The following is a 144,179-nucleotide window of genomic DNA, read 5'->3' on the forward strand; positions in this document are numbered from 1 at the left end:
ACTCTCTGGCAGATTTTCAGAGGAGGTTAATCTCAGAGGAGGAGGTTGCCCATCTTTCTTCCACGGAGCAGCTGGTGAATTTGAACCACATAGCTTTAGGATTGCAGTTCAGCTTCTTACCACTAGGCCTCCAGAACTCCCTAAATAAGCGCGCGCGTGTGTGTGTGTGTGTGTGTGTGTGTGTGTGTGTGTGTGTGTAGATATTATAATCAAGAGCAAGAACTGAAATATTTGCTTTTTGGAACGTAAGTTATTTTGCAAGTTTCGAGAAAGTGATTTAGCTATTTAAAACTCATATGATATAGTCACTGTGCTTCTAGGACATTATCCTAAGGAAATAAGATTTGTGTGAAATTGGGGAAAGAAGAAAAACCCACTAATGACTTTAAACAATGTCCATATGATGGACTGTATTCAAAGCCTAATATTGATAAATATTAGTAATATTGATAAATATTAGAGTACTATTAAACATTACTTAAAAGGAACTTCATATATACAATTTACAAAATGTTGTTGTAAACTGAAATATGTATTACTTAATTGCTTTTAACTCTGTTATGTGTGTATGTGTGTATAAATTTCTTTCAAAGCAGAACCAACTCATGGCTGACCTTCTAGTGGGTTTCTGAGGCTATAAATTTTGGAGATTTACCATATTTCACTGAGCTGGTGGTGGGTAGATTCAAACAACTGAGCGGTAGGCTTTTAAGTTAGCAGGACAAATGCCCAGGGACTTCACCAACAGAGTCCCTATAGCTACAGATCTATATCTATCTGTGCATCCCCATTTCTACCTACCTATCTGCCCGTTTATCCATCTCTCTCTCTCTCACACACACACACACACACACACACACACACACACATCTATATCAACTATTACTATTATTTATCTCCTAGATGGATTGATTCGGTGACTGGGGTAATCGGAATGGGTGTGTCAGAGGCAGTGCGGTTGGCGCAGGATAGAGCAGGGTTTAGGGCTGTTGTGCATAGGGTCGCTATGAGTCGCAAACGACTCGACGGCACATAACAACAACATTATTATTATTATTATTATTATTTTTTTTTTTTTCTATCCATCCATTCTGAGGCTCAGTCTAACATACTTTGGACATGTTGTGAGGAGGGACCGGTCCCTAGAGAAGGACATCATGCTTGGGAAGGTGGAGGGACAGCGCAGGAGAGGAAGGCCCTCTATGAGGTGGATTGATTCAGTGACTGGGATAATCGGGATGGGAGTGTCAGAGACAGTGCGATTGGCACAGCACAGAGCGGAGTTTAGGGCTGTTGACATAGGGTCGCTATGAGTCGCGACTCGACAGCACATAACAACAACAACAACAACAACAACAACAACAATCCATCCATCTATTCATCCATCTATGTATATACCTACCCATCATTATCTATTTATCCAACTGTCTAAAATTGACCTCTGACTATATATGAAAACTAATTTGTTAATTGTATATACTCTAAATTCACTAAAAATATGTATTTCTTTAATGATTGAATAAAACAAGGTATTAATGATGAGACTTTCTCCACCTTTCCCCTTCACTCCCACTGACCTATGCTGGGTGCTCTGGGGCTGTTCGTCATTGTCTATGCATCAGGAGGAGGTTGTGATGGTGCTGAGACTAAAACAGAGTAATGTCAAAGTTTAGCTCTCCTGAGTCTCGGTGCCTGGTTGTGTTTCTTCATGAAACACATAGATGACATTCACTTCCATACTTCTACTGCTATTTTACAGGCATTTTCTTTTTTTTTAATTTTATTATTTTTGTGTGAGTGTACCGTCAAATCAGATCTGACTGGTACAGGAGGAGATTGTCCCTCCTTTCCCGGCAGAGCATCTGGTGGATTTGAACCGTGCGCCTCTGGGATTGTAGTTGCAGCTCCTTACCACTAGGCCACCAGAGCTCCCCTTGGCATTTTATTCAGTTTGGTGCTTCCTCATAGGCTCCATACATTCAAGAAAAAGAAATTTCTGCATAATAAATCATATGAAGAAACTATTAGAAAATATTTCATCAGGAGAAGACGACCTTGGGCTCATCTTGGAAGACAAGATGTTTCATAGTGGGTACTTTCTCCCTGAAAATAAACACTTGAAAATAAAGAACCCTGGTGAAGCAGTGGGTTATAAATTAGGTTACTAAAAGATTGATAGTTGGAACTCACCAGCTTCTTGAGGAAGAAAAATGGAGTCTTTCTGTCTCAAATATCTGTATTATTGGAAACCCTATCAGAGCGCTCCATTTTGTCCTATAGAGTACTATGGATTGGAGTAGACTCAACAGCATTTTCTCTTGTTGTCATTGTTGTTCTGTTTGTTTTGTCTAATTCTTCAAATGAAAGGAAGGATGCCCTTTAATCAATTAGTTACCTTTCACCAAGTAATTAATTATCAGTATCGCCAGAACAAAATTACCATAATTAAATGCCTTTAAAGAATAAAGATTTATTTTATTACAGTTTTGTAAGTTTAACGTTCAAATCTTGTCATGCTGATTCCTTCCCTAAGTCTTTCCTAATTTCTGATGTTGATAAATAATTCCTCAAATCTCCTGGTTCCTATTCTGCTATTCTTACAGTCATATGGAATTTAGTTTAGGATCCACTCTACTTTAACATAAAAAAAGATTGAAAAAAACCCAACCCTATTTCTAAATAAGAGCACACCCATAGTTACCAACCAAAATCTGTTGTCTGGTTACTTTTGATGCACGACAATCCCATGAGTCTCACAGGGTATTCAGTGCTGTGACACTTCAGAGCAAACTGACATGTCTTTCCTCTGAGTTCCCAGATACAGGTGTGAGAACTTGAGCACATATGTTGGGAAGACATAGTTCCACTCATCCACCAAGAAAACATCAAGAAGGAGGACGAGGACAAGATGGTTATCCCTTAGGCTAAAGTAAATTAACTGTGACTTTAGGGGGTTCAGTGTACTCTTGTTGGAGAGAAAATATAATTTATCCCACCTAAATCAAAATGATAAAGAAGATTTTTCTTAAAGAGTCAATTAAATGAATAAACCTACTGATTTAAGGGTAATTCAACTCTGTCAGGCACTCTCATAGAAAATGACCCATGGTCAATGAGAAAAGAGTAGCAAAGTATTTGTAATCACATATGCAAAAGAAGCATGAAACATTTGGTTTTGTTTATTATAATTATTATTATTAATTTATTTTTCATTGCAATGAACATCTACAGAGATTTTGGAATTCCATTCATTCATTGTTGCACCCTTCTCCCCGCCCCCACCCCGTTTGCTCCTCTCCTTGAAAAGCAAAAGAAAAACTCCCTCGTTGGTACACAATCCCCCCTGCACATCCCCCAAACCCGAATATAATCCACTCTGCAACCCTCATCCCATACTTTTATGATAAACATAATGCCCTAAAATATAATACTTTTAAACTATTCTCTCCCCCATAGACTTCAATGCAGTAAACATAATTCATCCAGTTTTTCCCAGTCTTACCCCCACCCCGATGTCAGCCTCATTCTACAACAGTGATGCTGAGTGAGGTATCTCAGTCACAAAGGGACAAATGCTACATGGTGCCACTGTTGTAGAAACATTTGGTTTTTACAGTTCAGAAAGGGTGATGGACCTGTCTCTAGCATAGAAAGAGCACAAGAATGAAAACAGTGTAAAAGACAAATGAAGAATGATTTCCATGATATGTCTGAAAATCAAGTCAGACTAGTTTAGCGTTAAGAAGATTGCCATAATGAGTACATACACTTTGCCTCCTACACACACTTAATTTTTAAGTTTAGGCTTTTTTTCACAATCTTTACTCTTAAAAGCAAAATGACAACAGATCTGTATTCTTATAAAGGGAGCAAATGGAAAATTGAAGTCATTCTACATCTAGCTTACTTGACCACACCTATCATACTTTGTCGGAAAGAGTTCTGGAAAAATAAGTATTAGTAAAAGGGTAGGTTTTCGAAATTTGAATAATCACAGAAGGAAAAGCAAATACATTTAAGCATAAAAAGCTTTGGTACGAACACAAGGTGAACCTTAACAGTTGGTAAAAACAGTATAACATTATCGGGAACACATTCATTTTCGTTTACATTTAAACTTCCAGAAGAAAAATAATCTTAAAATACTCCCAAACATTTGGAGTATTTCTGAATTAGGATTCTTTGAAGCATGAAGATAAATTGATTCCAGGATGATTCCACAAAGGCACCAAAAAAGTCATAAAACTGCTGAGTGCACACAACTGTTAAATGTTTAGTCTATGAGCTCAACACATTCTCTAGACCCAAGATGATGGAGATTTTATTGCAGATGGGGAAACATGGTTTAAGTTAGTGTAAGGCTGTCATTCTATGGTACTTGAGATGCTTAATATCTTCAACCCTTCAAGAATTCTTAAAATACAAATGTTAATCACACCTAATTGGTTCTGACATCTCAGCTCATTGTAGATAATTTACAGCAAGAAAATAATCCTTACCTAGCATCCTGCATAACTAAATGTATTAGTCATCCATGTATGAGTTTATTTTCAAACTCCTGCATTAATATGTCATCAGGCAACTTTGGTCATAATGCAATGTATTATATAATATAAAAAAACCCTCATTGACAAATTTTCAAGTTTTTTTTTTCATTTCAAGAACTTGGGAAGAGAATATATCAATGCTATTTCAGAATAAGTAATAATTTGTTAACAAATTCTGAAATAATGAATTCAGAATTAATACTCCAAATAATCACTAAGCTAATTTAGAGACACATTTTCCCAAGATAATGAGTCAGTGTTTTAATGTGTACCCCAAAAAAATCTAATATGAACCTGGCATTCTGTTTGGTAGAATCTTCATCTGCATGTTAGTTCCAAAGGAGTTGTTCATATATGACTGCATTCTGGGAGCACATGTGTGTTTCTGCTTATTTACAAGTCTCCTCTTCACATCTCCTGGGCTCTTCTATCAATCTGTTATGTATACTTTTAATCCTCATAGACCTCAGTGTCTTCCTTCCTACTGAGAAAACAGAACAGCTACAGTCCCTCCCACAACCACCTCCCACAATCCTTTCCAATGCTTTCCTTCTCAATGGTTGCCTGGTAGCTCATTACGATGCCTGCATGTGAGGTGTTAAATTTGAGGTGAGGAAGCGGAACTGAAATGAAAACACGCTCTCACTGATTCTAGGGGCATTATCTATCTTGGTGCAGGGAGAAGAATAATCTGCTTTAGACCATGTAAATTCCCTCCCCACTTTTTTGGCAGAACAAGCTTTATGAGTCTTCTCTGATGATGCAATATAAAGCACAACCACTCAGAGGAGCCAGGGAAACTGCTGTTTGAACAAGGTTTGTGATTTTGTTTTGGTTTTGTTTTTGTTTTTTTACTTAATAAGTATGGCATTGGGTTGTTTACTTGAATTCTCTAGGCTGCTGTTTCCTTAACTATAAAAGGTGGATAAAAACTTCTACCTTATAAAGTTATTACGGATATGAAACAAGATAAATAACTTTAATTGCATGTTCCACAGTTAGAATGCAATGAATAGCAGCAATTACTATTGTTATTATTAAACTACTCAAGAGTTCAGAAAATAGTCTGGCCACCTTTTCACACACACACACACACACACATCGACTGCTTATGTAACCCTCAGGCCAAGAGAAACCTTGGTTATCTTTCAAGGATGACCCAATTTCATTGTCTCAACTCCTGAACTTGCAAATAAGCTTTCTTGCTGGATTTTAATAATCTTATGTTCCCTCTGTCGCTGCGAAAGAAAGCCAAGCAACATATAACAAAATAGGTCGTGTTGGGTAGAAAAAATAAACAACCATAGTCAAAAAACTAAGCCCAGAATTAAAAACCCCTTAGGTTATTTTCTTATCTCCCCCTCCTTTGGGATTTTTGGTTTCAAAATGTCCATATGTGCTCTTAGAACTCAACCTGCGCACAGCTCACTGGTGCCATAATGTCCTTATGTCTCCCACTTGTGCTTGGCTGCTTCTGCCACTGGCTCTAATAAGAGAATATGCTTTTTCTAAAAAAGTGAGTTCAGTTTATGTGCTCTATGACATTATTTCAAACTTACTGTCTAAATTTCTCCACGTAGGATATAAAGAAAAGAACGTAGATACACACTAAAAAGAAGAGAAAATGATCATCAGATTTAAGTGTTGATATGAAGAAGCAATATTTGAGAATTTGTCCAGATTCGATAATCTCTAAAGAGTCTCTGCCAATTATCACCCTCATCCACTGTCCTCCATGAGACAGAAGTGATCCCACTAGAAAGAAGCCTTGCCTAACGGATTCTAAAGTTTGTGAAGGAAAACTATACATATTAGTACTTAAGTGTTTTTCTCACCTGATACTACTGCTTAGCAGATTTAATTTTTTTTCAGAAAAATTCACCAGCTAAAATCTAACAGTAAGACAAAGATTTGCAAAGTCTTTTTAGATTTTTAATTCTGAATTTGCTATTCCATGCTTCCCCCTAGTCCTTCTATCTCCTTGAAGAAAATTATTCTTGGTCCATTCTTCTTGCCTCCAAGTCAATTTCTTGGAGAAAATCCACATTCTATTCTTCTGATTCTACTGGCACTCAAAAAATTATGAAAAGTCAAAAATATGCCATTTGGGAGGTAGACAAATGAAATCTGACTTATTTGCACTATGCTATTAACTGGTAATTTGAAATCTAAGTAGAATTATATATTACTATATATTATTATATGTTATATATTCTATAATTATAATTATATTATATATTATAGTTATATATTGAATAGAGTTAAATCTGAAAAAAATGGAAGAACAAGCTTATAGAAACTAAAATATGACTTTCCGTGCATCACACTTGAATTTGTACATAATTTCAAGAATGATCTGATATGTTGAACAACAATGGTTAAAAACCAGATGAGCTGTAAAACAATATGTATTCACAAATATATACATATATATCTGAAAACATTATATATATATATATATAAAATAAGCAATATTTTTCAACACATGGGAAAAAATCCTTAAGAATATTGGAAGGAATGAAAATACCATACACATGATCCAGGCCATGTCTTCTCAACTACTTACTATGCATCTAAAAGTTAAACTGTGAATAAAGATGACAGAAGAAAAATTGATGCCTTTGAGCTGTGGTGTGGAAAGTGGGGAAGAGTCCTGAACATACCCCTGGACTTCTGAAGGGACATACAAATATGTCTTGGAGAGAGTGTAGCCAAGGTGGCCTTAGAGGTAAGGATAAGTGAACCTTCATCTCACATGCTTTGGGCATGTCATTAGGAGAAGCTCGCCTTTGGATAAGGTCATGATGCTTGTAAAGATGAAGGGTCAGTGAAGAAGAGGACTCTTAACAGTGATTTTAAGATTGAGCTCAAGTATTTCAGAGGTGATTAGGGAGACAGGGCAGGGCAAAGCTTACAGAGGTTTGCTATGAGGTAGACTCGGTGTGTCACCTAACAAAAACTCTATTGTCATTTTTTAAGAAGCATGTTTTTCCAGGCTGGTGGTGCACGCCCTTAGTCCCAGCTACTACTACTTGGGTCGGTCGCTGAGGCTGGCGGACTGCTTGAGTCCAGGAGTTCTGGGCTGTAATGCACTATGCCAATCGGGTGACCACACTAAGTTTGACATCAATATGGTGACCTCCTAGATGTGAGGGACCACCAGGTTGCTTAAGGAAGGGTGAACGCGCCCAGGTCGGAAACGGAGCATGCTTCACGTAGTTTTTATTTTCATTTGTAAAATGTAGTCTGTGCATATTATTCCCAACTTCCCACTTCCCATTTCTTACTAAGTTACAGAATTCTAGCTTCCTTTACCAATTTTCTCTCACATTTGCTGAGTTACTGAATTTTAACTTCTCCCTGTACCATTTCATTAAAGTGGTGCTCCCAAATCTCATCAGTGAGCTACCAGTTGCTAAATTCAACAGCCTCACTTGAATCTTGATTACACTTGACCTCCTGTAGAATTTGACACCGTTAAGCGTCTGGCCTCCTTTGAAACTGTTGCCTGTTGTGACACTGCATTCTGTTATTTCACCTCCTATTTCTCTGATTACTCTTCATTCTCTTTAATTTTATCCTCGTTCTTGCCCGTCCTGTAATTGAAGAGGCTCACACAAATTTTCTCTTAAATTGTTTTCTTAAGCCATATTATATTCTTGAGCAATTTAAAAATACTTAGGGACTGAACTTTCACACTTGCAAATAATGCATCTTTGCTCCTAGTCTTCTGATTCCCTGCGCTCATTTTCCGACGCCGTGCCTCAGCACTCCATAGTACAGTTGAACGGATGCTTTCACGAATCTACCCTCCCCACAACTGACTTCCCTTCTGGTTTTCATGTTCATTTCATATCATCTCCTAAGAAATAAGCATGCTGGCAGCAGTTAAACTGGATTGAAATGCAATTCCTAAAACAGAACAGCTATGTCTTTGGGGAAATAGTTAAAACTTTCAGGATCTTACCACCTTCACCAAGAAGAGTTATGTTAATATCATTTTCTGGTTTATAATGGAAAAGCAAACATGTTTGTCCTGGACAAGATGAAACCAAGTTGCTCCTTGGAGGCAAGGATTCTCTGAAGTTCTGCCTAACATACTTTGGGCTGCCAGAAGGGACCAGTCCTTGGAGAAGGACATCATGCTTGGAGGGGTGGACAGTGTAAAAGAGGAAGACCTTGGATGAAATGGAGTGACACAGTAACTGGAGTAATTGGGGTAGGTGTGTCAGAGACAGTAAGATTGGTTCAGGTCAGGACAGGGTTCAGAACTATTGTGCATAAGATCACTATGCGTCACAAGTGACTCGACAACAGGTTACAATAGCAACCAATGAAATGAAGAAAAGGTTATAAAATATATGTAAAACCCAATAAACTACAAGTATGTTTTAATACTTTTCATAGATGCTGAGTCTGGAAGTCATGGGACAAGTTCTTTCTCCTTTCTTGTTTAAGTTCCTCCCAACATGTATTTCAAGGATTATCAGCACCTGCCACTTTACGTGCTAAAATGTTTCCGTGTTTTATTCCTTCTCTTTGGCTACTAATCTTTCATAAGTTGGATCATTAAAACAGTCCCATTGGTCTCCTTTTCCGTGTGATAGTAACACATTTTGATTTTCATTGTCATTGAATTCTTTTTTATACACATTAGCACATTTGTCAAAGATTTGTACAATCAGAATTTACCCTTTCTTCCAGCCTGATTTCTCATAACTCAACCTATGACCTAATTATTTGAAACCATGTACATCTTCTTTTTAATCTTGTGTTGCTTTAATCATAATGGCACTTCATCTACATGTGCCTTCCTTCTTTTCTACCTATTCAAATACTTCGTTAAAAATAATCTCTAAAGCGACCTGCACCATTAGAGCTGTTGTGATGTCTTCCCATCCCATGAAGATCTGTCTCTTTTTTTCACTACTGTGGTCATTGGCTTCAATCCTAGCTAATCTAATAACATGGCTCCATATATTCATTCATTCATTTAGCAATTCAGGCTCTGTCTTCTCCGGCAGGCACTGTGAATGATCCAGTGATATACAGCTGAGCAACTTGTGTACATGTGTCTTTCTCACATTAAACTTCGGAGCAACATTTCAATCCCCTTGCCTGTATTTCTTGCTCTACTCTAGTCTAGCTCATCCTTTGTATAGAGTAAGTGCTTATCAAGTGCCCCAGGACCAAATTGGTCCAACATTGACAACCCTTCCTGTAAAGTATTCGTCAGGCCACTGATACTTTCTTTAAAGGCAACCTCATCTGTTCGTAACTGAAGTCTCTCTGAACATTCCCTGGTAAGAACTAGGTTTATTTTCTCAGAGGCTTTTCAGTTCTCTCCTTTGAAGCTGATTTCTAACCTAACCTATGAGAAAATATTGACTGAAACAATTCTTGAAACAAAGGTCAAGCGTCTCTATAGATAAGTTCTTAACAACCAAGGCTTTTTGAGACACTCCAGAACTATTTCCTGGGGTCAACATGAGCTCATTAAGCCTCTTTAGCAATACTGGGTACTGTAGGGAACAACCTTGCACATATCCTCAGTCTTTGATGACGTTGCCTACGGCTTTTAAAACATGGATGGCCGATCCTGCCGTAAACTCTCCTAAATCTGTGGAAGAGAGGAAATGAGGGGGTGGGAGAGAGCAACGCTAGTAAAGTCAGAGAGAGAAGGCTGAAGGAGGTTTGGGGGTGGGGGCAAGCAGAAAGCTTAGAGTGCTTGTTCCCCCTCAGCAGAGCCCAGAGAGGAAGGTGGTTTAGTGGCAATTTGTATTTCACAGCCTGTAAATCACGTCGGCACTCCACCAGGTCAGGATTTCTTTTAGTATCATATTGCACCTCAAACTCAACTTTTCCATGCAAAGTGAACACATGGCCCCCAAAGTTATGTTTGCAGGAGATGTAGGAGGTAGAGGAGTCACAGTAGTTCGTAATTGCATCAGCCTAGAAGAGATATAATCACTTGGACAAATCATGGCACATGGCCTGAGAGAGCAGTGCATGGAAATTTCGTCAACATGAACTCTTTGCCAGAGTATTTGTGCATATTTGTAAATGGAGAACATTTCTAAAATGGAATTTGTTTCAAACTCTTCCAGTACATAAGTATTAAAGATGTGTATCTACGACCCAAATCTTGTTTTAGATGATGTTCTATATACTATAACAATATATAACCTTCTAATCTGATAAAAGGAAGAGGTTCATGGACAAAAAGGGAGACAAATGCAGCCCCACCAGGTTGAACTATAGCTGAAGATCATCCAAAAATAGCCAGAACAATACAATGCCAGGAAACTTCCAACATTCATATAGGGTTTAGAAGAGACCATGGCACCAGGGATACCACCCCTGATGTCAGATTAATCCTTGCTGAAAGCAAAGAATACAACAATGAATGAATGAAAACCCAAAGTCTCTGTAAACATTAATTAAAATTAAAAAATATAATGTCTACTTGTGTTTTATTGACCATGCAGAGGCATTTGATCCTGTAGATAATAGCAAACTGGCTAACATTGAGGAGAGTGGGAATCCTAGAACATTTAATCGTATTCATGTGAAATCTATGCTTAGATCAAAAAGTTGTTGTCCAAATGGAACAAGGGAACACTGCATGTTTTAAAATCAGGAAAGATGTACATTAGGAATTTATCTTTTCTCCATATCTCCATATCATCTGTACACTGAGCCAATACTTGGTGAAGCTGGGCTCTGTGTAGAACAATGTGGCACCAGGATAAGAGGAAGTTTCATCAACAACCTGTGTTGTGTAGGCAACAGAGCCTTGCTTGCTGAAAGTGAGGAAGAGTTGACTCATTTGCTACAGAAAATCAGGCCTACCATCTTCAGTATGGATTGTGTCTTAACCTTTAGTAAACAAAGGTCCTTACCATGGAGCCAACAGACAACATCATGATAGATGGAGCAAAGACTGAAACTACCAATGATTTGACCATGCTTGGATCAATAATCCAATTGGTACCAGCAATCAGGAGATACATTGCACTGGACAAGTCCAATAAATCCTATAAGGGATTTCTTCAAAACACTTAATGGCAATGATGTCAGTTTGAAGACTAAGGTATGTCTGATTCATGCTTTGCTTTTCCAGTCATCTTTTTTTTTTTTAAAAAAAATTAATTTTAATGGAAGTTTACAGAGACTTTGTATTTCCATTCACTCATTGTTGCACTTTTCTCCCTGCCCACCCCTCCCACCAATTCTCTCTTCTCTTTGAAAAGTAAAAGAAAAATTCTTGCATTGTTATACAATCCCTTCCCCTAAGTCTACTTCACTATTCTGGACTCCTGTCAAGACAATAATATCTAATCATATATCCCTTTTAAAAAGTTCTCTCCCTCACCTATTTCAATGCAGTATACATTATTTATCTCCTTTTTCTCAGTCTTCCCCCAACTCCTGTGTCAGTCCTCTTTTATAACAGTGGCACTATGCAGTATTTGTCCTTTTGTGACTGAGATATTTCACTCAGCATAATGTCCTCCAGGGTCAAACATTTTGTATAATATTTCATGAGTTCCTTATCTGGATAATGAATAGAGATGGCAGAAAATTGATGGCTTTGCAAGGTGGTGTTGGAAAAGAGTGCTGAATATCTCACAGGCTGCCCAAAGAACAAACAAATATGCTTTGGGGAAAGCGAAGCATCAGTGAAAGAGAGGAAGATCCTGACAAGATAGACAGATACAGTGACGACAGCAATGGATGACAGCAATGGCTCAAGTGTGACAGAGATGACGAGGCCAGCACGAGTGAGGACCGAGGTCAGGGCTACTGTTCGTAGGTCCATTGTGAGTCATACTAGACTCAACAACAACTCACAACAGACAGCAACAACTTGACAAATGTGAGATGAGCAAATTCTCTGAGAAATAATGATGTTGTTTCCTTTTTAAAATTGAGTGCCTATTCCCTAAAGGTAGAGAAAATAACTCACATATTTGGAGTTTTCCCCGTTTTGTGATTCTACTGATCGGTTTAAATGGAAGTTTTACAAAGCATGTTCTCAAATAAAAGAGCTTAGTGAGTTACCTTTTGGGCTGCTAATTTAAAGGTCAAGAAGTTAGAATCGACTGGCCACTCTATGGGAAAGAAAGGAACATCCAACGCCCATTAAGTTCTGCAGCCCCAGAAACTCAACAAAGGGTCAGAATCAATTCACTGGCAATGGGTTTTTTTTCCTTCAAAAGTATAATATAAATTAAGGATTTATTTTTAAAATTAAAGGATTTCTTTTTAATGAGCAATTAAAAAATTATTAATTTATAATCCTTAGAGAAAGAAGTCTACTATATAGACTCACTTAGAAATGCATATTTGTAAAATATTTCTAAGGGAAAGAAAGGAACTTTAACCTTCCAATCAGGTCATTGATATTTTCAAGTATTATGTAAAACTAAGAGGGGGAAAAAAACACAGCAAAATAAAAAAATTAAGTCTATAAAATCCATACTGGATTAAAGATGTAGATTGAAAATTAAAGCTATGAATAGTGGAAAAACAAAACAACCCCCCCAAAAAAATTCTCAAATATTATGGAATGATATTCTTTTGGTTTAGAAAAAATATTGAAATAAATATCTTATAATAAGGGAAATAACGTTAGTTCCTTGTAATTTCTTCACATGTTGTTGTTGGAACTGTTGGGTTGGAAGCAACCCATAGCTGACCCTCCCGTGGTTTTTCAGAGACAGTTAATTGCATGAAAGGAGATTGTTCATCCTTCTCCTGAGGAGAAGCTGATGGATTCCAACCCATGCTGTTGGGATTGCAGCACAGCTTCTTGCCACTAGGCCCCCAGAGCTCTCATAGTTTCATGTTGTTGTTATTGTTGTTAAGTGCCGTCCAGTAGCAGGCAACTCATAGCAACCCTATGAAGGAGAGTCCTCAACGCTTGGGTGTCTCTCATCCTCGCTCCAGGCTCATAGGGTTTCCGGAGGCAAGCTATTATGGAAGTGGATGCCACTCCTCCTTCCAAGCTTGTTTTAATCGGGGAGCTTCACCCCACTCTGTCTGCACTGGGTAGCCAACCATTAACACATTTGACACATCAGTGTCACAATGATCCAGGAAGTATTAAAAGAAGATGGAAAAATGTACTGAGTCACTGTATCTAAAGAAATTGGCAGACACAGAAGAATTTAATGAAACAACATATGCGCAAGAGCCCATGGTGATGAAGGAAGTTCAAGCTGTTCTGAAGGAAATAACAAAAACCAAGGCCCTTGGAATAGATGATATACCAATTGAAGTATTTCAGATAACAGATGCTGCCCTGAACGTGCTCACCAAGTTGTGCCAATAAATCTGGAGAACAACCACTTGGCCAACTGACTGGAAGAGATCCATATTTGTTCCTATTCCAAAGAAGGGTGACCCAACAGTCTGGAAACTTTAGAACAATCTCACTGATTTCACATACAAGCAATATTCTACTGAAGATTATCCAAAAATGACTGGAAGAGCACATCAGCAGAAAACTGACAGAAGTCCAGGCTGGGTTTAGAAGGGGTCGTGGTACTAGGGATACTGTAGCTGATGTTAGATGGATCTCAGCTGAAAGCAGCAAATACCAGAGGAATGTCTGTCTGTGTTTCATTGACTATGCAAAGGCATTTCACTGTGTGGATCATAACAAAATGTGACTGACTTTGAGAAGATAGGGGGTCCCAGTTTCATGTAGTTATTTTAAAATTTACCACTTGAAAAATTACTCTAGGTCTATTAAGCATAGCAGAGTAGAATTATTGTTATACAGTTTGATAAATTTGTGAAAATGTCTGAATAACTAAAACTAAAGAACTAACTTGAATAAAGAATGGGAGGAAGAGATAGGGAAGGGAGGCAGGAAGGAAAAAAGGCAGGCACGCTGCTAGGAATGGGAGAATAAGGAGATGGTGCTTCTAAAAAGCCTTACAATTTCTCTATCTGCGGTTTGACCTGAAAAGAATAATGTTTAAACTAAGTGGTATAAAGTATAATAGTGGGGTTTTGATTCTTAAATGATTAGGAGTCAGAAATTAACACCACTTCCTTAAATAATATGAATAAATACTAACAGTGATTTTTATTATTTATCATATGCAAGCATTCCTTTAAACTCTTTATGTGCATTATCTCCTTTAAACAATCTATATGTTGTTTATGGTTATTATCCACGGTTCACAGATGAGAATAACAAGGCACAGAGAATTTACTTGTATAGATTCTTTCTATTACAGGATGGTAACCCCTAGCCACTGCCTTTGTAAATATGAAAAAAAGTACATTCTCTTATGAAGAGCTCTGCTAGCTTTTTGTTGCTGTTGTTGTTGTTTTATAAATTGTTTTTTTTGTGTGTGTGTGTACCATCAAATAGGATCTGACTGTTACAGGAGGAGATTGTCCCTCCTTCTCCAGCAGAGCATCTGGTGGATTTGAACTGCGTGCCTCTGGGATTGCAGTGCAGCTTCTTGCCACTAGGCCATCAGAGCTCCCTCTGTTAGCTTTTTAATAGTGATGCAAAGTCATGGTTATGTTCCTCTCATTCAGTAACAATTGATGCTTTCCACCTCAAAAATAAAATAAATAAGGGGAGCTCTGGTGGCCTAGTGGCAAGGAGTTGCAACTACAATCCCAGAGGCACACGGTTCGAATCCACCAGATGCTCTGCCGGGAAAAGGAGGGACAATCTCCTCCTGTACCAGTCAGATCTGATTTGACGGTACACTCACACACACACACACAAAAAAAAATAAATAAATAAGCTAATAAAAAAAAAAAAACAAACCCATTGCTCCCTTTAAATGGATTCTGACTTAGAGACTGTAGAACAAAGAATTGCCTCACTGGATTTCAAAGGCTTTACCTTTTTATAGAAAAATACTGCTTCCTTTTTAGCAATCAAGTGTCTCAACCACAAAACCACAAGAGCTTGTGAAAATACAAAGTGTACCTGGATTAGATGAGGATTACCTACATGGTATGGCTCAGCCAGTTAAGTAGTCATTGATTAGCCAAGAGGTTGGCAATTCAAACACACCCAGATACTCCCTGTGTATCCAAAATATCACATAGCCTGGACAACCTCATTCAGAAGTTTTTCTCTGCCCCCAAGAGTCACCATGAAGGAAGACTTACTCTTTTTTCATTGAAATGAACAACATGAATAAGCATGGTCATGGTCTCCTGGAAATATGGTATTGCTTTCCAACAACTGCCTTCATATTTAAACATTGAGGCACTATCTTTATGGTAGTGTTGTTGCTAGTTGCCATCACACTGACCATGACTCATGGGGACCCTATGAATGACAGACCTGAACCTGGCCCTATTCTGTGCCATTCTCACAATCTCTGGTCACTTTCTTTATAAACTACAAAAACAGTGGTTAGAGTATTACAAGAACACCTGTTTCATGCGTAGGAAGAGAAAGCCTCCTGCTTTCATCTCCCCCTATCCTATCCCCCCAGCTAACTTCCTCTCTGAAGATTGAGGTGCAACACTCTAATGGGTTCTTTTAAGTGTCAAAGATGTAAGCATTTACACCAGGTCCTTAAAGCATTAGTGGGCGTGAAGAGCTGTGTTTGAAGCTGCCTCAGGGCGCCCATATGGTCCATGTGATGTTAAGTTGGCTTCCACAAGTGATTGAGCTCGACGTAGACCGGCACATAGACTCAAAGGCTCTTTTTATTTTTACCGTGAAAAGACACCTTTTAGCCTCACGTCCTTTATGTTCACTTCTAGTGATGGAAACATTTTGGCCAATTTTTTGGAATTCCCCACTGAGGTGAATGAAGTGCTAGGTTTAGGCAGCCCACTTCCTAGTGATGGAGTGGGTCCTCAGAGCAAGATAGTTGCTTAATAAAGGCTTTGCTGAGAGGAATAGAGTTGTATCAGTGGCTTGAGTCCAAGGACAACATCTGTTGGGATGATGCAAGTCCAAGTCCAGGTGCCCTCTGTGTGTTGTATGTGACCAGGTGTTGAGTAAAAGGACCGCAAACCTAAACCTTAAAAAGGAGAAAAGTGGAAGCTACTCAATATGAAATTAGACAAAGACATTCCTCACATTTTATAGTAATTGTCACTTTGTTATCACCTAGGGAGATAGGCAGAAAATTCCGTCTTTATTTTCTGCAGGTGAGACATTATGGTTTGGAACTAGTAAGCCTGACCTGAAATATTGTCTGTCTTTTGCAAATGAGGTTAATGGTGGCTTGGGGACAGAACTGGGGACTTCTGCAAGATGAGGCAGTGTGAGTCTGGTGAGCCTAAGAGCCGAGTGGAGACAGGACTTGGGCAAGGCCACTACTTGCCACTGAAAACTAGCTCTACTGTACCCCAGCGGTGTTGTTTGTTTGTTGTTTGTGCACCAGTTCTGTTGCCTCTCCCTCAACCTGAGCTTTCTCCCACTCAGGACTTGATGACTCACTGCAGTAGCACGCATATTCAAGAGTCATGTGTGTGGTATTCACTAGAAGAGGAAAATGAATTAACTCAGAGCTGTGTCTGTTTCCCCAGGAAGGGTGAAATGACTCCTACAGAGACTGGAGCCTTAGGGTGCAGATGATGGAAATGAGTGAGACAAGAGAGGAGGTGGCCGCGGTGGTGGTGAGATTAGAGTCCCAGTGGAGAGGGTGGGTATTTACTGGAGCTCCTTGCCTCCATCCCGCAACTTGATGACTCACCATGACCAACAATGCTTTCTTGGATGAACTGGTTCATTGCACAGCTAAGATTCATAAGCTTTGGAGTAGGAGTAGGAGTACCCGCCAAGGTTCATCTTGCATCATTTTTACAGTGCAAATGAAAGATAATGTTGATAATTTACAACTGATACTGTTATTGCTATATAGTGGCTCAAGTGGTGTTGCCATTGTGGTTGTAAGGTGTTATTGAGTTAAGTACAACTCACAGAGACTCAATGGACAACAGATCTGAACCCTGTCCTATCCTGTGCCATCCCTACAATTTCTGACATGCTTGGGCCCATTGCTGCAGTCACTATATTAATCCTTCTAGTTGAAGGTCTTCCTTCATCTCTTTTGCTCATTCTCCACCTTTCCAAGCTTGACATCCTTCTCCAAGGAATAACCTTCCTAGAAACATGCCCAAAGTAGATGAGATGAATCTCTGTCATTTTGTCTCCAAGGAACACTCTGGCTGCACTTTCTCCAAGACAAATCGGCTTGTCCTTTTGGCAACTGGTATTTGTTGTTGTTGTTATGTGCCGTCGAGTAGTTTCCGACTCATAGCGACCCTATGCACAACAGCCCTAAACCCTGCTCTATCCTGCGCCAACCGCACCGCCTCTGACACACCCATCCCGATTACCCCAGTCACCAAATCAATCCATCTCATAGAGGGTCTTCCCCTCCTGCGCTGTCCCTCAACCCTCCCAAGCATGATGTCCCTCTCCAAGGACCCGTCCCTCCTGGCAACATGTCCAAAGTATGTCAGACGAAGCCCCAGAATCCTTGCCTCGCAGGAGTAGCTTGGTTTAATCCTCTCCAAGATGAATCTGTTTGTTTTCCTGGCAGTCCATGGTACATCCAGTACCCTTCTCCAGCACCACAGCTCAAAAGCATCAACTCTCCTTCTGTCCTCCCTAGTCATTGTCCAACTCTCTGATGCATAACAAGCGGTTGCAAAGACCATGGCCTGTATCAGGCGCACCTTAGTCTCCAGAGAGACACTGTTGCTCCTGAGTACCTTTGAGAGGTCCCTAACAGCAGACTTTCCCGTCGTGATACGCTTTTTGATTTCCTGACTGCTGGTACCAAGAGCGTTGGCTGTGGAGCCGAGCAAACTGAAGCTGTGAACACTCTCAATCTCTTCGTCATCCATCCTGATGCTGCCAATTGGTATTAGGAACACTTAATTTAGTGTTGCACTGCTCTTGGAGAGGCGTAATGGTGTGCATTAGTGCCTAAATTATTTGTTGCTGAATGCTAGAATTATCCCAACCTCCAATTCAAAATTTAGAAATAGTACCAGAGTTATTACTTTTCTATATTTCTTCAACTTGCATTTCATTTATGAGCGTAGGAGATAAAATAGGAACCTTAAAATCTAGAGGTTTTCCTGCATCTGAAAATAAGGAACAATGGAAATGAAAGAGCCTTTTGCAAAGATTAAACCTATTTCAGTCTCATATGTAAATATAGCAAAATAATACATTGCCATTCAGAATTTTCAAATAGTTTTATGCCTTTGCTGCCTATAGCCGCCATAATAAAAAGTACCGTAAGTCGGTGTCCTTAAAGAATAAAAATTTATTTTTCCTTAAGTTTCATAGTTCAGGAAGCTCGAAGTCTGAACTCACTAAAGTGTGACCACTTCACCCCTGAAGAATTAACTCTCCATCGTAACTCTTTATCCTTAAAGCATTAAAAATGCTTCACCTTATTTGAGTTTCTAGCAGTTACTTGCCATCTTTGAGATTTCAAGCTTGTAGACGAGTCCTTGCATGGCACCTTGGGTCAATGCTTACAACTGCTAATTAGAAGGTTAGAGGACTACATCCACTCAGAGACACCTCCTAAGAAAGGTTAGTCATTCTACCAAGTATTTTGTTGTTGTTGTGTGCAGTCAAGACAGAATTGACTCACAGCTCACCTTTCATGGCATTTTCAGAGGCTTTAAACCACAAGGAAGGAAATTGCCCAGCTATCTCCTGAGCAACTGGTGGATTCAAACCATATGATTTTGGATTAGCAGTACGACTTCTTGTCATTAGGCTACCAGGGTTCTTAACAGTCATGGAAAATTTTGTGGAACCTTGTTCTACTCTCACTTGCAGGAGATTGTCAAGAGTCAGTCAATTCAAGGACTTCTGTTTTGCTCTTTGGTTTGTTTTGTTTTGTGTTGAGCTTGAAGGTGCATCTGCCATGTGTATTTCTATTTATCCACAGGGACTTTTCCCATTGTGTGTGTCTATATAGCCCTTTTGCTCCTTCAATAAGACACCATCAAAAAATGATCAGGCTTAAAACCCAACCTACTCTATTGTTTCATTACCATAACAGAAGAAAACCCTATTTTTAAACAGGATCTTTTTTTTTTTTTTTTAGTACAAAGGTAAGGGCTTCCACATTTCTTTTCGTGAGACATGATTCACTGTACAACTCTCCTAATAAGGAACACATGTGTTCACTTCTAGACGTTTCTGTCCTCAGCCTCTACTGGTAGGAGACCATATGTTTGGGTTCTTTGTGTTTTTTTAAAAAATTCAAGATGGTCCATACACGTTCATTTCAGCTCACTCTCCCCCACAATATTGATCTTCTTCCTGTGCTCCGTTTCATTTCTTTATGGCTTCCAGTTTTCCAAGATTCATCCTTTGAACATTCCACATTCTGATTATTAGTGGATGTTTGCACCTGTTTCTTCTCATCGTGAGTCCTGCCACGTCAGCAAATGAAGTTCCTGAAAGATTTACTCCGTCCATTAGGTTGAGTGTACATTGAGATGGCAGCTGTTTCCAGCTTGCATTCTGAATACTTTCCAACTCACGGGGCTCATCCTCTGGCAATCTGTCAGGCGATTTTCTCTTATTACTCATGAGGTTTTCATAGGCCAATGTTTTCAGAAATGGATCACCAGGACCTCTTTCTTTGTCTTTAATCTGGAAGATCTGCTGAAAACTGTCCACTAAGAATGGCCCTGCTAATATTTGAAGTAATGATGACTTCCCACATTACAGCAAAAAGTGAATCACTATACCTGACAAGCAGATGAGTGAGTGGTCATGCATGGCTAATGTCTTTTTTAATACCATAAATAGAGGAAGACCATATACATGGACCTTTCAAAATGGAATATACTGAATACAATACATTGTATCTGTGGGAAGAGATAATGGAGAACCTCAACGTCATTAATCAGAACAAGGCCAGGAGTCAACTGTAGAGGAGGCCATCATTTGCTCATTTGCAAGATCATATAGATACTGAGTAAATTTAAAATTAAGTCCACAAAAGCCAGAGTATACCCTTAAGTATATTTCACCTGAATTTAGAGACTCTTACGAGAATATATTTGACTCACGGAGCACTAATTTGGCTGAAGAATAGACCAGTTGTACAATAATAGAAAAGACTTCATAAATGAAGAAAACAAAAGGTCATTTAAAAGACCAAAATGAAAAGGAAGGAACAGCAATACCGAAATGGATGTTAGAAGAGACTTTGAAGTTTTTCCTTGAACACAGAATAGCTAAAGCAAATCAGAATATTATAAAAATAAAATAGACAATTTCAAAGTGTTCAGCTTGAGAAAGTATTTTGAAGCAATTTAAAAACGCGGAGTTACAAAGCCAAAAGGTAAGAATGTTAGACACTTTTGAAGCTTAGAGAACAGCAGAGGGAAAAAAATAATCAAACCTTAAATTGTAATGTTGAGTAATTCTATGGACAGAAGAAAAAAAAAGAATGATGCAAGAAGCATTAACACCACACAAAAATGAATGTGCAGAGCAATTGCACTATAAAGATCTTTGTAAATGTTAAACATTTTAGGGAGATTGTATATGATAACAAAACAAAAAATAAAACTACTGATGGTATTGAAGATGCGCATACTTAACTGAGGACATTGATAGAAACCAATTCTTCAGAAACTGATAAAACACCTGTTAACAAATGGATGAAACATTTAAGTACTCACTCACCTAGCCAAGAAAATCAGAAAACACTTGCCTAGCCCATCAACTGTGAGTGATCAATTTTGGGTCCTTTATTAAAAAAGATGATCCAGACATCGACTACACCTGGATCTAGCAGCTGGTTCCCTGCCCTTGAAGCCATTCGTTGGCCTGCCATCTTCCTCTCTTGGTGTTTTCAGCCAGCATCCTGACTTTCTATCCTAGAATCTTCTGAGACTACAAATCCTGCAAATGGATATGCGAAAGGGGCTGATGCCCAAAGCCTGGAGACACTCCAACAAGCTGGACTGCCTGGGCCTCACCTTCTCAAGCAACTGGGAGACCCAACCGAAGCACAGACTGACGTTCGTCCACCACCACAGATGCTTGGGGAGCCTGGTGACTGTCAGGATTGCGCCCTCCTTGAAACACAGACCACCCCTGCTGGCCAACCTGGCAGAAGAACCCCTTTGCACCAGGAGAACCCTGGAAAAGCAGCGACAGGACCCCTGCTCCAAGGAGGCCATGTTGCAGGCCCTGTGGCAATGCCACAAGGGCAAGAGGAAGTTTGAGGAGCCCCTGTGGTTTGAGGTCCTGGACAGTAAGAAACCGAAGGTGATCCCGGAGGCCGGGCGGTCTGCCTTCAGGCCCCTGAAAAATGGCAAGACCCCTGCCTTCGTGCCCAGGCCAGGCTCGCTGAAGAAACAGCCTGGTACCTGGACCTGCAGCCTCTGTGAGAAGTGGATTGGTCCTGGATACAACAAGGAATCTTTCCTGAAGAGATCCCAGCCATCTCCCTTTGCCACCAAGACCCCGCTGCCCATGGCTGATAAGAAACCAGAAATGGACCCTTTCTCTAAGGCAGCAGCAGACCTGGGGGTCAACCTGGCTTACAGCCCATGCCATCAGTCTGCATGTCGTGAGGGGTAGAAAGTGGCCACTTGGATCAGAATGAAAGACCTGAGGGGCTGGTGTCAGTGTGGAAAGACTGCTGGGTGTGGTAGGTGCAAGTTGCTGGGACAAAAGCGGGGCTGTGTTATAGGTGATGAGGGGCTATTGGGTCTGGGATGATTCTTTCTGTTCACTGAGAGAAGGAAGGTGGAACAAGCCCCCCTCCCACAATTCCTCTTTGTAACTGGAATACTATGCAGTAGCTTTTTTTGCCCATTCCTGTTAGCATATTGGATCAGTTATTGTAAATAAATTGTTCTGTATTAAAAAAGAAAAAAGATGATCCAATAGATTGCAGACATTATCAGACAGCAATGTCATAAGTCAGTAAAAAAAAAAACTAGGAAAAATTTCCTTGAAGATAGTTAAAAATAATTGCTAAAATATACAAATAGAGAACTGCCAGAAATTCAGGCAAGATGGAGAAGAGGGCATGGAACAAAGACTGAAAACAGGATTTCATAAAGAGGTTTGCCCGTGCTTCCTTGGCTCTGTAAAGCCAACTGTGTGGATCCTAATTATGGATAACACTGTGTAGAAGGGAAATCTCAGTGCATTTAATTGTGCTCATAAGATGTATGTATACAGGTCAGAAGTAATTGTCCCAATAGAACAAGGGGGTACTGCATGATTTAAAATCAGAAAATAAGTGTTTCCTACTTAGATCCTTTTCATCAGGTGAAATCTTGACTTCCTCTGTGCTGTTAAGGTAAACTCTGCTTTTGAAGAGCCAGTTCGATCTCAGCCGTGCTTTGAATGAATTTCAACCTGAGGGTCTCATCTTCAGTCACTGTTATGAAGCAATGTGCCACCGGAAGTGCCTTTTTAATCTATAGGCTTTTCAATGGTGCATTGTTTCCATAAATGGCTGCTTCTTCCTCTGCATGCTCTACTGTAACCTGTCTCCCATGAATAACTCTACAAGATTTAAAAGAGTGGCAGCATAGCTTTCAGCATCACAGCAAACACAACGCACTGCAGATGGGCAGACAGACAGATGAGTAGGGAGGGCTAGCAGGCAAAAGACCAAAACTCGCCGCCGTGGAGTCAATCCCAATTCACAGCAGCCCTCTATTGAGCTGCCAGGCTATGCGTCTTTGCTGAAGGAGACGACTCATCCCTCTAACACTGGCCTTTTGAGCAGCAGAGAAACATAAAACGTGCTACATCCTGAGACCTCTTCAGAGGGTAAAGGGGTTGTTGGGATATTACCTGAGTAACTGGAGTTCAAAAGACCAAGCATTCAGTTATACCCCAAAGTCTGACAGTACAAATCCAATCAGGGGCTTCTTAACAGAAAGATTTAAAGATCTGCAAGGTTAGAACCACTGAAAACCTTTCAAAACACAATTCTGCTCTTAAGTTCATGGACTTGTTCTCCAAAGTTCTGCTTGGAAGCACGTGCCAAGAGTTGGAACTGGCTCCATGGCAACTCTTCTTTGGTCTTGCTCCAAGCTGGAGAAAATAATACTGAGACATATCTCCTTCTTAGAAAATACATAGTAAGCTTCTGTTGTTGTTGTTAGGTGCCATTGAGTGGATAACAACTCATAGTGACCCTATGAACAACAGATCGGAACCCTGTCCTGTCCTGTGCCAGCGTCAGTATCTCTAACACACTTGAGCCCATTGTGCAGTCGCTGTGTCAATTCATCTTTCTGAAGGCTTTCCTCTCTTTCGTTGCCCTTCCGCCTTTCCAATCACGAGGGCCTTTTACAAGGAACGATGCCTTCTAACAACATGGAGCTCTGGTGGCCTAATGGTAAGAATTTGTGTTGGAATCCAGGATGTACATAGTTCAAATCTGTCAGCTGCTCCATGAGAGAAGGAAGGGCAACCTCCTCCCATGTGATTAACTGCCTCTGAAAACTGACTGATGATCAACTATGGGTCAGTTCCTACTCGACAGTACTTAACAACAGCAACATGGCAAAATATGTGTGATGAAGCGTCACCATCCTTGTCTCGAAGGAGCACTCGGACAGCACAAAAATATTCATTTCAGAACTTTGAACAAGATGAAGCTTCTATTCTCAGTCGATGGAATGTTATGAGTCATCTAGGCAGAATCAACTTCATAGCTGACCCTCTAGCGGGTTTTCAGAGGCTGCAGATCACACAAGCAGAGATAGCCCGTCTTCTCCCATAGAGGAGCTGGCTGATTCAAACCCTGTGCCTTTGAGTTACCAGCCCAACTCCTCATACTTCAGAGTTCCCTACTGGATAGAAATAATGAGTAGTGAATGGATTAGATGCCCATAACTATGATCAATGAATGATAGAAATGAATGCACCTTAGAAAAGAGTAAAAATTAAAGTTAGAGCTATGACAACTCAACAGTCTTTAAATCACTCCTGATAGAACTTGAAGTTTTGTGCTTTCAAGGTAGAATTAGAGAATTCTGGGATGTAAAGATCTCCAAGGCTGTGATCTCTGTGGAAGCAAACTGCCCACCTTTCTCTTGAAGAGGAACTTTTAAGGTCAAACCACCATCCTTTGAGTAACAGCCAACGAGTAACCATCCTTCCACCAGGGATTAATTATACTAACAAATAATTTCTATTTCAAAACAAGTAAAGTCAACAAACTCACACAGCTGAGAAAGCATGAATTGGACATGAAAGAATCATCCGCTTGGCTTACAGAATGTAGTGAAAAACCACACTGGAAATTTGGCTAACTTGAACCATGGAGTTAAAAAACTCTTTCCTTAGATTAACTATTGAAAGTCTATGTATCTGGTGATCAAACAGAGACATTACACAGGGACAATAATTAAGATTCATATAGAAATTGTGTGATTAGAAGAACCCAGAGAGAGACCATTGCTTTAGCTTCATTTAGACATACTCAGGTCAAGAATTGTATCATAGCCCTAGGCAGTGGAAAGGAAAAGAAAAAAAAAAAAACCAACCTGACAGGTAGCATTTGGGTCAAGTTCCTAGAGAAACTAGTGGCACCATTAACAGAATGGGGAAATTAGGAGGTGAGGCTTTGCAAAGGAAAGTGAATGCACTCAGCCCCAGATAGAGCCTGAAAGATCGCCGTTCAGATAATCTAATTCCAATAGGAGTCAGAAATCCAATCTTGAAGCCCAGAAGAGATACCAAGATACTAAGATGGTAAATATAGATTTGAGAGGCATCCCCTGCCTAGATGCAATCACTGAAGCTGACAGATTAGATGAGAGTGTTGAGGGAGTGATTGTGAAAAGGAGAAAAGTCAAGGACAAAGACCCCAGTGTCAGTGTGTGTGTGTGTGTGTGCGCACACACACACACACACACGCATACATGCATGAAAGTAAAAACTAGACTTCTAAATAGTCACTTTTTCACCAAGCTGCATTTAAAAAAAAAAAAAAAGAAAACACATTACAACTATTTGCAGCATTATTAAATTAGTCCTCCTTAATATTTGGGTTTGCTTTAGATGATATTTTCTTTCTCTAGGGTTTTGAGGCTCTGGGGAAGCTCTCTTGTGTCATTACTAGCTGTTGTCAAGTCAATTTCAATTTAAAGTTTATTAGACAAAGTACAACTCCTCTATAAGAGAGAATGCTAGTTATTCAGTCCTTGGGAGCTGCTGTTAACACAAAGGCAATGCCACTCTGAATGTTCGTGTCCACCCGCAGCTTCATGGGAGAAGACAATCTCCACCGTGTAATTCACAGCTTTTGAAACCCTGCTGGAATGTTCAGTTGTCGTTCAATAGTGGGTGTATGTTCATATGTGCACATTAATAATAAGATGTTCTTATCAGGAAAGCAATAAATAAATACATACAACCATCTCAACCACAACATTAGCAGTATTACTCAACATGTTTGAGTCGAGTAGCGTATGCAAGCATTTACCCTCACAGCATCCCTCCCTCCACAGGCAAAGACCTGAATTGTCAGCACAGTTCACTGTCTCCCAATACAATGAAACTATTCACTATCAAACTTCGTTTTGATAACTGACTCTAAAACTTAGATCTTAACCATTCTACTTCCTTGCTTTAAGCTGGTCAATGGTCAGTCTAACCTCACCCTTTATCTTAATGTCATTATTATTTAATTAATCTTTTAAGTCTTGTTTATTTGTTTTCATTTTACTTTTTTCTTCTTCATTAGAATAGGTGGGTGTCTCTAATCCATGGTGCTCAGGCCTGTTTTTAATTGTTCTTGGTGAAACATTCTTCTAGGTTGTATAGCCCTGGCGTGTCCACTTGCTGTACAGAGCTGTGAAGCTAAACACTGTGACACTGATGTGTCAAATACGAGAATGGTTATCCATGGGGGACAGTGTTTGGTGGAGCTCCCTGGTTAAAACAAGCTTGGAAGCAAGAGTGGCATCCACTTCCCAAATAGCTTGCCTCCGGAAACCCTATGAATCTGGAGAAAGGACGAAAGTTTTACAAGTGTCCAGGTCTTTCACTCATAGGGTTGTTATGAGCCACCTATGACTCAACAGAACTTAACAATAACAACAACAATAGAATAGAGTCAAATTGACCGTTTTTTGGCTTGTAGGTCTTTGAATTTCAACACGTGGTTCCACTCCTGCGACTCCCAATGTAATCAGAATACAGAAGAGTTCCCTGACCCTACACAGCACTCCTTTTGTATTGTACTCTTTCTCTATCCTTTATGCCAGGCACACCTGATCTGCTTTTTATCATTCTAACTTTTCCTTCTTGAGAGAGGGATCTACCCGGAACCACAGAGTGTGCAACCTTTTGAGTCTAGCTTTTCACTTACTCTAATGCTTTTAAGATTCTCCCAAATTGGTGCCCCATCAGGGTTTGCGGAGTCGTTTTCCACTGTGTGAATGTAAGTTTGTGTATTCGTTCACCAGCAGGTACACATGGGCATATTTTCCAGTTTGAGGAGATTAAGACTAAATCTGCTATAAATAGTCCCAGAAGGAGTTCAAGTGAACGTAAGTTTCCATTTCTTTAAGGTAAATATCCAGGGAGGGATTGGTTTGCTGTATCATATGGAAAAAATGTACTTGTATCATTCTTATGTCATTTTTGCCAAAGTGTTGGACAGAGATGCTACCTGTTGTAAAAGTCCTCTTGCATTCTAAAATAAACTGCAGATTCAGAAAGAATGAGCTCCTAGTATAAGTTTTGTGGCGGATAGAATGGAGAAAGGATCAGTTGAAGAGGTACAGGGAAGTCCCCCAGAATATTCATTCTCTATTAGCTGCAGGGAAGACACAAGAGGCCCCTTGCTGTTCTGTCTGTGACTCATCACATGGTGAGCTTTGCCATAGTTGAGGCCAAAACTATTTTAATTAACTCCAAGTCCATGGAACAAAAATGTTTTCCTAAATGGAGAAGTGAAATCCTTCTCTCTGGGAAGCTACAACCTTAATGGAAGCAATGCTAACAATTTTAAAAACTTAGAATGTTTTAAAAATGCAGAGACATATGCATTATTTTAGACTTTAAGGATTTTCCAATGGCATATGTGAGTGTGTTTATTGAAAACCTCTCTGTTTCAATGTTCTGAAGTTATAAACACTAATTTAAAGTCTTCTGTAAATATTTAAATATGAATGATATCCTTTTGTAAATATAATATCTTATAAAGAAGTGGTGAAGTGTTATTAGTTCCATACTGGGAATTTTGAGGTCATTACATATAAAACAAATGTTTAATGTTAAGCAAATATCCCTCTACATAAATAATGAAACCTAAAGTTATGCTTAACAAGAGCTGTACTGGCTTATGAAGTCTCTGTGATTAAGGGCAATGCTCATTTGACATGCCTAGAGTAATTATTATGACTGATGATTGTTAATCAGTCAAATTCTTCATGAAATGTTTTAAAGTATGATGAGTTTGTTAGGTAACAAATATTAAACATTCTTGTATTGCCCCGTTACAGAATAAAAGCATAAAGGGATTAAGTAGTAAAAGGTGTGTATAAATATAATGTTCATTTCTATCTCAAAATTGTCATTTCAATGAGGAAGTTCTGAATCTTGTGGGAGAGGTGATAGCAAAAATAAGATCACTTTTAACTTTATCTGAGATTATTAACATTATTTGAATAAAAGCAATGTGATTTAGAAGACCACCACAAGTCAGATACCTGTGAGAACTCCAAATTTTCGTTACTGTTACTTATTTTGTGGAAAGTTGGCCAACTGTTTATCGGTCTATATATTCAGAGAAGCGAAGAATACTTCAAAGTAAAACCAGATGCTGTCCTAGAGACTGTGCATTTTAATAAGTACAATTTATTGTTTTGTTATGTGCCAGCAAGTCACCTGCAACTCATTGTGACCCTATGCACAATAGTGCTGAACTCTGCCCTCTCCTGAGCCAAATTCACTGTCTCAAATACACCTTCCGCATTACCTCAGCTACCGGTTCAATCCGTCTCCTCCAGGTTTTTCCTCTCCCGTGCTGTCCCTCCACCCTTTTGAGCATGATGTCCTTTTCCAAGGACTGGTCCTTCCTGGCAACATGCCCAAAATATGTCAGATGGAGTTTCAAAATCCTTGCCTCCAAGGATAGTTGGCTTTTTGTTTTGTTTTGTTTTAAATTCATTCATTGTTGCATTTTTCTCCCACCTCACCCTAGTCCACTTTGCAATACACCCCTTGTCCCAGATTGTTATCCTACATGCAAGGCCTAAACATATATTCCTTTCAGACTGTTCTTCCCCTTATCTATTCCAATGTAGTATTCGTTATCTATCCACTTTTTTTTTCTTCCCCCAAACTCTTATGTCAGCAGTCCTGTTTTATAGCAATGGTATTATGCAGTATTTGTCCTTTTATGACTGAGATGTTTCACTCAGTATAATACACACATCAAAAAACTTTTCCAACAGAGTAAGAAAGGAAACCCACAGACTGGAAAAAACTATTTGTCCATGACATAGGTGATAAGGAACTCATACCTAAAATTTACATCATGTTCCAGCACCTCAACAAGAGAAAGGTAAATAACTCTCAGTTGCAAAACAGACACAGGATATGAATAGACCACCAAAGACGACATTCAGATAGCAAACACACACCTAAAGACCTATTCAAAATCCATAGCTGTCAGAGCAATACAAATCCAAACAACTACGAGATATCATCTCACCCCAGCAACAATAGCAAAGTTCAATAGGGAAGCAAACAACAAATATCGATGAGGTTGTAGAGAGAGTGGAAGTGTTTATTATTCAGTGCTAGTGAAAAATAGTTATTTTTAAAAAGGATAAATATGACAAAAAGTTGTTATTGTCACTAGGTGGCACCTAGTAGGTTTTGATCCATAATGACCCTCAGAACAATGAGATAAAACCTTCCCTGCCCCTTCGCGATGCTCACAATCTCTGCTATTGTCATGTCCGTTGTTAAAGTCACTATGCCAATCTGACTCACTGAGGGACTTCTCTCTCACTGATCCTCTACTTTTTCAAGTATACAACATATCCAAGGTATGTGGAACTAAAATCTCACCTTCTTGCCTCTAAAAAGTACTCTGAATGCACTTTGCCCAAGATAGATTTGTTCATTCTTTTGAAACTCCATAATGTATTAAATCTTGTTCCATAATACTGCAATTCAAATGCTTCAATTCTCCCATCATTTCAATTCATTACTCAACTTTCATGTGCATATGAAGCAACTTAAGATACCATGGCCTGGGTCAGACAAACTTTAATTTTCAAAGTGGCATCTCTAATCTTAAGCACTTTCACAATGCCAAGGGCAGTAGATTTGCCTACTGTACGATATTATTGTATTTCTTGACTACTACTTCCTTCCATGATTGTTGGTAGTGAATATGAGTTATAGGAAATCCTTGGAAACCTCATTATTCCCTGCCATCCCCAGGAAGATAACCCGCTGTGGAAAAGAGAGCCTTTCTTATGCAATATATTGAATGGGGGTGAAGTAATGAGAAAGTTTTAATGGGGGGTTAAAAAGAGAGGAGGATAATAGACATAGAGCAATGATAATGATATAAAATAGAATGTCTTACAATGATGGTATAAAACACAAAGTATACATATAAAATATGATGTATTGGAATGATTATATGCAAACTAGCAAAAATGTAAAAAAAGAAATAAAGACCTCCAAACAAAGGAGAAAAAGAAGTATTACCCACAGTAAATAGTAGTATCTCCTTGGAGGTAAGTATTCTGAAGCTCCGTCTGACATACTTCGGACATGTTGCAAGGAGGGGCCAGTCCTTGGAGAGGGACAGCACAGGAGAGGAAGACCTTTAATGAGATGGATTGATTCCGTCACTGGGGTAATAGGGATAAGAGCGTGTCAGAGATAATGAGATTGGCAAGGGATAGAGCAGAGTTTAGGGCTGTTGTACATAGGGTTGCTATGAGTCACAAGTGACTCGACGGCACATAACAACAACAGCAGCACAAATAGTACCATAGGACAATTGAGCTACTAATCCAAATGTATATGGTTTGAGTCCATCAGCTGCTCCTGTGGAGGAGGGTGGACTGTCTCATACTATGTAATTAATTTACCACCTCTGAAAACTGGGTCAGCTATGGGTTGGTTCGGATTTGATGGTAAACAACACCATAACCTCTCTGTCGGTTGCAAGTTATCTGGATGTTTCTTGAGGAATTGCTTCTTCATGAGGAGCCCTGGTGATACAGTGCCTAAAGTACTCATTTGCTAACCGAAACGTTACCAATTCTAGCCCACCAGGCAGTCTGAGGGAGAAAGATGAGACAGTCTTTGTGTTCAGCCTTGGAACCCTATGACCTTCTCGATAGATTTGTTATGAATCAGAATTGACCTGCTAGCAGTGCTGGATTGAAACGGGGTTTCCTAGAGGATTTTCGGATTCCCCGTATATTTAATTAATCCAACAGAATGTGGAAATTATGCAGCTATACCATTAAAATTGTATGCAGGCAAAATACTGCTGAAGATCATTCAAAAAAGACTAGAACAGTACGCAGGGAACTGCCCGAACTTCAAGCTGGATTTAGAAGAGGCCATGGCACCAGCATAGCGTTACCAATAAAGAACACCAGAAGAATGGCTATGTGTCTTTTATTGATGATGCAAAGGTATTTGACTGTGAGGATTATAATAAATTATTGCTAACTTTGAGAAGAATGGGAACCCTAGAAAACTTGATTGTGTTTATGCAAAACCTAGACCAAGGGGTTGTTGTGTGAACCACAAGATTTTAAATTAAGAACAGAATGTGTCACAGTTGTATCCTCTCTCCAAACCTATTTAATCTATATGTTGAGCAAATTATTTAAGAAGCTGCACTATATGAAAACCACTGTGACATCAAGATCTAAGAAAGACTCATCAGTAATCTATGTTATGCAGATGACTTAACTTTGCTTGCTGAAACTGAGGAGAACTTAAAAGCACTTGCTGTAGAAGATCAAAGACTGCAATGCAATATGGATTACATCTCAACAGCAATAAAGCAAAAATTCTCACCACTAGACCTATAGGCAACAGCATCATGGATAAAAGATTTGAAACTGTCAATGACTTCATCTTTCTTGGATTCACAATCAGTACACTTGGTACCAGCAGTCAGGAGGTCAGGAGACATGTTGTCTAGGAAAATGCAATCCAAGACCTCTCCCAGTTATTGAGGAACTCTGAGGTCAGTTTGAGGACTCAGGTGCACCTGATTCAGCCCATGGTCTTTTCAATCACTTGCTATGTATTTGGAAACTAGCCAATGAATACGTTATAATACTTTGCTTTGTGAGCTACCCTTTGAAATCTTCTGTTCATCTCTTTTATTGAAGCATTTATTCCATGTGTTTTAGCTTCTTGATGTTCAACTGCAAATTTCAGAGTCTGTCTTCTGACATTCTCCTCCTTCCCCTTTTCTCCTTTGTCTTTGTAATGACCTTCTGCTTTCTTCATGGATAGTATCCTTGACATCATCTTATCTGGTTCTCAATCATTTGTGATCACTGCCTCAGCCCTACTCTTGAGATGACTTTTAAATTCAGGAGTGATAAACTCAAGGTCATATTTTGGTTCAGTTTGAATTTGAACTTGCACATGAGCAGTTGATGATCTGTCTCATAGTCAAGCATCTGGCTTGGTTGTGTTGTCTGCATAGCTAGGGTAATAAAAGGAATGATCCTCATATCAAACCTTAAAAACAAACAAGCAAAACATTACTGTGAAATCTGTTCCAACTCCTAGTGACACTCTGTAAGGTTTCTGGGGTTATACAATCCTACAAGAATAGCGTGCCTATCTTTATCTTGGAAATCAGATAGTAGATTCAAACTATAAAACCTTTCAAAAAACATCTCAACATGTCAGGTACTATGCCATCAGGCCTTTTTCTTATTAAGCATCAGGAGATATTAACAGACTAAGACAAGGACATAATAACACAGAAAGAGAGACATTTTAGGACTGCAGAGTGGAAGAAAAGATTACCCAACTAGAATGAGAATGTATGATGCAAATATTAGAACCAGGATAATTTTGTAGTGTTTTAAGATATTTTATTTTCCAGTATCACCTGTATCCATGGTACTAGAGTGGAAGGACCTCCTTTTTACCAGGTAGAGAAATTGGGCCTCCATCATGAGGCCAAAGCCTGGAATGAAGAGGGTTTGTTCAAGAGAAGAAAGGGATACTGGATGGAAAAACAAAGAAATGTGGAGTACCAGGAAAGAACCAGAGGAAATCAGAGCCAAAAAAAAAATCTCATTTGGGATTTCAGAGTATGTATTCCCTGGGAGCTAATAACAGAGATCAGTATTAATATTCATAACAATAATATTAAACTGATTGGCCATCTGTGATTCCTTTTCCCACCTTGGTTTAATAATAACATTGTCTTTAAGCCAGATGCTCTGGGAACAGATGCCTGGCTTCAATTCACTGATTAACTGAGGGTTCACATTTGTTAACACCATTAGGGAACACACCATATACGGGGCAGGGAGAATGAAGGGTAGGAAATTATTGTGCAACAAACCATTCCATCCACTTGGAAACACTTTCTCATTGATATTTGGGTGGTCTGCCTGGGGATACAGGTGTTTGATGGTGATTTTCCACTCGCACAGAACATGCTAACATGCACAGAGCATTCTAACATGATGACCATCTACTTGGACCATCCATTTTCACAGAGATCTATTGTTGCCGGAGGGATCCTGGCCTTCAAAACTGCACTCCCTCGTTCTCAGTGGAAAGCACACAACAACATTCAAGATGCTACATACATACTGTGTTTAAACCAGCTGCTCTGGATTCACCTCTGTCACACAGAGATTCAAGCGTGTCAGGACAGAATATTGTTCCAAAGGATCTTCCATGGTTGCTTTTCCTGAAATAGTTCACCAGGCCCTTCTTCTGAGGTACATCTGGGTAGACTCACGCCATCATTATTTCTGTTGGAGGCCAGCGATCTTCTCCACCAGGGGAACTAACTGCACATATTAGTATTCATTCGTGCTACACACCCATGCTTGTGGGAGTGGTAAGTCTAACTCTAGAATCAGAATCAACCTTTGTGCATTTATCAGTTGTTTATAATAAATAATTATGTTACGTCTTTAAAAAGGGACCACAGGAAAACTTCCTGGAGAGAGCAGGTGAAAAAACAAAAACAAAACATGAAAACTTAGAACAAAGTTTACAAACATATAAAAGGATGCTAGTCATCTTTCTATCCCAGGAAAAACATCCTTATGGTGTAACTTTGATCCAAACAATAGATTGACCTATCAGGTGAGTATTAACACAAGAGAGGAAGCCCTCTGTGGAACAATCTGCTGTACAAGATCAAAAGGGCAGCATTTGCCCAAAGAAATAGCACAAATGTGGGAAGGGGTAGCATAAAGGATTCATGGGATGGAAAATGACGGGAAAGAATGGATAAAAGTGGAGCCATATCATGCGTACTGTAATTAATGTCAACCTCTTCAATGCCCTTTATCCGAAGGAGCTGAATCTAAAGGACAACTTAGCTATTCATCCATACTTAAGCTTTTAGGACAAGTGATACTATACTAATCCAACTAAAAGATAGTCCAACATGAAAAGCTCAGATATTCTTAAACCTAAAATGCCAAGCATTTGTATTAATAATTCTTCATCATCATACATGTGATTATACTTTTTTTATAGTTATCAATCATATTTTCTACATCTTTCCCACACAATACACCTATGTCTTTGATATTGGTTTCAGATACTTCATTTTTTTAGCCAGTAATTTTCCCATCAGGGAGCTCTGGTGGCAATAGTCTTTTGAGAGTTGAGCTGCTAATCCAAAGGTTTCCCCTTTCTAGAACTTCCAACTCACTAGTGGCTCCCCTGGAGAAAGATGGGCAATTTCCTCCATATCATTTACAGCCTCAGGAACACAATGGAAGGTCAGTCGTGGGTTGTTTATTGTGAGTAATTAAAGGTACAATTTCCCCTTATCTTATTCAAGGCAAAATGTCTACTGTATAAACTTAGATACAGAACAAAAGCATAGCTATAATGGACATGAAAAACAATGATGTCAATCTAGATACTAAGGTGTGCCTGGTCCAGGCCATGAGCTTCACAATTACTTGCTATGCATCAGGGAGCTAGGCAATGACTAAGGATGATAGAAGAAGAATTGATGCCTTTGAGTTGTAGTTCTGGAGAAGAGCCTTGAACATACCATGGTCCACCAAGAAAACAAATAGATATCTGTCTTGGAGAGAGTGAAATCAGATTTCTCCTTGAATACTAGGATTTTGAAGCTCTGACCCACATACTTTGACCACGTGGCCAGGAGGGACTGGTTTTTGAAGGGCGTCATGCTCAGAATGGTGGAGGAAAAGCATAGGAGAGGGAGACCCCAGATGAGATGGATTGATAGAGTAACTAGGGCACAGGGCCAGGTGTGTTGGAATCAGTGAGACTGGCTCAGGACAAGGCAGGCTTCAGAGCTGCAGTACTCAGGGTTGCTATGAGTTGATATGAGTCGCAGGAGACTCAATGGCACATAACACCACCACCCACCTAGAGAACCGATATACTTCCTTTCAAAGTTTGTGTTGAATGAATAGAGATTCTTGATTAGTCTATCTGTGTAACCAGAAGTCAGTCCTGTCATAGGTAGTAGGAGTAATTTAAAATTGATTTTACTTTTCTGTTGCTAAATAATAAAAGTAGGCCTAATGTTCTGGTAGAGGGTAAAACTGTTAGATATATTGAAGATGATGCGAAAGTTCATCATCATTAATTACCAATACAATTGGGTATAAGAAGGAAAAAGGTTCTTAAATGTTTGCTAATCTGCTTAACAGTGAGTCTTGGAACTCCTTTGAGCGCCTCAAGGAATGTTTTGAGAATCAGGGGGCCTTTGTACTTGACTTTTCAGCTAACTCTTTGGGTCGATGACAGCTGCTCTTGCCATTAGCCCTTTCCCTGACCTCATGGTCAATCGCAATCGCCTCAGAGATTTCAGGAAGAGAAACTATTACTTTTAAGGTATCTGGACGAGGCCTGCATGTGTGCAAATTAATAGGAGACCTGTTTGCTGGGCTTTATTCCCTTTCTTTCTTTTGGTTACAAATTGTCCCCATCCATATGTGACAGGCACATCTGGTTACCTACTCTAACGGATGAAACAGCGGATCTCACAGGAAGAGGAAGCCACATAATACTCCCCAGGAATGTTTAAAAGAGGATTCCTCAGCTTTCTACAGAAAACAGGAGTCAAAAGGGGACATCCTACACCGAAGGATAATTTGCCTGCTCCCTCTCTTAGTGCATCAAGTTAAAATATAGAGAACAAGCTGATGTTAACTAGGATGGATCAGGAGTACAAAAATACAGGAAACAGGTAAAGTCTTCAATAGGCTGCAAGGAGAGGCTTGAAGTAAGTAAATGTCCTTACTCTGAATCTTTCTATGTTACGTAGAGCCTGGAGGTTGTGCATACCCACTCTCTTCAAATCTATTGCAACTGAGTCCAGATAGTAATCTATGGTTCAGAAACTAGTTTGGAATGCTTTGAGATGGGCATCAATGACCCCATGTAATCAATGTCCACCTCTCTTCATCGTTCATGGTGTCCTTTGATTATAGTCAAGAAGAATTTTCTATATTCCTTGCGTGGTAAAAAAATGATTACATGTCTGGCTGCTAATTCACAGTTTTGGGGCTTACGTCTACTCAAGAACATATTAAAAAAGATTTTTTTTTAATTTTTATTGTATTATTTTCACGTGTACCGTCAAATCAAATCTGACTGGTACAGGAGGAGATTGCCCCCTCCTTCTCCAGCAGAGCATCTGGCAGATTTGAACCACGTACCTTTGGGATTGCAGTGCAGTTGTCTTGCCACTAGGCCACCAGAGCTCCCTAAGATTTGTTGTTGTTGTTTTTTTTAAAAAGGATCTGTTAATTCTTGAAAATCAGTCACTGAAAACCAGGTGGAACATACTTCTGTATTTGCTAATATAGAGGTGACATGAGTTGAATCAAGGTGACAGCAACTGACATTGGTTTAAAGAGCTCTGGGGGCACAGTGCCTGACGAAGTGGGCTGCCAACTGACTCACCAGCTGCTTTTTTGGGAGAGAATTGAACATTTGCACCTGGTAAGATTTACTTCCTAAGAAACTCAATGTAGAGTCACGGTGCCTCAATATCAGCGTGGCACTTGTGGGTTTGCTTTTTTCTTTGTTTCCTTGCCTGCTTGTTTTTATAAGTTTGGTTTTTGTTTGTTTGTTGTTGTTGTTTTTAATTTGGAGAGGGTGTGGCTCTCGTTCCACAATTCTTAGTGAGTCTTGCAGCTTGCCCCGACCCTGCACTAGTCATTAATTCCACCATCAGGTCATCTTGAGGAAGATGAGCAGTCTAGTCCCATTTCAACCGATGGCTTTGAAAGTCTATGGAGGGTCTCTGTTAGCAGGAAATGTGTGGATAACAGTGACATTTGACTATGACAAACTGTGAAAAAAAACCATTAAGTTTCAGAAGATCGGTCGTTCACAAAGCCTGACATGCAAGAAGCCTAAGGATAAAAAAGAGAATTGAAATGCTGAGATTATTGTTGTTGACAGGTAATACTGAGTCTAGTACAACTCATACTATGAGCAACAGACCTGAAATATTTCCTGTTTGGTGCTATTGCTGACACACTTCAGCCCATTGCTGCAGTCACTGTGTGAATCCATCGGGTAGAGGGTCTTCTCCTCTTTCACCAACCCTCCACCTTCCCAAGCATAATGTCTTTCTCTAAGGAACAGCTTCTCCTAACAACATGTCTAACATAGGAGAGAGGAAGTTTCTCTATATCTGCCTCTAAGAAGCATTTTCCCCAAGACGTATGTTTGTTTTCTTGGCAGTCCACAGGATAGATAGCATTCTTCTCCAATACCTCAACTCAAGGCATCAATTCTTACTGATAAGGAGGGCAATAATAGCAGAGTAGCAATAAGAGTATGATGCTGGTAGCTATAGGAGAAAAAGAAAGAGGAAAAGGAAGTGAGAGATTGAATGTGGAACTGGAGCACAGCTGCATAGAGCCCTTAAGCAGAGGTGATATGGACAGAAGGATGAAGCTTTCCTCTCCGCCACTCAGGTGATGTCCCATTGCAAGGTTGACCAAACAAGACAAGAAGAAGAGTGATGAAACTCAGTAACAATTTTAAAGGAAATGGAAAATTAATTCTGATTTCCTAAAAACCTAGGAAAATTCCATTCCTGAAATGCCTTTCACATTCATACTGGTCATACTCTTAAAATCTCTACAAAGGAGAATGAGTTCACGACTACCGTTGTGAATGTATTTTAAGATCTCAACCTACATAAGAGCTGAATATACAAATCAGTAAGAATCACAGATATGAATTGATAAAATAAAAATATTTAGATATAAATATTTAGATATAAATCAATGATCATTAATTTTATAAAATACAATTTATGGGAATGATTGTATGAAACAAAAAGTGAGTGAAAGAATGTGTGAAACACAATGTATATGATTTTTTAATGCAAACCAATAAAAATTTAAAAAGGGGTAAAAAGATTTATCACATGCTGTTGTTGTTAAGTGCTATTTAGCTGCAGATGACTCATAGTAACCCTATGAATGAAAGACCCAAACACTTGAATGACTTTCATTGTTTCTCCAAGTTCATAGAGTTTCTGGAGGCAAGCTTTTCCAGAAGTGAATTTCACTCCTGCTTTCAAGCTTGTTTTAATTGGGAAGCGCCACCAAACACTGTCCACCTTAATCACATGGGCTAAATAACAAAATAAAAGAGAGTTCAACAAGTGTTAAATGCCATAAATAGCTCCTGAGTACATGAAAAAAAAAAAAAGAAACTGTTGTTATGACTATAAAATGTAAAAAAGTCTCTCCCATGATATTACAAGGAACGGCAAGTATAATCAAGGAGAGATAAGTCAATAATTACAGCACTTAATTCAGAAATTCTTGATAGAATATTTAATCATTTCCAATAGAAATAAAATATAAATCCACCTCTGAAGCATTATTTTTATAAATAATTATTTATAAACTATCATTTATAAAGACTGAGACATCTTTACTTGTGGAAGTCAGATAAGCTTTTCTAAATTACAGAAGTGAAGCGTGCCTCTTGTAATCCAAGTATCTTATTTACACTGCCAAGCCTTCCCCAGCTACCTCCATGGAAGCTGTATCAGTGCAGTGCCTGAGAGATTTTACAGTTGCTTAAAGTTACTTGGTTGATTTTCCTGTGTTAGTGATATGAAGATAGTAAATGCATGTTGTATACCGTCAAGTTGGAACCACCCTTTAGCTGATCCTCTGAAGGGTTTTCAATGGGAGTTAATCACACAGGAGGAGATTGCCTGTCTCCCACAGAGCAGCTGGTGGCCTCGAACTGTGTGCCTTCGGGATTGCAGCACAGTTTCTCACCACTAGGCTACCAGAGTTCAGAGGTTATTCAAATTGTTATATTTAAAAAAAACTTCAAGACCTTTTAGTAGATAACTTCTAAGTGCTAAAAGATGTTATATAATGTTAATAACATAGTAGTTAAGGTACTTTGTTACTGTAAAACTTTAAATTGTCAGTTTCCTAAAGATAGAAATGAAAGGTGTATACCAGGGTTTCTCCCTTCCAGTCAATCAATCCCCTCCCCTTGAGGGACATGTGGCAGTTTCTGGAGATCTTTTTGCTTGACATAATGGGGGAGCAGTTGCTACTGGCATTTAGTGGCTTAAAGTTAGGGATCTGGCTAAACATTCTGCAAAACATAAAGACAGCCTCCACTCCAATCCCTAACGAGGAACTATGAATCCAAAATGTCTGTAACGCCCAAACCTGGAAACTATGGTGGACTAGTAAAAAGATAAATTATCATGCAATTTGAGGAAGCACACCAGTAACTAAAGACACCCTCAGATTTTGATTTATGGTTCTGAATAATCCTGACATAGTACATTTCCTCTCTGCCTAAACTACTCCCTAATAATAAATTAGGTTTCTCATGACGCCACATTAACTGTTTAAAACCACTAGGGAGCTATTCGGAATGTAACTACTTTGGTGTATTAAACACTGCCTTGGGGTATTTCAAAAGTTAAGGGAACTTTCAAAAGTACCTAATTTACAACTGAGCATTAAGAGAACCAACACATGTGAAAAAGACATAAATGCACTTGAAAAGGAACACATAAACAAGCTTAAATGATCAGAGTCTACAAAAGATGCTAAGTTAGGTGTCTGTCTGTGTTAAAGGGAGGGGCTCATTTGTCACAAACGGATGGAAGCGAGTTTCGTGCTGAGTTGTAAAGAAAACAAAAATGTACTTTCCAGGATGTTCAGTAGCCCTCCTCAGTGTAAAAAAGAAAGTGCATAATTGCCAATTCAATTAACTTTAGGGTATTTAACAAATAAGCATTGAAGAAATACAAGAATCTATACTGTGAAAAAAATTTAAAGTTAATACATTTTTTAATGAATCTTAAATTGATTTCTATAATAATGTTTATTGTGTTCTGAGCACCAAGAATATGACTGATTTCGTTACCGAATATTTACTAAAATTTATTTTTATTTTTTATTGTGATTTTAACAAAAGTTTACAAAAAGTTTGGATTTTCATTCCCTTTCCCTTTCTCCACCCCCAATTCACTTTGTAATGCACTTCTTGTTCTAGTTTGTAAGCCATCCTAAATATAATGTCTATAATCATACATTCCCTTCAAACAGTCCTTTCCCTCATATGTTCATTTTCTTTCCACACTTTTCCTGTTGTCACCAACCCCTGTGTCAATCTTGTTTTATAACAACAGTGTTATGCAGTATTTGCCTTTCTGTGACTGAGATATTTTACTCAGCATATTTTACCCAGATACTTTACTCAGAAGACATTAGTCTTCTAGACTCATCTATGTTGTGTAGTGTTTTACAAGTTCATAGTTTTTCAGTGTTGCATAATATTTCATTGTGTTCCTGTATCACAGTTTTTCCTATTCATTTGTTTGTTGACAAACACTTGGGCTGTTTCCACCTCTTCACTATTGTGAATAATGTTACATTAAATATGGGTGTGCATACATCTGTTTGAGTCAAGGCTCTGGTTTCTTTAGGGTATATTCCCAGTATTGGGTTAGCTGCGTCAAACGACATTTCTATTTCCAACTTTTTGAGAAAGCTCCAGACCACTTTCCGTAGTGTTTGTACCATTTTACATTCCCACTAGCAGTGACTGAGAAAGAATTCCAATCTCTCCACATCCTTCTCAGTATTGTTTGCCACCCTGTTAACTTGACTATTGTTAGCAGGGTGAGATAATATCCCATTGCTGTTTGGATTTGCATCTCTCTGATTGGTAAGGATTTTTAATAAGTTCAATGCAATCCTAATATAGATACCAATTTCATTCTTCAATGAGATTGAAAAGTCAAATTTTAATTTTGTCTGGAATGGAAAGAGACCTTGAATAAGTAAAACAATACAGAAGAAGAAAAACATAGTAGAAGGCATTACATTTCCTGATCTCAAATCCTACTACACAGCCATGGGTATCAAAACAGTATAGCACTGATATAGTGACAAATACACAGATCGGTGGAATTGAATTGAATCCAGAAATAAAAATATCTACTATGGTTAACTGATTTTTTGACAAGGAGACTAAGTTAAGTGGGGAAATGACAGCCGTTTTAACAAATGGTGCTAACAAAATTGGAAAACCATTTGCAGAAAACTGATGTAAGATCCACACCTCACACCATACCTAAAAATCAACTCACATTGGATCAGGGCCTTGGGAGAAAAACCCAAAGGAAATAAAATTCATCAGTGAAAAATAGGAACAACTCTAGAAGTCCTAATAGGACTGAAACTCTGCTGGAGAGCCAACTATGGGTCGGTTCCAACTCTACATACATAAAAACCATTAAAAAGGTCATCAATAACATCAGGAATGAAGAGATTTCTTGGAACAAGGAATCATATGTGATTAAAAAGACAAAAGTTTGCCACAAATAAACCTCAGACAACAGGAAGGGGTAGAAAAGGACAGCTATGTGGCTACGGAAAGCACAGGGTGGAAGTGGAAGGGTGTTACTGCAGCATGGGGACGGTGATCAACGTCAAGGAGCTATGTTGTGAATTGTTTAACAGAAAACTGATGTGCTCTGTAAGCTATTCACTCAAATCACAATGAAAGCAAAAACAAACACAAAACAAGGCAATGGGCCTTAGATACACCTTATACTAATCCAGTATCAATGATATAGCAAAGAAAATCCATTTCCAAATGACATTATACCCAGAGGAAGAGAGGGAAAACTTAATGGCACTTCTTTTGGCGGAGGGGGACTATAATTCATCAACAATCAACACTATGCAGATGACAAAACTCTGCTTGCTGAAACTGAGGAGGACCTGAATCACTTGCTGCAGAGGGTCAAGGGCTACAGCCTTCAAAATAGATTGAAGCTCAACATTAAGAAAACAAAGATTCTCACCAATGGGCCGATTGGCAGCAATTTGATAGATGGTGAAGAGATCGAAACTGTGAACAGCTTTAATTTGCTTCTCTCCACAATAATCTCTTTTGGTACCAGCAGCCAGGAAATTAAGAGATTAATTGTATTGGAAAAATCTGCTGTCAGGGACTCCTTCACAGTACTGAAGAGCAACATCATCATTCTGGAGACTAAGGTGTGCCTGATCCAGGCCGTGGCCTTCGTAATTATTTGCTATGCATCAGAGAGCTGGGCAATGACTACAAATGATAGAAGGAGAATTAATTGATGCCTTTGAGTTGTGGTGCTGAAGAGAAGTACTGAATATACCATGGACTGATAGGAGACCAAACAGGTTTGTCCTAGAGAAAGTGAAACCAGACTGCTCTTTGGAGGCAAGGATTCTGAAGCTTCATCTTACATGCTTTGGGCAGGTTGCAAGGAGAGACCAGTCCTTGGAGAGGAACATAATGCTTGGGAGGGTAGAGAGACAGCACAAGAGAGGTAAGTATGTCAGAGACAATAAGATTGGCACAGGATAGAGCAGGATTTAGGGCTGTTTTACATAAAGTTGCTATGACACGCAAGTACTTGATGGCACAAAACAATGACAACATTCAGTTTCTAACTGTACTCTGCATTCAAAACAACTGACAACCAAAACAACTGACAACTTTGAAAATTGACCTTTTAATCATGGAATCTTACAATTCATGGGGAATATATTTTTTTAAACTTTTACTTTCCACAAATACATCTGAATTTTAAAAAAGAATTTGACTATTAGACCTTTTCTTTCTTCTTTAAAATATCCAATGGAGTGTTTTCTACATGTATAGAGAAAAGTAGGAAGCAGAGTCAGTGTCTTCTAAAAGAAGGGAGATTAACTATTGATGCAAAAATATATCTGAGAACAGAAATTAAATTTTATTCTTTAAATATGATTTCTAAAAATTGTAACTTACATTGTAATGGCTCTATGATATATTCTGGTGTAAATGAAACATATTTTGTTTTTAATTATTATTGTGCTTTATTACTGGTATTGTTGTTATGTGCTGTCGAGTCGCCTGCAACTCATAGTGACCCTACATACAAAAAGCTCTGAACCTTGCTCCAATCTGAGCCAACCTTATTGTCTCTGACATATCTACCCCCATTACTCCAGTCACTGAGAGTCAATCCATCTCATTTAGGGTCTTCCTCTCCTGCGCTGTCCCTCCACCTTCTCAAGCATGATGTCCCTCTCCAGGGACTGGTCCCTCCTTGCAACATGCCCAGCATTTATCAGATGGAGCTTCAGAATTTTTGCCTCCAAGGCAGCCTAGTTGCACCCTCTCCAAGATGAATCTGTTTTCTTGGCCTTTCATGATATATTCAATACTCTTCTCCAGCATCACAGCTCAAAGCCATTAATTCTCCTTCTACCATCCCTAGTCACTGTCTAGCTTTCTGATGCATAACAAGTAATTGCCAAGACCATGGCCTGGGTCAGGTACACCTTACTCTCAAGACTGACATTGCTGCTCTCCAGTAATCTGTCCCTGACTGCATACTTTCCCAATGCAAGTCATCTTTTGCTTTCCTGGCTGCTGGTACTAAGAGTGTTGATTATGGAACCAAGCAAACTAAAGCCGATAACCATCTCAATCTTTTCACCATCTAACACGATGCTGCCAATTGGCCCATTGGTAAGAATCTTTGTTTTCTTGATTTTGAGCTTCCAATCCATATCAAAGGCTGCAGTCCTTGACCCTCTGGCAACAAGTGCTAGGTCCTCCTCAGTTTCAGCAAGCAAGGTTGTATTATTGCGGATAACTCTTCTCCAATCCTGATACCACAATCCTCCTCATAGAACCATTATTATGAGTTGCATCGGGTTGCTTGTGACTCTATGTACAATGGCCCTAAACTCCACTCTATCTTGTGCCAATTGCACTGCCTCCAACCCTGATTGCTGAACCTGAAGAGATTATCATGAGACATACGAGAAATTGGCCTCTTTCAGCTGACTAGCAGAAGTATGGAGTTGAAAAGTGTGCTTTTCTGTGGTTTTCCAAGAGCCTTGGGCTTCCTATGTGTAGGGACTCCATGTCTCATTGTGGGCATGTCCAATATCATTAGACCTGGTCTGCAATGTCTCGGCCATCATCATTCCCTGCTGCCTGCTTCCAGTCACCCTAGGCTTCCAGAGGAACTAAGTTCATCATGAGGATTTTAAACTCGTTCTTACATGACGTTGCTATATGTAAGTTAGTGATAGTTACACTTCAGTCTCTTGATTACACATCAGAGAACAGAGACAAATAAGATAAATCCCACAGATAATACGAAAAACCATTTAGAACTCACAGAGTGCTGAGAAGCCAAAACAAAATTAAAAAAAAATTAGGAAGTTAAGGATTGGAAAGATTTCAAAGTGCAGCATAAGAAAACAATATTATAATTCATTAATTATAATTAAAGATAATTTTATAATGAAATGTGTAAAGAACTAGAGTCAGAAAATCTAAAGGAATAAATTCACTCAACATTCCTTAAGCTGAGGAAACGCAAGAACTAATCCAAGCATCAACTTGCAATACTTAAGGATGCTATGGGCAGAATACTGAATGATCTAGGAGGCATGAAAAGAAGATGGAAAGAATACACAGAGTCACTATACCAAAAAAAAATTGGCTGACACTGAGGAATTTCATAAAACAACAAATGACCAAGAGGCAATGGTGAGGAAGGAGGAAGACCAAGCTACTTCGAAGGAATTGACAAAAAACAAGGCCCCAGGAATTTATGGAATATCAGTTGACACATTTCAACAGATGTAGCCCTAGATGTACTGACCAGGCTGGGTCAAGAAATGCGGAGGACAAGCACCTTGCTAACTGACTGAAAGAGGTCCATATTTATTCCCATTCCCACTTAAAAAAAAAAAGTCACCCAACAGAGTTTAAAAATTATTAAATTATGTAACTAATGTCACACACAAGCAAAATACTGCTGAAGATCATCCAAACATGTCTGGAACAGTATATTGGCAGAGAAACATCAGAAACAGAACCAGGTTTACAAGAGACGGTGGCATTAGGGATATCATCACAAATGTCAGATGGATCTTGGCTAAAGCAGAGACCAAAGGAATGTCTATCTGTGTTGTGTTGATTATACAAAGGCATTTGACGGAGTGGGTCATAACAAATTATGGTTAACTTTGAGAAGAAGGGGAGTCCCAGAACCCTTGATTGTGCTCATGTGAAATATACTGGGATCAGGCGATATTCATCAGAACAGGGCAAGAAAACACTGAATTGTTCGAAATCAGGAAGGGAGTGCATCGAGGATGTGTTCCTTTTTTGTACCTTTTCAATCTATCGGTGGGACAGATCATTTGTGAGGCTGGACTTGAGGAGGAATGTGGCATAAGGACTGAAGGAAGACTCATCAATATCCTGCATTATACTAATGACAAAACCTTGCTTGCTGAAACTGCTGCAGGTGATCAAGTACTGATATATCAAGTAGTAATGTCAGTCTAGAGACTAAGGTGCATCTGATCCAGGCCATGGTCTTCACAATTACTTGCTATGGAACAGAGAGCAGGACAATAACCAAAAATGACAGAAGAAAAATTGATGCCTTTGAGTTGTGGTGCTGGAGAAAAGTACTGAATGTCCCATGGACTACGAAGAGAACTAACAGGTCTTCCCTAGAGCAGATGAAGCCAAGCTGCTCCTTGGAGATAAGGATTTTGAAGCTCTGCCTCACATACTTTGGGCATGGGAACAGGACCAGGAAGGACCAGTCTTTGGAGAAGGACATCACACTTAGAAAGATGGACAATGCAGGAGAGGAAAACCCTAGAAGAGACAGATTAACACAGTAACTCGGTAGGTGTGTCAGAGACAGTGCAATTGGTTCAGGATTGAGTAAGGGTCAGAGCTATAGTTCATAGGGCCCCTCTGAGTCCTATTCGACTCAATGGCACATAACAACAACAACAACAATCTCCAGTTGTGTAAGTGACTTAGGCTTACCTGACAAGATCATAAATCAATTGGGCTGGACTTGAAAAACCAGGTGATCTTTTACCTTAATAGATTAATTATTTAGATAGGCATTTGACCTTTCACCTTTGCTGATTAATTGATTTTTTAAATTTTCTTGAATTGCTTTCTCAGGTGCAACAGATATATCAGTGCTGACGTGAAATCAGCATATGATGGGCAGTAAATAGTGAGGGCAGGTCTGTGGACTATGGACACTTTAGACGATTAGTTTAAGCTGGTATACCTGTGGGGTCCTCACGAGCTGACTTGAGGCAACCAACAGCAATTAAATTCTAACATGCAGTGATTCAGCCTCTCTGAAAGCTTAATGAAGTTTCCCAAGAACATAAATAAAAGAAAGAGATGCTATTTTATCCAAAGTTGTAACTAGATGTGTGTGCTGTTATTAGAGATTTAGGAGTTGAACATTCAAATGTGGACAGCAAAAGAAACAAAAACCACCTTCTACACTATCTTGTACTTGCTTACTTCAGGGTCCTCTTCTAAATGCTTGAAATCAAACCCCTTGCCACTCAACTGATACTCACTCACAGAGAATCCAGGACGGAAAAGAGCTGCCCTACAGGGTTGTTAGAGCTGTAAAAGCTTGATGGAAGGAGATTGTACATATCTCCTCTGTTCAGTTACTGACAGCTTCAAACCATCATTCCCTCACCAGCCAAACACTTAACCACTGCACAACCATGGCTCACTAAAATTATGCAAATTATATTGAGCCCCAAAGGGTAAGTTTTACCCACATAATTAATTTAAAGCACAGGCAAGTCTAAATAGTTATTTCAAAAGCAGACTCAATTATAGTTTTCAAACACATTTAGGGGCAAATTCTTACAAAGAATGATATTGAACTCTTGAAAGTCCAAGAACATTTCTTAATTAAAATGTCATTGCTGAAAAATTCAATTATGCACTAATGTTTACGCAGTTGGCTGTATTGACATATAGAGACATATTTCAACATGAGGGCAGCCTTGAATGGTCTAGAATTTTAATATGCAGAACTTATTAGTGATTAAGGAAAATAACTAAGAGCTCCATCAGCAAAGGTCTAACTCATCTAGGTCAGGGGTAAAAAAATGTAAGTGAAACGAAAATATGGAAAAATAAACTGAAGCTCTAACTTAGTTGCCTAGTGCTGTTTAACTGAGTGCGTTAAAGAGAAAAATTTAACTTTTCAATGTTCAGGCAACTGTAGATCTGAATTCGGGATGAAGCTCAGATGAGTCTGTCTTTGTCTTTTTCAGCTTTTATGACTTGGAAATCTTTAGTGTCCCTGAATGTAAAGAAACAAAAGCCTTAACCTTTCCTAGAGTTTGGTTGTTGTTAGGTGCCCTTGAGTTGAGCGCGACACATAAAAACCCTACATCAACAAGAGATCTGAGACTTCTCCTACCTTTTTCCTTCTCTTTGGCATACTCAAGCCCATTGCTGCAGCCACTGTGTCAGTCCACACGGTGAAGAGCCTTCTTCTCTTTCACTGTCTCTCCATCATTCCAAACATGATGTCCTTCTCCAAAAAGAATCTCTCCTACCAACATGGCCAGTGGATGGGAGACAAAGCTCTGCCATCTTTGCCTCCAAAGAGGACTCCTGCTGCACTGTCTCCAAGACATCTGTTTGTTCTTTTGGCAGTCTGTGGGATATTCAGCACTCTTCCCCAATACCATTAGGGTTTTACTATAGGACAATTTCTCATCGTCCAGCTCTCAGGTGCATAGAAAGTGATTGAAAAGACCATAGACTGAATCAGGCACACTTTACTCCTCCATCTGACATGATTGTTACTCAGTAATTTGGAGAAGTGTCTGAATGCAAACTTTCCTAATGCTACACATTTCCTGATCTCCTGCCTGCTGGTATAAAGTGTGTTAATTGTGGATATGAATAAGAGGAATTCATTGACAGTTTCAATCTTCTGTCTATCATGATTTTATCTACTAGTCAGTGGTGAGAAGTATTCTTTTCTCACATGTTGACATGTAATCTATATTGAAGGTTGTAGTCTTTGATTTTCTGCAACAAATGCTTCAAGTTCTCATGTCAAGCAAACAAGGTTGTGTCATCTGCATAATGCAGGTTATGCATGAGTCTTCCTTCAATCTTGATGCTACATTCTTCTTGGTAGAGTCTAGCTTCTCTAATTTTTGCTCAGCATGCAGACTGAATATATGCATGAAGAGTAGATACAACCCTGAAAGGCACTATTTTAAAATTTTAATCTACGTAGAGAACAAATAGGTTTGTATTGGAGAGGGTGAAACCACGTTGCTCTTTGGAGGAAAGGATTTTGAAGCTTCATCCCACATACGTTGGCCATGTTGCTATGAGGGACCATTTCTTGGAGAAGGACATCATGCTTGGAAGGGCAGAAGGACAGTGCAGGAGAGAAAGACTCTGGGTGAGATAAATTGGCATAGCAACTGGAGTAATGGGAGATGTGTCAAAGACAGTGAGTTTGGCTTAGGAAAGGGCAGGGTTCCAAGCTATTGTGAGTGGCTTACTCTGAGTCACAATCAATTTGACAGCACCTGAGAACAGTCACAGTGTTCCCGTGGTCTGTTCAAACAACAGCCTCTTGATCCAGGTACAAGTTTCCCATGAGCACGATAAAGTGTTCTGGGATTCCCATTCTTCTCAAGATTAGCCATACATTATTATAATCCACATACACGAATGTCTTTGCATAGACAATAAAGTGTAAATAGCCATCATTCTTCTTCTATTTTCTGCTTTCAGCCAGCATCTGTCTGACATCTGCAATGATAGCCCTGGTGCTATATACATAATATACATAATATAGAATAGAAAATAGGAATATCCAGAGTTAAGTGTCATTTTAACTACAATATGATTAAGATTCCTATTTGTTTTCTCTTCCATTATCTCTCTCCTTTTTAAAAATAGACCATTTCTTCAGACTATCTTGCTTTTTTTGCTAGCAAAATGGCAGCTAGATGCTGCAGGAATATTCTTGGCAGGTCTTTTTTCATCAGCATCAGGAAGAAATCTTTTATCTGGGCACATTTTTATAAGAATAGGAAAAGTTCTCCCTACACTGACTTCTGTCTCCAGCAAACAGTTCCCAGAACATCATTTAATCAAGTTTTATATTTCAGTCAATTGCTATGACTCACAGAATGGAATGGTTGACATATATTAGGCAAGTCAGAACTCACTGTTGAATTTAACATGCAGTCAATCATTTTGGTATCTTACGGATCCTTTGATGCAAAACTAACAAAGAGAAAGGGGGATGAACAGAGGCTGAACAGTTAACAAACTTGAGTATAACAATAATTTCTTTTAAAAGTATTTTTCTACTAGTTTATTTACAAAATTTGAACATGTTATTTTTAGAACAAGTTCTTTCAATTTCCCTCACCTGCCCCAATCAAATTGTACAACCCCATGATGAAACTCTCCTCCACTTGCACATCCTCATCCCTCTGCTTCCAGCTTCTCCCACCCCTCCTTGATCCTTTTACTCATTCTACAATAATGGTTTTATACAATATACAATTATCCCGGTGGGACTGAGTTTGTTCACTCAGCACCATGCTCTCCAGTCCCTCCCAAGTTAAATAATAATTTAGAAAATCATTGTTCCTGCGTGCTGCATAGTATTCCATTGTGTGAATGTACCATAATTTCTCAATCCATTCGTTTGTGGTTGGACATCTGGGCTGTTTCCATGTTCTTGCAATAGTGTATAATGCTGCTATGAACATTGCTGTACAAGTCTCCACTTGTGTCTCAGTTCTCATTTTCTCAGGGTATAAATTTCTAAGAGATATCATTCATCTGGATTCTAATATAAATTCTAACAGCTGGTTTTGTGTCCTTGGTTGGGCAAATCTCTTCGGCTGCTAAAATGACTGTTTGACAAGGCAATCTCCTATCTTAGATGCTGTTCAAGTTTCTATTTGTAATTATGAGCCTGTGATGCTGACTTTCTAAAATTCACTTTCTCTCATAGAACATTTTAAAAAATAAATCTGATTTCCCCCCACCCCTAATGCCTAAAGGAATTTGAAGTCCGTTTCTACTTCTTTTTGTAACACAGGCATCTCTGGTCTTTCTATCAGGTACCAAATCCATCTTGGAGGAAGTGCAATCAGAGAGTCTTTAGAGGGCAAGGATGGTGAAACTTAGTCTCACATGCTCTGGAGGGAATGTCAGGAGGAACTAGTTCTTGGGAAAAGGCATCTGCTGGTAAAGGTGGAGGGCCAGCAAGGAAGCCTCTCAACAAGAAGCCATCACACCGTTACTGTTGCAATGGTCTTGAGCTTGTTTGAAATCGAGAGAATGTTTCAGTATAGGGCAAGGTTTCTGGCTTTGTGTTTTTTTCCATTGTCTCCAGGACAGGCAGGCCAGGAGGCCACATACAACCAAAACAGTCAGATGTAGCACAGCAAGGAGCCCGAAGGTGTGGAGGATCACCTTTGCAGGGGAGCACCGAGATTACGGTTTGGAGTGACTGGAACCTGAGCCATTATATTCTGGTTAGAGGCCTCATGGGAAGTGGGGTAGGGGTGGGTGAGGAGGTGTGGAATAGGGCCAGGTTTTGATCTGTTGTTCACAGCATTGGTATGAGACTTGATGGCACATAAAAAAACCAGCAATAGAAGCAATTTCTCATTTCTCTTCTCCTTCTTCTCTGGGGAAGCTCAGTCAGAGTGATGGCTCCGAGTTGTGTGAGAATGGATTTTCTTTTATTTGTTTTAGGACTTCCCAGAATGAGTCACTTTTCTACGACAATTCTGTTGCATTCGCAAAACGTTAAGTGGCATTGCAAAGGTAAATTTATTGAGCCTCTCAATTTTAATTAGTTTTTTCCTCATATTTTCTCTGAAAAGTTAATCCTCTTTTAATGAAATTGTAAAATACAAGCAAATCTTACATGACACTTTTATCACCTGCTCATTTGAGATCAAAACTCTCCCTGCATTGCCTTCTCAAATTATTCCAAATTTTAAGTGCATATTAAAATGGTAATTTTTATCTCAGATCAATAGCTGAGCTTTAATTTATTTGAGCAAAATAAAACAATGCAGATAATGGCTTCATGCTGTATTTCAACATGTTTTATTATAATAGTGATTTTATCGCTGTTTGAAGTATGGTAGGAAGCAGATTCTTAACTTGGAAACTTAATAGGTCTAAACTTCCCATCTGAAAAGAATCTGTCCTGTAACATTTCCTTAATAAAAAAGGCAGACACTCTCATATCTCCTCCAAGTTTTAAGAGATAAAGAAGTACCACTGTTACATTTTAACGATTAGAAAAATCGTGTGTGTGTGTGTGTCTAGTTTGCTGTATTAATAGTGTTAGTGCTTTAGCTCAGCGATAAAGAAAATATTTATACTCTTAATCTCCCTTCTGAAAATTTCAACAATATCTCTTACATTTAAAACCTGAAATGGCATTTTTGGCTCCAGGAACAGAGTAGTCAGACCTTCCATTTAATTTGGACACCCCGGTTTATATTGTTTTAGTTCTCTATTTATGATCAAAGTATAAGCTCACTTTGTACTCTTGTGCTGACAATTTACAACTAGATTATAAATGTCCCCTTGTCCTGTGATTTACTGTGGGCCCCCCTATGGGCTGTTCATGACCTCATTCTCCCGGGTCCCCAATCATTGCTCATCTTGGGCAAGCAGTTGAAATTCATTAGCTTAGGTACCTGTTGAAAAGGAAAGCCAGGATTTAAACAATATCTACATTATATCCAGTCTTGATACCAACACGTCAAAGGAATGGAAACAGCCTGCTTATAATATGATTTAGCCTTAGAATGGTTGAGGATGTGGCCAAACATGGTAGACAAATCATAAAGATTCATCAGAGGAAAAATAAAAAGGCAAAACAAGTTCGGGTAATGAAATTAATTGAGTAAAAGGCATTCAAACTGTCAAAAAAGAAGAACCTTCAACAAGGCAGCTTCTAAAGGTCAACACTCAGTGTGCTGTAATCTTTACCATCTGTGTTCAGGCTGGTAAGATTCTGAGACTGTCATATACAGACTCTGCTCTGGAAATAACAGACAAGGAACAAAAGGGTTTGCCCAATGGGGAGCCTGAGTATACTTAGCTGAATAGAAAAAGGAAGCACTGTGTGCTATAAACTTGGAATGACCCTTCATTCTCCTTCCCTTCGCCCTACATGGGTCCACAGAAAGTTCTAGAAAAACCAGTGCTATTGCAAATTGAAATAATTCCCCTAACAATGAAGGGTAGTGCTATATTTACAAGAAGGGAACAATAGACAGCTTAAGTTTCTTGTGACAGGGCACCATATGGAGATTTTATGTTTAGATTGTATACCATATATTCCAAGAGTAATTATTAAAAATAAGAGCTTGGAATACCCTCATTTCTATGACTCTGTAGTATGTTTCTACATAAATAGGGTAAAACTATTAGGGAAAAATATATAGTTGTTTTTTTTATGTTAGCATGCATTGTATAGTATCTATTATTATTTATTAGATGAATTATATGCTAATTTTTATTTTCTCAGAAAACTGTATAATCTGATCAATTTAAAAACATGTAAAATACTCTGTTTTGCCTACTATCATTATATATAAAGAGCCATGCATTTTCACCTTTCCAATACTGTTCTTCAGTTTCCATTTTTACTGAAAATATAATCCTTGAGGACTTTTCAAGTCTAATTAATTCTTTCTCTGCAGTTCTCTCTCTATCAATAGATAACCTCATCCAAAGAGTTCAAAATATTTTTGTGTGTTATTCCACTTATGCTTACACTGTCCTAGAGATTCCATGGTGCCACTGGTCCATGACGCCTGTGTGCTAACATAACCTGTCATCCTCCTGTTTCTTGGTGCTGCATTAGACACCGGAGAAGTGGCGATTTTACAGAGTACACAGACATCCGAACTTGATAGATAAAGCCAGAAGTTCCCAGATTTCTTTTTTCTCTCTTGTAAATCTCTCGCTTTGTTTTAGAACACACGAAATAGGAAGCGGGTCGCTGCAACATTTGTCATGGCTTTCACAGGCCCCCCAGGAAAATAAGACCCATAAAAATCTCAGACATAAAAAATAATAACACTCTCCAAATGCTAGTTAATAAAATGCCCCACCTCTTTAGGAGAAGGAGATATTTTATTTGTATTCATTGGGGTGGCCTAACCACTCACTTGTATGCTTTATTATTCCTCTCCTGTGCCGTGTAACAACTAAACACAGGAAAAGGATGCATACAGATTGTGTTGTTTTCTCTCTCTTTGCATTTAAAACATAGATCCCTTACTTCCCCCTTTCTCTATTTCCCTTTTGGGGTCCCTCCTTTTACCCTTCCTGCTTTTTCTCCTTCCTTTCCTCTTCTTTTCCTTGTCCACCAAGGACTCTCCAAATGGACCATTCACTTTTCCATTCTGAAGCCAATCTCGTGGGTTAAAACTCCTATGAGATTACAGGAGTGGATTAAAGTTTATCATTGTTGTTTTTCCAGCATGAGTTTTATATAGTGTGTGTGTTACTAGGCCTCTGCTGTTCTATATTGACCTTTGAGCTTTTTCTTTGTTGAACATTTGTTTTATAATAAGTAAAGAGAAAATAATTTTCATGATTGAAATTACAGACTCAGATGCAAAGCCGGTTCTAGCAAGCGAGAAAAAGAGATAAGAACTTAACTGCAGACTGCTAAATAAATCTCCCTTTCCTTTGGTTTTAGGGAAAGGAATGACACCATTAACAAATGATCCTGCTCCAAGTCTATTATGTGGAATATTATATGTCATTGTCAATCACATTTCAATCCACGGGGCAATAATTCTCCCTAATAACTGCCAACTCTAGTCAATACATTTGCATCATTTTACTTCAGAGCTTATGAAATGCAAATGAAAATGATACTAATAATGCTTCTTATTTAATTAGTTCTGCCTGATGGATATTCTTTTTCTTCTGTGAAGCTTTCAAAATAGGAATTCCAGCTCCCCATCTGAAATGGCCATTTGGGCCCATAATCTTTCCTACTGCCGGCCCACTGCTTTCCAGTTGTTGACCCAACAGCCAGGAGTGAGGCCATGAGAATCAAAATCCTTCTTCATTCAAAGAGTGTGTGCTTTGCACAACTCCTTCATTTAGCATGTCATTGAAAAACCTAGAGAAATGTTACCACATGCATAGCATACTTGTAGCCAGCTCAGGAAAACATATTTAGAAAGTAGATATTGTGTTTCATTTAGAAGTTAGAGAAGCCCAATAGGCATGGATAACTCACTCTGTAATACACTGAGTGGATATATATACCTATCTGGCATGAAAGAAGAAGTGATTATGCTTTTGAGTTATAGTGTTGGAGAACAGTACTGAACATCCCATGGACTGCCAAAAGAATAAAGTGATAAACCTTGGAAAAGTGCAGGTAGAGTGCTCCTTGGAGGTAAGGATGGTGAGGCTTTGTCTCACATACTTTAGACATAATTCTAGAAGAGGCTATTCCTGGGAAAAGGAAATCACACTTGGAATGGCTGGGGGGGGGGGGGGGTCAGCAAAGAGAGGAAGAATGTCCATGAGATAGGTTGACACAGTGATGGCAGCAGTGGGCTGAAGGGTGTCAGAGATGAGGAGGATGGAACAGACCAGGAAAGGGTTCAGATCTACTGTTCACAGGGTCACTAAGATTTATACTCCACTTGATGACACCCAGCCACAACAACCACTCAGCATAGCTAGACTTGGGAAAACACAGTTTCCGTGGAGGAAACTGTTGGACAAGCAACAGAGGGAAGGCTCATCCGAATGCTGCACCAACTCAGAATGCGATGCTCAGTTAGGAAAAGGAGTTGCGCAGAGAGCAACATTTAGAGTCGGATACCATTATACAAAGTCTGTCTTGCTTTCTAGAAGCGAAGCCCTCACTGGCTTCCTATCCTCTTTCTACAATTCTGTCTTCCTGGTCCATGGCTTCTAAATAACATTGTCAAGAAGACATGGCAATTTGGTTGCTCTTAAGGAGCCTAGGTTTAAAGCATGAAGATGATGTAGCTTGGTAACAAACGGGTCATGTGCATTTGATATTGTTGTTGTTATGTACTGTCAAGTTGGAACCAACCCTTAGCTGACCTACCGACCAGTCTCCAGAGACACTAAATCACATGGGAGAACATTTTCTATAGACAAACCACCCTATTTTGATCCCTGATGTTATACAGCCATAAACGGATTCCTTGTTTTGGATTAAAGTACCGGCATATTTCTTTTATAATTTTTGTTTTACATTTCTTTTATAACTGCAAATCTTGTATAAATCCAAAAACATATCATCACAAAAGGAAAACTAGTTGAACAAACCTTGACGTTTACTGGTTAGACCTCTCCATCTGCCTGTGGTTTACACTATGTATTTTTCTACAGAAATTAAAACGCCATCAGAAGCATGGAGGTCAGTAATACTGAAACTCACAAAAAGCTAAGTATTATATTTCTTATTATAGGATAACTATCTCCTTCAGCCTAATTGTGTGTGTTTTGCTTTTGTTACTGTTGTTGCTGTTATTATATATCACTCGGGTGGAACCAATGCATAGTTGACCCTCTGGTGGATTTTAAGAGGCTGTAAAGTCCACAGGGAAATCTCTTTCTCTATGGAGTAGCTCAGGGATTAAAACTGCCTGGTTTTGGATTGAAAACACAGTTCCTTACCCTCCAGGCCACCAGAGTTTCCTCTAAGCTTAATTATTCCTGTAAAGTATTTCTACAGCATCGACACTTCAGAAGTTAATCATGTTAATGAGTACGGCAATATGGAAATGGAAAATGAGGTGATGGATGGATTGATAGATGAATGAAAGCAGTATTGATGCAAAAGAGAAAGAGAACCAGCCTGGAATACTGAATGGACTACATGGTATTTACTACAACAAAAGGCAGAGCTGATACACTAGCAAAACAATTGCTCTCATACCGGGTTCCTAAGTAGAGTAGTTTGGTTTGGGTGAGGGGAAGGAAGAATCATAGCCATGGAATCAGCAATCTATTTCATCTACTTCTCGATTTTGCTAACTGATGGGCTGTCACAATCCTTTCTTTTTTCTCTTGACTTGGTATTATATGGATACAGCCACTGCTGAATGAAGGGTGGGCCCATTTGGGGCATTAAGACATTGCCACCCACACCCATATGTGCTTACTTGTTTCCTGCCAAAACATGCCTTTTGCATCGCGTAGGCTTGTGCTAAGCGAGAAAGGAGGCAGTATGTTCAATGGGACGTAGAGAAATATTCATGAACTCATGGCTTTGTGACTCCCCACAGGAAGTTTTGGTTTGTGCTTGCAAATTAACCTGTCCAGGTACCTGCTCAGAGGCTTAGTGATTATACAGATCAATTTAAAATACTCGCAGTAATTGGTTTTGTAGTTGAGATTCCGACTTTCTATTAGGAGATTTGTAAGTACAAACATTAGCAGAGCATTAGGCAGAAACTAAGCATCTCAGTGCACAAACCATTTCCAGGACCCAGGAGTCTAGATTGTTCTAGAATCAGCGATGGAAAAAAATCACGACGACAAAACCTGAAGGTCACACTTCAGCCCTCAGAGTAAATATGAACAAAGGGTAGACTATATTTTTGGAAAACATCTGCGCGTAAATCTTTCTCCCCCCTCCTTGCCAGAAACCATAGTGTTTATATGCATGTTTTACTGGAAATCTGCTGCTTCTCACAATGTTTCCTGCACAACTGTCTTTGTAAAAGTACATCTGGAAATGACATGCACACAGTTGTAAATCTGGAAGTCAGTGTGTTGTTGTAATAGCTTGCAGCTACAATATGGCGGTCTTGCCAAACACCAGAGCTGCAAAGACAGAGGCCAGCTGTAGCTACTGAAGTTGATGGTGGCTTTTTGTTTTCAGTGCATAGATTGGGGTTTAAGAGGGCTGTATCGTCTGTTAGACTAACAAATGGATTGTTGGGAGCATTGGACTTCCTGTCCCTTGGGTAAATCGATTGCTTCCGAAATCTTGACAATCAGTTTGCATTGACCAAGGATGATTAATGAGGTGGTAAGAAAACAAGCAGAAAATCCCTGAGCTGTAGCCCCCCACCCCCCAGGCTTAGGCTAGGTTTTGTTGTCATTCTGGATCACTGAGTTGGAGCTGACTCATAGCTGACCCTCTAACGGGTGATCAGAGGCTGTAAATTGCACGGGAGGAGATTGCCCATCTTCCTCCCTTAGAGAAACTTGTAAATTCAAACCATTCTCCTTTGTGTTAGCAGTGCAACTCCTTATCACTGAGGCACCAGAGGTAGGTTTTAGGGGTCACCGAAGTCAGAGGTCGCTCAGAATAACAAACCTGCCGCCACAAAAGCCACAGATATCATCTGTAAGTGTCAGCTTGAATATCTCAGTATTTCTCAGGCCTCACCTCGATGACTGATGTTCCACACGTAGGGTACAAACAAAACAACTGATGTACTAAGCCTGAATCCTGTCCTAGGGGTTTTCTTTGGACTTTTTACATTAACCTGGGGAATCAGCATGGCTTGCTACTATGGGAGAGAAATCAATCCCCATTTTTATATCAAAGACATTATTACCAAGAATGGCAATCATGAATTCAATAAGGACAGGCTTCTGAGCTGTTAGCCACAGGGTCACTCAATGGCACATAACAAAACCAAGAATTGTTTAATAGTAAAATATAATGAACATTCATATATACCTGTATTTATTTATTGTTGGTGGTGGTGTTTGATGTCATCTCGTCAGCTATAGCTTGGACTGACCCTGTGAGCCACACATCTGGGCCTTGCCCTGCCCTGTGTCACGGTCACTGCCTGTCATAGGCTCAACCCCATTGTTACATTCATTTGGTCACTTTGTCCTGTTGGAGGGCCTCTTCTCTTTCTCTGACTCGCCAGCTTTCCCAGCACCATGGCCTTATTTTCAAGTGCTGGCCCATTCTGACCATATGCCCAAAGTGTATGAGGTGAAGTTTCACCAACTTTGTCTCCCAGGAGCACCCTGTTACACTTCCGCCAAGGCAGACTTGTCTGTTACTCATATAACAATCAGATATTTGTGTGTTAAGAGAAGGAGCTCTGGTGGTCTCGTGGGCAAAGAATCGTGCTGCCAACCCAAAGGCAGGCTCTTCGAATCCACCAGCTGCTTCTCTGGAGCAAGATGAGCAATCTCTACCTCTGCAATGTTCAGCCTCTGAAAATCTGCCGGAGGATCAATGTTGACATGGCTTGCCTCTGGAAACTCGATGAACATGGGAAATGACCAAAGTTACACAAGTGCTTCACTCATAAGGTCACTATGAGTCGTCGATGACACGGAGGCACTTAACAACAACAACGACACACAAAATAACAACAAAAACAGTGCATTAAGAAGCGAGCTGTGATGGCATAAGTGAGTTGCACTACTTATCCAGTGGGTTGTGCTATTAACCCAAAAGTTGTGCCTCTCCAGAGGCCCAAATCTACCAGAGGCTCCTCAGGTGACAGGCAGGCAGTCTCCTCCCATGGACTTTACAGCCTAGAGTTCGGTTGTGATTTGGAATATACCTGAAGGTCATCTGTTTAAGTTTTTTGTTTGTTAAGGTCAACTGACTTTGGCTGTAACATATATGCATTTGATCATTGCTTATCTTTTATAATGACTTTTAATTGCTGTGACTTCTCTGAGGAAATGTTCAGGAAAAGGTGTCTATTTGCAATAACAACTATATCATGTCCTGTTTGTACCCCCACTCCGCTTATCTCTTCCTTCTTGCTTGTCTCTGAGGAAGAGAATTCATATCTGGCTTTGTTGAGACCAGCTGTCTGCTTAATTCCTCTACCCACCTCATTCACATTTCAAAGGGAACTTTGTTCTCCACTGTATCTTATTCCTCTTCAGTGTTTGAATTTCTCTTCTCCTTGCTTTCAATCATGCACACATCACCATTAAATGAAATAATTTTAAAATAACAAGTTTTCAAGCACATGCTAGCATAAAATCCATGAAGACAGAGTTAAGTCGGGCATTCATTAGTATGCCCAAGTACCAAAATGTTCAGCCACCAACCAGGGGACACTTTCTCCTTTGATCTTCCTGAACTGTTCTAGGTCCTGCAATTCCACCCTGGAATTCTATTTTGGTGATCTCAAAAGGAAGGGGGAGAGAGTGAGAGGGAGAGAGAAAGAGATACATAAAGGTTTGTGGAGAAGCGTGAACTTGGAAAACATTTCTTTAAAGGATCTCAATCTATTTTCCTGCTTGCTTCCTGTTTATTATTCAAATTGTAATCATTAAAGCAGCTTTCAACACACACACACACACACACACACACACGCGGAGTGAAAGGAAGAGAAAGAAAAAGAGAAGGAAAGAGAGGGAGAGAGAGAGAAGCTAAAAAAATAAAATACTATTGACACCTGGGTACTATTTTAGTACAATGAAGACAGAATTGCAGGGATGGACCCTTGAGATTCTATAATTTAAAAGCATAGATCTCTTACAATCCCAGAGGCACACGGTTCAAATCCACCAGATGCTTTGCCGGGGAAGGAGGGACAATCTCCTCCTGTACCAGTCAGATCTGATTTGACGGTACACTCACACAAAAATAACAAATTAAAAAAAAAAAGCATAGATCTCTGATCAGCCTGGTTTGCAGCCAGATTTGCGAAGCACTGGATCACGTTAAGACTCCATGTTACTGCTGCTGTGAGCCATTGACTTCCATTGTTACAGAGTAGAATCTCCCCCTCGTTTTAAAGGGTTTCCTGCACTGCAATCTTTATGGAAGCAAATTTCCAGGTCTTTTGCCCACAGAGCCACTGCATGCATTCAAATTGCCAGCCTTACTGTTAACAGCAGAGAGTCTAATGTTTGCAACACCAGGGTTCCTCATAAGAATATATAAACCCACTCCCATCAATTTGATTCTGAATCATATGGGGCTCTCCATTTTAATAGGTATTCATGGGCTGATTGGCAGTGTCATGATAGATGGTGAAGAGACTGAGAATGTTGACAGCTTCAATTTGCTTGGCTCTACAATCAATATTCTTGGTACCAGCAGCCAGGAAATTAAAAGACGAATTGAATTGGAAAAGTGTACTGTCAGAGACCTCGCCAAGGTACTGAAGAGCAACAATGTCAGTCTGGAGACTAAGGTGAGCCTGACACAGGCCATGGTATTTGCCATTACTTGCTATGCATCAGAGAGCTGGACAATGACTAGGGATTATAGAAGGAGAGTTGATGCCTTTGAGGTGTGGTGCTGGAGAAGAGTATTCAATATACAATGGATGGCTAGGAGAACAAACAAGTTCATCCTGGAGAGGGTGACGCCAGGCTGCTCCTTTGATGCAAGGATTCCGAAGCTCCATCTGACATACTTTGGACATGTTGCAATGCGAGACCAGTCCTTGAAGAGGGACGTCATGCTTGGGAGGGTGGAGAGACAGCACAGGAGAGGAAGACCCTTGATGAGATGGATTGGGGTAATAGGGATAGGTGTGTCAGAGGCAATAAGATTGGCAAGGCATAGAGCCGGGTATATGATTCACAAGCACATAACAACAACATACTTTCCACCTTAACAGGAGGGGCCTTCCCACCTCATCTTTCTCCCATCCAGCAGCTGGTGGATTCAAAATGCTGACCTTTTGGTTAGGAGCCCTGAGCATTAAGGACTCCAAAGGCAACCCTTCTCATAAGACTATATAACCCACTTGAGTCAAGTTAGTTCTGATTTATAGCCACTTTTCACTGGATTCCTCAGGCTGTAAATGTTTACAGGAGGGAATGGATGAGTGGTGGTGGTGGTGGTGATTGTCACTGGGTGATATCAAGCTGACCTTGACTCATGGGAACTCCATTTGTAACACATCACAACCATCCTATCCTGCAACTTTCCCCCAAATCCCTTTGTGCTTAAGCTTCCTGCTGCTGTCACAGTGTCAGCCCACCTTGTGGAGGTTCCTCAACCCTTTCTCTTCCCCTTCACCTTTCTGTACATGATGTTCCTTTCCTGGAGTGGTACAAATGATCAATAAATTTAGATGGTAACCGAGAGGTTGGAGGTTTGAGTTTATTCAGAGGCACAAGGGGGAAAGGTTTTTTGAAACATTCAGCCACTGAAAACCTCAAGGAGAATTCTATCTGATGCACGTAGAGTGACCTTGAATCAGAAACCACTTGGCAACAGCTGATCTGTTCTTTCAACCTTATCTGTTTTAGTTATCTATACCTGCTATATAACACAAGTACACAAGCAGATAGACTCAAGAAATCTTTGTAGTGCAGTGTTTAAGTGCCGAGCATCAAATTAAAAAAAAAAAAAGAAAATCAGTACTTCGACCCCCGTGCCCCCACCCCCCCAGCTTCCGTTCAGGAAAGAGATGAGGCTGTCTGCTTTCACAAAGATTTATAGCCTTGGAAATACTAGGGTGTCATTCTACCCTGTTTTTTTGAGACACTATGAGTTGGAATCTACTCTATGGCTTTGAGTTAAAGTGAATGAATTTAGCAAACATAAACACATTTATGCACAGTTTTGGAGGATGTCAGTTCTAGGAAAAAGAAGGCTTTCTCTTAGTCCTGGGGAAAGGGCTTATCTCCTTTCAACTTCTATTTCGGTAGCTCATAATGATCTTCATGTGCCAAGTTATCTCTCTTTCCCATCTCTGCTTCTTTGCTTGGTTTCTCTTTCAATAAGCTTTGTTTTAATCTTAGAAAAGATTGATTGATTGAAAGTATAACCTATAGAAATACTTCCTTATTAAAATAACAAAGGGGGAAAAATCAATCCCAAATGATATTATAGCCACAGGTAGAGGGATTATTATTTACAATACTTGTTTTCCAGTAACACAACTCAATCCATAACAAAGTTCTGATTATGACTTGCTTTAACTTTGCTCTCCCTAAAGTTTGAGAATCATTTCATTAATCTATCCAAACAGAACTCCATTTCCCCTTTTCCACATGGAAACAAAGTTTAATTCTCAGGTTGCATGCTTTCTCCATACATATTCAATCTGGATGCGAGGCAAGTTATTTGAGAAGCTGGACTCTATGAAGAAGGATGTGGCATCAGGAATGGAGGAAGACTCATCATGAATCTACATGATATGGATGACGCAATCTTATTTGCTGAAAATGAGGACATAAAACTCTTGTGGCAGAAAGCTTCAATATCTATTCAATCTTCAAGTCAAGAGAACAAAAATTCTTACCATTGGACCTGTTAGCAACATCATGATAGATGGTGAAAAGATTAAAACTGTCAATGACTTCATCTTACACACAATCGATACACTTGGTATCGGCAGTCAGAAAATCAGAAGATGGATTGCACTGGAAAGTCTGCAAACAGCAACCTCTCCAGATTATTGACAAGCAAGTATGTCAGTTTGAGAATTAAGTTGCACCTGTTTCAGACTATGGTCTTTTTCAATCACTTCATATATATGCATTTGAGAGCTAGAAAATAAATTGGGTTGACAGAAGAATAATTGATGCCTTTGAACTGTGGTGTTGGAGAAGAGTACTAAATACCCCAAGACTATTAAAAGAACTAATAGATAAGTCTTATAGAAGGTGTCACCAGAGTGTTCCTTGGAGGTAAATATGTTGAAGCTTTATCTTACATACTTTGGTCATCTTTCTAGAAGAGTCTGTTTCTTGAAATGGGACATCATGCTTGGAAAGGTGGAGGGATGGCAAAAGAGAGACCCTCAACAAGGTGGATTTACACAGCGACTACAGCAATGGACTTGAGTGTGTCGGATTATAAGGATGGCACAGCATAGAATGGGGTTCAAGTCTGTTGTATATAGGTTGCTATGAGTTCTAGACTTGACACTTAACAACAATAACAAACATCTGTACTCATTTTCTTCCATCTTCTCTACTAATCTGTTACTACGGCTCTTCTTAAGTATTATAATATCTGGAAGCAATATAGAAAATTCTAACGAAAGTAGCAAGTTCCTAATATCATCATTCAAAAATATCAACTGACAACATTGTAAAAAGTTTTTCTATCCAGGCATTTTCCTTCTCTGCCCTTTTAGTGGTGAAATCAAACAGTATACTTTTTGTTTCTATTTCTCAGTATTTCATTGTATACTTTTTGCTTCAGTAAAAATTCATCACAAATATTATATTAATGTCTTAAAGACATTATACTTTATAAAAATAATGTGAATTATTTGAGCACTTTCCCAGCTGATGACATTTAAACTATTTCTAAGGATATAAATAGCACATAATAGAGAGATGGACATGAAGGAACATAATGGTTTATACATTTTTTAACTGATTTATTTTCCTAGGGCAGAATTGCTGAAATAAAATCAGCGGCTCACAGAATGTAAGTTCTTTGAAGGCACTTGATATATATGACTCTCTCATTTTCAGACATGATTTTAGATTTTGCTTAACTCCAGATAGGTGAAACCATATGCCCTCAATATTTATTTATGAGAGTTGTTAACTAAAGGTAATGGAAAGTAATTGAAATTTTTAAAAGGAAGGTTAATTTTCTAGAAATTTCTATCTTGAGGAGTTATTCTTGATTAAATTTTATATGAATCTTAATTCTACTTTTCTGGCCATAGGGAATATTCCAGTCCTTTCAGCCTTGTTCTTGAATTGGTCTCGAGAGTCTTTCTTACCTATTTTCTATTTCTCAGGTGAGTTGGGGGTGGGGAGGGGCTCTGGTGAAGTAATGTATCACACGCTTGCTACTAACTAGGAAATCAAAGCAACACAGGGTCTCGGTGACCTGGAACAAAGTTCACAGGCCCTAACAACAACCACAGACAATTCTCCTCCTCCATTCACTAACACAGGCCTCTGGATATCACTTGTTGGCTCGGATCAATAGTCTTATCCAAAAAGGAAGTTGAGAAATGTATATTAACATTGTGAGTCCACCATCTTACAATAAACATTTTTTAAACTGTGAAAACATTGTTTACAGAGTTCCAGGTATAATAACGACAGCCAATATTTTTTTCTCCTTATGAAACAGTATCTAGTCCTTCAGTAGAAACTCTTCTTCCCAGCTCTTGAAAGGAAAGCAGCGTCACTGACAGCCATTTCTTTAAGCAAAACACAGAAATTTATTGTCTACTAAATACCCAAGCTCAAACCACTGTCACCCAGTCAGTTAAGACTCATGCTGACCCTCTGTTAGGTTTCTGAAGCTGTAAATCTCAACAGCATCAGGTAACCTGATTTTTCTCCTGTTGAGTGGCTGGTGGATTAAAATACGTGATTCTTTCAGTTAGCACCATACCACCTGGGCCTACTTGGATCAAAATACCATGGTCAGCTGATTTAATGGTTGCAAAATGTTATCAAAGAGAGCTCTGGTGGCCTAGTAATAAGAAGCTGTGCCCCAATCCCGAAGACATGGGTTTGAATCCCCCAGATGCTCCATGGGAGAAAGATGGTCAGTATTTACCCATGCAATTTCTTGCCTCTGAAAACCCATTAAAGGGTGAGCTTTGAGTCTATTCTAACTCAATGGCCCACAACAACAACGTTACCCGGGTTCGTGTTCAGGAGAGCAATTCTGGAAACATATTAAATTGCCCCAAAGCCCTGAAGTGGACGGGAAGTCACAGCTGCCCTTTAACTTTGGGGTTTTTGCCTTGGTATCAGCAGTAGATGGGGTGTTGATAGTTTAGTGATAGGATTTTACCTTTTCACACATCAGATACCTGGTTCTATTTTCAGCTTCTAAACTGCATGCAACAACTCGTCACTAGAAGCCTGAGGGTTGCCATGACACCGAACAAAATCTCAGCCCCAGACTAAGATGCATCAAGAAGAGAAGCCTGGTGATTGACACCTGAAACTCAGCCAGAGGAAGCCCTTTGCCAATGGTCAGACCATGGGACTGATGCAGGCAGAGTTTCTCTTCGAAGCGCATGGGTCACCACTCCAGCCTTCCAGAGGGTGGTAAGAAGCTTGACAGCAGTGGGTTGTAAGATTAGTTGGGTCTTAAGAAACAAGTCCTTTTCTTTTCAGATGCAGAAAAATGTCATTTTGTTACTGTGATTCTACAGGTCATAACGCTTCTTGGGTAGACCAAGGGTCTAATAACAACAGTCACCAGTGTTGTGCTGGAGGACTTCGGCAGTCTTTCCTGAAAATGACAAACTGCTGGAATGTCAAGCATTCGGGATTTGTTTTTTTGTTTGTTTTTTGTTTTGTTTTTTTTAAATAAATGCTTTTCCTTCAGTTGGAAGCTGTGATCTACGTTTTAGGTCAAAGGCAAGAAAACACTTTCCCCTATCTGCTTCCTGTCTCTAAGTGATCAATCATTTCTTTCCCCCAGAGAATTATAGCTCTTGTGCCTGCGGCCTGTTTTGCATTGACTTCTATTATCATTTGCTAATTAGATTACAAGCCAGTATTTACCTTATTCTGTGGCTTGGAGACCTTCTCCTGCAGTGTTTTCCTGTTAGCTTTGCATACGCTGTGGACCACGCCTGGCTTCTTGTCCTGTCCAACCAAACCAGAAGACCTAGGGAAGTGGACAACTAACTGTACGTCCACTTCTGATATATTTGGGTGGTGGGGTGAGGTAAAACATTACATTATAATTGCCATGTCTCTCTTGTGCGTCGTCCAGTCAGAATTAGCCCAACTTTATGTTCAGATGTTGTTGTTTGTTGTTACATATCATTGAGATGGAATTGATTCATAGCTTAACTGACCCTCCAGTTGGTTTTCAGAGGCCCTAAACTGCATGACAGCAGATTGATTATCTTCCTAAGAGCATTTGGTAGATTCAAACCAGCTACTTTTGAGTTGATAGCACAAATCCTTACCACTAAACCATTTCATTTTATTGAGATGTTAACTAAGAGAGTTTATTATCCCTGGACTTCTTTGCTGATCCCTGGAGGTGGGAGAGACTACTTACGTTTAGAAGGTTGTCATGATTTGGGCTCCACTCTTGGGTAGTGAATTTGGTTTGGTTTATTAAGCCAAAGATTGGCAGTTCAAACCTGCTCAGCGGTGCTACCAAAGGGAGGTGTAAGGATCTACTTTCATGAAGATTACAACTGAAGAAACCCCAAGGAGCTCATTTCTACTCTGTAACGTAGGGCCGTGGGGTCACCGCAAGTCACAATTCACTCAGTGACGACATGCTTCGGTTTTTTTATTCCGTTTCTATTTCTTCAAGTTTTAAGTTACCGCTCTCACTTAAGCTTCTACCAGGCATCAAACAGTGTCATATTCTATTTGTCCTTTTGCTATTCACCTCCAATCTTTCTCCCATTTCCTCCAAGGACCGGTGTATTAGGAAGGAAATTTCTTCTAAAACGTCTCACTCAATGTCTAGTAGATTCTATTATAATGCACTAAAGACAGATAACTTTCTTGTTAAATGAAAAGCCACTGGGCCCCTCAGGGGCAGTTGATATCACAAGGGAATAAAATGCAGCCCAGCTGCTAAGGTGAAAAGCATTTCTCTGTAGCCCAAGGGAGACATTTACTGCAGTGGGATTATTGGCTGTAAACTGACTTCTTTCCAGTATGTCAGTATGAAATATGTAGTATGTATAAAATATGTAAAGGGAATATTTTCAAAGTGGATGGAATATTGTTTACCTATTTGATATAGCCTTTCAGAAGTGTGTCACATCAGTGCTTTGAGGGGTGAGCGTGGTGGGGAAGGACATGTGCAAAGGTCTCCCAGAAGGTTTGCAAAGTGTCCTGAGGACTCTGCGTATGCTTTTCCCCCCAGTAACTCTGCTCCCATCCTCCAGGAGAACTGCCACTAATATTTTAATAGATTTCCATGCAGCGTTTATTTTTAACTTCCAAGTCTTACCTTCTTATTTAAATGGTTTGCTTACAAAGTTTGTATACATTGTGTTTGTTTCACACCATTCTTCATCCACATTGTATTTCATACAATCACTCTCATGCATTATTTGTAAAATTAATCACCATTGACCTTGCCCATAATTACTCTTTTTGCCCAAATTCTTACACATTCCTTCCCCTCCTCCCTCCACCCACCAAACTGTTCAACCCTGTGGTTTTGCCCCTACCCATTCTCCCCCCTCTGCTTCCATCCCCCTCATTTGAGTTCCCATACATGTTTTACTAGTTATCCTGCTATTTTTACAATAATGATTTTATGCAGTATTTGTCCTTTTGGGACTATGTTAGTTCACTCAGCATAATGCTCTCCAGCTTCTCCCAAGTTATGTAGTATGTTTTAAAATTGTTGTTTCTGAGTGCTGCATAGTATTCCGTTGTGTGAATGTACCACAGTTTCACAATCCATTCAGTTGTGGTTGGACATTTGGGCTGTTTCCATGTTCTTGTGATGGTGAATAACACTGCTGTGAACACTGGTGTACAAATCTTTGTTGGTATCTCAGTTCTAATTTCCTTGGGGTATATTCCTAGTGGACTCTCCTTCATAGGGTCGCTATGAGTCACCTGTGACTCGACAGCACTTAACAACAACAACATAATCCTAGTCGTGGAATAGCAGGATCAAGTGGAGTTTCTTCAACTTTTTGAGGAAATACCAAACTGTCTGCCAGAGTGGTTGCACCATTTTACAATCCCACCAACAGTGTATAGGAGTTCCCACCTTTCATAACCTCTCCAACATTTGTTGCTTGCTTTAACAACAAACAACAGTGCTACTAAACTTTGCCACTGCTACTGGGGTGAGATGGCATTTCATTGTGGTTTTAATTTGCTTCTCTCTTATTTCCAGTGCTTTGGAGCATTTCTTCATGTGTCTGTTGGCCACCTGAATGTCTCTCTCTGTGAAAAGATTTTCCATGTCTTTTGCCTATTTTGTAATTGGATTATCAGCCTTTTTCCTTTGGAGGCCCAGAAGGATTTTGTAAACGTTTGTTATGAGACCTCTGTCTGAGACACAATTGCTAAATGTTTGTTTCCAGTCGGTAGGTTTTCTTTCCACCCTGTTGGAAAAAATTTTTGATGAGCACAGGGATTTAATCTTTAAAAGGTCCCATTCATCAATTTTATCCTCTCCAGATTGTGCATTCCTAGCTGTATTTGACAGTCTCTTTATACCATAGGCTAAGCCTTCTAAGCCTGGTCCCAGATTGCTTCTTATGAAATTTATGGTTTGGGGCTTTACTCCCAGCTCTCTGATACACCTTGAGTTGATTTTTGTGTATGGTATGAGATGTGGATCCTGTTTCAGGTTTCTACAGGTGGAATTCCAGTTTTGCCAGCATCATTTGTTGGAGATATTGCCATTTCTTCATCTGAAAAATTTTATTTCCTTGTCAAACATCAGTTGACCATAGATGGGTTGGTCCATTTCTGGGTTCTCAATTCTGTTCCATTGGTCTATGTGCCTATCATTGTACCAGTACCATGCTGTTTTGGTTACTACTGTTGTGTAATAGGTTTTGCGATCAGGGAGTGCAATTCCTCCAACTTCATTTTTGTTTTTCAGTAGTGCTTTGCTTATTTGAGGTCTTTTTCCTCTCCAAATAAACTTGACAATTTCCCTTTTCATCTTCTTGAAAAAGGAATTTGGTAGCTGTACTGAGTTTGCAGAATCAAGAGTCAATATAATCCCCAATGGAGAAAGACTAAAAGCATTTTCCTTACAAACAGGGAGTAAACACGGATGCCCACTATCACCACTTCTGCTCAATATTGTACTGGAAATACTTACTAGGGCAATAGGACAAAAGAAGGAAATAAAAGGCATCCAGACCAGCAAAGAGATGGTTAAACTGTTCCTATATGCAGATGGTATGATAGTATACACAGACAACCCCAAGGATTCAACAAAAACCTGTTAGAGCTAGTGGACCACTTTTGTAGGGTTGCAGGATAAAAGATCAATATCCAAAAATCAGTGGGATTCCTCTATAGTAACAAGGAATATACTGAGAAGGAAACTAAGAACGCAATGCCATTTATAATAGCCAGCCACAAACTGACATACTTGGGAGTGAACCTAAGTAGAGAAGAAAAAAAAAAAACCTACAAAAAAAAAGACCAAAAAAACCCACCTACAGAACATTTCTGTGAGACACTATAAAAGACGTAAATAAATGGAAAAAAAATGTTCCCTTTTCATGGATTAAAAGACTCAATATTGTGACAATGACAATCATACCAAAAGCAATCTACATATTCTGCACATGTTTTTTATATAAAATTTTCCCTCTAAAAAAATTTTACCCTCCATTTACGCCTACCATTTGACTATCAGTGGGACCTGAACAGGAAAAGAATAGTTAGACAGGACTTTTCTGACCAGTTTATTTTGTTTATTAACTACCAGAGCCAGTTCACTGCCCAGGCCTGTTTCATCCCCACGATCAGTTGAGGATAGATCTGTGGGTTCCCAGGGATTTTTATCGACTGAAGTTTTGAGGTAAATTGCCAGACCTTTCTTCACCATTTATCTTATTTCTGGAAAAGCCGTTGAAATCTGTTTAACATTTCATCATAGAAACACAAATGCTTCCAATTAAAGAGTTTGCTTGGCTTCACAGTCAACACTCTTGGCATGTTAGCCAGGAAATTAAAAGATGTATTGTGATGGGAAAGTCTGTTGTTAGTGACCTTTCCAAAGTTCTGAAGAGCAATGGTGTCTCTCTGGAGACTAAGGTGCTTCTGATACAGGCCATTGGTCTTTGCAATCACTTGTTATGCATCAGAGAGTTGAATAATGACTAGGGAGGATAGAAGGAGAATTGATGCCTTTGAGCTGTGGTGCTGGAAAAGAGTGTTGAGGGTACCATGAACTACTAGGGAAACAGATTCATTCTGGCGAGGGTTAAACCAGGCTGCTCCTTGCCGGCAAGGATTCTGAGGCTCTGTCTAACATACTTTGGACATGATATAAGGAGGGACTTGTCCTTGGAGAGAGAGACATCATGCTAGGGAGGGTAGAGGGCAGGTGCAAGAGGGAAAGGCCCTCTATGAGGTGGATTGATTCAGTGACTGGAGTAATCGGCATGGGTGTGTCAGAGACAGTGCGATTGGCACAGGACAGAGCAGAGTTTAGGGTTGTTGTGCATAGGGTTGCTATGAGTTGCAAGTGACTCGACGGCACATAACAACATTGGCTGACCAGTAGGTGCCTTATCCCCCATCAAATCTGGGCTTCTCTTATGGAAGGCAAGAATTCAACCAAGAAACTACCGCTTCCCTCCTTGGTCCAGTATGTTGTTGATGCACCATCAAGCTCTAGTTGGCTCATAGTTGACCTCTCACAGATTTTCAGAGACAGTAAATCACACAGATTTCTTACCTTTGTCCTATGGAGCAGGTGTTGTTTTTATGTGTCATCAAGTCGCATTTAACTCATAGTAACCCTCTGTACAACAGCCCTAAACTCTGCTCTATCCTGTGCCAATCGCACTGTCTCTGACACACCTACTAGCATAACCCCAGTCAATGAATCAATCCCTCTCATCGAGGGTCTTCCTCTCCTGTGCTGTCCCTCCACTCTCCCAAGCATGACATCCCTCTCCAAGGACTGATCCCTCCTTGCAACATGTTCAAAGTATGTCAGATGAAGCTTCAGAATTCTTGACTCCAAGGAACAGGCTGGTTTCACCGTCTCCCAGACAAATTTGCCGGTTCTCTTACAGTCCATGGTATATTCAATACTCTTCTCTAGCACCATAGCTCAAAAGCATCAATTCTCCTTCTATCCTCCTTAGTCAATGTCTGGCTCTCTGATGCATAGCAAGTGATTACAAAGACCATGGAGAGGCTAGTGGATTCAAATTTTTACCTGAAAGAGTTATTGTTGGTGTTGTCAGGTGCTGTGGGGTCAAGTATGTCTCATAGTGACACCATGAACATGTCTGAACCCTGTCCTATCCTGTGCCTTCCTTCTCATCCTTGATAATCCTTGATCCCACTGCTGCAGTCATGGTGTCAGTTCATCTCACTGAGGTTAGTTCTCTCTTTTCCTGACCCTTCATCTTTCCAAGCGTGATGTTCTTTGCCAAGTAATTTGCCCTCATAACAATAGGCTCAAACTATGTGAGCCAAAGCTTCACCATCCTTGCCTCTAAAAGCACTGTGGCTACACTTTTCCCAAGATCCATATGTGTTTCTTCTTCTCCAACACCCCCACTCAGAGACATTGATCCTTCTCTTTTCATCTTTATTCATGATCCAACTGTTAGATCTGTAGCAGGTTATTGGAGAGACTATAATTTAAATTAGGCACATCTTAGTCTTTAAGCTGATATCACTGTTTCTTAGTACTTTGAAAAGGACTCTGACAGCCAACTTTCCCATACGATGCATCTTTTGATTTCTTAACTACCAGTACTAAGGGTGTTGATTATAGATCCAAATAAGATGGAATCATTGACAACTTCAATTCTTCAGCTCTCATGATGCTGCTTATTGATCAAGTGTTGAGAATCTGCGTTTTCTTTGAAGCATTGAAAGTGATTTAAATTTTTTTCATTGTTGCACATTTTCTTCCCCTTCCCCCGCCCTCACCATAATGTACCCTTGTTCTAGATTGTGGTAGCACATATAATACCTAAATATGTATTCCTTTCAGACAGATCTTCCCCTCATGTGAGGATCTGTGGGGGGTTTTTGTGTGTTGAAATGTAATTTTCCTTGAAAGCCGAAGTCTTAGATCATCTCCAATAAATGTTGCAAGTTCCTCACTTTTAGCAAGCAAGATGGGGTCATTTACCTAATGCAGGTTGTTGATTAGTCTCCCTCTTAGGCTAATATAGCATTTTTATTCATAAAGTCCAGCTTCTCAAATTATTCGTCCAGCATATAGACTGAAGATGTATGGAGAAAAGATAGAGCTCTGACACACACCGGTCTGCATTTTAAATCATACAATGTTCCCTTGCTCTGTTTAGACAATAGCTTCTTTATCTAGGTATATATTTGTTGTTGTTAGGTGTTTTCAAGTCAAGTACAACTCATAGCAACCCTATGAATTGCTGCAATCACTGTCAGTCCACCTGGTTGAGGCTCTGCCTCTCCACTGTCCCTTCCCCTTTTCAAGTATGATGTACTTCCTTAAAGAATAACCTCTAGTAGAAACATGCCCAAAGTATATAAGACAAAGCTTCATCATTTTTTGCCTACCAGGAGCACTCTGGCTGTACCTTCTCCAAGACATATCTGTTCATTCTTTTCGACAGCCTGTGAGATATTCAGCACTCTTCTCCAACACCACCGCGCAAAGGAACCCATTCTTCCTCTGTCGTGCTTATTCATTTTCTAGCTCTCAGTGGCATAGCAAGGACACCTTAATCCTCAAACTGATATCATCGCTCCCCAATAATGTGGCAAGGTCCCTGAGTGCAGAATTTCCAGCTCAATATGTCTCCTGACTTCTAGCACCGAGTATATTGATTGTGGATCCAAGTAGGATGAAGTGGTTAACAGTCTCAATCTTTTCTCTCTCTATCACAATGTTGCCTATTAGTCCGGTGGCAAACATTTGTTTTCTTGGCATTGAGATGCAATCCATATTAAAGGCTCTAGCATTTAACTTTCTATAGCAAGTACTTCAAGTCTTCCTCACTTTCAGCAACACTTCCCGGACAAGTTTGATCGTTTTGGCCTAAACTCCCTGAACCGGAAGCTCATGGCCTAAAATATGGCATGGGAAAATTTGCTGCTAGTTGCCATCAAGCTGTTTCTGACTCAAAACACCCTCTGTGTTAAGAGTAAAATTGTTCCAGATGAGTTTCAAGACTGCGACCTTTCAATAATAGATCAGTAGGGATTCCAGGAACCACTGGATAGATTTTAACCACCAAACTCTCACTTAGTGGTCAAATATTTAATTTCTTGCACCACTCAGGATTCCGAGAAAGACTTGAGGGAAGGCGAAAGGAATGTTCATTAAAGATTCTATTTCTTGGCTTTTTTATTCAACTGGTTTGTCTTCAACACAGATCATACATACTGTTGTTGTTGTTAAGTGCCATCAAGTCATAGATGACTCGTAATGACCCTATGAACGCAAGACCTGAACACTTGTATAACTTTTATTGTTTCTCCACATTCAAAGAGTTTCTGGAGGCAAACTATTTCAGAAGTAGATGCTACTCCTGCATCCAAGCTTATTTTAATCGTGGAGCTACACCAAACACTTTCCACCACAGGCAACCATTATCACATTTGACGCATTAGTGTCACAGTGTTTAGCATCACAGTAACCACAAGTTACCTCTGTACAGCAAATGGACATAATAGTGCTATATCACTTAGAAGAATGTTTCAACAAAATTATTTAAAACCAGGCCTGAGGGCCGCAGATTAAAATCGCCCACCTTTGGCTTGGTAGCATAACTTTCTATCCATGAGGCCCACAGAGCTCTGTGTTGTTGTTTTTGTTGTTGTTCAAGTGCTGTTGAGTCGTAGATGACTCATAGTAACCCTATGGGAAAAAAAGACCTGAACACTTGTATAACTTTCATCATTTCTCCAAGTTCATAGAGTTTCTGGAGGCAAGAAGTGGATGCCACTCCTGCTTCCAATCTTGTTTTAATCTTACTACATATCAATGTGTTATTTTCTAATAACATATTTCATGTGAGTGAAATCCTAACACTAGGAAGCAAAAATACACTGCATTTTTTTAACACCCAAAACATTTCAACTGAGTTAAGAAGAGAGAAAAACAAAGAGGCCCAAAATATAGAGGCAATACCACAAGACAAAATGAGTTACTGGAATGTAGAGCTTTCAGTGTTACAACTACAAAAGTCCCAGTGAAACAAAAATGAACTAATGAGTTAGTTATTTTGTGTTTCAGGGACAAATAAAGGCTCAAAGACCAATTATGATTCTGCTAATACAATCTTCCACCTCCTAAACAACATGCCTCTGGAAACTCTATGAATTTTGATAAACGACGGTAGTTATAGAAAGGCTTCAGGTCTTGTTCAAAGGGTTGCTGTGAGTCTGCTCGACTTGATAGCAATCAACAACAACAACAATACAATCTTAGAACTCTCTGGTGGCCTAGTGACAAGAAGCTGCTCTGCAATTCCAAAAGCATGTGGTTCAAGGCTCTATGGGAGAAGAATGAACAATCTCCTCCCGTGTGATTAACTGCCTCTGAAAATCCACCGGAGGGTCAGCTATGGGTTAGTTTCAAGTTCAACAACAATACAATCTTCAGGATCTCTGGTGGCCTAGTGCTAAAGATTTGGCAACAAATCCATAGACAGACGAGCTGCTCCACAGAGGAAATACAGCAAACTCCTCCAGTGTGATTTGCAGCCTTGAAAACTTGCTGAAGAGTCAGCTATGAGTCAGCTCTGATTCAACGGCAACGAGTTCAGTTTTGCGCTATGAATACAGTCCTACATGTAGAACTGAATGTGATTCTGCATTTGGCAATATTTCTTAGATAAGCCAGACATTTTAGGAATTCCTAAGGCAATATGAGCAGATATCTAGGTAAAGCATAATAGGAAGGAAAACTTGTGGGAGGAAGTGACATTCTCGGAATTTAAGTATATGGAGGATCTGTCTGTGCTGTGGATATGACGTAGTCTGTGGAGATAGCTCTATTGGAGCCAAGAAATAGAGGAAAAATTAATATAACAATTCAAGACTCTGGCTAAATAAGGCAGATGTACAATTCAGGGGTGAGTCTGAGTGGAAAGCAGATTGGGGTCAGATGGTGTCCAACCTAAGAATTTAGAGTCTATTGGAAGCAGGAGTGGCATCCACTTCCTAAATAACATGCCTCTGGAAACTATGAACTTTGATAATCGTTGATAATTGTAGAGGGGCTTCAGGCCTTTTGTTCATAGTTGCTATGAGTCATGCTTGACTTGAAGGCAATCAACAACAACAACATTCTGTTAATAATAAATACCTAATGTCTTTTGATCTCTGTCCTGCCATGAAGTAAAAAAAAAAAAAAAGGCCAGGTGATAGGATAGACCACAACTGGGGAGAACTGGAATTTTTCTAATTCAAGTTTGGATAAACATAATAATTTGATTGCAGAAGAAATGTAAAACTAGGTAGAAATTGTAAGAAATCTCACAGAAAATGTTAACAGAACTCTTTGACTGATCTAAGAGTTGATAAAGGTCTTGGTATCCAAGGTGATATCAGACCTTAAAAAAATCTCAATCACTGTGAAAATACTGGAGGATTTTCTGCCCAGGAAAAGCTGACGCTCTCAGTTCTTTTGGCGATAACTTCCCCTGGGGCAAATGAAAGGATTCCACCTCCCATTGCTAAAACTTTAACTCATCACTTACATGATTTTGAATATATGCTTGAGCGGAGTATCTCTCACTGGTCAACAAAGGAAGAAACCTATCACGAGATCTCACCTTAATTTCTGTTAAGATCTTGGAGCCTGAATTGAATTAACAGCAGCCGCTGTTGAAGAGATTCCACCTTGTTGTGGCCTGTACATGGTGACCTATATTTGAGATTCTCAATCTTTCTTCCCCCATTTGGTTGGCGAGCTTAACATTTAATGTACTAAATCATCAGAACTTTCCCCCTTTGAGCCAAAGTTGCGAAAATTTAAGCTCAGATTCTTTAGGTTCATTAATATTGCTCCTAAATTGTGAGAGTTTGAAACAGAAGAAGGGATAGGGCAGCGCCAGCCACAATCTGGACTCCCGGTCACCTTTCCACAAAGATCCTCTGTCATATTCTGGGATTCCTGATGATTGCTCCCTAAAGGTGGCTATTTAAATGACCCTCATTCTTTTCCTGACCCTTGACCATGTTACATCCAGTGTACTACTTAGCTGCATCCCTGTCGAATTTCAATTCAACTCAACTCATTGCTGTGGAGTTGAAACTAACTCCTCACTGGGTTTGCAGGGGATTTTCCTGAGGTTGTGAATACCAGGGAGGAGGAGGCTGTTCATGTTTCTCCTGCAGAGCGGCTGTTCGATTTGAACCCTGTGTCTTCATGTTAGCAGCTAGCTCCTTACCACTATACCACCAATAGGGAATATATTCTGAGATTTACTGGAGCATAAAATCTCGGCTACTTTATTTAAGGTTCTAATCATATTGATTTATAGTGCAATTACCCGCTTCTGGGCCTTTCCCCCTCCATGATTCTCTGTTACAAAAGCAGAAGGCCGGAGACCATTGGGCAGATTGCACTAATGTTCATGCGCATCGCACATGGTGCCCTCATCTAACCCAGAGATTCTTAAACTATTTATGAAGATACAGGCTCGTCCAAAAATGTGGTTAGAGTCAGAGTTGGGTAAACCTCAGGGAAAATGTTTATAAAACCAAGAAGGATTATATCTATCTCATATAGAGCTTTGTGTCTTTATTAGGGAGCTCTCAGTTACTCCTAAATATAATCTAATTAATCTTTCTCATGCTTAATGGAAGTGTTATGTGCTAAAGCATAGCTTAAGCCTTCGAAGCACTGGCTATAAAGAGCCTCACCATTCCTGTTACCCAGACACCTATCTCCCTGACCACTTTACCACTTGAGAGCTAAATGACTCTTTTGTATTTATGGGTTCTAAAGTACTTTTGGATGCTGAAAGATTAAATGCACTATAAGAATGTCTAGATTGTAATAATAATATCATAGCTTATTCTTACAATGTTAAATAACCCAGCATGCAGGATATTCAATGGAATCTAATGCAAACAAATCTTTTAACTATCTTTCTTGTTAACTACAAATGACACACATTTAAATTAATAACTAATATAGCAATAAAGCTGCTAAAAGGTAGGATTCATTGTGCATTAAGCTTTAGATTCTTTATTTAGGCTAGACGTGATTATGTGATAATAGGATAAATGTTTTACTAAGTGTATAAAAACTAGAATACTCTGTATATCACAGAGGCACATTACATTTGCAGGGCATTCATTGTCCTCAATACATAATAAAATTTTTCTTCTTAAGTAAAATCTCAAGGAGAAATCAATTCGTTGAATGGAACTCAGAACATGTTAGCCTTGGATAAGAATCTCCTTTGGCATGAGCTTCAAGTCATCCAAATAACTTCCTCTTGACCTTTAAAAAGAAGACAAGATTCTAGAGAAATCATAATACAACTTAGCAAAAAGTTAAGCATTCTATCTTACTTTCTTGGGATTTTTCCCTTCGGTGAAGGAAAGCTAATCCACAACAATTATGGGAGATAAATCAATCATCGGTGAAGAAAAAAAAAAAGGTGCTGCTATCAGCCAAAATAGTTTATCCTTCTATTGAGATGATTGTTGTTACGCACCACGGAGTTGGAACCAACTCATAGCTGACCCTCAGGCAAGTTTTCAGAGACTATAAAACGCATTATCCATCAGTCTTCTGCAAAGCAGAGTGAATTTGAACATGCCTTTCACAGCACAACTACTTACAATTAGACCACCAGAACACTCTAATGTAAATAGTTGGAATTTAGTAATAGCTCTCAAAAAAATAAGTGCTTATATGCAAACCAGTTTTTTTTTTTTTAAATTAAATGGTCAAAGAAATCATAGTACTATTCAGGTCACAGTATTCCTCTTTTTTATTGTTTGTTTTTTTAAATTTATTATTAATTTCAAAGAAAATTTACAGAGACTTTGGATTTCTATTCATTCATTGCTGCACTTTTCTCCCCTCCTAAGTCTCCCCCCTAGTACACTACCCTCTTTGAAAAAGTAAAAGAAAAATTCTTTCATTGTTTTACAATCCCTCCCCCAGGTCCAGTCCACCATGTAGCCTTCACTGTAGACTCCTGTCATGACAAAAATACCTAATCACATATCCCTTTTAAACAGTTTTCTCCCTCATCCATTTCAATGCAGTGTACATTATTGAACCCATCTTTCTCAGTCTCCCCCCAACCCCAAGGTCAGTCCTGTTTTATAACAGTGGCACCATGCAGTATTTGTCCTTTTGTGACTGAGATACTTCACTCATCATAATGTTCTCCAGGGTCACCAGTTTTGAATAATATTGCATGAGTTCCTTGTTTTTCAATGTAACATAGTATTCCATTGTGTGAATATACCACCGCTTCTCTATACGTTCATTTGTTGATGGGCACTTAGGTTGTTTCCAACTCCTTGCTATTGTGAGCAAATCCATGATAAACATGGGTGTAAATATATTTGCTTGGGTGTCAGTTATGGTCTCTTTGAGGTATATTCCCAGTAGTGGAATTGCTGGGTCAAATGGTATCTCTATTTGCAACTTTTTGAGAAAGCACCATAGTGCCTTCCACAGTGGGTGCACCATTTTACACTCCCACCAACAGTGACTAAGGGTTCCCATTTCTCCACAACCTCGCCAGCATTTGTTGCTTGCTCTTCTGTTAAATTTTGCTATTCTGACTGGGGTGAGATGATATCTCATAGTTGTTTTGTCTTTTGTATTGTTTGACTGTAAAGAAAATTTTTTCCACTGTAATAATCAACTGGGCTGCACAAGTCAGAAGACCAAGAACGAGCTCTTCACTTTCTTCATTCTCTCCATGCACAGTCTATCACACCATCATTCACGTACATTTGCCAAACTACCTCTCAAATCCATCCACTTTTCTCTCAATCTCCAAACCATGTTAGTCAAAGCCATTATCTCCTGCCTGAACTTGGCAATTGTTTGATAATTTGCGTCTTAGCTTTCTCTCTTATCACCATTATAGTCTTTTATGCTGCCTAACACATTTTCAGTGCTATTCTACTGCAGCAGAGTAAACTCCACATCCTTTTCTGTGCCCAGTGGAATGACAGACCTTGTCACACAACACCTTCTTTCCTCTTCATTGTGATTAAACCACACTGATATTCTTTCTCTTCTTCTGATACTATCAATTTATCTTCACTTTAGAGCCATTTTAACAGCTGTTCCCCTTATTAACATATATTTCCCCTGTACTGTTCACTTGCTGCAGAAGATAGAAGACTATAAGCTTCAATATGGATTGCATTTTGCCATCAAGAAAAAAAAAATCCTTACCATAGACCAATAGGCAATATCATGATAAATAGGGAAAAGTTTGAATTTGTCAATGATTTAATTATACTTGGATCCACAACCAAACCTATAGTAATAGCAGTCAGGAAATCAAAAGATGTTGTACTGGGAAAATCTAGGCCTCTACAGAGTGCTAAGGAGCAAAGATGTCAGTTTAAAGACTAAAGTGTATCTGATTAAGCCAGAGTCTTTTCGGTTACTTCTTATACATTGAGAAGTTGGATAACAGACCAGGTTTACCAGAAGAGTAAGTCATGCCTCTATATTATGGTGCTCAAGAAGAGTCCTGACTATCCCCTAGACTGCCAAAACAACAAACAAGTCTGCCCGGGAGAAAGTGCCACCAGGGCACCCTTTAGAGCAACGATGAAGAAACCTAGTCTCATGTACTTTGGCCATATTGTCATGAGGGATCTGTCCTTGGAAAAAGACATCATGTCAGGAAAGGTAGAGGGTCACAGAAAGAGAGGATGGCCCTGAACAAAATTAATTAACTCAATGATTATAATAAGTACGTTGTGCATATATCAGAGATCAAGGACGGCACAGGATAGGGCAAATTTCAGATCTCATCGCTCTAACAGTCACCTTGATGGAAACTAACAAGAACAGAATTTTTCTCGAAGCTGATTTCCTTTCAATCCAATTTCATTTTCAATGTCTACTTCTCAGAAAGGTTTCCTTTTACACCTTTATCTAGGGAGTTCACACAGAGTTCCTCCTTGTTGAGTATTTTCATTGTTCATCTTATCGCTCGTTGAAATAAAGCTTATTTTGGTTTGTTTGGCTTTGGTCCTGTTCATCAGACCTGTAGCTGTATAAGAATACTTAATGGTTCTGCCTTGTCACTGCTGTCCCCTCATAGCCAGCAAGTACTGTGCTTGTCACTCACTAGGAACCCATAAATACTAAATGAATATATTCATTGACAAGTGCATATACTTTGATAGGCTAGTGAGCCTGCTGTTTTCTGAAATAGTTCTTTTTTTAATGTGGCTAAAATAGATACATTAAAGGACAAATACACAACCTGTTTGTATCTTCTCAATAAGCCCTCATCAAAGAACATTTTCAAACAAGCAAAGTCATTTGGAAATGACTGGGCTTCAAAGTCCTTTGAACTCTCCTTTGGGACATTTGACTGACTGATGACATTTTTGTACACCTTTGGGAAGGTGGATCTTCATGTAACTACATTCTCTCATGAACTATTCCAGTAATAAGGATTCTGATTTTCCACTTTTCTTTTTACCCCATAAAATACATAAATCAAAAAGGATGATTCTCTCATGGATAATAGGCATTTTATCAATTCCTGCTGCCAACATTAAGAGTAATGTTTGGATTCTTCCCCCTGGAGCACATTCAATCCTTTTGATGAATTAGCAACTGGATTCTAACAGAATAAATGAAACACTATGGAATCTATATAATTAATGAAATGGGCTCCCATGTATAGTTATGGTTTCAAGTTGCTAGCAATGCAGGCAGTGAATTGCCATCAACATAGTTCACAATAGGGAGCAAATCTGGATTACTTACATGCAAGTTCACTCAATTTACCTTAAGACGGTAAAATAAAATGTTTATTAAAAAGTGCAATTGAAAGCTCAAATCTCCAGAAAGATCGGGGAAAGTATCACCTCAAGGAGCTATGACACAGAGAAAATATAAATAAACATAAAAACTAACAAACAAAAAAGAAATAAAACCAGTCATAAATAAAGATCTGCAAAAGAATTAGATAATTTGTAATCGGTATACCTGTTCTGTCGTCTTTAATTGGGAATTTCCTTGTGATATGGCTTAATCTGGTTTCAGACAAGATTTTACTCTATCCCTTTCTTAATTTTTTATTTTGCTTGTAAACTACCTCCAGAGATCAAACTCTTTTCTAGAATGCAACAAAATTCTGAAATGTCTTGGATCAATGACAAAGTGGGAGGAGATAGAATGGATATGTAGGTGTGCACAGAACTGTCAGCTAAGCATGGAAGTAAGAAGAGAAAGAGAAGTTGAAGGAGGTAGAGTAAATAGAGAATGTAGAATCTCAGGGTAGCAATTCAGGTAGAACTCATCCTGTAAGTGTGGAGGATCCGGTGCATGTAAATCTCACTCATGAAAACTAGAATGTCCCTAATAGGAGGATAGCAACTCAACTGGTACAAAGGAATGGAACAGACCAGAGATGGAGCGATTGTTTCTAATTAGGCATATGTTCAGACTATTCTAAGTTCCAAAGTCCACTCAGGGCCTGTGTTTGGTAATCTCTATAAAGTCAGTTTTGACTCATGACGACTTCATGAATAAAGAATAGAAGCTTTCCATACAGTTTAAAAAAATTAAAAACACATCTCTAGGTTTATCTTCCCAAGGACTCTGGTTGGGTTCAAACAACTGATCTTTTCTGATCTTTTAAATATTTATTTCCTCTGAAACCCAATAAAAGGTCATTATAAGTTGGAATTTGGAATGGACTTGAGGGCAGTGGGTTGGATTGGGTTTGAGTTTATAACTTGATTTGGTCACCTAGAAAAGGATTCCTTTAATTTGACAATTTCTACTAGCTGATAAAGAGTGAATCTATAAATCTTGGATTGAATATGTAAATAAAGGCCAACAAAATTCTTAATTCGTCTTGCTCTGATGTGAAACAAACACCAGTACAAACCTATACAACACTAATTCATTTCTGTGGGCTATCTATTTAACTGCTTTTAAGTGTCAGCTTCACTATTTAGAAAATAATAATTTATAAAAGGAAGAGAGAATAATTTGTTCACAATGTTTTAGAAAACAAATAAAAATATAAATCTCAGTAAATAGAAGTTATAAAAAACACACATACACACACACAAATGTAAATTGCCCACCTGAGTAATATAATGCCAGAAATTCAAACTTACTAGCTGGGGTCAATAACACTGTGGAAATAACAAAGAGTAGAATCAGTGAATTCGAGAACAGAACAATGGAATTTATAACAGAAAGATTTTTTTTTCCGGAAATCTTCAACAATGCCTCAGAGGTATGTGAGACAAAAACAAAAGATTGAACACGTCTACTTGATATTAAGTATTTCTCTCTCTCTCACCCCACCCCCCCCGACCATGGTCAAATCAGAACCAACTGTTAGTTGAAATTCCAGTAAGTTTTTGGAGACTGTGCTTCAAAGGATTAGGAATGACTCACTTTTCTTTCTGGAAACTACTGGTGAATGCTGGTTGACAGAGAGGCACCATTTTGGAGTTAGCAGCACAACTCTCTATATCCTATGCCACCAGAGTTCTCGATGTTCACTATACAGTCCCAGTAATCAGGAAAGTTTAGTATTGGCAGGGAAATAGATATTTTCATCAATAGAATTAAGTAGAAGACAAAGAAATAATTCTACAAAATCATGTCCAATTGATGTGTGGTCACTCAAGACAAATATCAAAGCTGTTGAACAAAGAAACATTTCAATGAAGAAGATAAATTATAAACAAGTACTTGGAATAACCTGCATTCTGCAGATGACACAACCTTGCTGGCTGAAAATGAGGAGGACTTGAAGCACTTGTTGTAGAAGATACAGGAATGCAGCCTTCAGTATGGATAGCATGTCAATGTCAAGAAGACAAAGATTCTTACCACTAGACCAACAGGTAGCATCATGATGGATGGAAAGGAGACTGAAACTATCAACACCTTCGTCTTACTTGGAGCCACAATTAACACCTTTGGTACCAGTAGCCAGGAAATAAGGAGACATATTGCACTGGGAAAATCTGCAGTTAGGGACCTCTTCAAATTATTGAGGATTAAGGATGTCAGTTTGAGTATTAAGGTATGTCTGATTCAGGCCATAGTCTTTCCAATCACTTGCTATACATCTCAAAGTTGGTCAATGAATAGGGATGCTAAAAAAGGAAGTGACATCTTTGAGCTCTGGTGTTGGAGAAGAGCACTGAAAATCCCATAAATGGCTAAAAGAACAAACAAATATGTCTTAGAGGGGGGAAGCTTGAGTGCTCTTTGGAGGTAAGAATGATCAGGCTTCACCTCACATACTCTGGGCTTGTTGCTAGGAAGGCCTATTCCTTGGAGAGGAACATGAAGGGTTGAGGGTTGGAGAAGGACAATGGGACCCTCAGCAAGATGGATTGACGTAGTGACTGCTGCAATGGGCTCCTGGGTGTCAGGAAGTGTGAGAATGGCGCAGGATCTTTTGTTCATGGGGTTGCTATGAGTTGTACTTGACTTAATGTCACAACAACAACTTGAGATGACTCTAAGTTGACACTCATCAAAGAAATTATAATTAAAACGACAATGAGACATTACTACCCAACTTGGGAATAAATTTTTTAAATGTTGATAACAACAAAGGACTAACAAGGATAAATAAAAACTGGATCACTCATTAACAAATGTTGGAAATATATAATAGGGTCACTATGAGTCATGTTTGACTTGATGGTACCTAACAACAACAACAACAACAACAACAACAACAAATATTCTGTTAAACAGGTTTATTTGGTTGGTTTTTTTTTAACTACACACAAATTTTCTTAAGACCTAGTAATTATACTCTTGGAGGTTTCTTCAAAGAAATGAAAATTTTGTTTACATAAAAATATGACCATGAATGTTTATCATATCTTTATAATAGCTGGAAATGTGAAACATCTCACATGTTCTTCAATAGGTCAAACTGTTAAACTGGTAGATGAATTGCTGTTGTTGTTAAGTGCCATTGAGTTAAGTACAACTCATAAAGACCCTATGAACAACTCGTATGGACACTGCCTATCCTGTGCCATCCTCACGATCTCCGACACACTCAAGACCATTGATACAGTTACTATGTACCCACCTAGTCTAGTTGAGGATCTTTCTCTCTTTCGCTGCCCCTCCACCTTCTCAAGCATGATGTCCCTTTCCGAGGAATGACTTCTAGCAATATGCCCAGAGTATCAAACAACTCTTCTTTCAACTAGGAGTCAAATGCTTCACTCTTTGGACCACTGAGGAACTACTGCTCAAAGTTTAGAGGAAGTAAAAAGGAAAGTATGAAGTAACCTGAAAGTTTTTTACTAGTCTCTTTCCTTTTTCATCTCCCTTTCCATACAATATACAGAATATTTTTATTGTTCTCTAGAATTTCTGTTCCCAAAAATCCTTTAGGAATCTTTGTCTTATGCATAAGAAGCTATAAGGGAAGAAATTTTAACCCATAAGTTTCTCCAAGGCAGAAAGTTAAGACGGACATCTGGTTTCCCTCTCAGTATGTTGTTGCTAGGTGCTTTTGAGTTGTGTATGACTCATAACAATCTTATGAACAAAAGATCTGAACTCTGTCCTGTCCTTTCTCATCTTTCTCATCCTCAACATGCTGGAGCCCATTTCCATAGTCACTGTATTAATTCATCTCACCACATTCTTCTCTTTTGATGACCACCCTCTACCTTTCCAAGTATGATATCCCTTTCCAAGGAATAGCCCCTTTTAACAACATGACCAAAATATGTGGAAAAAGTTTCACCATCCTTACCCTCAAAGAGCATTCTGATCTAAATTGTCCAAACTACATAGTTTATCTGGGTTGTTAACTTCCCAGTTAACTACCAAAACCCAAACCAAAGTGACAACAGTTGAATCTTTTCTAATTTATAGCAACCTTGATCAGCTTTCTGCAGGACAGATGTGTGGCTGGAGAAGTCTAGCATTCTGTTTTTCAGTGCAATACCCTATAAGCTACTCCATTATTGCTTCACAAGCAAACTAGTTTCTAGTATTTTCTTAGGGTTCATGGTCACCGGATACCAATAAGTATCCATATCAATGTTGTAATGGACAAGGTTGTGTTCATGATATGCGTAAAATTTGAGACACAAATTTCTTATCATAGAAAAAATCATTTGGGGGCTAAAAATACATTAAATGCTCTGATAGTCTTTAATAGGCAAACTTTGTTTTATTTTTTCTCCTTTTCTAAATGAGCATGTGCCTTCCTGTGCTGGACAAGTTAACTCTCATTCCTAAGAGGTTTCTCTCAATTATTTATTTGCTGATTATAAACAAACCCAGTATGTAGCCAGCCTTAGATTATGCTTTTCCCTTTGTAAAAAGAAAAAGAAAGCAGTCCCAGTATTGGGATCTTTAAAGAAAGAATTGCCAAGCCAAGCTAATTAAAGCAGGTCAATTAAACAACACCAAACCATCCAAAGTATAAAAAAGCAATTTTCCAGTTAGGGACTTAAGATACAGCCATTACCTGTTTAATTTGACATGTAACCAAGGTACAACATTTAAAAGCACAACAGTTTTCTCAGACTTTGGAAAACTTACTTTACACTAATTTTCACAAAAATTTGTAACTTAAAATTTATTTCTGAAAGGTTTTTTTTTAAAAATATGCAATTGAATCAGATTCAATGAAGAGTGCAGTTTAATCTAGTGATTATATAAAACTCATCCCTTGGTTAAATCTTCAGTTCGGATCCAACTTGAGGATATTTTAATAATGTCTTTCTGAAGAAAGTAGCAAAATACAACAATGTTGAAAAGACAGTGAGCAGCAAATGCTAGTCAGCATAACAAGAGACTGGAACTCCCATACAATCCTGGTAGGAATGGAAATTCGTGCAACCACTATGGAAAACAACTTTGGTGCTTCCTTAGAAAACTGAGAATAGAAATATAATTTAATCCAATAATTCCACCACAAGTATGTATTTCAAAGAAGCACACTCTTGTTTATTGTAGCATTCTTTATAACAACAACCCAAATGGTCACCAAAGAGAGAATGACTAAAGAAACCGTGATTCAGTTACACAATGAATTGTTATGAATCAATAAAAATCAAGATCAGTAATTCATTAAATAATGAACATGAATGAATCTAGAACAAACTATGCTGAGTGACATAATTCAGTCACAGAAAGGACAGTCATGGTATAAGACCACTAATATAGAAAGCTAAGGAATGGTTTGCACACAGATAAAATTAATTTAAGAGGGTTAACAGGGATATGATGGATGCGAGATAGAACTAAGACATTAATATGCAATTTCAGTGATAGGAAAGATAATATACAATGAGAGTTTAATTAGGTATTGTCTAGAGAGGAGAAAGCAGGACATAGGCACTCAGGGCCTCAAATATTTCTCAAAGGGCTAGAGAGAATAGAAATAACACTGCTACTCACTACCACAGAGCAGAAAGTATATAATGAGCCCATAGCTCATGTCGGTGGTACCTCTAGAACCACACCAACAGCAAGAAGTGTGTTTATTCGTTGCTGACTCACAGACTCCCAGATACGGTACCAACAATGGGGTTTATGAGGGAAGGAAGTTGGAGAGTAGAAGAGGCAAAGAATATCACCCAGAACATATTTTAACAAAGCAATACCAAAGTAAAATTCCTCAATTAGTCTAGGCTCTGGTTTCAGGTCAGTAATCAAATCCAAATCACCCAACAAAGTTTGCCTCAGAGCAGTTATAAATCAGCTGCTTCTTCAAATATCTGGCAAGAATAGTCCAACTTTGAACCATGGACAGCACAAATTCAAGAAACCTCAGATCATATCTTTCCACAATTACGCCACAGCCAATGCCACAGTCTCTCTACTACCAGAATCTCGCTTTCACCAGGGTCTTGCTGCCACAAGCCTTTCTCACTTCAAGTCTTACTTTCCTCAAATCTTGCTGCCCAGTTCAGGAAGCACTCTTTGTCTTATCTTACTCCCACAGCTGTTGGTGATTTACAAGACCATATGACTGCAGTTAGGGTAGCTGGAGACCAGAGGTGGCTAAGTATAATGGTTTTAAAATATTTTTTTTGTCTAACAACATAGATATTATAGTAATTTTTACCAGCTATTATTAATACTATGAAACAAAAATGTCTATGAATGCTTGAATGAATGAAAAACATGATTTATAAATTGTCACTCAGAGGAAAAATAATATTAAAACAAATAGGATTGTTCCTAGAGAAACCAGAAAACTTTCATCTGTTCATGAAATGATTCTTAAAATACAATGTTCAGTTGTGTTGACTGTAGTAAAAGAACTATTCTCAGTGCTTCCAAGAATTTACTTAATTGAAGGTGTCGGGGATTGAATTGTGTCCTCAAAACACATGCATGTAGTGACGTGATCTGGATTTTTTTTAATTGAAACTTCATGATATTATACATAAACAGATGTAAAAGGATTAAGGAAAGGATAAAATACCCTATAGAGCTGCCATCCAGAATACATATAATTTGTTTCCACCAATTGATCTACAGGAGAGAAAGGGCAGTCTCCTCCTGAATTATTTACTGCATCTTAGAAGCTACTAGAAGGTTAGCTATGAGTCCATTTCAACTTGATGGTACATAATTGGTGTACATAATCGAGTTGCCTGTGACTCATAGTGACGCTATGTCCAACAGCTCTGAAGCCTTCCCTATTCTGAGCTGTTCTCACCGACTCCAGCACACTAGTTGCCCTAGTTACTCTATCAACCCATCTCTTGCAGGCTTTGTTTCTCCTATTCTGCCTTCACCCTTCTGAGCACGTTGTCCTTCCCCAAAGACTGGTCTCTCCTCACCACATGCCCAAAGTATGTGAGACGGAGCTTCAAAATCACTGGCAATAAGAGAGATTCAAATCAAAACCACAATGAGGTACTGTCTAACTCCAGTAACAGTGACAAAGTTAAACAGAGCAGCTAGTAGTTAATGTTGGAGAGGATATGGCAAGATAGGATCTCTTATATACATTTTTGCTGGGATTCTAAAATGGTACAAGCATTCTGTAAGGCAGTCTGGTACTTTCTCAAAAAGCTGAACAGAGATATTCCATATGACCCAGCTACTCCACTGCTCAAAATATACCCTGAGAAAATGAGACCTGAGGGACAGAGACTTGTAAACCAATGTTCATAGCAGCATTTTTCACCATCTCAAGAACATGGAAACAGCCGAGAAGTCCAACCGCAATTGAATGGATCGAGAAATTATGGTACATTCACACAATGGAATACTACACAACACAGAGGAGTAATGATTTTATAAATTATTACCTAACTTGGGAGGGACTGGTGAGCATTATACCAAGGGGAACTAACTCAGTTCCATTAGGACAAATATTGTATAAATATTGTAGAATGAGTATGAGGATCCAAGGGTGAGGGAAAATAGAGATGTGAGAATAGGTGGAGTGAGAGGGGCATTAATCATGGGGTTGTACAATTTGATGGGTAGGGAGTGAGGGAAATTGGAAGAATTTGATCTGAAAAAAACAAAGTATTCAAATTTTGTAAATAAACTAGCATTAAAAGAATAAAGTAACAACAAAATGTTAAAAATAAAAAAATTAGCCTCCAAGGAGAAACTTGGTTTCACTCTCTCCAAGACAGACCTAGTTGTTTTCTTGGCAGTCTATGACATGTTTAAGCCTCTTCTCCAGCACAACTCAAAGGCATTGATTCTTCTCCTGTCCTCTTTAGTCCTTATCCAGCTCTCTGATGCATAGCAAGTAATAGTGAAGACCATGGCCTGGATCAGGCACATCTTCGTCTCTAGACTGACATGGTTGCTTCTCAGTACTCTGGACAGATCCCTGACAGCAATAATATTCCCATTATAGCCCTGAGAGTCATTACAAGAAGAGTTTTGCTAGGCTGTTGTCTGTCTCTCCTTTTGTTTTATAGAGCAATAAAAAAAAGGGCACAGTGTAGGGGGCCTCAAGTGGAGTGCATCTTCTTAGACTCAGGTTCTTGCACTGGTGGTTCCTTGAGAGCAGGGAAAGCTAGTCCTCATGGAGATCTCCAAGGAATACCAAGCCTATAGATCCTGAAGGAAACAAGGACCTCTTCCCGGAACAGGTACAGAGGGCCCTCCCTGAGAGCTGGCACTGTGAATATCAACTTATCACCCTCTAAATTGTCATGGAATACACTTCTCTGTGTTAAAGTCATCTGGTTATCGGAGCTCTGTTACAGCAGCACTAGATAAGTAAGATAGAACATAGAGTCTAGGAAACTGCATTTTGATAAACACACACTGATATGCTTTTGTCCATCCTTGGTGTGCCATTTGGTCACATTTTTGTGGGGTGATGAGTTCTGAATGTCTGCCAAGGAGTTTCCTATCAGCAGGATTATCCACAGTACAGAAATTTCAGTACAGCTTCCAAAGTAAGACAGACTAGAAAGGACGGACAGTTGACTTCCAAATAAGAGTTGTGAGTCAGAACCAACTCACAAATGACCCTCATATCACATTTTCAGAAACTGTAAATTGTGTGGGAGGATATTGCCCATCTTTGTCCTACAGAACAGGTACTGAAGTAACTTTCAGTTGGGTGCACAACTTTTTACTCAGTAGACCACCAGAGCTCCCCAAATAACTAGACCTCAAAAACCCCTGTATATAACAATAGACTCAAACACATAAACAAGTATGAAGATGGTAAAGGGCTTGGGGTATATATTACTGAAATACAAAGTCACCATATGAATCATAGCTGACTGGCAACACCAACAGCTAAGCACTTACAACACCAACAACCAACCTAGTATATGTGACAAGTGGAACACAGTAGAAAACATTCAGCCCTTAACAAATCCAATGAGACATTAAATGACTTCCAACCCATCTCCATGGGATTACTTCTGCCAATGGCAATATCCATCAGAGGTTTTGTCTCATGTTAATAGATTCCAAAGACCAAAAAGTCCTGCAGTTGTACCCACTACTTTCTGACTTATCTTACAGAAGTAACTAAAAGCCATAACATCTTGAAACTACATCACTTTCAGTTTATTCCTCTTACCCAGATGTAAATCCAGAGCTTCAATGTTTGAAACTTAATCTCCTTAATCATGTGCTTCTCTTGACTTACGGTTTTTATTTACCACTTTTCTGTGTCCCTGCAGAGTTGATTACTGGGTGAGCCATGCCTGGCTGTCTCAGAAAGTTGATTTCTCTGTGCTTTATAGAGTTAGACAGGCCCGTCAGGAGTTTCAGGGATATTATACAGGTGGCTGCATCGCAGTTAGCATTTACAAGGAGGTGAGAGAAAGTCCCACAGGGAAGAGAGATTTTCTGTTTTTCAAAAACAGAAGATGAATGTAAGGGTAAGCAAAAGAACATCAGCAGAGCTCACGTTGTGCAGCAAGATCTCATTTAAAAACTAAACACGAGAGAGAAGAGACTTCTAGACTGTGGCTTCTTGCTTTCTCTTGAACATCAAATAGAGAGAAATGGGGAAAACGAATGAAATTGATTCATAACCCAAGAGTAGTTATGGTGATGAGTTGACCAAAATTTGCCAGCAGGAATGTGTGACAGCCTGCAGCTAGCTCTTCTGTCAATGCCAGCAGAAGTGCCTGCCCCAGTATGGGGCTCTGGGGCAGCCTTCACACGCTGGCGGAAGCTCCAGTCCCTGCCTACCCTCCTCAGCAGTCCTAGCTCAGTACTTTCACGGAGTCCAGATGTCTTCTTAGGTGGAGACGGTGAGGATAGTGAAGGCTAGGACCTTATTGTCCATAAGCTCAACACGAGTCATGGTGGACTCAATGGCATCCAGTAACAACATCCACCTTCTGGAACCAGGTCCGAGGTCCTTCTCCTCCAGACAGAGAGAGTGTGCAGGTCCAGAATGGCCACAAATCTAGTCTGAGTGCAAGGTGGTCCTGAGATGCCCTTAGGAGTTGCTTTATTACACTACACATGACCTCCAGTACAAACCATGTAAGTCCCAAAACCCATAGCTGGTGTCTAGGAACCCCTGCATTCTCAGATGCTGTAAATAACCAATGTAGAGTTGTCTTGTGCCAAAGCAGATGCTCAGAATATCAGCGCACCCATGACCTTTAGGTCCACACTAATGTATCCCTCCAACTAGGCCACGGGCAGCTATAACCACTAATGTGTCATTTTAACCAGCTGCCATTCAAAACCATGCACCTATATGATCTCAGAGAATATTGGCTCCCATAATAATTCATTATTCTCCAACCAGATCACAAGTAGCCTTGGAAATCCTGGTGGTATACCAGGATGCTGTGCAGATCATAGGATTTAATTTTGGTATAGTTTTCTGAATCATCAGACTTGAAAGTTTGTGAAAGAAAAAGATCTTTTATTTTTAATTTTTTTTTCACATTAGAAGAGACAAGTATTACAGAGTAGGACACAACCTTTGACTGGATTGTGTAACATAAAACCAGATTTCAAAAGAAAGAGTCGCTGTCAATGACTCTTGGAGTGTGACAGCCAGATATCTGAAGGAAATACATGTATTCTCTTCTATTCTTCAGGGAATGCATTTGGAAAGTCCTTATCACCTCGATCTGTATGGTGAGCATATCATTAGAGAGGCTGGACTTAATGAGGAAGAATGTCATCAGAATTGGAGGAAGATTCATGGACAATTTACTTCATGCAACTGATGTACCCTTGCTTGCAGAAAGCGACGAGAACTTGAGGCACTTGTCACGGAGGATCAGTAACTGCAGACTTCAACCAGAATTACATATCAACGTCAAGAAAATAAAAATCCTCAGCACCGTGCCAATAGGTACCATCATGCTAAATGGAGAAAAGATTGGACCTGCCAACCATTTCATCCTGCTTGGATCGACAATCAACACGCTTCTTTGGTACTAACAGTCAGGAGATCTGGAGACATAAAATGTTGGGGAAAGTCTGCTGTCCAGGATGTCTCCAAAATCCTGAAAAGCAATTATTTCTGTTTAAAGACTAGGGTACACCTGATTCAAATCATAGTCCTTCCAATCTCTTGCTTTGTATCTGAAAGCTGAACCATTAATGAGTATGACAGAGGAATAATTGACATCTGGGCATTGAGTTGTCAGAAAAAGTGCTGAATACTCCATGAACTGGCAAAAGAGCAAACATACTGTCTTAGAGAAAGCACAACTGGAGGGCTTCTTGGAGACAAGGATGGAGAGGCTTTGTGCCACATGTTTTGGGCATGTTGTTAGAAGAGACTTATCCTTGGCAAGGGGTATCATGCTTGGAAAAATGGAGGGTAAGCAAAAGGGAGAAAGACCCTCAATAAAATCTATCCTCTTGATACAGTGTCTCCGGTAATGGGCTCAGGGGTGTCTGGGATGGTAAGGACTGTGTGGGACAGGATAGAGTTCATGTCTGCCTTTTAGAGGGTTGGCTATGATTCATTCTTTACTCACTAGCATTTAACAGCAGCAAGCAACATACTTACCTCCTGATTTTGCCAATGAAGGAACAGAGCCCAGAAAGAGAAAATCTTTCACAGTCAACAGCTAGGCAATTTCAGAACTAGTTATAACTCTTCTGCATTGTCCCCACTTTTTCTTCCCTGTTGTTCAGTCTCCCCATTATGCCAAGAAACCCAAGAACTCTAGAAGACATTCATACATTTGAAAAATACAGATGATTGACATATATTATCCATCCTTTCTGGACACTTTCAGAAGACCAGCTGCTAAAACAGAAAATCAGAACTCAAACACATTGCTGCTAAGTTGAACCAACTCATTTCTTACCTTCCAGCAAGTTTTGGAGGCTGTAAATGACACTGACCAAATTCAAGCCTCGAGTTACAATACTTAAGGATGCTCTGGGCAGAATATGGAATGATCCAGAAAGCTTTACAGAAGATGGAAAGAGTATACAGCATCATTATATCAAAAGGAATTGGTTGACACACAAGAATTTCATGAAACAACGTATGGGCAAGAGCCTGTGGTGATGAAGGAAGAAGTTCAACAAGTTCCCAGGAATTGATGGCATACCAATTGACATATTTCAACAAACATATGCTTCCACGGACGTGCTCACCAAGTTGTGCCTAGAAATGTGGAAGACAGCCACTTGGCCAACTTACTGGAAGAGATTTGTATTTGTTCCCATTCCAAAGAAAGATGACCTGAAAGAACGCAGAAATTGCAAGCAAAATTCTGCTTAAGATTATAGAAAAATAACTGGACCAGCACATCAAATTTAGAGAACCGCCTAAAGTGCAAGCTGGGTTTAGAAGAGGCCGTGGTGCTTGGAATATTATAGTTAATATCAGATGAATCTTAGCTGAAAGCAGGAAGTACCAGAGGAATTTCTATCTTTGTTTCATTGACTATGCAAAGGTATTTGACTGTGTGGATCACAACAAACTGGCTGACTCCAAGAAGAATGGGATTCCCTGAACACTTGCAACAATGAATGAATGGAATTCCAAAATCTGTAGATGTTCATTGAAATGAAAAATAAACAGACTAAATTAAAAAAAAAAGATGGGACCTACTTGAAATAACTTGGCTGCCATTGCATATGGAAATATATTCATGAGTGATTCAGGAAATGAGAAAAAAACAAACAAAAAAAAACCCACAAACCTATACTTGCAAAACCTATACTTGGACCAGGAGGCAGTCGTCAGGACTGAGCATGGTTCAAAATTGGGAAGGGTGTACGCTAGGGATGTACCCTAACTCCATACCTTTTAAATCTATACATGGAACAGATTATCCAAAATGCTGAGCTCTATGAGGAGAAGTGGGGCATCAGGATTGGAGGAAGACTCATCAACAATCTGTATTATGTAGATAGTACAACCCTGCTTGCTGAAACTGAGGAGGATCTGAAGCACTTGCTGCAGAAGGTCAGGAATTGGAGCCTTCAATATGGATTGAGGATCAATATCAAGAAAACAAAGATTCTTATCACTGGGCCTACTGGTAGCATCATGATAGATGGTGAAGACTTAGAGATTGTTAGCAGCTTTGGTTTGCTTGGCTTTACAATCAACACTATTGGTATCAGCAGCCGGGAAATAGAAAGAATTGATGCCTTTGAGCTGTGGTGCTGGAGAAGAGTGTTGAATCTATCATGGACTGCTAGAATAACAAACAAGTTTGTCCTGGAGAGGGTGATACCAGGCTGCTCTTTGGAGGCAAGGATTCTGAAGCTTCATCTGACATACTCTGGGCATGTTGCAATGCTTTGGAGGGTGGAGGGACAGCAGAAGACCTTCGATGAGATGGATTGATTCAGTCACTGGGGTAATGGGGTAGGTATGTAGGAGACAATAAGATTGGCACAGGATAGAGCAGGGATTAGGGCTGTTGTATGAATCACTGGTGATTTGGCCACACATAACAACAAATTACACTGAAAGCAATTGTCCTTTTTCCCCCCTTTGAATCACTGGCAGGTTTGAACCCCAAGAGAGGTGACACTTTTGGATAAGCAAATCCACTACACATGCCACCAGAGCCCCATAGAAGAGGTCATAGAAGGTCTACAAACATGAGGGAAATCCTCAAACATTTGGAATGGCATGACAGCCCTATCCACGGGCGCAGATATGCCACAGGTCAGGCGGCGTGCACAGGATCGAGTATCTTTCCCCATATTAAACATACGCCTGCAATATTGTCCATAAGGAACTCTTATGCACAGTCACAGAACTGCAGCAACTGGCATCAGAAATTCCTCACTGGAGTCTTCGTAGAGGGAAAAAGAGAATCAAGATTTAATGACATTTCAGAATAAACACATTTGCTCGCACGTGTGTGTATGTGTGTTGTTCAGAACTCATCTGATGTCATCTCACAGCCATACAGGAGCCCTGGTGGTGGTAAGGAGCGGCACTGCCAGTTCCGTGCAGTTCTAATCCACCAGCGACTCTGTGCGAGAAAGATGAACACGCTCTTCCCATGTCATTATCCCCTCTGAAAACTCGAGGGAGGGCCAGCTCCGTGTCGGTTCCAACTCGATGGTGAACAACAATAACTACAACCATGCATGTATGTCTGAGAATAGGTTGGTTTGGGGCTTTTTTTTTGTTTAAGTTTTGCAGCAAACTTTAGCCTAGCAAAGGGGAGTAAAACCAAAATAAAACAGGGAGAACCTAAACTCTTACTTTACATTTTCCTGTTTTACATAATATAGTGCTGGCACAGTCCAAGCATTTCCTACCTAACTTCAGGCTCTCCCTTGGAAAAACCATGCTTTCCTGAGTGTTTCAATCCCTCATGTGAAAATACAGCTGAACATTTTTCCACTTGCAGCTGCCTGAAGTAATGGATTATGTCTTTGAACTTGCCAGTAAACTTCACGGTCTCAGTATAAATATCAAACTTGTCAAACTTGCTTTCTAAGGAAATTCTGTAATGAAAGGCTTATCTATCTGGGGGGTAAGTTAATGCCTCGATGTTGCTTCAAAGCCAGGTCCTGAGAAAAATGTGGTTGTACAGAGCTTCCTGCCAGCCATCAGGGTCATCTCCGGCCAGCCCGGAGGCTGGTTCACTGAAGATTGGACTCAGACATCCTCGCTGGCCTCCACAAAGCCTGCTTCTCCCTCTGTGAACTTGACACCTTCCCCAGCCTTCCCCTTTTCCTTTGTATCAACACATCCGAGGACCTGAGGAGTCTGCGCATAAAAGCCTTCTCTGAAGGAAAAGACAAGAATATAAAGGTGAGGTAGGATTCCAGTCAGAGACTTAGGGGGTCTCTAGTGCTGTGAGGTGAATAGTCAAACAATGCCTCGCTTTCTCCTCAGCTGGTCTCCAGGGGCTGAGAAGGCCAACCAAGTTCAGGTTCTCTGAACCTAAATAATGAGGGAGCCAAACCAAACTTACAGCTGTCCAGTTAGTTTGTACTCACAGTGCCCTTCCATCTTGTTTCCGAGGCTGTGAAACTTATTAAGAGGAGAGATTTCATCATCATTCCATCCAGCAACTCATGAATTGAACCACCAAACTTTCAGTTAACAGGCCAACACATAACATACTGTGGCCGACAGGATCCCTCTGGCCCTGGGAAATGCATCTCCAGATTGTTATTGTTATCGTTGTGTTTGTGGATGTCTTCGAGTCAACTCCAATGCACAGAAACTCTGTGGACAACAGCGTAGAGCCTTGCTCTGTCCTGCACCGTGCTCAAGTCCACTGCCACAGTCACTGTGTGGGTTGACCTCCTTGAGGGTCTTACTCTCTTCCACTGACCCTTTGCTTTTTGCAAGAACTGGTGCCTTCTAACAGTATGTCCGATTATGTGAGCTCAAATGGCACGATTCTTGCCTCTGAGGAACACTGTGATTAGACTTCCTCGCAAACACATGAGTCTGTTCTTTGATCAAAAGGGGAAACCATTATTGTAGAATGAGTATGATGAGTGTGGGATGAAGGAAATGCGAAGGATCTTTTGTGAAAAACAATGTGGTAAAACTTGTAAATAAATCAGAGTAATATAAACTTTTTAAAAAATATATAATTTTTAAAATATTTTTAAAAATTATAAATGAAACTGGCAAACTGTTGAATAAAATGTCTTGTGATTCTAAAAAAAAAATGTGAATACTGTGAATGGTTTCTGGTCAACTGGCTTAAGCACAGCCAATGTTACCATGGAAGACAAGCTGATAAGACCTTAGGAATCAGTGCTTATCTGTAACACATGAGTCAGAATCTACGTGGTATCAACTGCTTGGATTTTTATTTTATAGACCATAACAACAGTGTAATGATAGTACTAAAACATTCTAACAGCAAATTTCAGGGGGTCAAAGAATTTCATTTTTAAAAATGGCACTTAGAATAGTAAGAGCTAACTAGAGGCAATTGATTATAGGCACTATCTGCCAAAGCTGATGTCTCTGAGACCTGTGGCATCCTCCAATAGGAACACCCAGCATCTCCATGAAGTGCCCATCGTCATGCCTTGTTGGAGGGGCTGGATGGCATGGGCAGAGACCTTTGATTTTCTGCTTAGGCAGGTGGAGAATGATCTTGTAATGGGAACCTTCTGGCCTTCTCTAGACACGAAGTATTTTGATCTCAAGTTTCCTTAATAAACCCTAGAGAAGAGCGGTGGATTTAAATGTGCCCAAGGGTGCTGGACCAAAAGTTCGATTCAGGGAAACCACTAACAATATCAGACCAGACCCGTGGAGTTAATGTCCATACCTGGTCCCACCAATAAAGCCACCAGACCTGTTGTTTCTTCTTTTTTTTTTAAATTTTTTAATCACTTCTAAATCTGTGGCCAGCTGTATTGTAGTTAAGTTTCAAAATACTCACTTGGCAGCTTTGAGCAGTGGTCCTATAATGTTTATGAAGCCCACTGTGCTAGTTTGAAAGCGACATGCACAGATAGGCACTTTAAAGGGGGCATAAAATGTAGAAAATGCATTACCAAATGCACACCTTGGTATTAACCACATTCATATGAGTTTTGTACTTGATTCAATAAACCAGTGGCGTAATTGCCAGATGTAAAATCCGCCTGTAAAAGTTTCCCTATACCTTAACCATATATTCTCAAGTACCCAAGCACAAACATGGCATCTCTCTGTAAACAATGGGTTAAAAAAAAGATGTGTGAAACACTCCTCAGCAATGCATGCAAAATCTTTATTTATGTAGGAAGATAGTACGAGGAGATCTGTTGGCGGACGCATGCAGCACAGGGGGATCAGACTGCTAATTGTGAGGTCCACAGATGAAGCAATCAGTCAATCCACCAGTCACCCAGCAGAAGGAAGAAGTCTTCTCTCATGAAAGTATCAAAGCTAAAATACTCACTTCTGTCAAGTTGTTTCTGGCTCACAGCTATCTTCTTTGGTTTTGGGGACCATAAGTAACAGGAAGAGATTGCATGTCATTTCTCCCGTGGAAAACTGGTAGATTCACACTCGGGAGACAGGCAGCCTTAGAGATAGCAGTGACACTTGCTAGGAACTATGCAACCAGAGCTCCCTCATAAATATTTATAGCCTCAGGAACTCAATGGAGAGTGGCCTTGGATTGGACTTGGCTCCATGGCATTGATTATGGGTAGGGGTGTGGATAGAGAGAGAGAGAGAGTGGTAGAGCTAGAGCTAGAGCTAGAGCTATTATATATGATATACTGTACTTTTCACAGCACAATATTGCCAAGCATTGAGGGAATCAAGTAACATTTTCTGATTTTATCCCCAGTTTAACTCACCTCATGTAAGACAGTGTTGCTATTGCTCATTGCTGCCCAGCCAATTCCAGTTCTGGTGACCCCACGTGTGTCATGCAGAACTGCTCCATAGGGTTTCTAAGACCGTGAGCTGTTGGGAGCAGATCGCCAGACAAGTCTTACGAAGCACCTCTAAGTGTATTAGAACTGGCAACCTGTTTCATCAGTGTAGAGCACTTAACAAATTGTTCTGGCCAGGGAGTCACATAAGATATTAAATAGATTAAAAAGCTTCAAGTCCTTTCAGATTGTTCTCCTGCCTTCTACCAGCACATACTCTTCAGGGTAGGAGGTTGGGAGGGGGGAAGTAACAACCCAATTAATATTTTGTTAAAGTTATTAGCTGCGTATGTCCAGTGAATATATATATATATTCACTGACACGTGTAACTCCCTTCATTTGGACTTCATCCCTTTTTTCTGCAGCACTAGGTAGAGACCCAGATGCTGGGCCTCGCTGAGCAGGTTATTTTTATCTCCACTGTCTGTATTATCTGGTCAGAGATGGACACAGGAACAAAACCTGGGCAGTGAAATGTAATCCACACTGTCACAAGGCTCTCTGGGAAGTGAGGCTTCATCATGTCTGAAGCTCTTTGAGGGTGCTTACCTGCTGCTGAGAAGGTACATCTTTTCTTTCTAATTTTTTTTTTTTATTGTCTGAGTAAAAGTTTACAAAGATAATTGATTTTCCACTCAACTTTTCATAAGCAGCCTTTTAAAAAAATTTGGTGGGTTTTTTTATTCTTTTTCATTAGTATTAATTTTAATGGAAGTTTACACAGAGACTTTGGATTTCCTTCCATTCATCATTGCACTTTTCTCCCTGCTCACGCCTCACCTCCCCTCAGTTTGCTGTTCTCTTTGAAAAGTAAAAGAAAAATTCTTTTTGTTATGCAATCCCTCTCCCCCAAGTCCACTCCACTATGCAGTTCTGGACTCCTGTCTTGACAATAATACCTAATTATATATCCCTTTTAAACAGTTCTTCCCTCATCTGTGTCAATGCAGTATACATAATTTATCCCATCTTTTTATATTTCTCCTCAACACTGATGTCAGTCCTGTTTTACAACAGTGGCACAATACACTATTTGTCCTTTTGTGACTGAGATATTTCACTCAGCATAATGTCCTCCAGGATTACCCATTTTGAATAATATTGCATGAGTTCCTTGTTTTTCAATGCAGTGTAGTATTCCATTGTGTGAACATACCATAACTTCTCTATCCATTCATTTGTTGACAGGCACTTCAGTTGCTTCCAACTCTGTTATTGTGAACAAAGCCGCAGTAAACATGGGTGTGCATTTATCTGCTTGGGTAGTCTTATGGTTTCTTTGGGGTATATTCCCAGTTAGTGGAATTGCTGGGTCAAATGGTATTTCTATTTGCAACTTTTTTGAGAAAGCGCCATATGCAGTTTTTTAATGACATTAACTAGAACACCCACTATGTGACTACACATTTCCTGCCTCCTCCTTGTGATTCTCATTTTTGTGAACCCTTCTGTCCAGCCCTGCAGAGATGCTGCCATTCTGATCTCATGTCATTGATTATATCAGGGAGTGAGTGCCTTCCTGCATTCATTTTTAACTCGAATAGGTCTATCTATTGTTTGAAAGCCGAACCAAGGAGTGTGTTTTGTTCCATGTTTAACAGTGACTCAGGGCCATAGTCTCAGGAACTCCACTAGTCTCATCTGAATCAGTAAGCCCAGCCATTTTCATTTGAGTTCCACATTTTTTTCATCTGTATAGGACCTTATTCTGTGAGCCACTTTAGAACGGCCAGCCATGGTAGCTGGCCACTGTCTAGTTCTTCTGGTCTTGGAGTCACGGAGATTGAGATTCCAGTGGTAAGGAATTATATCATGGAAGGAAGGCCTGCCAAGGAGAGAACTCACTCAGAGGAGAGAAGAGGTAAAAAACAGGAAGACACAGTGGCTGACACTTCTCAGTAGCTGAATCCAGTTGGACCTGAACTAGTTACATGAACTTTTCTTTCAGTAAAGGAATCTGATCAACCTCTTCCATTGTCCTAGCCAGCCTGAGTTAGATTTTCTATCTTTTGCAATTAATATTAGACTTAATATATAGTTGCTGTTGTGACTGTAGAGTCAGGATAGACCCATAGCTGACCCTCTGGCACGTTCTCAGAAGCAGTAAACCACACAGGAGGAGATTGCTGACCCTTCTGCCACGGAACAGCTGGTGGCCCTGAATCACATGCCTTTAGCATTGCAGTACAGCTTCCTGCTGCTATATTCATTTAATTTTTATTTTTTTTTAAAAAATGTGATGATAAAGATTATTCTTTTCATTTGAAAGATTAAAATTCTAAGACTCAGTGAGAAAACTTAGCACATTTGCCTATGACCACTTAGTGACTAAGCCATGGGAATAAGATCCTTCTGATGTCAAAACCTAACTTTTAAAGGTCAATAGAAGAGCAATGATCCCAGTCTAGGTGACTAAGGTGCACCTGATCCAGGCCATAGTCTTTGAAAATACTTGCTATGCATCAGATCACTGGACCATGACTAAGGATAGCAGAAGAATCGATGACTTTGAGTTACAGTGACAAAGAAGAGAACTGAACATACCATTGACCACCAAGAGAACAAACAAGTCTGTCTTGGAGAGAGTGAAAACAAACTGTTCCTGGAGGCAAGGATTTTGAAGCTCTATCCAACATACTTTGGGCATGTTGCCATGAGGGACCAGTCCTTGGAGAAGGACATCATGCTTGGAAGGATGAAGGGTCAGCACAGGAGAAGACGACACTGGATGAGATGGATTGATACAGTAACGTGGGTGAAGGGGATAGGTGTGTTGGAGTCAGTAAGATTGGCTCAGGGTAGGTCAGGCTCTCGAGCTATTGCGTATACAGTTGCTGTGAGTTGTAGTCCACTTAACGGCACATGAACAACAGGAACAACAACATAAGGTTTTTATTTGTATTTGAATGTCTTCTCTTTTTTAAACAAATTGCAATGCTTTAAAAATAAATATATTTGAAATGAGAAATAACTTAATATTGTAATAAAAATTCAAATCCAAATTAATTGAAAGATCTGAGAATAAACTAAGTGGAAAGACCAAAAATGAATTTCAAAATCAAGGAAACCAGAAAGAAATCTCTCTAATGACATGGTATTCCTGAGGAAAGCAAATAGAAACAACGAAGATCCAGGCCATGGTCTTTTCAATCACTGGTTAAGCATCAGAGAGCTGGACGATTACTAGGGAGGATAAAAGGAGAATTGATGCTTTTGATCTGGGGTGCTGGAGAAGAGTATTCAATATACTGCTAAGAGAACAAACTGATTCGTCCTAGATAGGGTTAAACCAGGCTGTTCCTTGGAGGCAAGGATTCTGAAGATTCGTCTGACATACTTTGGACATGTTGTAAGGAGGGACCAGTCCTTGGAGAGGGACATCATGCTTGGGAGGGTGGAGGGACAGTGCAGGAAAGGAAGACCCTCGATGACATAGATTGATTCAGTGACTGGGGTAATGGGGGTAGGTGTGTCAGAGACAGTGAGATTGGCACAGGGTAGAGCAGGGTTTAAGGTTGTTGTACATAAGGTTGCTATGAATCGTAGGCTACTTGATGGCACATTAACAACAAGGTTTTTTAAGGGGGCATAGAAAAATTACTTCATCCTCTTATAAGCTTATGTGGTAGAAGGTACTCTTATTATCCGTTTCATAAGGGAAGTAACAGAAACACAGAGATGTTTAATAACACGTCCAACATTCACAACTCCCTGGTTGTAGAGAACCTACTACCATGGAGGTGACTTGGATTCATGGTGATCCCAGTCAGGTCAGAGTAGATCTGACAGACTAGTGTTCCGTAGCCACTGATTTCTTTGTAGGTGACTTTGGGACCCAAACCTTTGACTTTTCTTTCAGTAGCTGAGTGTCTAATCCAGAGATTCTTGATAGTAGGACTCAAGAACAGACTGTCTGAACCCAGCCAATTAATGCCACATATTTAATACATTTTCCCAAAACCAATTTTTCCCCCCATCAATTTCGCATTTCAGTACATATGTAAGGCTCTGAAACGGAACATACCACCTGTGCTAATGAATGCTTATTCATTGTTGTGACAGAATTTTCCTTTGGAATCTTCCCCTCTCAGACAGAGTTTGACAAAATATGTCATCAGACAACCAATTTTACCTTCGAAACTTGATTTTAAGAGAAGTTGTTGTTGTTGTTATTGTTAGTTATCGTTGTGTTAACTCCACCTCATAGTGACCCTTGTGCACTGTGGATCTTGGAGTTGGAGCCTGACCATAGCTGACCTCTCAGTGGGTTAACAGAAGCAGTAAATCACATGGGGAAAGATTGCCCATCCTCTTCTGTAGAGCAGCTGGTAGATTTGAACCATAGTCCTTTGGGTTGGCAATACAGATCCTGACCAATAGGTCACCAGCACTCCACAGGTCACCAGAGCTGACCTTAGATACAACAGAAAAAGAAAAAAATCCTTCCCGATCCTATACTATACTCACAATTTCTGCTGTGCTTATGCCCATTGAGGGGCTTCCTATCTGTAGCTAATCCTGTTTTCCAAGCTTGATGTCCTTCAGAAATCTCCTATTTACTATTGAGATATTTTGGATAGACATTATGATTCCAACAGCTCTCTCTTATCACTAGTAAGTTTATGTTGCTAAGGACAAAGTATCAAGATCTTTAGACTTTAGTAATTTTAAAAGAAGGGAGGGATATCCTAAGAAAAAAAAAAGCAGGTAATTGTCAATGATGTTTCTTGTAGTTAATGTCGTTGCTGGAATTTCACATTACTACTGACACAATGCTATAACTTGGAGGTACTTGAGAGAGAGTTTCATAATCATCTAACATGGCTCTTAAGAATCTAGATAAATTCTGGAAACATGAAAGACAAAAATGTAGGATGAAAAGGTATCGTCATAGGCCGCATATATGCACCAGTGATTTCCGTGCCTTTAGAGGGTCCTTTGATGAGGGAAGGGTTAAGGTCACCTCCAATACTTTCCTTTAAGCAGTATGGATTTGAGTGGTCTTGTCTTCAGCCCATCTTCAAAGCCGCTATGAAAGGAGCTTTGTGTAAAGCAGATCCTTAACTCTTCCTATATGACTTTGCTCTCATTTCTGAGACACTCTGTGCCAGCTTTTCTTTGAAAAGGTTGGACAGAAACATATTTTATAAAAGTATGAAAGTTGTTAAATTATATTGAGAATGTTTTTCTCTCCCTGCCAAAGCCCACTTCCATGTCAATGATAGTGACCACTTATGTAATAGATACTTGAAACAAAACCAATCAGCTCAGCTCAGCTCTCTATTACTGTCCTAGACGTGACCAAAAAACACCTCCAACTAGTCTAATCCCTTTGTGAAGATGCTCATAACTGCAGCTTTATGAATCATGCTGTTTATGAGAACATGTACGCGGGGAATGTGGAAACATCAAATTGGAATATTCCACTACTGTCATTGGGCCAATTCCAACTCCATGTGCCACCCAGTAGAACTACTTAATAGAGTTTTCTTATCTCTAATCTTTTTGGAAACAAACCACCATATTTTTCTTATACTGCACTAGTGCGTGGGACTGAAATGCCAACAATTCAGTTATAACAATGATAGATTATTGCAAACCAATAATGCCACCCAGATTTTCCTAAATGCAGCTTCAATTATTGGTAGTTACATGTGGATGCAAGCTATAGTAACTTCTAGAATTGTATTCAGTAAAGTTTTACTTGCATTGTAATATCAATGGTACTATTCAGTTATTTCTGCCTTCTGATGGGTCTCCTTCTTATACTGGGCACAGATATGGAGGCCTTCCAAGTGGCTGGCCTGCTAGCTGTCTTCAAATTTCTTGACTTAGTTTAGAAAAGATTGTCAGAGTATTAAAAATTAGAAATAGTCCCAGTTAATCATTCTGTAACAGCATAGATCAAATCAATTAAGAGGAAGGTTTTTTTATTACATCAGAAAAACAAATAGCATAATATAGAAGAATGTCTGGAAACTGTGGAATAGTCATATAGTTGTTGTGCCTTAAATGATCTTTCAAATATAGAGAAACACATGTTCATGTTCAACAGTTAGTCCCCAGTTGGTCTAAGAATGAGTAGCTTGACTCGACAGCAATCAACAACATAGCAGAGAATAACAGAGGAATGCAGGTTTATGATTTATTGACGAAAGCATTTGACTGTGTGGATCCTAACAGATTAAGGCTAATTGTGAGAAGAATAGGAATACTAGAACACTAATTGTGCTCATGTGAACTCCATATCTAGGTCAAGAAGCTGTGGTTTAAAATTACGGAAGGTGTGTATCAGGGTTGTGTCCTTTCTCCATACCCATAAAATCTGTATAAGAAACAAATCATTCAAGAAGCTGAACCCTTAGAAGAAGAATGTGGCATCAGGATCAAGGGAAGAGTATTCAACAACCTGCGTTATGCAGATGACACAGTCTTACTTGCTGAAAGTGAAGAGGACTTGCTGCAGAAGATCAAAGATTTTAATACAGATTACATCTCAAAATCAAGACAATAAAATAATCAGCACTTGACAAATAAAATAGACAACACTATAATAGATGAAAAAAAATATTGAATTTGTCAACAACTTCATCATGGATCCACATCAACACACTTGGCACCAGCAATCAGAAGATTTATTGCATTGGCGAACTTTTCAGTCAGAAACTTCTTCAAATTATGAAGGAGCAGTTATGTCAGATTGAAAATGAAGATGTTCCTGATTCAGGTCATGGTCTTTTCAACCACCTGATATGCGTCTCAACAATGAACAAGGGTGATATCAGAACTGATTCCTTGGAACTATAATGTTGGAGAAGAGTACTGAACATCCCATGAACTTCTGAAAGAATTACCAGATAGGTCTTGGAGAGAATACAGCCAGAATGCTCCTTGGAGGCAAGGATGACATAGTTTCACCTCACAGATTTTTAGTATGTTGCTAGAACAGTCTATTCCTTGGAAAGGGACATCATATTTGGAAAGGTAGAGAATAGGTAACTAAGAGGAAGACTGTTTTAAAAAAATTATTTATTTTATTATTTTTTGCATTTGTACTGTCGAGTTGTATCTGACCGGTACAGGTGGAGATTGCTCCTCCTTCTCCAGCAGAGCATCTGGTAGATTTGAACCATGTACCTCTGAGATTGGAGTGCAGCTTCTTGCCACTGGGCGACCAGAGCTCCCTTAAGAGGAAGACTCTTAATGAGATGGATTGAAAGACGGACTGCAGCAATTGGGTAAAGTATGTCTGAAATTATGAGGATGGCCATGGATAGAGCAGGGTTCAGACCTGTTGTTCACAGGGTCCTACTTGACCCGACAGCACATAACAACTACAACAAAGTTAGAGAGAGGCAGAAGGTCAGCTAAAGAGAATGAAAGGAAGATCCCGCAAGAGACATTGACACCTTGACTACCGCAAGGGCTTGGGCAGGACAGCAATCATCAGGATGGTACAAGGAGCACAAAGTTCAGAACTCCGTGTTTACAGCATCGTTATGAGTCATAGTTGACTTGAGACTTGATGACGTTTAAAAAAATATACACAAGATAAAGAAAATTCACAGATCTATCAGTAATTGAACCCAAATAAAAGCAATGCTTTCTATAACAATTTCTTCAAGGGGACTTAAAATGTGCATGCTTGGCTGTTAACTTGGTAGCAGTAGTATACCCAGAAGAACCTCAAAGACAGTTTTCCTAAACAACAGCTTTTAAATTTCCTATAATCCAATTTTCCTCAACAACAGCTTTTAAATTTCCTATAATCCAATCCTTGCTATTTTCGTATGCATCTAAAGGTTGGACAATAAATAAAGAATAAATGTCTTTGAATTGTGATGTTAGAGAAAAATCTCAAGAGTCCATCCCATGGACTGCCAAAAGAACTTCTGTTTTGGAGGAAATGCAACTAAGGCGCTAGTTCTTCCAAGGCAAGGATGGTGAAACTTCATCTCACGTAATTCAGGAATGTTACCAGGATGGAAAAATATGTCATAGTGGGGATAGTCAGAGAAAGAGAGGCAGATTACCCACGATATGGATTGACCCAATGTGTGTAACAGGGGCTTGAATACACCCTGGGATGGCTCAAAGTCCGGCAAGGTTCAGGTCTGGTGTGGACAGGGTTTCTGTGATTTGTAGTCAACTCAAGAACATCTGACAACAGTAACAACACGGCACACAATTTTACTATAATACACATGAGGTTGCCACAGGGCCCTCAATACAGCCCAAATATCATTTAATCACTTAACAAGAAAAGATCTGGCTATATAGAATAGATGATTCCAAAGCTTCCTTCTTGAGTCAAATTCTATTTGTTTGTTTTTGTTTTCTTTTTTTAAACTTTCTCCTTTCTGGAAACTCACAGTTCTGTAGGGAGAAGAAAAAAAAAATCTTCCAATTGTACAGCTGTGGCCTTAATAAATAGATGATTAGTAAAAATACTACTCTTCACAATGCCATTCTTTCATTGGAAGAAACTCCAAGAGTAAGGAAGCAAAAGTTCATGACCCTCCTACGCTTGGCCTGTGCACGAGTTTTGGTTCTCCATATATTTGTTCTCCTTCGTTTGTGTGGTTAATGGAGGAAGAACGATAATTGTATTCAATTCAGTGGTGTTGAATTGAATCTTCAGTCCTAGGTCGTTAACTTAAGGTTGCTTATTGCCATAATAAATTCTCCCTACCATCACAATGGGTATTCTTAGACTCTTTTAAGCTGAAGTTGGTGGGTTTTTTTAGTTTTAAGAATTTTCCTGATGCACAAAAAAGGCAAAAAGATTAATAAAACTGTGCCCTACATAAGCTAAATCAAGCATAGATAATTATATTCATTTTAATAATTTGCCTTTATAATAGACTTCCATAAAAGAAATAAAAAGTGCTTAGATTTGATTACTAATAGGTATTGCTACCTAACACACTGCATGTACTAGAAGGCAATTTCTTTTGAAAAAAAAATCAATACATTAATGTGAAACAATTGTGAACATCAAAGGAAATAATGCCAAGAGAGCAGTGTGATTGCAAAGTTTCTTGCCATCTACATTTTGTGCGGTTAGGACATTTTATATGCTTTTCATTTTAACATTTCTTCATTCTACAACATACACTCAAGGCAATTTGTCTTCAATTGTGGAAGGAACCATCAATTTAATAGCCATGTTTCTGAGAAAAAGAACAAATGCTATCTTAAACAACTACTTTTTTCATTTATTAACTATAATAATAAATATCCATGTAATTATACAACCTTTTTCTTTCTTATTATAATAGATTAAAGCTAAACAAATTTTCTATTCAGAATATTAGTATTTTCTGAATTATGTTGCCCTTTATTATTATGTAAAGCTTCAAAAAATCTTATTTTCTTTATGTGTGCTTACTACCTTCCAATTTTGGGACCTTTAAGGATGAGAGTAATATTTCAAGGTATATCAACAATATTAATGGATAGAATGCATTTCTACTTGATAAATTATATTCCACTTTCAGACAGATTTTCTTTCTTAATCAAATCATCTAGGGAGCTCTGTTGGCATAGTGGTAAGAAGCTGTGCTGCAATCCTGAAGGCCTGTGGTTCGAGGCCACCAGCTGCTCTGCGGGAGAAGGATGGGCGATCTTCTCCTGTGCCATTACCTGCCTCTAAAACGTTACCGGAGGATCAGCTATGGGTGGTTCAGACTCTACAGTGCACAACAACAACAACAACAATCAAATTATCTATTTTTAGGAGTTAAACAAGTTTGATAGATGTTAAGTTCCTTTTGGCTTTCAAAATTCAAGAATAAATCCTATTGACTTCTCAGCTTTGAATGTCTTATTGTCTTATACTAGAATTTTGCCAATTCCTACTGTCTGTAACTTCAGTCAGTCTTCTTCATTTTCATTTGTATTTTACATAATAGTATAAGTTTAAAAAGAGATTATATTTAGAAAATGGGTTTCTGATCTTACGTGAAAATTCAACTGCTTGTGGAGATACACATTAGTGCCAAGAATCTAATTCAAGAAACACGGGAAAGAAAGTCACCCGCTCCCACAGCTGATACCATATGCGTAGTCCCACATCTCTGCTTCACAGTAATTCCCTGCCTAATGCCAAATGGGCATGCAAACCAGAATATTGATATTGAAACAAGGGAGAGTAATTAACAATTACTGCACTCCAGTGCCTTCCAAGTTAGGCAATACTTTAAAAAATCATTGCTCCTACGTGCTGCATAGTATTCCATTGTGCTAATATACCATAATTTCTCAGTCCATTCATTTGTGGTCCATATGTTTCCATGTTCTCGCGATGGTGAATAATGCTCCTATGAACATTGGTGTACGAATCTCAGTTTGTGCCTCAGTTCTCATTTTCTCAGGGTATTTTCCAAGTAGTGTGATAGCTGGTTCATATGAAATGTCTATGTTCAGCTTTTTGAGGAAACACCAAACTGCCTTGCAGCATGGTTGAAACATTTTACAGTCCCATCAACAATGTAGAAGAGTTCCTTTCTCATCACATCCTCTCCAACATTTATTACTTGCTGCCCTATTAAACTTTGCCACTGATACTGGAATGAGTTGGTACCTCATTGTGGTTTTGGTTTACATCTCTCTTATTGACAGTTATTTGGAGAATTTCTTCATGTGTCTGTTTGCCATTCGAGTATCTTCCTCTGTGAAAAGTCTTTCCATGTCTTTTGCCCATTTTGTAATTGTGTTATCAGTCTTTTTCTTGTGGAGGCCCATGATTATTCTGTAAACTTTTGTTATAACCTGAGTGAACTAAATCAGTCCCACAAGGACAAATATTGCATAAAACTGTTATTGTTGAATGAGTTATAAGGATCCAAGAGGGGTGGAAGAGGCTGGAAGCAGAGGGATGAGGGTGCGCAGGGGAACAAGGGGATTAATCGTTGGGTTGTATAACTTAATGGGTGGGGAGGTGAGGGAAATGCAAAGAATTTATTAGAATTTGTATTTAATTTTCTAAATAAACTAGTAGAATTTTTTTTTTAAAAAAGGAAAAAAAAATTACTGTAGAACAAAGTAACTCCTTTGCTTGTTGTTTTCTGAAATCTACTTATACAACCCTCCATTTCTATTTTAAAATACCAAGAACTTCCAAAGCCCTTACATCCTCTAATGAGCAATCTTTCTTTTCTACACCTGCCTCTGATGTCTTTAATGTCATGATTTTATTTTTCATTTTCCCATTCTTCTTACTCTTCTAGATTATAGACAGAGACCATGGGTGCACAAATGCTTGAGTACTCAACTACCAACAGAAACATTGATGGTTCAAATGCTCTACACCAGTCAATGCTGAAGCATGCATAGATAGCAGTGCTGTCCAACCATACCTGACCTGACTTATTTCAGCACATGCCTCCTCAGTCTTGACATTTGCATTAAAATTAGGTCTGTGTGAAGGTGTTGATGTGACACCCCATACCTGCTACCATATTCCACTTCTTAATAAAGATACCTTTTTCACAGATGCCACTGGATATCTTACTGCCACAGCCAAAGTAGAGAGTCATACGGAATCAAATCATCAGAGAATACAGGAATTTGCACTTTTAAAATGTTTAGTGTCCTTTTCCTTTTGTATTAAGGAGGAAATGTATTTTCTTGACTTTTAACATAATGTCAGTAAGGATGTCGTGTATACCAAAAACATCCATTTTAACAACTAATAACAGGTAATCAAGAAGTGGAATATCTATTTGCTTGTACAGTAGTATCCAAACCCGTTGAGTAGATTCCAACTCAAAGAGATCCTCTACATCACAGGAAAGAAGTGGTTCATAGAATTTCCTTGACAATAGTCATTACATAGGACACGAATCTAGGAGTGGTATCGCAAAATGAATATGGCCAAGAGTTCTAATGATGTAGTGGTCAAGCTGTCATTTTGAAGCTGTTGGCAGTTTCAATCTCCTCCCCATCCGTTATGACACAGTCTATTGGTTGAGTGGTAAGAATCTTTGTTTTCTGAACAAAGGACTTCTTTATGGTTTAAAATCAGAAAAGACTTCAGGTTTACATCCTTTTACCATACTTATTCAATTTATATTGTGAGCAAACAATACAGTAAGCTTGATTATAAGTAGAAGAATATGTAATCAGCATTGGAGAAACGTGTACTAATATGGTGCAAAATACAGCCTTGCTTGCTTGAAGTGAAGAGAACTCCAAGTGTGTACTGATGAAACTAAAGTCTACAACCTCCAGGAGCACCTTAATATAAACAAAAATCCACAACTGGGCCAGTAAGCATCATGATAAACCTTGAAATTATTGGCATTATCAAGATTTTATTTAACGTGGGTCAACAGTTCAAACATTATAACTGCAAAAAAATGTCTTCAAAGTGTTAAAAACCAAAAATGTCTCTTTGAACATTAAGGTATGCCTGACCCAAGTCATGGTCTGTCCAGTTAATTCATATGTATATTAAAGCTAGACAATGGATAAGGAATAACAAAGAAGAATGCCTGCATTTTAAATTATGATGGTGGTAAAGAATTTTTAATACATCATAGACTGCTAGAAGAATGAACAAAACTATCTTGGAGAAACAGACATGATACCTCTTTAGAAACAAGAATGATGGGACTTTGTCTCACATAGTTTGGGCATTTTTTTCCAAAGGAACAACTCCCCGGAGAGAGGTACATCGTGTTTGGTAAAGAAATCAGAGAGAGGATTGGCAGAGACAAAAAGGAAGCCCCTCAATGGGTTCAAACATAGCAGTAATTGTGTGGATGGCACAGGACCAGCTAGTATTTCTTTATGTTGTACACACGTTCTTCAGGAGTTAAAACCGATCCAACAGTACCTAAAATTAGCAACATTTTCTTACAGAAAATATTGGAATGTTGGTAAATGTGCCAGAGAAAGGTCTATGAAAAGAAACAGTCCAAGTAGTATCAGAACTAGAAGAGAGTTACTGGGGGAAATACCAATGAAGACTCCAAAAGAAAAAGCAGGCAGGCAATCAAGATCCTGTAAGGAGTCGTGCTGTGAACCCAAGGCAGGTGGTTTGATTGCACCAGCTGTTCTGAGGGAGAAAGATGGGCAATCTCGCCCATTGTTACTCATAGCCTCTCCAAAACTGCTGGAGAGTCCGCTATGAGTCAGTCCCAACTCGATGTCACGTGACAGCAACAACCTATGAAAGGCTTGACACAGTGACGTCCTAGTGGACTCAAGCAGGACTGAGGTCATGAGGATGGTGCAGGATAGAGCAAGGTTCAGACGTGTTGTTCATAGGGTTGTTATGAGTTGTGGTCGACTTGACGGCACCTAACAACAACACCTGTGATACGAGAGAGGGTAGACACAAAAAACAGAACTGCAGTACTGTTCAAAGAAAACCTTGATCAGTCAGACATCTAGCCAAAATCAGCCATGAGAGTGTCTCATATTTTGCAGGAATAGGCCTGCACTAGTATGATGCTGTGTACGTGGGAGTTGTGTTGTGTTGTGTTGTGGCGGTCTCTGGAGAAAGGCAACTCTGCCTCCAAGAGCCAGGGAAGCCACGCTTGGCCTTGGGTTGAAGGCACCAGCAGCTTTAAGCCCAAAAGGTCTTTCATTTTTTTTGTTCAGACATTCCTCTAGGTCGTATAGCCCTGGTTTACAAGTTGCCATCCCGCAGTCACTTGTGGTTGCTGTGAGGCTGAACACTGTGACACAGATGTGTCAAATGGGTTAATGGTTGGCTACCCAGTGCGGACTGAGAGGGGGGTGAATTTCCCCGATTAAACAAATGTGGAAGGAGGAGTGGCATCTACTTCCATAATAGCTTGCCTCCAGAAACCCTATGAACCTGGAGAGAGGATGAAAGGCACCCAAGCATCGGAGGACTCTCCTTCATAGGGTCGCTATGAGTCGTCTGCAACTCGATGGCACTTAACAACAACAACAGTATCCCCGCTGTACTCAGTCAGGATTTGAGAGCTGCCAAAAGGAAATGGTTTGGCTCAAATACAGCAATGAATCCAGAGAAATGGTGTCTGGAGCGTCCAACCATCTATGCTCCCTGAAACACAAACTAGAAGCAGTATATTTTGATTGTTTCTTTAATAAACTTTGACAGGTACCATTGTTCTATGAAATCATCAGTCTCAGGAAGCTGTCATCTGGACCTTTCCTAATCTATAGTTTTAAACATGAAACCCAAAGCAGCAACTGGAGATCCAGTCCTTTTCTGTGAGTCCAAGACAGACAGTCACTTTGTTGTTGTTTGCTATCGAGTCAGAACCTTCCTAGAGCTGTCTCTCCAGCGGGTGTTCAGAGGCGTAAATCTCAAGGTAAGAAATCACCCATCCTTCTCCTGTAGAGCAGCTGGTGGATTCGAACTGTATGCTTTTAGAATTGCAGTGCACATTCTTACCACAGGGACTCTAGTGGCCTAGAAGGCCACTATAATTGTGCTACTAATCCTAAGGCATCAATTTCAAATCCTCCTATGTGATTTACAGCCTTTTAGAACCCACTGGAGGGTCAGCTATGAGTCAGTTCCAGTGTGAGAGCACATAATAACAACACACTTAAAGGGATTTCTTAAAGAATTTATTCTATGCCCATTGTTACTACCAGCGACTAAGTAAATATATTGGCTTCATTGTTTATTAAATTTGTACATTTTCTAACTGCATCAAGGCTGACTATGTGGCTCTTTTGGTTCAGGTCTTCCTCTGAGTCCAGGTATTTGTGATCTAAAAAGACTTCTCTGGTATCCACACATTCAACGAGTAATGGTGATACCCTGACAGAATAATAGCATTCAACATTCCTGCTCAAAAATGAGTAGGTGAAAGGCACAGAAAGCTGACTTGTTCAGGTCAGTCTCTGCCCGGGCACTGCTACTAGTCACTGACTGAGTCACTCCCTTCAGATGGTCTCTCATCCTTAAGGAGATGGACTGAGCTTGCTCATATCATGGTTTTAGGGTTCCAAGAGTGTGAGAAAGACAGACAGAATTACCTTCTGTCACCGTCACACTGTCACACTGTAACACTCCCGTCATATTTTATTGGTAAATGCACATCACTGGGTAAGTACTAATTTCAAAAGAAGGAAAAAAATTGGATAAGCTTTACCTATTCTTCTAAGAACTAGTAAAATCATATTAATATGGCACACATGTCAGTGATGGGAGCAAAACTTGCAGTCATCCTTCCAAAATATTTACCAAAGAGAGCACTTGGTCATTTTTTTTACCATAACTTAGCCCTAATATAGTGACATCTACTTCCTAAACAACATGCCTCCGGAAACTCTATGAACTTTGATAAATGCCAATAGTTGTAGGGGGGCTTCAGGCCTTTTGTTCATAGGGTTGCTATGAGCGGTGCTTGAGTTGGAGGCAATTAACAACAGTATTAACTAAAAGGTTTTTCTCTACACTGGAACGTAACTAGTGTGTGCCTCTGTGTTAATTATTTTCCTCTAACAACTCAATTAACTCAATTCTGTTTTTCATGGAGAGTTAACATGATCGCATACACAGAGAATATTCAAAGAATAAGCAGCAGAAAGAAGGTTATTCTTGTCCCCTTCTCGTCTATTTTCCCTTGCTGTTGTGTAAAGTTGAGACTGACTCACGAATGACCCTCCGGTGGGTTTTCAGAGGCAGTAATTGCACAGAAGTTGATTGTCTATGGTGCAGCTAGTGGATTTGAACTGTGTGCCTTTGGGTTGACGTCAGAGTTCTTTACCACTACATCATCCGAGTTCCCCAGGTGGAATCTGACTAACAGGATTTCAGACACTAACACCACAGAATGCTTTAGACTCAGAGAGGTGGGAGGGTAGAAGAGACACTATTTCTGAAATTGGAAAAACTCAACAGAATGGCTGCCTCTACCATGGAGGTCATGAAAAAGAAAGAGAAAGGGATTCGCACTCTGAACTGAGAAGAGCTGTCATATAAATAGGCATCTCCTCATTCTACCTACAGAGTTACTGACATTTATAAAAGTTCCTAGATGTTGTTTAGGAAGTGGATGCCACTCTATTAGGGCTACGTTATGGCAAAAATGACCACTTACTCTCTTTCGTAAATGTTATTTAAGGATGACTGCAAGATTGCTCCCGACACTTTCATGTGTGCCATATTACATATTTACTCTTACCTTAAGAGTCTCTTTGTTTTAGTTAATTAATGATTATTGTTAAGTATTAAAAAAGTTTACAGTGTAGAATTCTCATTGATAGCTTTAATGTTAAACACTATTTTTAATCACTTACATAATGATTTATTAGAAAAGCTCAAATACCCAGTGATACTGAGCATAATGAGCTGAAGAAAAGCGAATATTGCAGTTCTAGCCACCTGTGAATTATGAAGAATCATTTGATGAAGTTGCTAAAAATATTAAGTAACAAAAAGAACTATTATCTTTTTATTCTATAGGGTTGTTGCATTTATTCTCACCTTTCCTTCAACCTTTCTTTTTCTTAACAATTCCTTGATTGCAGCTCAACGTTAATGAAGGGGGGGGGGGCGCAAAAGAAAACTTCCTACTTCAATTCTTCAGCTTGCATTTACTAATTAAAATATCGCTTTGAGAGAAACAACTGTAACATTCTTACAGTTGTCACATTCCTTGATACCTCCGAATTAGTTACTGTAGGTTCAGACTTGGAAAGAATACCTAAAGGCACAGAGCATGCGATGGAATTTACGTTTTAAAGGATCAGGAGAGCCTAGAACTAGCAAGGGAGGAGCAGATTGAAACAGCATCACAACATCAAGGACAAGCACCTTCTGAGCCCTTCCGCCCAGCCCAACCCTCCCCCACAGACATACATACTCTTTCTAGTAGTACATTTCCTTGGAAAAGACAGTGAGGAGAACTTTCAGAGGTGGTTGTAGCCAGCAAAGCGAGTGACAGAGAAACCCTAGACAGCAGATTATAATCACAAAACACAGAGCCTGGGTAAGGTTTAGCAATTCATCAGATCATGGCCTCCATTTTCGGTGAAAAGAGGGGGGGGAAACCCCAAGATTCAGGATGTTGTTCAGCTTTCTTGAGAAACATGTTGACATACAAATGGAGGCCCCAGCCAGCAGCAACCCTTCCACTCTCCAGTGACCTCTAGGTGCGTTACAATCACCAGAGGAGGACGTACTGACATTGAGTCCAGATGCACTCATAGCCACTCCCTGTCTTTTAGATGGAATTAATTCCTCCGCACGTTTTCAATGGTTATAATCTTTTGAAAGTTGATCCCTAAGTGATCTGCCTTTGGGTGATATCAAACCAACAGCCCGTCAGTAAACAAAATTCTGTGTGTGCCACATTAGGGCTCCACCACAGTGGCCAGTTACCTTCAAGTCTCCAGCTGTCCCTGTGAACGGAGGTTCAATTCTCAGCCTTTCCTGGACCCATGTGGGAAGATCTTGTAGACAGTCCTCTGTTTAGTCCCAATCATTTCTCTGCTTCTAATTTCACCCCTACCTCTCCCCGACTCCACCCACCTTAGAATATATGCACCTGATGAGAAAGTACTTGCCTTCCCAATATGAAAAGCTAAGTTGACACCCTACCTTCCCAGCAAACAGGAAGATGTAGGTAATTGTGGACAGCTGATGCTTGTACCTACAAATTGCTCATGAAAAGCGATGGGAAGGGGGCTGGGTTCCTTTCTCCCATGTTGCAGATTGGAACTCTTTGTTTACTTTCTCTTCCTGATTCTTTTCTTTCCCTTCTCTTGTTCTTTCCTTCTACTCATTTGATTAAATACTTAGGATACTTAAAAGGAAGGAGCTTTGCTCACAGTTGAGCCCTGAATCTGCAGATTGCTATGAAAAGAGAGAGCTTCAAACCAACCCAATGGTTCTGCTGAAGGAAAGACAGGTAATGAAAGATAGTAGTCTGTTTCCAGAAAACACACAAGAAGCCTGGACTGGATATGAGTTGGAACTGACTAGATGACACCTAACTACAGGGTGCATACTTGGAAGGAGAGATTTTGATTCAGTGGGTTTAGAAGGCAGGTATCATAAAGAACAGAGTAGGTTGGTTAACAGCATGGCCTTGAGACTCAGAGTGCCCAAGTTCAAATCCCAGTTAAGTCTCCTGGCAAATCTATAGTCTTGGTTAAGTTATATAATCTCTTTTGTAATCCATTTCTTCATATGGAAAAGGAAATCGGGGAAAGAAAGGAACAATATGACCTCATGGACTAGATTATTAACAGGAGAAAACAAATATGTTAAATAATTTGCATGGCCTAGTAGTACCAAGCCGTTACTATTCTAATTGGCCTCTTAATGTAAATGCCCCTCCAAATTTAGAAATAATCCCTAGAGATAAGAAGGGTCATAGAGTTGAGCTAAGATTACAACATTTAATAACAAAATAATCAATAACTTGACTGGCTTTTCCTAGAAGAGAAGAACATTTCCTGTTAAGTAGAAATAGGTGCATAAGTATAAATTAAGCTTTATTATATGAATATATTTTGTGTGTGTATGAGAGAGAGAAAAAATTGTGAAATTGTGACCATATTATACCACAGCTCACGTAATCACAAAAGAAAATAGCAATCTCAAGTGGAAGGTGGGATAGGTGGATTCCTATACCAGATCTCTTTCTTTCTGAACGTAGTTAAGTTAGTTGCTACTCATAGTTGACCTTCTATTATGTTTCCAAGACTGCAACTCTGGAGGGAGGATATGGCCACTTCCCATGGAGCAGCTGCTGGAGTTGAACCACTAGAGAAGAGTGCCTTTGAGGTTAGCAACACAACTTTATGCACTATATCACCCGAGCTCCCTCTCTGCAGGACAGGGATTTCATTGTTGCTTGTTGCTGTTGTGTACTGTTGAGTTGGAACCAATCCACTCGTGACCCACTGGCGGGTTTTCAGAGGCAGTTAATCACATGGGAGGAAACTGCCCGTCCTTGCCCTCTGGAGCAGCTGGTGGATTAGAAATGTGTGTCTTCAAGATTGTAGCATAGCTTCTTACCACTAGACCACCAGAGCTACCTAAGATATCATTAGAGAAGATTTTTTCCTTTGTGCAAATGATTCACAAGTTAAGCTGCTAACCTAGTTTTTGGTGGTTTAAGTTCACCTAGAGGCCTCTTAAGGAGCCAGGTGGCACGGCAAGTGATGTGTTGGGCTGCTAGCCAAAAGGTTGGCAACTGGAATTCACTGCTCTCTCTGAGAGAAAGATGGACTTTGTGACTTATAGATGTATAGCCTTGGAGATCTGATGGAGGGCTGCTATGCATCAGAAATGACTCAGTGTCAGTAGTAAGAGGCATCTTGGAAGAATGATCAGGTCACTAGCTGTGGAAAAACCAGCACACAATAATCCCATGGAATACCATGTGAAGTACTGTATGGAGTGGAGTATGGAGTATGGAGTACTGAATGGAGTAGAGTATGGGGTACTGTATGGAGTGGAGTATGGAGTGGAATATGGAGTAGAGTATGGAGTGGAGTGTGGGGTACCGTATGGAGTGGAGTGTGGGATATTGTATGGAATGGAGTATGGAGTATTGTATAGAATGTAGTATGGAGTATGGGGTACTGTATGGAGTGGAGTCTGGAATATTTTATGGAATGGAGTATGGAGTGGAATATGGAATAGAATACGGGTGGAGTATGGATTATTATATGGAGTGGAGTGTGGAATAGTGTATGAAGTATGGAGTACTTCATGGAGTGGAGTATGGAGTAAAGGTTGGAGTACACATGAAGTCACCATGCATCAGAGTTGTCTTAACAACAGACAGCTGTATCTTGGCTGGAACCAAACAAGACTAGAAAGAGGAGTGTGGCAAGTGGTCAAGGTAGAGAGGAGAGCCCTGTGCTCAGGGCATGAAATGAGAGACTGACAATCTTCAAACATATTTCAGTCAGTGCTGCCAACAGGCTTGAAGGAGGTCTCTTGAGGAGATGAGATTGAAGAATAAGCAATGACAGAGGTAAGATCATAACAGGACTTGGAGTTGTGTTGCTGGGGGTGTTTAAAGGTTTAAGAAGCAATTAAACCTTGTAAACCTTAAATATCTGCGTTTTAGGTTTTTGCTATTCCCTTTTTACAGTGAACTAATTACCCCTTTGTCTCTCCAATGTGACAACAGGGGGCATAAAATGGATGAGAGAAAGGACGAGGTTATCCTTACTAATAAAATATACATAGTAGGATTTTCTTTTATTTTTTAATATGGAAATTACATCCTATTTAAAATCACATTCTTGTTCCATTTGTTTTCTCTATGGAATGAAGGCAGGTCTTCAGCCTTTTTTTTTTTTTTTTTTTTTAGGTCTTCGGCTTTCTTGAATCTCCAAGGAAATAATAGTGAAATGGACCTGAAAGAGCTAACTTCTCAATTTAAAAAATAAAAAAAAAGAAAAGAGAAGGAAGCATTTCACCCGTATTTCTCCAGTGGAAATATCTCTTCATTATACTTTTTTGTATTCTCTCTTATCCTTTCTCCCCAGCATGCATATAGATACATTTTTAATGCAGCATCTGTAAAACATTTAGTTTCAGAGAGATTCAAACACATTGAATCAAGTGATTTCCAAACAGCTTTATTTTCCCTCTCATATTCTATCAGAAGACCTTGTGATCATTCCGAGATGATGAAGAGAAACAGAAGGATTTAGGAACAAAAATTTAAGCTGCCTCTTAATCATCAAGCCATTTCTTACTTTATTCTTAAAATATGCTGGTAAAGAGATGGAAATGGATCCAATCAGAAAGGACTAAAATTGTTTGTGGCAAAAAAAGAAGGTGGAAGCAGATATTCAGACATATATATCCTTTTTCACATTTCATACTTTTTTTTTTTCAAAAGTGAGAGGAAACTCCACTATAGAAAGTAGAACATTACAAAAGAGTCAAGAATCATATAACGTTATTGGCTATACCAGCAAGAATGAAACTCTTTGAGATTGAAGAACAGGATTTCAAAAGGCTCCTTATCTTGTCACAATTGACACACACAACCCCCGCCTTGTAATCAATCTATGAGCAGAAATAACCCTTTACTATCTTGAGGCAAAGACTAGGAAAATCAACTCATAGATATTTATCCATCTGTAGGATTTTCCCAGCTTTACCAAGAGCTCCCAGTCCTAGTTTGCTCATGAAAGCTGGCCTTAATCAGCCTTGGATCTCCAGTAATAATTGTTATGATATGTTTAACACTACTGATTGCAAAGAAATTACTCTGCATTGCTTAGTGAATGCTCAGGGTATTTTTCACTCACGCCCCAACTACCCAACTTGAAGTTCGTGTTAGAGCTAGGGCTTTGAGTTTTTCTTACCCCTTCAATCATGATAAAGGAAATGAAACTAGAACCAAAATGACAACCAGACCTGAAAAATTTACAGGTTTAAACCCAACTAGCAACTTAATTGCTCCCTTAGAAAGCAAGGACAGTGTATACATTTCACAGAAATCCTATGTCTATTGGATTTTAAACAGAGTCAGAGATAACATTACCCAACTCGAAGATGGCAGTGGCCATAGCGCTCTGAACGTGTTGTGATTTTTCTCATCTTGCCAATAATCTGATCTCACTTGTGAAACTTCTGAATGACTCAGTATGCTAATATCCCTTTTTTTAAATCTTTAATTTCAGGGCTTTAAGCTGTAATTATTTTTCCCATTCTGGATCATCCAGATTTTAAAAATTCAGATTTGAACTAGTTCAAACTGGTTTGGAGTTCTAGTCAGAATTGAAAGGGGTTATATTTCCAGACACAGTATTACACACAATATCCATTTAAGCAACACATCAACACGTATGAATAGAATTGGAAGTTTTTATACCAGGAGACAAGAATAGAAGATCTATATCCCTCTGCCTGTTCATTCTCTACCCCTACTTTTTCTTTCCTCAAGTACTCCTTGCAGTGTTTGAAGAACTCTATAGAAACTCAGAATCCCTTGCCAACCCACTTGGCTATTCCAATTCACTTACTAGTGAGGAATCTGAGTTCCTAAGAAATTCGTTGACTCATGCAACTTTATATAGTCACTACTAAACCTAAGATTTCATATGTCGTTGTTATGTGCCATCGAGTCGCCTGCAACTCATAGTGACCCTATGTACAACAGCTCTTAACCCTGCTTTATCCTGTGCCAATCTTGTTGTCTCTAACACACTTACTCCCATTACCCCAGTCACTGAATCAATTCATCCCATTGAGGATCTTCCGCCACACACACAAGCATGACGTCCCTCTCTAAGGTCTGGTCCATCTTGCAACATTTCCAGAATAGGTCAGATGAAGCTCAAGAATCCCTGTGTCCCAGGAACAGCTTCATTTTACCCTCTCCAAGACAAATCTGTTTGTTCTCCCAGCAGCCCATGGTATATTCACTTATTATTAGTAAGAGTTTTGAATATATACTCTTCTCTAGCATCACAACTCAAAGGCATCAATTCTTCTTCTGTCAACCTTAGTCACTGTCCATCATTCTGATGCATAGCAAGTAATTGCAAAGACTATGGCCTGGATAAGGTGCACCTTAGTCGCCAGACTGACATCATTGCTCTTCAGTACTTTGCAGAGGTCTCTGACAACAGACTTTCCCAGTGCAATTTGTCCTTTAATTTCCTAGCTTCTCATATCAAGAGTGTTGATTGTGGAGCCAAACAAACTTAAGTTTTTAACAATCTCGATCTCTTCACCATCTTTCATGATGCTTCCAATTGGCCCAGTGGTGAGAATCTTTGTTTTCTTGATGTTGAACTTCAATCCATATTGAAGGCTATTGTTTTTGACCTTCTGCATCAAGTGCTTCAGCTCCTCCTCAGTTTCAGCAAACAAGGTTGTGTTATCTGCATAACACAAATTATTGATGATTCTTCCTCCATTCCTGATGTCACATTTCTCCTCGTAGAGCCCAGCCTCCCAGATAACCTGTTCGGCATATAGATTGAAAAGGTATGGAGATAAGACACATCCCTGGCATACGCCCTTCCCAATTTTGAACCATGCAGTGGTTCCCTGCAGTGTTCTGACAACTGCCTCCTGGTCCAAGCATAGGCTTCACATTAGCACAATCCAATGTTCTATGATTCCCATTCTTCTCAGAGTCAGCCACAGTTTGATATGAGCCACATAGTCAAATGCCTTTGCATAATTAATGAAACACAGATAGACATTCCTCTGGTGCTCGCTGCTTTCAGCTAAGATCCATCTAACATTAGCTACAAAACCTAGTACCATGGCTTCTTTTAAACCCATCCTGCACATTTGGCAGTTCTCTGTTGATGTGCTATTCCAGTGATTTTTGGATAAAATTGAACAGAATCTTGCTTGAATGTGATATCGATGATATTGTTGGATAATTCACTCACTCTGTTGGATCACTTATATTTGGAATGACATGTTGTAGTTGTTAAGTGCTGTTGAGTCATAGGAGACTCATAGCAACCCTATGAACAAAAGTCCTCAACACCTGTGTGACTTTCATCGTTTCTCCAGTTTCATAGGGTTTCCGGAGGCAAGCTATACAGAAGTGAATGCCACTCCTGCTTCCAAGCTTGTTTTAATCAGGGAGCTCCACCAAACACTGTCCTCCATGGGTAACCATTATTGCATTTTACACATCAGTGTCACAGTGTTCAGCTTCAGAGCAACCATGAGTTACCTTTGTATGGCAAGTGGACACACCAGGGCTATATGACCTAGAAAAATGTTTGATAAAATAACAATTTAAAACAGGCCTGAGGGCCACGGATTAAAGTCACCCACCTTTGGCTTGGTAGCATCACTTTCTGTCCACTAGGTCAACTTATCTCTCTCCATTGGAATGACCTTACCTCTTTTGAATGTAAGTTCCTTGAATTGAAAGCTACAGCTTTTATTTCTTTTCAACTCTTCCCTTTCCTCAAATCAAATTGTGAGGCTGACATACCATGTTCATCGAGTCAGGTCTACCAATCACAGTTCCCCACTGGTTTCCAAGGCTGTCATCTTTATGGTAAGGCAATTCTCTGTCTTTCTTGTGTGGGGAAATTGGTAGACTTGAGCCACTACCCCTTTGGTTAGCAGCCCAACACATTACCCCTCCATCAACAGAGGCTGGCAAAGGCAGTTGCCATTAGGTGCCATTGTGTGAATTTTCTACTCATGTCATCCGGAAATAATAGGGTAGAACTGATTCCACCCAACTTTCTTGTAATCAGGAAAAGAGTGTATCAGGGATGTGTCCTGTCTCTAAGCCTTTTCAATCTATATGCAGAACAGGTCATTCAGGAGGCTGGACTTTGTAAGGAGGAATGGGGCATCAGGATTGGAGGAAGACTCATCAACAACCTGTGATGTGCAGATAATGCAACCTTGCTTGCTGAAACTGAGAAGGACTAGAAGTGTTTGCTACAGAAAGGCAAGGACCGTAGTCTTCAATACAGATTGAAGTTCAACATCAAAATGACAAAGTTTCTCACCACTGGCCTAATTGGCAGCACCATGGTAGATGGAGAAATGATTGAGGTTGTTAAAAAATTTAATTTGTTTGGCTCCACAATCAACACTCTTGGCCCCAGCAGCCACAGAATCAAAAGGTGAATTGCATTGAGAAAATCTTCTGTAAGAGACACCTTCAGAGTACTGAGAAGGAAGGATGTCAGTTTAGAGGCTAAGGTTTGCCTGATGCAGGTCATGGTCTTCGCAATTACTTGCTATGCACCAGAGATTTGGACAGTGCCTAAGAATGGCAGAAGAATAATCAATGCCTTTGAGTTGTGGTTCTGGAGAAGAGTCCTGAATATACTATGGATCTACAAGAAAACAAATATGTCTATCTAGGAGAAAGTAAAATATATTTTTTCTTTGGAGGCTAGAATTTTGACGCTCCACCTCACAGACTTTGAGCACATGGCCTTGGAGAAGGACATTATTCTCAGAAGGGACGAGGGACAGCACAGGAGAGAAAAACCCCAGATGAGAAGGATTTATAGTTACTGGGGCAATCGGGTAAGGGTGTCGGAGTCATTGAGACTGGTTTAAGATAAGGAAGGCTTCAGAGCTGTTGTACATAGGGTCACTAAGAGTCACAGGTAACTCGACGGCACATAACAACAACAATAGCAATCTTCACAGAGTACCATCAGATTTTCTTATTGCAGAGCTGCTAGATGGGTTGGAATTACAAGTATTTCAGTAAGCTGTTCATCAATTGGATGAATGTGGAAATTGAAGCAGGTGTGTCAGACAGTGAAATTGGCTCAGTACAGGACAAGGTTAAGGACTATTGTTCACAGAGTCACTGTGAGTTGTAGTTGACTTGATGGCCCATAACAACAATAATTCATCAGTTGGGTATATTTAGTAAGTTGTAACAGAATTGAATAAACCTTCAAAGGTTGACAGATTGGGGTTTATGATAACAGAGGGATGAACTGGAGAGATTCATCCCAACCAAGTTCTGTGATGCTGACTCTGGCATTACCTAGATGCATGATGACCCACTAAACATCAAGTAAAATATATTCAGACGTATTCTATTCAGTCATATTCTATAGATACTTCTGCTACTATTAATTTTAAAATCTTATTTCAACTTCTTTATAACACAGGTTAGTTATATCATCTGAAGCAGTGAGAATAACAATAACCCGATACATACTTGTATCCAAAACCAAATGCAAAACATTTCTACTTGAAATATATGTGCCTTTTGGATAACTCACAATTTTTGGATTGTTGTTACGTTGTTTCTCCTCATTAGTACTAACGAACAAGGACTAATGCTAGAATTAGCTAAAAGGACAGCATCACATATCATAATAATATCTTTCCATCTTTCTTAACAAATATAGTAAAAATATTAACTCATCAATCAGTGAGAATTACAGCAAACTGCAATGGCCTTTCACTGGGAAAAATACCAACACTCATGTTTTTTACATCTAAATCTAAGTTCTTTTTAAAAAGTCAAACTTAAGTGGAGCAAAAATTTATATATATATATATATATATATATATATTTAAAGCACAATAATGTCAATTATCTTACTCCAGAACAACTCTTTTTCTCCTTTTTAGGTGTCAGAATTGCAAATGCTTTGCAACCACCATGGCACCATTTGGCAATCAATTTGAATTATTATTATTATTGGAGCCATGTGTTTTGCATTTCCAAGAAGCGTTCTGACTTTGAAGGCATTCTGATTGCCAATATCCTGTCCTGTTATTAGGCCACGCGTTCCCTGAATTTTCACAATTTTCCTTAAGGAACGTATTTGCTAAGATCCCAATCAAATTGTTCCGATAATAGACCCTGATCCCCCTTCTCCCATTTTAGAAGCCTATTGAAGCCACAGTTTATTCCAAGGCTCCTCTCTTTCCCCAGGGGCAGGGAGGGGACAACCTGAACATTCCTGTCTGATGTGAGGCGAAATTTGAGGCATCCATTTCCAACTCTAACAACCTCAGAGACGCTCAGAAATCCATTGGGAAAGACAAGCATTTGCAGACTCATTTTCAAACCCAAGTTTGCACTCATTCGAAGGTGAATATTTGGGATGACTTTGGTCTTTCGCTGACCCAAATCCCTGGGATCGTGCTAGAAGCTGCCTGGGTTCCCTGGGGGAGGCTCATGAGTGTGTCTCTCCTTCTGCTCTCTTACTTAAATTGCATTAAAAGGCTACAGAGTCCAAACCCTATGGTTTGATGAATGTAGTGCAGATGGAAAGCATAAGAGAGGTCAGAGTTGGTTGCCATTGGGCTAAGGGTGTCCCATTTTCACGCAAGCGCAAAAGATGACTCAAAATACAAAACTATTGTTCATGCGGAACCAATGTTAAACTAACAAAACTTCTTTAATAAATAACAGAGCTTGTCAGTGCTAAGAGTCTCATCTAGCAGTTCACATGACTTTAAATACTGTTCAGCCACCCACATGTCATAAGCAATATCAGTAGATGAGAAAAATAGTGGCATCTGTTTCCCTTAATACAGATGTGTGTGCGCACAGGCGCATGCACATGTGTGTGTTCTATATTGAATCTATTTAGAAATGGTGTATAAACTCACTGTGTATGAATGAATTAAAGGACATCATCTTATTATTATTGAGATTTTTAAATGTTAACCCTGATTGAGCATAAAGGAAGGACTACATACTGGCAGATTTAAGATGCTTACTTGATTTAGAGTATTTTGAGTTCTTTTCAATCTGACCTAGCAGGAACCAGTTCTTTCCTAAGGTGCCCTAACTGCTGTTGAATCATCAAATATCTGTCTAAAAAAGCTGCCTCAAGTAGTGTCTTTATTTAGAGCCTGTTTCTTGCTGTTGTTAGGTCCTCTTGAGCGAGCTTGTTTTAATTTACAGCAATTTTACTTTAGTGACTTCATGGTAAGGAGTTGTACTTGCCAGCCCAAGGGTGTGCTGTTGAGATCCACCCATCATTCCACCGGAGAAAGATGGGCCATTTATTGCTTTTGAAAATCTGCTAGCGTCAGCTGTGAGTCAGTTCTGACTTGGTGGTACGTAACAGCAGCATACACACTACAGAAGGAAGTATTACCTGGTCTTGTACCCTCCCCACAATCATTGCCATGTTGGAGCCCATTATTTCAATCAGCATATCAAGCCATCCCAATGAGGGTCCTTCTCTTTTTCAAAGGTTATTTATTAGGCTTTTTTGTAGAAGTAGACAGTTACAACATTCTTCCTAGTTTGTCTTAATCTGGAAGCCCTGCCGACACACGTCCACCATTGGTGACCCCATCAGTATTTAAAATACTGGTGGCCTAGCTTCCAGCAACAAGCAAGCCATCACTGTATAACGAACTAACAGTCAAGTGGTGGTTCTCAAGGCCCGGGATCTGATAAACATGATTTATCTCGGGCTGCAGCTACACAGCTGGCTATGCAGCTGGGAAACTGGACAAATGAACAGCCAGTAGATTCATTTTGGTCATCGCGGTGATTGCCAGTAATTGTTCCAGCTGCACTAATATGCGGTGATCGGTATTCATCATAAAGGTGGCAACAAAGGACAGCAGGGAGGCCTCTTTGTCCTTTTTTCCCTCACACACATATTGGCCTGGTCATATAGTCACAGAATTGGCAGCACCATCTTCTAATTCTCCTCTTGCAGAATCCCACAGAATCAGCTCAATCTAAAGAACAAAGCTAAACCCTCCAGTCTGCAGGTGTCTTAGTTACTGGAAGGAATAATTCCAGGGACTGATGTATGGGAAGAATGACAATGTTCCAGGAGCCCAACATCTGCAGTCTTATCAGTTTAATGTGACACTCGAGCAGCCAGCTGAGTCCTTGAACTTCTCTAAAAATGGAAGATTGGAATTCTAAGATGACTGATAGCTCTAAACGAGAACCTGAGGAATCCCAAAGCCTGCAGGACATCGAGAGATGCCATTTTAAACTTACCTCGAATCTTCACTCAGCTGCACTCCTTGGGGACCAATGTCTTATTCTTTATTCCATCCACACTGACCAAGTTCTTCCAAGATGACTTTCAAAAGTCTATATAATATTCCAATCTCTTCAACTGGAAGACCTCGGATGGCTGTTGTCAGAATAACAACCTAAATGTCATCGATTCAATTCTAATTCACAGAAACATGAGATGATGGAACAGAGCTGTCCCATGGGATTTCCAAGACTATAAATCGAAAAGAATTGGAAGACACAGAAGAATTTCATGAAACAACATATGAGCAAGAGCCTATGGTGATGAAAGAAGAAGTTCAGGCTGCTCTGAAGGAAATGGCAAAAAAAAAGGCTCCAGGAATAGATGGTATACCAATTGACATATTTCAGTTAACAGATGCTGCCCTGGACGTGCTCACCAAGTTGTGCCAAGAAATCTGGAGAACGACCACTTGGCCAACTGACTGGAAGAGATCGATATTTGTTCCTTTCCCAAAGAAAGGCGACCCAACCAAATGTGGAAACTACAGAACAATTTCACTGATTTCACATGCAAGCAAGATATTACTGAAGATTATCCAAAAACGACTGGAACAGCACATCAACAGAGAACTACCAGAAGTCCAGGCTGGTTTCAGAAGGGGTCATGGTACTAGAGATATTGTAGCTGATGTTAGATGGATCTTGGCTGAAAGCAGGGAATACCAGAGGAATGTCTATCTGTATTTCATTGACTATGCAAAGGCATTTGACTGTGTAGATCATAACAAACTGTGGCTGACTCTGAGAAGAATGGGAATCCCAGAACACTTGATCGTTCTAATGCGAAACTTACACTTGGACCAGGAGGCAGTCGTCAGAACAGAGCAAGGGATCACTGCATGGTTCAAAATTGGGACGGGCGTACGCCAGGGATGCATCCTATCTCCATACCTTTTCAACCTATATGCAGAACAGATTATCCGGGAGGCTGGGCTCTATGAGGAGAAATGTGGGGTCAGGATTGGTGGACGATTTATCAACAATCTGCGTTATGCAGATGACACAACCCTGCTTGATGAAACTGAGGAGGACCTGAAGCACCTGCTGCAGAGGGTCAAGGACTGCAGCCTACAATATGGATTGAGGCTCAATGTCAAGAAGACAAAGATTCTCACCACTGGACCCATTGGCAGCATCAGGATGGTTGGTGAAGAGATTGAGATTGTACACAGCTTTAGTTTGCTTGGCTCCATAGTCAACAGTCTTGGCACCAGCAGCCAGGAAATTAAAAGGCGCATTGCCATGGGAAAGTCGGCTGTTAGGGACCTCTCCAAGGTGCTGAAGAGCAGTAGTATCTCTCTGGGGACTAAGGTGTGTCTGATACAGGCCATGGTCTTCGCAATCACCTGTTATGCATCAGAGAGTTGGACAATGACCAAGGAGGATAGAAGGAGAATTGATGCCTTTGAGCTGTGGTGCTGGAGAAGAGTATTGAGAATACCATGGACTGCTAGGAAAACAAATAGATTTGTCCTGGAGAGGGTTAAACCATATGGCTCCTTGGAGGCAAGGATTCTGAGGCTCTGTCTAATTTACTTTGGACATGTAGTGAGGAGAGACCGGTCCTTAGAGAGGGACATCATGCTTGGGAGGGTGGAGGGACGGCGCAGGAGAGGAAGGCCCTCTATGAGGTGGATTGATTCAGTGACTGGGATAATTGGGATGGAAGTGTCAGAGACAGTGCGATTGGCACAGGACACAGCGGAGTTTAGGACTGTTGTACATAGGGTCACTATGAGTCGCAGGCGACTCGACGGCACATAACAACAACGCAACTAAATCTTTGCACTCTGCCTCATTTCCCCCCTAGTGTGAACTGGCGAGTGCTGTAAAGTTAGTGGACTTAAGAAAGAAATCAGGGAGAACGAGAGAAAGCTTAATGCAGCATTATTGGGGGGGGGGGGCGTTGGGGAGCTCCCAGGTGAAGTTCCTCATTCTGAAGATGTAGAATGGGGAAGTCACATTTTGAACTTATTCGGGAGGGTTTTTATAGTCTTTAGGGAGAGACATTCCACTCTGATTTATAACCCACCAGCTAGCTCAGCCAGGCAGGCAAGCTGTCATTTTTTCTTCTTACCAGTAGCAGGCAAGGGCATCAGCATTTGAATTCTGAATGTTTCATTCTTCTCTTTGGCTCCATTTGTCCAGACTTAACAAGTCAAATGACTGATCCACTGATCGTTAGATTAACAACTGAATGCTTTAATACAGCTACCAGGGTTTCTTTTATAATTGCCAGACTTATCAGAGAGTTTTGCTTTCTCTTTCTTTCCCCTTTGTTTATTTTATTTCTTTTGGTCAAAAAAGTGGAGAAGAGACCCTTCTTGACACATCTGCAGTGAGTCTTGGACATTAAAATACTTTTATCTTCTCTTTGAGGAAACCACCAGGTTTCCCTACTGTATCTCCTTCATCTTGGCAGAGGACTCTTGGGTCAACTGAATGGAGGATTACAATACTAAGTGAAGAGCTGTGTGAATGAAAGTATAAATTAGTATGTCATTGTTGTTGTTATGTGCCATCGAGTCACTTGCTACTCATAGTGACCCCTATGTACAAGAGTCCTACACACTGCTCTATCCTGTGCCAACCTCGCTGTCTCCAACACACTCATTCCCACCACCCCAATCACAGAATTGATCTGTCTTATCAAAGGTCTTCCTCTTCTGCACCGTCTCGCCACTCTCCCAAACATGATGTCCTTCTCCAAGGACCAGTCCTTCCTTGCCCAAAGTATGTCAGACGAAGCTTCATAAATAAACATGAGGACCTCATAGAAAGGATTATAACCAAAAGGGCCTCTGTAAGTAGATTTTCAAAATCATTGCTCCTGAATGTTGCATTGTATTGTATCATGTGAATATACCATAATTTCTCAATTCATTCCATTGTGGTTGGATATTTGGGCTGTTTCCATGTTCTTGTGATGGTGAATAACGCTGCTATGAACATTGGTGTACAAATCTCCATTTGTGCCTCAGTTCTCATTTTCCCAAGCAGTGGAATAGCTGGATCATATGAAGTTTCATTGTTCAGCGTTTTGAGGAAATGCCAAACTGCCTTCCTGAGTGGTTGTACCATTTTACAATCCAACCAATAGTGTATTAGAGTTCCTACCTCATCACATCCTCTCCATCATTTATTACTTGCTGTCCTGTTAAACTTTGCCACTGCTATTGGGGTAAGATGATATCACATTGTGGTTTTGATTTGCATCTTTCTAATTAAGTGATTTTTTTAGCATTTCTTCATGAGTCTGTTGGCCATCTGAATATCTTCCCCTGTGAAAAGTCTTTCTATGTCTTTTGCCCATTTTGTAATTGTGTTATCAATCTTTTTCTTGTGGAGGCCCTGTAGGATTCTGTAAACCTTTGCCATGAGACCCTTGTCTGAAATGGTATTGCCAAAGTTTTTTCCAGTCAGTAAGTAAATCTTCTTTTCACTTTGGTGGAAAATGGTGTTTGGGTTTTTTTTTTTTCAGCATCTAAGCTTTTGTTAAAGTGTTTAAAAACGAGCATCCGTGCCAGTGAGGATAGTGGTAGGGAAAAGGGAAGGGTAAGAGAAGAAGGAACTCTGCTTTATTGGTAATACAGCTCCAGGTTCATCCCATCGTGGATTTCATAGTTGCCCAAACACATGTGGTCCTTGAAAATCGTGTACCACTTCTTAAGGACCATTTTGTTCCAGCGGGTGCCGGTTTGGGCTGCAATGAGCTTCTTTTTTTTTTTTAACTTTAAATCTTCTGTTTGCAATGAGCTTCTTAAGATCTCCAATGATGTCATCAGTGTTGCACTTAAAGCGGACCTTTGGAAAATGTTTTTGATGTGTACTTGGGAGGAATTGGAAAGTATTATGCTAAGTGGACTAATTCAGTCCCATAAGGACAAATATTGTATAAAACCATTATTCTAGAAATAGAAAGATAACTAGTCATACATGTATGAGGATACAAAGGTGGAAGGGAGGAGCAGATGGGTGAGGCTGGGTAGTGGGGTCATCATAAGGTCACACAATTTGATGGGTAGAGGGAGAGATAGATCAAGGAAATGGGAAAGATCTAGTGTAAAAAGCAATGTTACTTTGTAAGTAAGCCAATATAAAATAAAAATTTCATTTTGAAAAATAGGTCTTCCTTAGAAGAATAAATTTACATTAGGAAAATTCTTGATTTTCTACAGAGCTAAAGCACACATAGCACACTCTAGCCTCCTCTTTCTAAATTGTGCAAGTCTTCCAGTATTTGGCTGCTGATATGGTTATTTTCTCTTTAACTGAGCAAGTCTTTTGTGATTTTAGGCTTAGATACTGATTTTCAACTGGTCATAGTGTATGTTAGTGTATGGGCAAACAGGGTAAGGTTTAATATCTAAGGTTTAAAATTAAGAAGGAAGGGTGTCAGTGTTTTATCCTTTCTCCATACCTATTGTATCTGTATGCTAAACAAATTATTTGAGAAGCTGCACTCTGAATTAGAATGTGACATCAAGACCAGAAGAAAACTCATCAAAATCCTGTGTTATGCTGGTGACATAATCTTGCTTGCCAAAAGTGAAGAGGGCTTGAGACACTTGTTGCAAAAGATCAAAGAATATAGCCTGCAATATGGATTGGATCTCAATGTCAAGAAAACAACTTTTTTTTATCATTGGACCAATAAGCAATATCTTTATAGGTGGAGAAATGATTGAAATTGTCAATGACTTCATTGTACTTGGATCCATAATCAATATCCTTGGTAGCAACCATCAGAAAGTCGGGAGACATATTGTACTGTCAACGTCTGCAGTCAGGGACCTCTCCAAATTATTGAGGAGCAATGATGTCTGTGTGAGGACTAAGGTATGTATAATTGAGGTCTTTCTGATCACTTGCTATGCATCTGAGAGCTGGACAATGAATAAAGCTGTCAGAAGAACAGATGCCTTTCAGCTGTCGTGTTGGAGAAGAGTACTGAATAGCCCATGGACTGTCAAAAGAACAAACAAATATACCTTAGAGAAAGTCCAGCCAGAGTGCTCCTTGAAGACAAAAGATAATAAGGCTTCATCTCACATAGTTTGGGCGTATTTCTTAGAAGTTGTTTCTTGGAGAGGAACATCATGCTTGGAAAGGTGGAGGTTTGGCAAATGAGAGGAAAACCCTCAATCAGGGAGACAGATACAGTAACTGTGGCAATGGGTGCTACAGCGTCAGGAAGTGTCACGATAACACAGGATAGGACAGGGATCACAGGGTTGCTATGGATCATGCTCGACTTGATGGAACCTAACACTACCATCACAAGTGTATGTTTTGCAGGAGCCCCATGGTGTAGTGGTTGAAACGCTCATCTGCCTGACTGGTAACCAGAAGGTCCGAAGTTCATAACCCATCAACCACACAAGACAGATGTGCCAGTTGACTTCAGTCAAGATTACAACCTTGGAAATCATATGTGACTAATTTCTTCCATCCTGCAGGCTCCACCTTGAGGACAGTGAGTTAGTGTGGGTGTTCATTTTCCTTACTTGTTTATTATTGTGTGTTTACAAAGCAAGCTGTCTTTCATCCAAATAAATTGGGTACATTCTGTTCCTTGTTATTGATTGCAATTCTGTCAGGTAACATCCCTCATCCTACAAACCCCTTCTTGTGTGTCCTGGTTCCACCCCTCACTCCACTGTCACTTCATCACACTCATTCTCAATTTCATCATTAACAACAGAAGTTAATTCTAGTTTTCTCAACTATTAGGAGATCTTAGACCACAAACTGCTTGTAGACAGCTAAGATGTGAGATGATAATTGATTTTTATATCAAGGATTCTTAAGACATCAACCACACTTCCCATACTGTCTTTCTTCTTTAAAATGAGCATTTTCTTCCATCACAAAATAGAAACCATGCAACAAGGATTCTCAGTAGATTTTAGGCATTTTGATTTAACAGGGATACAAATGCTATTTTCTACACTGCAGAGATTATGAGAACAATGCAAATCTTTAATTCCCATTATTGTTTAAATCTTTACTTCTTCTAGTTTGTTTTCATGGACATAATCTTATTTTCACTCTTAACAAACCTTATACCTCAGCAGGATAGAGAAGGTTGTGTGACCCTTGTCCATAGAGTTTTAAGCATTTCAATACCAAGATAGGCCTAGATCTGGCCTTCCATTGTTTCCTCAGATTGAGGCTTTTGGAAAGGCGGGCACTCTTTGGGTCTGGCTGTAAAGGCAAAGAGTACAGAGCTTAAGCTAAGGATTGGAAGGCAGTAAGGTGAGATGGCTGGTGACTGGACCAGGCTTCTAAACCCAACTCTACCGCTGGGGAGTTTTAGGGGAAAGTAAATCCTCTCCTCTCAAGCAAATAACCAAAGTGAGCTGCGGTACTTAATCTGTATGAAACATAAATTTACAGAATTTCAAAACTACCCCAAATTTTAAAAAAAAAAAAGAAAAAAGAAGAAGAAACCCTATAACTCTACCTGGAGATCATTCCTACTGGTAGCATGCTTGTATGGTAGAGTAGAACTTCCCCACAGAGATTTCAAGGCTAGAAATATTTATGGAAGTTGTTGTTGTTGTTGTTGTTGTGTACTTTTGAGTTGGAATCAACTCATAGCTGACCCTCCAGAGGGTTTTTTGAGGTGTACGTCAGGGATGTGTCCTGTCTCCATACCTTTTCAACCTGTATGCAGAGCAGATTATCTGAGAGGCAGGGCTCTATGAGGAGAGGCATGGCGTTAGGATAGGTGGACGATCTATCAACAATCTGTGTTATGCAGATGACACAACCTTGCTCGCTGAAACTGAGGAGGACCTCATGCACTTACTGCAGAGGGTCAAGGACTGCAGCCTTCAATATGGACTGAGGTTCAATGTCAAGAAGACGAAAATTCTCACCACCAGACCAATCGGTAGCATTAGGATGGATGGCGAAGAGATTGAGATTGTTCACAGCTTCAGTTTGCTTGGCTCCATGGTCAACACTCTTGGCACCAGTAGCCAGGAAATCAAAAAACGTATTGTGATGGGAAAGTCTGCTGTTAGGGACCTCTCCAAAATACTCAAGAGCAACAGTGTCTCTCTGGAGACTAAGGTCCGCCTGATACAGGCCATGGTTTTTGCAATCACTTGTTATGCATCAGAGAGTTGGACAATGACTAGGGAGGATAGAAGGAGAATCGACGCCTTCGAGCTGTGGTGCTGGAGAAGAGTATTGAATGTACCATGGACTGCCAAGAAAACAAACAGATTCAGCCTAGAGAGGGTTAAACCAGGCTGCTCCTTGGAGGCAAGGATTCTGGGGCTTCACCTGACATACTTTGGACATGTTGTAAGGAGAGACAGGTCTTTAGAGAGGGACATCATGCTGGGTAGAGTAGAGGGACAGCACAGGAGAGGAAGACCCTCTATGAGGTGGACTGATTCAGTGACTGGTATAATCGGGATGGGTGTGTCAGAGGCAATGAGATTGGCACAGGATAGAGCAGGGTTTAGGGCTGTTGTACATTGGGTCGCTATGAGTCGCAAACAACTCGACGGCACATGACAACAACAACAACAAATCACACAGGAAAAGATTGCCCGTCTTTCTCCTGTGAAGCAGCTGGTGGATTGGAACTACATACCTTTGAGTTGACAGCACGACTCCTGACCACTAAGCCACAAGAGTTCCTTTGCGGAAGTAGACTGTCTCCTCTTTCTCCCACAGAGTCACTGGTGGGTTCAAACTGCTAACCTTTTTCTAGTAACTGTTTCTTTCTTTTTTTTTGTTAGATTTTTAGTTTATGATCTATTTTTAGCATATGATCCATTTATAAGTTATTGGCTTAACACAACAGAGGATTCCTCATAGGAATTTTAATAACTAATGAGTTTATTATTTGTAATTCTGCTCTAAAAGATAACTGTATATCAAGTATAAGAAGACTCTTCTCTGCTTTCGTTCTGTAAAAACATTTCCCCAGGGCCCATCCCTCGTTAATCATACGTGTACTCGGGGTGGGGGGGGGTGGGATGGGGGAATTTTATACTAATGAAGGATTAGTTTTTCTTTTTCTTTTTGAGAGGGGAGCCAACTGGTGGGGAAGGGTGGGCAGGGAGAAAAGTGTGACAATGGATGAATGGAAATCCAAAATCTCTGTAAATATTTATTAAAATTAATTAAAAAAAATAGTAACTGTTTCTTAGCCACAGCATCACTGGTGTTCCCAATTGAAATCTATTCCTAAACATCATCTCATTCTCTCTTTAAATACCTTTCTAGTATGCTCTTTTATACTTTCATTGTACATATGAGGGAACTGAGATTTAGAGAATTTGGATCACTTGACAAAACTATACCCTTAATGAGTGAATCTTTTCTCCATCTACTAATATGAATTGAAGCTCAATGTCAAGAAGACAAAGACTCTCACCACTGGGTCAATTGGCAGCATAGTGATGGATGGTAAAGAGACTGAGGTTGTAAACAGCTTTAGTTTGCTTGGCTCCACAATCAACACTCCTGGCTCCAACAGCCAGAAAATTAAAGGACATACTGTGTTGGGAAAGTCTGCTGTCAGAGACCTCTCCAAAGTACTGAAAAATAATGGTGCCAGTCTGAAGACAAAGGTGCACCTGATACAGACCATGATCTTTGCAATCACTTGCTGTGCATCAGAGAGCAGGACAATGACTAAGCAGGATAGAAAGAGAATTGATGCCTTTGAGCTGTGGTGTTGGAGAAGAGTATTGAATATACCATGGGCTGCTAAGAAAACGAACAGGTTCACCCAGGAGACAGTTAAACTAGGCTGGAAGCAAGGATTCTGTAACTTCATCTGACATCCTTTAGACATGTTGCAAGGGCAGACCAGTCCTTGGAGAGGGACAGTGCAAGAGAGGAAGACCTTTGATGAGATTAATTGATTTGATGATGGGGTGAAGGAGGCAGGAGTGTCAGAGACAATAAGATTGACACAGGTTAGAGCAGGGTGTAAAGCTGTTGTACATATGGTTTCTTTGAGTCGCAGGTGACTCGATGGCACACAACAACAACTATTATGAAGAAGAGATTGAAATGGTCAATATCTTCATCTAACTTACATCTACAGTCAACAAATGTGGTACCAGCAGTCATGGGATTGTTGTTGTTGTTGTTGTTGTTATTCTTGTTGTTAATGAGCCACTTGGAACTTATAGCGACCCTATGTACAAGAGCCCTAAGCACTGCTCTATCCTGTGCCAACCTTGCCGTCTCAAACACACTCATTCCCATCACTCCAGTCACAAAATCGATCCATCTCATTGAGGGTCTTCCTCTCCTGTCCCTCCACTCTCCCAAACATGATGTCCCTCTCCAAGGACCAGTCTTTCCTTGCCACATGCCCAAAGTATGTCAGATGAAGCGTCAGAATCCTTGACTCCAAAGAGCATTCTGAATTCACCCTCTCCAGGACAAACCTGTTTGTTCTCCTAGCAGTCCATGGTATATTCAACACTCTTCTCCAGCACCACAGCTCAGAGGATTAGAAGATGTATTACTTTGGGAAAGTCTGAAGTCAGAGCCTCTTCAAATTACTGAGGAGCGATTAGGACTAAATTCAGTTTGAGGACTAAAATGTGCCTGAGTCAGGCCATGGTCTTCCCAATAACTTCTAATGCATCTGAGAAGTGGGCAATGAATAAGAATTACAGAAGAAGTGATGCCTTCGCATTGTGGTGTTGGAGAAGAGTACTCCATATTCAATAGACAGCTAAAAGAACAAACAGACATGACTTGGAAAAGGTGCAAATGGAGTGCTCCTTGGAAGCAAAGATTATGAGGCTTCATCCCACATATTTTGGGAATGTTGTTAGTACAGGTTATTCTTTAGAGAGGGACATCATGCTTGGAAAAGTGGAAAGTTGGTGAAAGACAAGCCCCTCAACATGATGAATTGACACAGCGACCGCTGCATCAGACTTGAGTATGTGGGGAGATAATAAGGATGGCACAGAATAGGACACAGTTCAGATCTGTTATTTATAAGATCACTATGAGTTGTACTCAGCTTGATGTCACCTAACAACAACAACTATGAGTGTAAGATCCAAGGTGCAAATTCATTGTTGACTGATTACAATGTCAATGTTATTTATGATTACCTAATTTGGCATACCAAGAAATTAAGTGATGCATGACCCACTCATAAACACACATGCACATGCAAACACCACATCAAATGTGTCTAACAAAAAAGTAAATAAATATTTGGCTGAGAGACGAATTGCACGTAAGCGTGCAGGTGACAGGGTTCCTGTAGATGATTGCAGCCTGAGCTAGTTCCAAAGCGTCTGGCAACGTTTTATGGGCAAAAACCTCACGTCTAGCTGACAGTGAGTCATTCCAGGTCAGTTTCATGGACAAAAGACTTCTCATGAGGTGCCAATGTCAAGTTTGTTCTTTGTATTATTTTTTAATACCTTCTGTAGGAGTCTGAACTGACTCCACAGCAGTGAGTGGGTTTGATTGTTGTTAGATGCCATCAAAGCCACTCCACTCATAGCAACCACGGACAACAGAAACACCGCCCCATCCTGCGTCACCCTCACAACCACTGCGTGTTTACACATTGTTGCTGCTATGATGTCAATTCATCTGGAGTGGGTTTCTCCTTCTTTGATGCCTCTATACTTTTTCAAGCATCCTTACCTAAGGCTGGTTTCTCTTGATAGTAACGCCATAGTATATGTGACGGAGTTTTTCCATCCTCACACCTAAGGAACATTCTATTTGTTCTTATTTAAAAACATGATAAGGCCTTTTGTCTATTCATGGTATATTCAATAGTCTTTTCCACAACACCATAATTTAAAGGTTATCATTTAGTCTTCAATCTTCCTTATTCACACAAAGTCCAACTTTCACATGTATGTGAAGTGATTTAAAATACCTTGGCTTGAGTGAGATACAACTTAGTCCTCTCGGAAATTGTTTTTTAAAATGAAGTCATCCAAACGTCACTATTTTCTCATATTTCAAACGTCACTATTTTCTCATATTTCATGGTGTTGATTATTAGAGCAGCTGTGATGGTTTTTACTTTCTTTATGTGATCAATTTTGAAGTCTTGGTCTTCAGTAGTAAGAGCTGCAAATATTTCAGCAAGCAAGGTTATAGCCTTTGCATATCAACGTGAATGATTTTTTTTCCCCTCCAAACCTGATACTATATTCTTCTTTAGGTAGCCCAGTTTCTGTGGTAGTGTACTTAGCCTGCAAATAAATATAAATAAATAGGGTGAAAAGATATATTCCTGACACCTCCTTATTGGCTTAAAACCATGCAGTATCCCCTTGTTCTAGTCCAAGGACTGCTTGTTGACCTATGTATAGGCTCTGCCTGACCAGATGATCGTTCAGTTAAAAATGACCAATTTCAGTTTATTTCAGCTCAGAAGAATATCGAACATACCATGGATTGCCAAGGGGACAGACAGATCTGTCCTGGAGAGGATGAAACAAAGTTGCTTCTTGGAGGCAAGGATTTTGAGGCTCTGTCTCACATACTTTGAGCATGTTGCCAGAAGGACCACTCCTTGGAGAAGGACAACACACTTGGAAAGATGGACAACATAGGAGAAGGTGACCCTGGATGAGATGGATTGACACAGTAACTGGGGTAATCAGGGCAGGTATTCTGGAGACAGTCTGGCTCAGGATAGGGAAGGCTTCAGAGCTGTTGTGCATAGGGTTGCTATGAGTCGCAAGTGACTTGACAGAACATAGACCCAATAATGTTTAGTATATCAATTTTTATGTCTTATTACAGTTTTTTTATGAGTTCTAACTTGCCTTGCTTCATACTTTTTCTTTTCCATGTTCTGTTTTTAATGAATGGTTCCAGCTATTTATTCTAATTTCCAGTCATGCCACCTTCTGTCTTTATATAAAACTAGAACACAGCTAGAGAGATGAGAAATAAGCTTTGGATATTTTGAAAGTACCTGTCATGCATGAAGACCACCATGGTACTGTGGAATGAGAGCTGGGATTGTGCCATTTTGAGAAGGTTGCTTAAAAATGCTAACTTATTATATCTGCAGGGTGGTAGTTACACAAAAATAGATGTTTCTTTGGGAATGAAGACCAGTTTTTCAGTACCAGGAGAAAATTTCTTTGGAACAGTTCTTCTGAACTTTACTTCTGAAGTAAAGCCCCACATGTAACCAAAAAAGGCTCTGATGACTCAAGTGCTTGGATAAGACAATCTTAAAAATGCATAAAAGTTTATACCTCATGACTGAATTCTGTTTGAATATATTTCCCATACAGAGCAGTTATAAGTCATAGACTGGCCAGAAACATATCTCCCTCTGACTTGGGATGCAGCTACCATATCTTTACTTGGAGAAGAAAGGCTAGTTTCATTTGGAAGTTATTACCCCTTAGATGACCAAATCCTGCCCCAAGATGCCTAATATTTACTTTGCCTTTGAAGCATGATAGTTAAAGTTATTTCCCCATCTGCATGATTTCTTTTTAAAACTTCTTAAACTCTGTCCATTTATGACAGAGACCAAGATTCCACAATGTAAATGCGACTCATTAATCAATTCTATTATTTGGGGGAGTAATGAACATTGTGCTATTTGACATCTGGTAGTGATTTACAGTAACAGGAATTTCTAGTTTACAAAAGTGATTTTATTTCTCTCTCTCTCTCTCTCTCTCTCTCTGTGTGTGTGTGTGTGCATGTGTTTAAATCCCCCTGATGTTTTCCTTGGCAAAATAAAAAGAAAGGAAGAAAAAAGATGGGGCCAGTATATCTATGGGGTGGAGCTAAGCCTTAAACTACGTATAGATTTATGACTAACTAACCAGCTTAGAGCAAAAAGCTGCATGAGCTATAGAATGTGCAAAATCTGGGATTTCTGTAGTTCCCCAGCTGGCTCCATACCAGTTACTAGTGAGTGATATCTAAACATAAAATAATTTCTACATAAACTGTGGCTTTGAAAAAAATGGAAGCTCTATATTTTGTGTAGTCTGAGAGAAGGTATTCTTTGACATAGATTATTAGTGTAGGGCACGAATCCACCCCAGTGCATTTTTCTGAGTTTTTTTTTTCTTTTCTCTTCCTTGCCCTACCCCCTCTTTGTGGAAGACTGATTAGGGAGTTGGGCCTTTACCAAAAAGTCAACATGTACTTATAAAAATCTTGACATGCGATACACTGACTAAAATGAAGTTCATGATTTACTCCAAGTTGACTTTGCTACTGTGCAATGAAAGCTTTAGAGGAATGCATAATCATTAGGAATGTGTAGCCTCCAACTAAGCCATTAGTGCCTGGGCAGACTCCTTGGTGGTGTAGCCTTACAAACAACATGGACGTTATGTTAACGATTAAATATATATGAAAAAAAAATATCACTCGTCTGGGGGCGGAAAGAAAAATGAGATTAGAATAGATTTTCAAATCATGAGAATTAAGCCTTAATGGCTAAACTGTTTAGATTGAAGAAATAGAATCTTCTACAGCAGCCTACGAAACAGGAACATACTCTTTTTAACCAAGTCCACGTGTAATGAATGATGAATGGACCTGTCAGTGGCCCAGTCCTGATGTCTTTTTGAAGAGTGCTTTCAAGACTTCTTTGCATATTCAGACCTACTTATGCAACTCTTGTCAGACTCACTTCTGGTTTCTCCAGTTGGATTTTGACATCTGAGGAAAGGCCGATCAAAACCAGAAGGCAAATGTAGGAATAGTGGGGTTGGATGATGTTGGGTAGTGTTGGAAAGAGTTGATGCGACAGATTGGACCCTGAATCACCAGCTGAAGGACAGATCCAGTGGTTAAAACTGGGAAGACACTTCCTGATGGTGACGGTTGTTGTTGTTAGGTACCTTCGAGTAAGACTCGTGGCAACCCTACGAACAACAGATCTGAACCCTGTGTTATCCTCTGTCATCTGCACAACTTCCAACAGCCTCTAACCCATTGCAGCAATCACTGTGTCAGCCCAGCTGACTGAGTGTCTTCCTCTCCTTTTCTTTCTCTCCACTCTCCCAAGCATGTTGTCCCTCTCCAAGGAGTAGCCTCACCTAGCAACATGCCTAGAATATGTGAGAGAAAATTTTATCATCCTTTCTTCCTAGGAACACTCTGACTGCACCTCTCCAAGACATAACTGTTTGTTGTTTTGGCAGTCCATGGGATGTTCAGCATTCTTCTCCAACACCACAATTCAAAGTCATCAATTCTTCTTCTGTCATCCTTCCTTATTCATTGTCTAGCTCTCAGATGCACAGCATATGACTGAAAAGACCAAGATCTGAATCAGGCTCAAGTCCATGGCAACCGAAATATGATATTGAGTTTATCTCACCTGAATTTAAAAAGTACTTTAAGAACAGGTTTTGAGCATTTAACACCGATGATCAAAGACCACATGCCTTGTGGGAGGACATTAAGGATATCAATTTCTCCGGTTTCCATTACTGTAAATCCCACTGGGGGATATTGCTTGTCTTTCTCCGTAGGAGTCATTGGTGGATTCGAACCATGGAAAGACACATGACCTTTTGGCTTAGGAAAGCAATTCTCTACAGACTCAGCCATCAGAGCAGGTGCAAGTATCACAAACACAAGAAACTTCACTGAAGAATACAAAAGCTTCTGTAATCTGTTGCTCTAAGCTTAGCTCTTCTATGATGCAACCTGTAACTTAAACATTTGTTCTTCAGACTTGAAGTAAAGTGATTTTCCTTAAGCTTCTCAAATAATTAATCTAAAAAAACTTCTAAAAATTGGAAGTTGTCTCTAAAAGCTGAGAGCCATCTAGGTAAATTAATTACTGAAACATGAGATGGGCACTGCTTTGGAATATGGGGTCTATTTTAGCAGGTGAGCACTTTGAGAGGAAAAAAGGTGAACTGACTTGTCAATCCCTTCAATGTGCTGGAGACCTCACTGGACAAGGTTTTCTTTCAGGAGGTACAATGTCCGTTGTCTAACTACTCTGGGCATTTCAACCTTTGGTTCTGGACTAACAGATAGATTAACATAGTATTTGCTGTAAATATAGTGGCTGAAAAATATTAGGCAATATTCATTAGTTCAAATGTTCTTAAACTTGTATATATTTAGATTTAGGTATAAATGAAGCATTAATTCTTTACACTGGTTACTGTATAGACATTGAATCCTACAACTGTGAGTCGTTTTACTTAGTTTCCACTCATTAATCTATTTACTTTTGCATTTTTACTTCTTTGATTGAGTTTAAATTTACTACCCTTCTCAGTGAGTAGTTTTTCTTTATGATAATACTTCATAAAATTTTATTAATTTCAAACATTAATGAAAATGAGCTTCTGTTTACATACTCTCCTTTAAAAAATACATACATATTGACAAGTTACCTACTCTTCTTTAATCTTGACAGATTTGAGGGATTTGGACTAAAAATTGTGACATTTAATTTTAAAATGTATTTTGGATTTCCATTCATTCATTGCTGCACTTCTCTCCCCCCCGAGCCCTCCCCCAACCCCAGTTCGCTCCTCTCTTTGAAAAGTAAAATAAACACTCTCTCCCTGCTACACAATCCCTCCTCACCCCTCCCACCGCTCCAAGTACATTCCACTATGCAACCTTACTTGTGGACTCTTGTGATAACCATAATACCCTAGCATACGTTGCTTTTAAATTATTCTCTCCCTCATCTGTTTCAATGTTTTTAAAAATATAATAAAATACTTATAGTTTCATTTTAATGATCTACTTTTAAATCTTTATTAAAATATGTTAATAAATCTACATCCTGACTGCATTTACATTTTCCTTTTAATCATAAATGATTAAATCTTTTGAGATTAAGTTAAAGTAGAATATTTATTTTCTAGTAAAAAAAATAAGCATAGTTTTGCATTTTACCTTTATAAAGGTACTAGTTAAAGTGGGAAGACAGAAAGTATCTTCTTTAAGTATTTATTATTATGAGATGTAACTATGAACTATGTCTAATATGAGGATGTCCAGTTTTATTCTTACCTTGGACTCAGCGTGCTCAAAGAAAGTCAGTCAGTATAACTCACCGTTGTCCAGTTGGCTACAACGCATAGCTGGTCATCCATTGGATTTCTGAGGCTGGAAATGCCATGAAAGGACATTGCCCATCCTTCTTCTCCCAAAAAGTCCCTGGAAGATTCAAACCTCAAAAGAGTTTCCTCCTTTGGGTTGGCGATGTAGCTGCTTAGGGAGTAACCCATCAGAGCTCTCATGGAAAGTCAGTTCACCTAGTTTCAACAAAAGAAGTGAGCCCAGAAATTTCTGAGTTAAAGAAATTTTGCTCAAACATGGGTTATGGAATGAAGTTTTACTGATACAAATGAAGCTGCTTTGGGCCAATTAATTTCTATCTATCAAAGATATCGTTAATAATATGATGAGCAAAGGGAATAATGAACCAGTAATTTTCTAATTAGGAACCCTGGTTAAATGCTGGTCTGCTAACTGTCAGGTCCCCCTCTGTGCCCACCAGTCACTCTGGTGAGAAAGAAGATTGGAATAGTCTTTTCTCATGAAGACTTAGAACTTCAAAAACCAAGTGGAGCATAGCTATAAATCGGAATTTGTTCAATGCCAGTGTTGTTGTGTGTTGTTTCTGTGTTTGGGGTTTGCTTATTTTTGGCTTTTTTTGTTGTTTACATTTTATAGTTTGAGAAAATAGAAAAATTTCTAAGATGTGACTTAAGAAAAATAAAAAAAATCTTGAGCAAAAAGAGAAGATGTACCCTTAATATATGCTATCAAGCACAATTTAAGGCTATGTATATAGAGTCAAAAGAGTTTTAGGAGTTTATTCTATTTTGCCTTTAGTTATACAAATGTAGGCATAAGGTTAAGAACAAAATAAAAAAATACAATAAAACCCCATTTTCTAATGCTTTCACTCACAAAACTCTGCATGGCTTACTCCCAAAAGATTGCTTCCTTTCATGTAGACACGAAATATGTAGCTAAATGTTTATATAGCTGTATATATATAAGTATAAAAGTGAATAATCATCATTTAGAAATATAATCCAGCCATGGAGATGATTTTACATAGTATAAAAAGAAATCAACTCCAAAGGACACAAAATCATATCGCATTTTTTTAAAAGTTTTGCACATTTTCTAAATAATCTGACATTCATCATCGTATCTTGTGCCTCATTTAGACAATGTGATCGTTGAAACTGACTTGTTTTCCTTTTTAATTAAATTTTAAAGCTGCCCAAAATGATGGTTGGCATTTTCCTGAGTTTGTTAGTTTGATAGTTTTTACCTTTGTGTCTGCTTTGATTCACATCTGTGTAGGAACCACATGGAAGTTTGGTAGGAGTTGAACTGGTTTCAGTAAAAATGCTGTTATATCTAAATGGTGTCTCTCTGGACACTAAGGTGCATCTGATACAGGCCATGGTCTTTGCAATCACTTGTTATGCATCAGAGAGTTGGACAATGACCAAGGAGGATAGAAGGAGAATTGATGCCTTTGAGCTGTGGTGCTGGAGAAGAGTATTGAGGGTACCATGGACTGCTAGGAAAA

At 39.5% G+C, this 144,179-nt stretch overlaps 1 protein-coding gene across 1 annotated transcript; it reads left to right on the top strand.

Moving 5' to 3' along the window:
* The first annotated feature begins 21,459 nt into the window (after window positions 1-21,459).
* LOC102870155 (POM121-like protein 2-like) lies at window positions 21,460-22,131 on the top strand. Its single transcript, XM_006890312.1, has one exon. It carries the CDS (start codon window positions 21,460-21,462, stop codon window positions 22,129-22,131), a length of 672 nt encoding a protein of 223 aa, XP_006890374.1.
* The last annotated feature ends 122,048 nt before the right edge of the window (window positions 22,132-144,179 follow it).

Source organism: Elephantulus edwardii, unplaced genomic scaffold (genome assembly GCF_000299155.1).
Source record: "Elephantulus edwardii isolate Elephantulus edwardi_28Jun2011 unplaced genomic scaffold, EleEdw1.0 scaffold00087, whole genome shotgun sequence".
Classification (NCBI taxonomy): Eukaryota; Metazoa; Chordata; class Mammalia; order Macroscelidea; family Macroscelididae; genus Elephantulus; species Elephantulus edwardii.

What these genes read in the sequence shown, in the direction of transcription:
- LOC102870155 (XM_006890312.1), top strand. Translation starts at nt 21,460, where the DNA reads ATGCGAAAGGGGCTGATGCCCAAAGCCTGGAGACACTCCAACAAGCTG.